Source organism: Rhopalosiphum maidis, chromosome 3 (assembly GCF_003676215.2).
Source record: "Rhopalosiphum maidis isolate BTI-1 chromosome 3, ASM367621v3, whole genome shotgun sequence".
NCBI lineage: Eukaryota > Metazoa > Arthropoda > Insecta > Hemiptera > Aphididae > Rhopalosiphum > Rhopalosiphum maidis.
The window spans coordinates 17775947-17910991 of NC_040879.1; the positions used below are offsets into that span (position 1 = coordinate 17775947).

At 28.1% G+C, this 135045-nt stretch overlaps 7 protein-coding genes and 3 pseudogenes across 7 annotated transcripts; 6 read left to right on the forward strand and 4 right to left on the reverse strand.

The window, feature by feature from the left end:
* Positions 1-11158: 11158 nt before the first annotated feature.
* LOC113557778 lies at positions 11159-17822 on the reverse strand. The gene is made up of 2 exons (XM_026963332.1): positions 17335-17822; positions 11159-11378 (listed from the first exon to the last, which is right to left on the reverse strand). Exons 1-2 carry the CDS (start codon positions 17820-17822, stop codon positions 11159-11161), a joined length of 708 nt encoding a protein of 235 aa, XP_026819133.1.
* Positions 17823-21763: 3941 nt separating this feature from the next.
* LOC113559248 lies at positions 21764-22972 on the forward strand. Its single transcript, XM_026964904.1, has 2 exons — positions 21764-21792; positions 22291-22972. Exons 1-2 carry the CDS (start codon positions 21764-21766, stop codon positions 22970-22972), a joined length of 711 nt encoding a protein of 236 aa, XP_026820705.1.
* Positions 22973-23202: 230 nt separating this feature from the next.
* LOC113557779 lies at positions 23203-24813 on the reverse strand (annotated as a pseudogene).
* A 2722-nt stretch (positions 24814-27535) lies between these two features.
* Positions 27536-31752, forward strand: LOC113557780 (annotated as a pseudogene).
* Positions 31753-33266: 1514 nt separating this feature from the next.
* LOC113559418 (death-associated inhibitor of apoptosis 1-like) lies at positions 33267-39003 on the forward strand. The gene is made up of 6 exons (XM_026965229.1): positions 33267-33699; positions 35409-35724; positions 35850-36065; positions 36132-36319; positions 36383-36441; positions 37948-39003. The coding sequence occupies exons 1-6, from the start codon at positions 33472-33474 to the stop codon at positions 38414-38416; spliced, it is 1476 nt and encodes a 491-aa protein (XP_026821030.1). The 5' UTR covers positions 33267-33471; the 3' UTR covers positions 38417-39003.
* A 4938-nt stretch (positions 39004-43941) lies between these two features.
* On the reverse strand, positions 43942-69372 carry LOC113557781 (inactive hydroxysteroid dehydrogenase-like protein 1). Its single transcript, XM_026963333.1, has 10 exons — positions 69361-69372; positions 68935-69105; positions 66719-66754; positions 65732-65863; positions 59938-60169; positions 48973-49095; positions 46739-46849; positions 46329-46549; positions 45146-45373; positions 43942-44118 (listed from the first exon to the last, which is right to left on the reverse strand). Exons 1-10 carry the CDS (start codon positions 69370-69372, stop codon positions 44008-44010), a joined length of 1377 nt encoding a protein of 458 aa, XP_026819134.1. The 3' UTR covers positions 43942-44007.
* An 88-nt stretch (positions 69373-69460) lies between these two features.
* On the forward strand, positions 69461-71569 carry LOC113557782 (annotated as a pseudogene).
* Positions 71570-94518: 22949 nt separating this feature from the next.
* Positions 94519-96391, forward strand: LOC113557783 (zinc finger MYM-type protein 1-like). The gene is made up of 3 exons (XM_026963334.1): positions 94519-94534; positions 95210-95326; positions 95742-96391. The coding sequence occupies exons 1-3, from the start codon at positions 94519-94521 to the stop codon at positions 96389-96391; spliced, it is 783 nt and encodes a 260-aa protein (XP_026819135.1).
* A 1022-nt stretch (positions 96392-97413) lies between these two features.
* On the forward strand, positions 97414-97938 carry LOC113559420. The gene has a single exon (XM_026965231.1). It carries the CDS (start codon positions 97414-97416, stop codon positions 97936-97938), a length of 525 nt encoding a protein of 174 aa, XP_026821032.1.
* A 12575-nt stretch (positions 97939-110513) lies between these two features.
* LOC113559419 (fez family zinc finger protein 1-like) lies at positions 110514-125159 on the reverse strand. Its single transcript, XM_026965230.1, has 3 exons — positions 124446-125159; positions 113273-113548; positions 110514-110837 (listed from the first exon to the last, which is right to left on the reverse strand). Exons 1-3 carry the CDS (start codon positions 125157-125159, stop codon positions 110514-110516), a joined length of 1314 nt encoding a protein of 437 aa, XP_026821031.1.
* Between the last annotated feature and the right edge of the window lie 9886 nt (positions 125160-135045).

Below are 135045 nucleotides of genomic sequence, written 5' to 3' on the forward strand. Positions count from 1 at the left end.
GGACTTTATACATAATAATCTATAAAAAAAATAATTAACTTTATTAAATTATGAACTTTTTTTTCTGCATCAAATTATATAATAATTATTTTGAAGGCATAATTTGATATACAATCCTCATTTGACGTACAATTAATTGAATTGTATTTAAAAGTGTGTGGGCACAACTTTCATAATTTCGAAGAGGATTTTGTGGAAAACATCCACGATTTACAGTGGATGATTCCACAAAATCAAACTTCCGTTTACATGAACGACGTTCATGAAATCTTTGAACATATGAAAACCATTGGATGCGAAGGACTGCTGCAGGAGCTCATGTCCAATAATTCGATGGCTTACATATTGGCATCCAGTGTCATAACTGGAAAATATAAGAAAATATTTGGAAAAGCAAAAGCTTATACTTAAGTACACAAATATCATAAAATAAAAAAAAATGTACAATTTCCTTTTATTCAAACAATCTATTTATGTATTATACAGTTGTTAATTTAATTAACATGTTTTTTATTAATGTTTGTTTTTGCCTATGGCCAAAACTATGTTGAGATTAATCCACGGTCAACAGTTGAAAATGTCATGTCATGCCCGCCCCAGCTGATAACATGCATTTTCAATGCAATTCTGAGAAACAAATCGATGGGCAACACAACAATTCACCATTTGTTACAAGACATGAACTGCACTGGCTTGTGCAATACCGTTAGGTATTATTTATATTATTAATATACATTTTAATATTAATAACCTTGTGCTGATGACGCTAATATTTATGTTCGTTATTTTATTAGCCACCAATCTCCACAATTGCTTAAACTTATAACGAACATTTTGGCCACCCATCACAGGATCCGGCAGATGAAGAAGGCGGTTGGGGTAGTTGAAATCTTACAACAATGCGTAGGCCAGTAATGGGCACTCTGTATACGCAAATCCTTACGTCAACACCTATATATAAAACAAATTTAATACTGTACTCGGATGAATATAAAAAGTTTGACTTGGGCGACTTGTACAAAAAGTTAGTCATATTATCATTCTCGTAATTGTGTAAATATCAGTATTGTGTAATTGTCATCAGATACCTTATGTTTCAAAGTATGGAATTAAAAAAACAAGATAAATTTTATTAGTTCCAATTGATTGAAGACGCAGACTTTCTGAGCAACTGTATTACGACAGCCCTGAGGAGATACTCAAAAATTACAGGGAAAGTCAACTTTATGGTAACTTTTTCATCCATTCCTAATAATAATAATAATAAAAGTAATATTTATTTTTTAGCCAAATGAAATATGCAAATATGTCACTGCCAATCTTTTAAAAAAAAATTAAAGGAATTAAATTTTTTAGTAATCAAGAATGCATTGATACAAACGTTAGATTAGAAATGGTAAACAAGTGTGAAGATAGTGAAATATCTGATAGCATGAAAGAGTACATTAATAATATTGAAAGTAAAAGCCGTAATAATTCTAAAGTCAAAGGTGATAGAATTATTGCATAAGTTTTGCAAGATCTTGCCAAAGATTTTTAAGAATTTGTAAGCACTTTCCTCTTTGAACTTGTCTTATACAAAATAAGTTTAAATCTCCTTATTCAATTAGTTCATCAGCGCCAGTCGAAAGCGATTTTGCTGAATTAAATAATTAAATTCTGAGAAATGATGTAGAATCCATGTCCATCGATCAATTTGTAATTAAACATCTACAATCAATAAATAGCAATACAAAATTATTCAGATCATCTCAGTTATGGAAAAATAAATCTATAGAATCAAATTATGTGCCTAGTCACTCTGTATTAAGTAGTAACAATGAATCATATAAAAAGTATTGTATTACAGAGGACTACTTTGAAATAGACAAGAATAAATATAATTCTTTAAATAATTTAACTCAACATGATGATCTTGGCAACACTATGGTCTTTAAAAAAAAAACGAATTTGTTTGTTTCTTGTATTTTTAATAACAGTGATCCTGAGTTTTCAAATAAAACAAATGATACTTATGATGAAATCGAAAACTCTTGCGAAGAAGGTAACAATAATGATATTACACTCAAATTAAAAGAACCTCTCCCCAAAAAATTCCAAACGTAATGTATCATATATTGTAACTGCGTTATTAAAGAGTGCTCCATCCGCAGTCTAAAATATAAACTGCAATAATCAAAATTCCCAGAATTCAAACATACAAGAACCATGTCCAACAATTATTCTACGATTTCATTATTATTCGTTTGGAATAGAAGATTTACTTAATGTATATATAAGTTAAAGAGTATGATTGTACAGAATGTTATAGTAAAATGTTGAACACTAAAAGAAATCTTCAAAGCCATTTATTAATTGAAATAAATGTATTTGAGGATGATCACCAATTCAACATCAACGAAATCCTTAGGAATGTAAATAGTAATAATTAAAGGTATGTAAATTAATAAGTAAAATTTATAGTTCCAAGTACAAAAAATATAAATTTATTAATGATTTTATAAATGTTTTTAAATATAATATATAAATATCGGTAATATAGGTATTGTGGTATTACAGGAAAATATCAATATTATCATACATCGTTTTTTATAAATGAAAAGGGTAGATATGCAAATACTTGCTGTAACCATGAAAAATTCCCTAAACATGAAACATATCCACAAGTATTGAAAGATTTATTGTACAGTGATGGTGAAAAACAAAATCGAAGGAGAAATAATTGAGTAAAAGGAAGAGCACCTAATATTAATTTATATTAATATATTTAATCATCTCAATTCTTTCTTCTTCGTTTTTTTTTTTTTTTGAAAACAGAGTATATCTATATAAATTTAATTTCACCATCCCTGTACAATAAATCTTCAATGTATGTGGACATGCATCATATTCATGTAATTTTCATGGTGACAGCAAGTGTTAGCAGATCTACCCTTTTCATTTTTAAAAAGTTATGCATTAAATATTGATATTTTCTTGTAATACTAGTATCTATATCACCGATATTTAGGTATCTCATCAGACACATTTGTTTCTTCTTTCTCTAATTGTTGTTTTTTTGATTCATTGACGGATACTCTTCGCATTTTAATTCATTCTTTACTCTGCTTTTTTCTTTATTTTTATTTTTTTATATTTTTATAATTATATAAAACTACAATAATCGTTTGCAGAAAATTACTTACTGAATTCTAGTAAACTATTTAATCCTAAATTGTCACTCAACACCAGCCCATAAGAAATGTACACGAAAATCAATATGTTCAGTAGATATGTTTAATCCTTCATCTTTCTTTCTTTTGAGTATTACCGGTCACTGGGACCATCCCGTCGAACAACCAATCCTCTAGGTCTCTCTTCCGCTGCTTTTGTCCTCCAATCTGGGCCACCATTCAACGGTTCTACATCTCTTTTTACTATATCTTCCCATCTTTAACGGGGGCGCCCAACAGAAGTTTCCTACTGGGTTCTCTGCCAATACCATATGCAGTAGTCTGTTCTGACTACGCCACGCGTGACCAGCCCACTTAAGCCTCCTACTCTGGATTATATCCAATATGTTTAGCTTCTGAAAGGAATCCTCCATTTATTTGTTTTTCCTTATTCTCCATCCCTCAGTTTTTCTTAATATCCGTGTTTCTGATTCGTATGTAATTATAAGGCGTAATAGTGTAGTATATAATTGTAACTTTATTTCTCTCGATATGGACCATGGCCTTAGTATCTTTGTGAGTCCGTTAAGACATTTGTTTCCAAACAGGATTCTTGCTACTATTTCTTTTTCAGTTTCATTTTTTCGGACAATACCGAGCTTAAATAATTTAATTGTTTGACTCATATTCAATTCTATGTTTTCAAATTATTTAATTAATTTATTAAAATTTTAAAACATTTATAATTTCCAAACGATTTTTTAGTGTTGCTAAAAAAATACTTAAACATTTAGAATCATTTGTAGCAACCGAAAAGTTATAGTATACAGCAACAATTGATTAAACATTTGCATGTGAACCCAGGGGGTTATTTACTTTAAATTTATAAGAATATAAAAAGTATTTAAATACTATTTTTTCCTCATATAATGTTTTATTTTCTTTCCGTAATTTACCTTGAATAAAACTTGAAATTTAGTCATAATGTAATTTAAAATTATTATCATGTTTAAAAAGCCATTTGAATTGTTGTTTTATTGGAACAAAACACCTTTAGTTATTTTTTTCATCATATGGTTACTACTAGCGTGATCTATTGGTACAATTTCATTATTTATAGTAAATTGATGCAAAGGTGACAGACTCTGTTTTAATTAATTATTTAAGCGGTGTCTTGTACCACAATAAATAAAAAGATCTAAAATGACTGTTTCAAATTTTAAAGATTTCGAAAGTTGTAAAGATTCATTAATCTGTTTTTCATTTAATCTTTTAAAAACTGAGGTCATAGGTATTAAAACATTTTTTTTCATTCCAGATTGGATGAATGTTATATTACTAATATTAAAGTTATTACTGTTATGAAAACTTAAAATTAATTTAACAGTAGACTGATGTCTGATATAAAAGCTCAACTGCAGTGAACTGCATTTTTAAAATCAAACGTTCTGATTTTTGAGAAACATGATTTTTTTTAAATATGTCTTTTAAAAAAAGACAGAAAATTCAATAATTAAGAGTAGAACGCTTCACAACAAGTATCAGGTTTTAATAAATTAATTATCTTTAAGTGAGCTACCAAAGCGTGTAAACTATTAACCATTGCTTCACAAATAAAACAAATAATTTTATTTTTTACCTGTTATATGCTTCTAGACAATATACTGGAACAACAAGCTTAAAAACCTGAAAACGATGATGTATTGACGTTTGACAATAAACAAACAGGGGGATAAATAAGTACATGTAGCCTGTACTCCAGTGGATATTGTAACTATACTAGACGACATTTATGTTGCCCAGAGAATATTTTTTGTACTCAATACACATAGAATAAAAATGCAAGAAAGCAATTTATTCCACGCAAAAATGCTACATATTTCATCTAGTCTTCAGTCGTCCCAACAAATATCTACAAATTAATTGTTTTTGATTTGATTTTAGTCATTGTTACAAAAGCTATTAGCTAAATTTTATTTCACTTTAACCTTTTAAGTTTAAACCAGTGGTCTACAACCTATGACCCGTCAACGTATTTGAACCAGCTCGCTGATTTATGTTGTTAAAATAATATATTAGTTTCCATAGTTTTAATTTATTTAATTAGTTACATAAAATTAACTTATAATTAATTCTTTTAATTTGGTAGTATTTATTGAACTCGAAATCGACGAGTTTTTTTTAACTGCAAAAATATACTGTAATATAGTAGATAAATAATATTGAATCTTGAATCTAGGTAAAAATGTCCATGGTAAAATTATCCAAAACCAAAAATATCTATGGTAAAATTGTCCAAAATAACTAAAACACCTTGTTTAAAAATATTTACAACAATGATTATAATAATATTTAAAAAAAAATAAACAATTATTTCGTTATTGCGGTAGTCAGATATAAAAAGTATATTTACAACATTGATTATAATATTAAAAAAAAATAATTAATAAAAATTAATAATTCTTTCGTTATTGTCGTATATTTAAAAATTTCCAAAAAACAAACCAGATAGTTAACAGTATTAACACACACATATTGCCTAATTAAAATTTATAAATGTCAGTGATAAACATTTTAAGAAGATTTCAATACTTCTTTCGTTATTATTATACTACTCAAATTCAATTTTAACTTCATCGACTCCTAATTCTAATCGTATCTTTTCTATGAGTAACCATATACTTGTATGTGAACGATTTATTAATTTAGATAAATGAATCTGTGATTCCATCTTTCAGTTTGGTTGTTAGTGCACTGGTCATCGTTTAACGTAACTTTGTGAAAATTCCAAACTAAAGGAGGAAATGCAGCAAGGGTTCTTCTAATAATGTTACTTCTATTATTATTATTTATAATTCTCCCCCCTATGTAAGATGAATCAAAGTACTCCATTAACTCATTAGCTTCTTGTGGCATAATTGATTTTAAATAAATTAACCTTTTTAGTACGTCATTTATTGGTAAAAATTCCAACCCATTTAGCATTCGATAAAATGTATTAAAAAATTGGTTTTCCCTATAATGCTTCTCAAGACTTAATGATTGGATATTTCTATGAGTTGATTGGCAATTGGCACAAATGATAGAAACATTCTTGAATTTAAAATTCTAATTGGTTTCTTAAAATATTTTTAGCCGCATTAATGACAGTTTTTTCAAAGTCAATATTTAAAACACTAGGACACAGATTTAAATTTATATTTTCTAAAATTATATTAAAAACATTCTCATACGTCTTTTGATTCTTGTTTTGTAACAAACAAAAAATAACTGTAATAAAAATGCCTCGGGCCTGTAATGCGACTTACATATAATTGTTGGAAAAAAGTTGGAACTTAAGTGAAATTCCCATCCATGTACTATCCGTTAGTTTTTGCAAGATAACGTAGGCATTCATCAGTAGTAAAAAGAACGCAAGGTGTATTTTGACATGGATAACTTATGTGTTACAGGGTGTTCCCGTTTTATTATATTACGATCATTCAATTTTTAGATTTTGGAAAATTTTACCATGGTTAAAATCTGCCGAAGACATTTTTAAAGTATTACTTGGTCTTTCTATATTTATTTATTTGAAATTCCTACAATGGGTCTTGCCAAAGTTTGTTAATCTAAATAAATTATTTCAAAGTGATCGACCGGTTTTATGTACATTCCATAACAAAATGAGTTAATTATATAAAGATTTATTATCAGTAAGGGGACACTTTTGGATAATACTGCTATAGCAGTAGTTTTTTTTTTTCAATGGTACCATATGAAAGAGCAAGTTGTACTGTCCCCATACAGCATAAAAAGATATTAGGCGATATAGGTAATATTATTTTTCTATAATTATGATCTTATAAATAGATATTAGATATTACCACATTATTTTTTATCGGTATTATAACATATACACTAGGAATAAATGGCATGAGCTTCTAAATAAAACAGACATGAAACATAGTAGTAAAAAGGCATGGGGCCTAATTAAAAGATTAAACAGTGATCCTACTAGCGCGAAAGGACTGTCTAACGTCACTCCCGATCAAATCGCAAACCAATTACTACTAAATGGTAAACCCCAAAGACTTAAACAAGAAGATAAACCTAATAAAAGAATAATACGAAACAAAGAAAAAGAAGGAAACCACCTCAGCCGGCCTTTCGAAGAGGATGAATTGAACATAGCTATAGAGACAATGAAACTTAGGAAAGCAGCTGGACTAGATAATATTTTTGTCGAACAGATCCGCAATTTTGGGCCGAAAGCCAAACGCTGGATACTCGCTCTATATAACGAAATAAGAAACTGGAAAAACATACCGAAAATATGGAGGAAAACAAAAATTATAGCCTTATTAAAACCAGGGAAAGATACGGATGATCCAAAGAACTATCGCCCAATATCCCTTCTGTGCCACACGTACAAACTTTTCGAGAGAATGCTGCTTAACCGCCTAGTCCCCTTCGTAGACAGCACACTAATTAAAGAACAAGCTGGTTTCCGCCCAGGAAAATCATGTACAGGACAGATACTCAACCTGACCCAAACAATCGAGAACGGTTTCGAGAACAAGAAAGTCACAGGCGTGGCGCTCATAGATCTAACGGCAGCATACGACACGGTGAACCACAGACTAATGTTAAAGAAACTATATGATATTACCCTGGATTACGAGTTTGTAAGAGTTTTCGAAGCCCTTTTAGGCAACAGAAGATTTTTCGTAAATCACCAAGGCAAGAATAGTAAGTGGAGAATCTCCAGAAATGGTCTCCCTCAAGGAAGCGTGCTAGCCCCCACTATGTTTAACATTTATACCAACGATCAACCAATATCCACAGATAGCGACGTAAAACATTATATTTACGCAGACGACACAGCAATCACCGTACAACACGATCAGTTTGAAAATGTAGAGGAAAAACTATCGACTACTTTGGACATTCTCGGAAAATACTATAGACGCAATTACCTAAAACCCAATCCAAGCAAAACACAAGTATGTGCTTTCCACCTAAGGAATCGATGTGCCAACCGTATCCTTAACGTCTACTGGAATGAGACGAAAATCACTAATACACAGTGTCCAAAATATCTCGGAATAACACTAGACCGATCTCTCACCTACAGATTCCATTGCGAAAACACCAAACATAAAATAATGACAAGAAATGGCATATTGCGGAAGCTCAGTGGCTCCACATGGGGCTGTAATCCCCACGTCCTAAGAACTACGGCATTAGCCTTATGTTTTTCAGCGGGAGAATATGCCAGTCCAGTATGGGGCAGGTCAGCACATACTAAAAAGGTCGATGTCGCACTAAACGAGTCCTGCCGACTCATAACTGGTTGCCTAAAAAATACGCCGGTAGAACAATTATATATACTTTCAGGAATAGCCCCTCCGCCAATAAGAAGATCCACGCAAGCAGACTGGGAGAGAACGAAAATAACAGCAGATCCACGACACCCTATGTACGGTATAACTCCACAACTCCCTCGCCTTAAATCCAGGAAGAGTTTCATGAACCATACAAAAGCCATCTCATCAACACATCTTGAAGTAGAAAGAACGACCAGATGGAGAAATGAGATAAGCAGTACCTCCAGCTGGGTGCCGAACGAGTCGCTCCCATCTGGTCATAATGAAACATGGCCGGTTTGGCGAACACTAAACAGACTTAGGACAGGAATTGGACGAACGAAAGACAATCTAATAAAATGGGGATTGCTAGATAGCACAGACACCTTGTGCATATGTGGAGAAGTACAGACAATGCAACACATTATCACATGCACAGCTTGCTCCCAAACCTGCACCCCAGAAGACATTCACAAAGGCACAAGCCAAGGAATTAACGTAGCCCGCATCTGGGCAGAAATAATATAAATCCACCATTAACGTACCTTTCTATTTTACCTTATTTATTAATATTGTGAAATGTTTATTTTAAAGTTAATTTTTATTTATCTATTTGTTTTTAATTTTTTTAACAACTTATATCATTATTATTATTACTGTTACACTATGCGCCTGACACGAAAAAAAAAAAAATAACATATACACTATAAACTATCAACACATATTACAAGAATACGTCAGTAAACATTTGGTCTCAGTTTTGTTATTCAAATTAAATTACATATTGTTCTGTGATGGACTCGGAAGAAGAACGAAGAATACAACACCTGCTTGAGATAAGTGAAAGTGGCCACAATTCTGATTTTTCTATAATTGACGATTCAGATGATGACCCGAACTTTTACCCACCTAATCAGTAACAGCCCCAAATGGACAATTTGTCAGACGACGATCGAAGCAATATATCAAAGTTAACCCAGTCAGTAAATAAGGGGTACAAGATGTGGATGTTGTGTGAAAGTTCTGAGGACAATTTAAAATATGAAGAATATACAGGTAAAAAAGAAAGAGATTCTTGAATATGATTTTAGAGGTAGGGAATGTAATGAATTTATGTAAATAATTGGAAAACAAAATCATGTTGTATAAATAAACATTTGTTTTTCAAGTAATATACTTTTTGAAACTGTTGAAAAAAATATTTATGTAAGTAGAACTGTTAGATGTAATAGAAAATTTTTTTCCGACACTTAAAAGAGATAACCAGATGAAAAGAGGTGATTATAATTGGGCAGCAAATAATAGGAGATTGGCTTTTTATAAATAGAAAGATGGAAAATCTAGTATCTTATATTCTCTTCATTCTCCAGATGAAAAAAATATTCGTTAACAGGGAAGAGAAAGAAGAAAGTACTTTAAAAGGTCTATGTCCCTTAGCATTGAAGGATTATAATTCAAATGTCATCTTTGTTGACAATTTTTACCGTCTAAAAAAAGATTATCATTGTGACAAAACGAGTCATAAGGGGTACATTAGACTATTTTTTCACTTTATTGATTTCCGTGTTACCAATTTATTTATTATTTATAAAGAATTGGATACAGACGATAAAAAATTAAATAATTAAGATTTACCAAGGTTTCTTATCTATCAAATTAGATGATGTGCAATTTTCATCCACAATGAAAAAAATATCAAACTCTGAAATCAGTAACCATAAGCCACATATCTCAATATATATGAGACTTAATGAATCCAAACATCAACCAATTCAGGACGGTAATAGATGATATGCTATGTTTTCAACTAAAAAAAACCAGAAAGAACAAAATGGATTTGTTCTACTTAAGAAATACAAAACTTGCTATCGAGATTATTAAACAAAATAATATTTATTTATTGTATTCATCAATTTCCAAAAGGTATTCATCTATTAGGTTCTTAGAGTTATTTGTGCTATATATTTATTTTCCACCAGAATTATTTGGATTTTTTATATAATATAATATTGTTTTTCATTTTTATTTATTTCTAAAAGATGTTCTAGTTAGGTATCTGTTTGTTGGGGGACTTTTAGTTTCCTACTGCAATGTTTTATGCAACTTAAATTATTTTTCTTTTTAAGTTAGTATAAGTTTAGATTTGATATCTTCTTATTCAAAAAAGCCATTTATTTTGGTAGCAATCACTAAATGAACCACCTTATTCCACATTAATATATCACATTAATAGGGGTTTTTTCCAAGTCAATTGTAACCCCTCAAAAAGTAAAATCAGTATTCGATGAAAATTTATGAAAACGTAATCTTTTATGTGAACTTCTGTGTACATTTTTTAATAAAAATTTCATTGTTCATCAGATTTTTTTTTGGCTAACCAATAAACCCTAGCTAAGAAAATAAAAACTAGACTAAAAATAAATATAACACAGCTCAATAAATATCTATTATTTCTGATGAAAATATTAATTAAATTAACTATATATAACGATTAAAAAGTGGCTAATGCAATAAAATTGTTGATTCATAATAATAATAATAATAATAATAATAATAATAATGAATATTTTGCAGTATTGTCAGGTATAATATAAAAGTATAAGACATTATTATACTTGGTATACATTATTCATAAATTAACTGCAATGCCATAACATATTATATGTTGGACCGAGACTTGTGAGGCTCCATTAATGTTACAGTGATCGTAATCATATTCTGATACGACTCTTGCGCTGTGTATCTGTACTGAAATAAGTCTGATGGATTGATATTTTGCATAGACAATAGTGAGTTGGAGTTTCGTTGCATGCGACGATATGGCTTAACGCTGAACATAAAGTATCCATTGAAAATCTTTTTTAATTTAACCTGCTTCCTACATGCAAAAAATTTCAAATAAATACGTTATTACATAGTATAAACTCGGTAAAATTTCTTACACTGCCAAGCTAAAATATATTATATTTTATAATAATTATGGAATTATTATAGTATTATTATTAACGTAATATATTATATTGACGTCACCATCACCGAACCCGATCGTAAAAGACAGTATTTATATACTTCACTTCACAAAATCCGGAATACAGTGTGGTCAGGGATAAAGTAGGTACCGCAACGACGGATCTACAATGCAACAACTGGTAGAGGCGCGCCACTCGGCTCAAGTGAAACTCAACGCAATCTACCGAAAGTCAAAAAAAAAAAAAGGTTGAGAATTGGTAGATCGATCACCACAAACTATAAATTCAAGATTTCGAATCCACTAAAATCTGATTAATCATTTTGAAAAACCCAGTATTATTATTGTTTGCCTTCTGTATACACACTATAACGTAGGTTAGGTACCCATAATTTGATACGTGTGCGTCAGTATGCGGACAATAGGTCCCCGTCATAATTTTATACTCGGACAATTAGTCTCCGACTTAAGAATTAAATACAAAATACATTTTATCATTAAAGATTCTTTAAAATGTTTTTTCAATAATATAAAACTTTTAGTAAAACCTTGCATTTAATTTTTAAGCTTTGAAGCAATATAAAATTTAAACAAATTATGTATTTTTAATAACAATATTCGTCGTTTTGACGAATTTTGTTAAAGTTTGGACTTCAAACGCTTACATAAAAAAAAAAATTAAGACTAATTATTTTAGATATTTTATTCAAGCTTTTAACGTAGAAAAAAACGAACACAATGTATCGGTTATAATTTAATCATATTTTATAAAATAGGATTAGATACACAAATTTCGTTAGGCTATGGTATAATATTATATTATAAAAAAATTACTATATAACTTTTATATTTAAAATTATTGTGTATTTTCTATGATATTATTATGATTTTTAATTGGCAATACATTTTAAAAGTATGAGTTATGATAATTCAATTGGTTCTAATGTTATAAATTATTATAATATGTACAGATGAGTGGTTGCGACAACAGTGAAAGTGAAGGAAATACCATATCTATTGTATGATAACAATAAAAGATCCAGAGTAATCTTCAGTCTACTCAGAAAAGTGTTAGATATAATGTATATGATATTTTTTAAATAGGAATCAAGCATATAGGAAAGTTTAAATAAAGTTTTGGATATTGAATGTTAAAATCAAAGTAAAAAATATATATAACACTTATTGTTATTATGTTGGATTAATACATCATAATAGCTCTATTTATAGTAGTAATAAGTTATGCATTTATTTTATTTTATTTTAATTTAAAGATTCAAATAATGAACTGAAGAAACTAGAACTAAAAATGATTCAGAATATATAACTGTTAATCAAGTTGAATTTGTTTTTAATAATATTGTAAGCTTAAGTGGAAAATCAAATTTAGTAAAAAAAAATTTGGCGTACTACTATTGGTCTTTCTCCAACTAAACAATGAGTAAAATTTGCAAATACAACCAACTTGTTAATTTTTATCATTCAAGTCCAAAAAATGGACATTACCTCAAATTATGGATTAATCAGCATAGGTGTATACCTACCTTGATTTATGAACCTGGTATATTTTCAAACGTGGTTCAAACTACTAAATTTTTCTGATATTTTTAGGAATAATCTCTGATATTTTCGTCAAAATTAAATGAGTATTTTTTGAGTTTTACAGACAACAAGAATATTGTACAATGCACGGAAATTTACTGACTTCAGTAAATAATAATAATAAAAAATATTCAAAACATTTAATTTACTAAATGTCCGTTTATAAGATTATATACTAATGGGAGCTGTATTTACCAACCGTAGGATCATGTTCACATTTGGTAAAAGATGTTGAAAAAATTCTAAGATTTTTAATAAAAATAACATACCATTACAGTAATAACCTAATGTTAAAAAACTCAAAAAGAATTCAATTATAATACGTTGATTTTAGTACTAAACTTTCTGAAGGAATAATTCAATTAATTTTTGAAAATTCCTAGATACGAGTATAATAGGATTTTAAAGGTATTGGCAATACACGAATAAAAGTTCAATGGCATCATACATTTTTTAAAATTATCTGAAGTTATTAATGTGTCTGAAATTTTTTAACCCTTTATAGGGTAAAGGGAAATTATTTCCCACATTAGAAAAAAAAAATCCTGTAGCTTGTGATCTTAGGGAAATAATTTCCCACTTATATCAAACGAATGTTCATTATTTTCTGCGTTTATTATTAAATAGGTATGATTACCCTAGCGCACTCTAGTAATAAGTTATTGAAATAAAACGTTCCGGGTGGGAAATAATTTCCCACTGCCACTCACGGTATCTGATTATTCTGAGAGTTATTTATAATTTTCTTTCAATTGAAATTTATTGTTGATAAAACCATTTAATTTATCTGTAATCTGTATGATTAAATAGCTTAGTTTTTGTTCTTTATTTTAGTGTGATAATGAAATATCATATTATACTTCAAGTGCTACTATTAATATTTCGTAACACATTTTTCATATCAATTTTTTTTTACTCAAACTAAAATGACTACAACAAAAGATTGAATGCTGTTAGGAACTCAAAGTATGTATCAATTTAACAAATAAGTCTTAAGGAATCAATATATATATATACAGTAAGTATATTACATACACCACAAACTTTATATTTTCACTTTATTGTGAATTTTTAATGAATAATTTATTTAATTTTTAAATTTATTGCAGATGGATTATAAACTTAAGAATCAAGATATATTATTTGAGTTATTTAATATAAAAGATGATATGGCAATAGATTCAAACATTTGTGGAGATTCTGATGCTGATGATATTACACCAATTAGTCGACAAATAACATCCTCAGGTAATAATATATAGAACTTTTAATGGGTATTAAATTGTGAATCTAAAATAGGCACTAGACAGATGCTATTTTTATGATATAGTATAATTTTTACATGTGTTAAGGCAAAAGAACAAGATCAAGTATGCAAACAACTAATCAATGTGAAAATATTGAAGTTTGTGGACAATATACTACTATTTTAGGCAAGTTATTTTAACATATTTTATTAATTTTACTATGTTTTATAAATAAATTGTAATATATATAAAATATGTATTTATTGTATCTTTATTTTTTTATATAAATATATATTTATAATTATAATAAAATTAATAATTTATAAAATCAATAAAAGTGTACATTTAAAATATAATAATAAAAGTTGTGAATGTGTATAATAAACTTATATTTTTTCACAGTGAATGCCAGTATTTCTGATCAAGATAAACCATCTTCAAGTGGTTATAATTCTAGAACTAGACGAAGCTCATTCAAAGTTGTTGAAACAGCTACAGATCTGTTAAGTATGGATCTTTAGTTTTTAATTATTTATGTCATGCATGTACCTACATAATTGAAAACTTATATTACAGATGAATGGGGTTCAAATTCTGAGTCAGACGCAGATGATACGGATAAAGACAAAGATTATAAGCTATATCATCTATCAAATGAAATTAATATTAATTTTAGTGATGACGATGCTAATGATAGTTATACTGATTTGAATGAAAGAAATATTGCAAATGTAGGATCTAATAGTAGTTATGAAGACAATGAATTGAGAAAAGATTCCAACACTAATACATTTAATTTTACCAAAATTGGTAAACAACATGAATATTTTTCAAAATCAACTTTCCAAATGAAAAGTCCTATTAGTGATAATATTTTTCAATTAACTCCAGTAAAAATTTGGGAAAAAATATTTTCTCTTATTGATTTAATTGTTAGAGAATCAAATCTTTATGCTGAACAATGTAATAATTTGTTAGATACAACTCCTGAAGAGATTAAAGCATTCATTGGTATACTTATAATTATGGGTTTCCATTCATTACCAAGCATTCGTCATTATTGGTCTAATGATAAAAACTTTTTTTGTGATAGAGTTGCAAGTATTATGACAGTAAAAAGGTTTTTAAAGTTAAAAAGTTAAAGTTAAAGTTTTTTTTAGTTTGCCACTTGCTAAAAAGTTATTAAATAATGATATGTTCTCATGTGGGCCTTTTCGAATAAATAAAAAATATTACCTAAAAGATTTGATGAAAAAAGATTCATTTTATAAGCCTGGAGATATTGAATAGACTCAGTGTGATGATAGTATTTGTAGATGGAAGGACAGGGGTTTAAAACCAGTAACTGTAATTAACAGTATGCATAATGCTTCCCTCTCAGAAATTGTACACAGAAAAAATTCTAGAGGTAAAAAGATAGCAATTTCATGTCCAACTAGTATTGCAGATTACAATAGATATATGGGGGGTGTTGATAAATTTGACCAATATATGGCTGCCCACAGTATTTGTCAAAAATGACGCCGTTGGTGGGCAAAACTATTTTATTATTTATTAGATACATCTATAGTAAATTCGTTTTTGATGTATAAAAAAAGCTGCAATAGTTATAAAACAAAATATAGGAGCCATTTGAGTTTAAATCTACATTAGCAAATGAACTCTTATCAAATTATTCATCTCGCAAAAGACCTACTATATCACAATCGCAAAAAAGATCAAAATCAAATGTGGAAGTAATTTCAACCTTTGAATCACATATTGCAACTAAAATTGTTACATATAGACGCTGTTTTAGATGTAGTACCAAAAAACATGACTAAAGATCTAATATAATGTGTGCAACTTGCAACAAAGTTTTATGCAAAGATTGTTTTACTGAGTACCATAAAACTTAGTATATTTCATTGATTTTATTGCCCAATTAGGTACTACAGTTGAAATTGTTTTTTTTAGAAAGTTAATTTTATTTTATTTTTATTTTGAAGACTGAATTGAATTATTTAAGTCAAGTTAATCCCATACTTTTATTTTAAAAAGTTGATTTTATTTATTTTTTATTACAATTTTATATAATGTGAAATCTGAAATGTGTGAATCAAGACAATTCTACAAAGGTTTTTATTTATGTTTTCATTATTAATTGTTTTTTGTTTGTTTTGTTGCTATAATAAATTATAAGGTTTACTTATAATTTAAATAAGTATTAAAAAGGGTAATTGGAATCAATGATGCATATATTTTCGTTGCTGATTTATTTTAAAATATTAATATTTTCATTGAATAAAGTACAGTAGTCAGTAATATTAAATTCTATTTATCATATCAAAAAAGAAAGTTTTTCCTAAATCACTAATTAATAATTAATAGCGCATGGTAATAAAATACTAAAATAGAAAAACAATTAAACATTCGATAATCTATTTTTGTTTCTAAAATCGATTTCTGAAATCAAATACAAATTTTATATGTAAGCAAAAAAATATTCGATTTTCGTGAAAATCAAATGTTAAACCACCCTATACCAAACTATAAGAATTATAAACAACACTTATTCTAATCGATACAGTAGTATTAAAAATGTATGAGTTCAAACATACACTATTTTCAGCTTGTAATATTTATAATAAGGGTACCTATAAAGTATAGTTATTTAGATGACTCGAGAAACATAACTTTTGATTGATCAAGAGTTAAAAAATGAAGTTAATTATGTGGGGGGGGTTGATTGATACGAGTGCGTGGTAGTTTTTAATTTTAAACTCGTTTGGTTTTAATAATACTAAGACATTAAATACCGAGTTGGTGTGGTTGCGGTATGAGCGTACCTATACTCTGTCCAACGAGAGAACGCGCCGCAAACCAACCAAAATCAGTTTTTTTGCGCATTCCCTAATGATACCCAGCCATAAGCGAACCAGTTTTGATAGCATGGTGACGCGGGGGGATACGCAGAATCGATGTGTTCTCTCGCTGGACAGACTATATATTACAAAACAGAGTCTCACTAAACTTACTTGATCGGTAACTCGAACATGACGCAATTAGGTGCCTGTTGGTAGTCACTGGGACTGAGCAACTCGAACGGGCCATGAGCTGTTTCGTAATGATTAGTTATGGTGTCAACGCGGGCCACGTATCCGCAGTCCTGTACCGGACATGTAAACAAATTCCTAACACAGCCTGTTTGGTAATGATCGCGGAGTTCCTGGACGGAAAACCATTTATTTGAACAGTCGACTTGTCCCGGTTTAGATAAGCACCGACCGTCGTTCAAATAATTAGTCCGGTACTTACACTGTAACTTCATGGCAGATACCAACCAGTCAAACGTCGTGTTTGACCTTCTGAGGAAACGGCAACCGCAAGCGCATCGCGACAAGTACTTGGTGCATGGGGGGCAGCCCACGTGCGCATCCACGCATAATCGGTATGGCGGCAACGTCTGCGAGCCGCACGTGAAGCATGACACCAACCGATTGATTTCCGGACACAAGTGTTCCATAACGATAATGGGCTCAAGCGTAGCGTACAAATGACCCCACGAATGATCCTCGAAGTCTTTATCACTGTAATTGTTAAAAATTCGCGCCGCCGTTAAATCTTCGTTATTCGTTCGTTCCGAGGACACTATAAAATTGTATAAATATAAATATGCTTTTGTTGTTAAAATATAACGTGAATCTTGACATTTATTTTCATCAATACTTCTTGTCTTTATAATATATGATTGAATAATAATAAAGCTACTTAAAATAAACATGCAAAATGCCCAACGTTACGGTATACTGTGATTGCTGCTTAGATACATAATTATTTATTTATAAATAAGTACAATGGTATGACATTAAAAGATATTATTCAATATATTGTAGTGATTATTCTGTTTTGTATGTCTAAAACGAATGAAAACGATAGGAACGGCGGAGATGTTATAATATGCTAACGCGAATGAAACTATAAAAGAAGCGATAATGACGATGAATAAAACGCACGAATTGTTAAGAAACCCTATAATATTGTACGTTGTACACGTTTTTATCAAATAATTAAGAGTACCAACATGTTAAGGTTAGGACGAAGAGCGTGAACATTCTATTATTTAATCTAACCATTAAAGTATATTCACAAAAAAGTTTGTTTCTTCACGGAAAAGTTGAAACTTGATGTCCCACGGATAAGGATACAAATCAACAAGCATACTAAATCATGGCTTTATTATCCGTTCATTATCAGGTAGATCAATGCAAGTGCTTGTCAGACGGTTAGGGATATTTGAGATATTCAGAAGTAGGTCGTAACACCGTTTACCACCTTATTATCTTACATATTGTAATTTTATAATCTAAGTTTATGTTAAATAAAGATTGTTTACATTTAATACATCACGTTGATGCATCGATGAATTGAGACGATACACAGGAAAAACTTAGTAGAGCATGCCGATGTCAAATTTCGACGTCAGTAACGTACACCCAAATACTTTACTCTGTACTCTGTTATCACAAAACGTCATGTTGATAGAGTTGTAAAAATCGCTGAAAGTTAATGAGTTATCCAATTACATATCGATTGTTCCAGACTTGAATAAGTCCATACCAATACACGGTCTAATGATGGGCGCCCAAGCTTTAAATTGGAAGTGGACGGTAAACAATGTCGCAAAATTACTTCGTGGCCAGATAATTAAAAATTGCAGTCTGTACGTGCAAATTTAGATGGTATCACTCAACATTGGTTCATATCGCAAGATATTTTGAATAATGTTATTACCGTCATTCAGTTGTATATTAGATTCATTTGATGTAACTGTTGCATTGTTATTTGATGCATTTTTTGTTGCGATATGATGTTTTTGATTTTCTAATACTGGTAGGTAATTCATTATCTGGTGTGGTATTAGACTTAACTTTAAATTAATTTAACAATAAGCCAGAACAGAGTTTTGACAGGCCAAATCATACATGATTTACAATTTACTATCTATAGCGGATCCCAATAATGATACACTTATTGTGGAAAACATAAATATTTATAAATCTGACCTGAACTTCGATATTCTTGATAAATTTAAAGTGGGTATTTAATTACAAATTTGGAACTATTAATTATTAATATTATTAGTGAAGTCCTTACCCATTTTATAACAGAATACAGGATAACCACCATAAATAATAATAGATGGGTGTATTGAATATGTTTCAGATTATGTAGCTGATTGGTTCTACAATAAATATTCATTTTCATAGTGAAAAGATCTTTTCAAAGTGTTCTTACAGATGGAAAGAGATTTCAAACATTTTCACGGAGATACATTATCTAAAGAACCATATGTTTTTCAAAAAGTATTCAAAATAGTAGCACCCAAGGTAAGGTATTTTCAATAAAATCTTTTGTTGCCTTTGAAGAAGGCTTCAATTTGTTATAATAAGGCTAGTATTCATGCCGACTGCTACACTTTGACTGAATACTTGCGCACCCAAAAATCTTTCATTTTCTCAAATAGACCAGGGAAAATGTGAGAATGTGTTAAATTTGGGGCTGCACTTAAATTGCATTTGCTGTCTTGTTCAAAAAATGATATTAGGTATTTTTTTTTTAATAAAATTATTATTGCATTTTAAATTGTGTTGAAAAACATATTTCTTGTTGATTTTAATAAATTGGAAGAATCAAAGATATATTATTTTATTTTCACATACTTTAAAAAAAGGCCAAGCTGGTGTAACATTAGAATTTTTACTAAAACTAACAAAGTTCGAATCCATATCTGTAATAAATATTTTTACATCCAATCCTACATTAAAAAGTTTTAAAAAATAATATTCTGCAAGTCATATCCGATGAAACTATTTAATAATAAAAAGTATTCAATTGGTTGTTTCCGGTTAATAAGTCCAGTCCTCAAGCCATTAGAACAAATGTATAATTGACAGGTTTATAAACATTTGGCTTATTTGTTAGATAAAACTCAATAATTTCATCTTTGTTTAACATATAATACAAATTAGACTTTACAGCCATTCAGTTACACAGAGAACACATTCTTTAGCTTCGGGAGTAGAATATTTAATTTTATAATTAAGAATAAAAAAAAAAATCATTCAAGTCTGGCCCTATTTAATTTTTTGTTTAATTTCTTTTATATAAGGCTGCTTTTTTTCCAGTTAGACCATTTTTAATGAGTTTTTCTAATACATCTGAACCCAGTGCCTGATAAAAAAATTAACTCATAAGTATGTAATTTAGGAAATTGTAAGTGCCAATGTGAAAAAAGCCATCCCAAGCCATTCCACGGCATATGGTCATAATTACCCATTACATCGTATGCTCAGAATCCATAACCCCTAGATAATTTTAGTATTTTAGTCAAATTCATCAATTACATGATCAAAATCAACATCTATGTCACTTTCAATGTAAAGAGTCGCGAAAGTATTCAGTCTTGTTTGGCACTTATTAAGCTTTAGATAGTCCAAGTTTCTTTAATGAAGAAAAATTTCTTTCATTTGAAATTGTGTTGGTAGGCATTTACAAAAATATAATTAAACATTTACTATAATTTTGAAATTATTTTTCATAAATAATCTTTTCTATTTTCTAATAAATCTTTTATTTTGCCTTTTTTAACATTTTATTTAAAATAGAAACTCTTTTAATTCTAATTTATTTAAACTGCATGTTGTAAATACTTTTTTATTAATCTCTTTTGATAAGTGTTTTTTTCACATAGTACCTACTTACATTATATAATACTTGTAGGATATCAAGATCATTTTCAGAAAACAATTTTATACCTATATCGTTAGTTAATAAATCTAAAAAAAGTAAATAAAAGTATAATAGTAAATTGTAAATAACTGTCTGTGCATTTGTTGCTAAACATCATCGAAATTCAAAATTTTAAAATGATATTCACTTCATTATAAATATAATAAATACAAAATCATTTTTGATAAGATGTTATTATAATTAATAAAAAATCAAAACGTATTATTATAAAAATAAAATTTAACAACAAAATATTCTGAAGTGTTAATACTGATATTATGTTTAAATACCTACCTAATATTTACTGTAGAGTCATGTGAAACCAACATAAACAATAATAAATAATTTAAATGCTTGCAACTCTTGACTTCGTGAAGTTACTAAGCAACTCGCATGATAGTTGTATTTAAAACCATTATTAACACCTTGCAGTTAAATATTTCGTTAATTTATATACAGTTTTATTTAATAAACTAGTGTTTCACGCCTGAAACTATATTTTACAAAGTGAGTCAGATATCAATCTATTACCGAATACTGGGAAGTTTTTCAATAGCCGAAATACATACCCTTCAATATACAATTCAAGCATAATATTTTTAATAAATAGAATCAATACAGTCACAAAGAAACAATTTTATATTTTGAGCAACGAGTTTTTAACAAACACAGATTATGTACGAGACATCCAATATGAAGAAATCGTAAGTCGTCTAAATAATATGTATTAATATGTAGATAAAAATTGATATGAGTCCATAAAATAATAATACCTAAATAATAATAGCAAAAAAAAAGTTTAGTTTAATTTAACAAACAGTAGTTTTAACAGCATCATCATCACTATGTTTAAAGTTACTTTTAATACAAATTAAAATAAATTTGTTCACGAATGCCTACTAGGAAAAACTGTCATCAGGGTGTCATCAACTGGATCACTTCTAGGTTATTTTTTTATTATTCATTTAATTAATTTGACCTTAAGTTCATTATCCTTATTAAATGCTTGCCTCTTGCAGAATGGCTTATTTTTTATTTAATAACATGCGCTATAGTTATATTAGAAGAACCGTATTGAGTTTGAAGAACCTTATTAGTAGATTAGTAGGTACCTAGTTTGGTTCTAGCATGTAAAATAACCTAAATATATTCAAATATATTATATTTGTTTTTAATTTTTACCGTTTTATATTAAATTTCAGAGAACGAACTCATCAATTTATTTTAATGGACTTCGAGTTCACAGCAATTGACAGTACCACTATCGTTTTAATATCCGGTGCAATTTCAAATAGTTCGTATCATTTTAAAACCATTAAATTGGAGGGAAAACCTCTTTTACTAGCCTTAAATCAAAATGTTAGACAATTGAATAATCAAGAATTAAGGAAAACAATTTCAGTTATCAAGCTGTATTCAAAACAAGAGTTACAAGTTGCATTATTGAAACAATTACATAACAGCCTTAGCACCAATACAGACAATTTAAACGCTGAATTTATTAAACGTTATTTAGCATATAACAATAAAATAACGATAATCGTGTTATGGAATGGGTCCACAGATATGGATATTTTAGAGAGATTACAAATTTATAACTATAATTTATTAAATATGACATGTTTGGACGTATCAAATAATCAACATTTTTACATACAATTAATTACAATGAGAGATAAACGGATCATATACGAGTACAGTTTAGGAACGTATAATAAACAAGGACGGATGTTGAATCTAGTAGAAACACATACAATGATATGTTCAAAACAACACAAAGGATTGTACCCCCACGATCCTTACTACGACTTAGAATTAACGAAATGTATTTTCAATAAAATGGTCAAACAATTTCAGTATAAGAATCTAGTGGAACATTTTTAAATAAATAATATGATTATTATTCTATCTTGTTTTTATGGTAATATCGTGGACTGTCAAAATAACGAAATCAACTGAAATATTGACACGTACAATTGTACCTTTAAATAAGATAGCGTGTTTTAAATTACTAATTTAATATGATGTTATAATGTGATACTAAGTTAAAATAGTATAAATCAGAGAAAAAAATTCAATTTAGTATAGCAAAAAAGTAGTTTCATTTTTTAGACTTATATAATTATTTCCACTACCTATGCAAGATATACATATTATAAGTAAATAAAATAAATATATTTTACATATTGTGAATTATCAATATTTTGTTGTTTCTCAATTTAACAATTGTAAAAAGGTATTGAATTAATAGCATTTGCCGTTATATTAACGAAAACTTATTTTTAGATTCTAAACGATGCTTAAGAATGTGTTGATTTTAAAATTTGGCAATTCAAAAAACTTTTAAAATTGAATACAAGGTTGTACTTATCATACTAAAAAAAAAATCAAAATTTTTGTTTATAAGCATTTGAAGTTCTAATGTTTATGAAATATGTCAAAATCGCGAAAATTTGCAAGGAATTTTGATGTTGAAAATTCATAAAAATATTGTGATTTGTACTTAGGTTAAAAACCTAATACAAAGTTGTCTGTAAGTTTTCTTTTTTTTAAATACATTTTATATGCTCATACAATTTTTGCTATATTGACGCTGGAATTATTTTTTATAGTTGTTTGAAGAAAAAGTTATGGAGAACCTTGTGTTGAGTTTTTTAATCTTCGATATAAATTATAAAAATTTTGAAAATTTAATCGTAAATAGATAACGCTAATATAAATAATTGATGAAAATTTCAAGTATTTATAATGATTCGTTTTTGAGTTACAGCAAAATCAAAAAATAGATTTTGTCGAAAAGTGTTATGCGTATAAATTCCCGTTTTTATTTTTGTAGGGTTTTACCTGATGCTTTTGAAAACTACTGGACATTTTTTACTTTTGACCCCCCCCCCCCAAAAAAAAAAGTACTATCTAGATGAATTTTCCTTTTCAAAGAGAGGCCAAAGTCAAAAATTAAAGCATTATTTTCTACTCCAAAACGTGATGACAGACAAAAAATTCAGAATCTAAAATTGTTATATTAGTATATTTTATCTTGTATAAAAAAGTATCTCTACGTTCACTTTAAAATTTTTTGATTTTGGCATTACTTGTTCTTTTAAATCGTCATAAATTTCCCATTGATCATTTGATCTCAAATTATACGCTACATAATGACCATATGATTGTCTTAATTCTCTAGCTAGAATTCCAATAATGACGTCGATTACTTGATATATGTGCGGATGAGCAGTGTACAATTTACTGTTATATTGTTTGCGATTATTTTCTGCGCCATCAGTAGTCTTGAGATCACAAGTAGGTTCAAAAGCCCATAATGTTAGAGTAAAATTGCTGTCCGATGTTACGTAATTTTCTAAAATATAATCAGAAAATATAGAAATAGTACTAGCTAGACTTAGTACTTGGTGCTATTAACGTAAGATCACAAAATCCACCAGAAACTTCGTCAGGGGGGTAAATACTTAACTTAATCCAAAAAAACATTTCATCCACTTGCCACCTTCAGAGTCATTGTTTAAGTACTCACTTGATAATAATTTATGTTGTTGAATATGTCTAAACCAATTTTGCCCTAAATGAAAGTTATAACACGTGATTTTGCAATACTGCATTATACTCAAATTTTTCAAAGTCGACATAAAAATTACTTAAATTTATTATATTACCAGTAATTTGAATACATATTTAAATATATATATATTTTGTAAAGTTTTCCACATAGGTATTAATGTAAGTATTAGTATGTTTGTTACTCAGTGATTATATTGTGCGCTAACGAGTCATCGATATCTAGGTCAAAAATTTAAATGTTCGCAATTGGGAGTTCACTAGGTATAGCAAGCATGTCCTATTTATTATAGTTTTTTTATGACAAACTAAGTATAGTAAAACTTATGTTATGATCAATTAAAAAACAAAATTTCCTAATTTGAACAGATGAATTTTTAAGAATATACGACTTAAAGAATAAGAAATATTATAATATAACTATTCACACATTTTAGTTTTTTTAAACCAATACACTTACAATATTATAATTACATGTTATATATTAAGTGAGTCAGCCAAAAACCCCGAAATTCGAAAATGTCTATTTCGGAGTTAATTTTTGGATTACAAATTCTAATTTTTGCGTTACAAATTGTTACAAATTAGGTACTAATTATCTAAATAGGTTTGATTTCAAAATTTTGAGTTCGGAGTGGCAGGCTAACAGACCTTTTAGCGTCGCTTTATGGAATATACTATGTAAGACTGTAGCAGACGCGTACCATGTACATTACTACTGTCCAACATTTAAATCATAGTCCATTAGTTTAGTGTTTAAATCATGTGCGCTTAGCATTATTTAATATTTTATTTTTGTACATTTATATTATTCATTATTACTTATATATTTGTATGATTGTATTTTAAATATTAAATTCAATGGATGATATTATTTCGCAAACGGGTTTTTAAATATTATCTCAATCAGAAGATTTATTTCCGGCCTCGGATAGCGATGATTTATTTTTAAATACTTTAGTTCAATTAAGAGGACAATGATTTTATGAATTGTTTAACGGTAAGTTTATTTATTTATTATATATTACTTTAGGATTGACACAAAAGGAAAGCAAATATTTAAATCTTGCTTTCTATTTATAGAAAGAATAGAATTTTGATACCTACTCTTTCCCCCTACCACCCAAAAAATATATTATCAAATTAATTTGAAACTATAGTGTCAAAAAAAATACATATTTACTTTTTTTAAATATATTCTGTGAGTCTTTTATAACTAGAAACTGGATTTATATGTCCTTTAAACAGTTTAAACCATACAAATATACCTACCCTGAAAAATAGTCAAAAATACCCTTAAAAATGCATTTTATCACAAAAATGACTTCAAAAAATGCATTATAATTTTTTTTATACAATTTAGTAGTTTATAAATAAGGTTTAATTATTATTTTATTAAAAAAAAAACTGACTAATTATTTGTTATTTGTCCGAGTACGGGTGAAACTCCACAGTCATTAATACAGATAATAAGTATAAGATAAAAAAATTGAATTTTAACTTAATAAATCGTATGATGATGATTGACATTGTGTATAGAAGAACCCGATGAAACAGAATTGAATCTACTAAACAAAAACGCAGTATGGTTCCGCGGTAATATGAAACTGTGAACGCCTGTATGCAAACCATACAGTTTTATTTTTAGGCGTTTAAGCGCTACGTTTTTTAAACACGTACGCTAGCGTCTACAACGCGTAGTATGTAACCCACTTAATATCAAGAAAACAATTTGTCTTTAGATAATAATATTTTGAATTAGCTAAATTTAAATTGTATAGTGAACAAATAATAGGTATCAAAATCAACTAAATGATTCAATAATGCTTAAAAATGTAAAATAATATTAACACATTGTATTTTACTTTATTTATGTATAAATGATATATATATTTACCTAAAGTATAATAGATACTTCTTTAAATACTCTTTAGAATATAGAATCACACACGAAAGCCTTTAAATTGATGAATGCTAGACATTAAGATACATTATGTCCGAAGGAGAAATTTGGCCAAAAAATAATATTCGAACATAACTTAATGAAATGGCAACCAAATTTGAATGTTAGTATTAAATATAAAATATCTTTACATTACCTAATATAATATATGAATTGTTTATCAAGGAATCTACACATTGCAACAGCATTAGTTCTAGAGCAGATAGTGAATCCCCGTTAACTTCTGCAAAAAGTTAAATTGTACCTAAATTATGAGTTTAATGTAAGATTTATTTAATTTAAATCATAATTATTTGAAATCCATGTATGTATTAAGAATAATATTCAAACCATTAATCTTGTTTATTTTTCATAATATTAGAATTATATTTGTATTTTATTTGCATAAATTACTTATTACCAACTTTTTTAGTTACTAAATTATTTTCATGATTTCTTTGTATATTTTAGTATAGAAGATATATCAAATAGATCTTAAAAAGGAAGTATAGTTATAGAATTTTACACAAAAAACTCTACATTAAATGAACAGTGTCGCAAAACTGTTAATGATTCTTTTTATTGAATACCTTCTTCAAAATAAAATTCACGTAAACCCAAATTTTTTTAAACGTATAGCTATTAATATAGTTAGTTATCTTAAACAGAAGTAAAGGTTTGTAAATAAAATGATCTATAAAGTACCCATTGATTAAAAACGATTTGATGGTAAATCTCAGATAATCAGATAGTAAAACTTAATAAACTGTACCTAACAATTTATAGGTAGACAGTATTGGTATTATGTTATATTTTTTCTTACAAAATTAATTATTTTTATTAAATTAATTCATTCAGTTATTAGTAGCCGTAGTGTCAAGTTGTCCCTAACGTTCTGTTATTTCGTAAACGCGTGTGCTTGTAAATCTCAAATGCATTCCATTAATAAAAATACTTCACCTCAAGACCTCAACCTTCCTGACACTTCCAAGAAAAGAAGTAACAGTGCTGCTCTTACACCTGCTTATACAAGCAAAAATAGATTTTCTCCACTACTAACTCTCCAAGACAGCGGTGAAATGGATATTACTACACAAAACGACAGTTTTCAACAACCACAGGTCAGACCTAAGTCCCACCTATTTATGTGTACAACATTTCCGATTACGTTAATTTTCATACATCTTTAGCTACTATAACCTTTGAAAATTTCTCCATAATAAACACCAAATCTGCTCTAAAATTAAATCTTAACTCGATAGATGACTAACGAACCGCAACTAAACTTTTTGATGAGTATCCGAAATCGAATACCACACCTATCAATTTCCTGAAAATAAACAACTATCTGTAGTTATAAGAAATCTTCCCGTAAACATATCGGAAGCCTGTATATATAAAGAACTTCGAGAACTTAAATTCAAGAGAACACACCTTATTCAATATCAACTCCAAATATACCTACATATTTTCCGACAGACATAAACCGAATGCCCGATATATTAGATATTTTAATAATCAAATCCATTCACATGCGTATAAGAACCTTTCACTAAACTCGACTCGGATCACATTCTTGTAAAAATAACGATTAATTCACAGTCTCTTTTCTACCGTACAAATAAGCTGCTAATTAAAGGCAAACCAGACTGGAACCTTATACAATCTAATCTTAAAATATCATCAAGTATACCTATTACTCAAATAGCAGAACAAACCGCCGAACATTTGACGAATGTCATAACAGAAGCCGCGCAAACCTGTTCAAATCACGTACCTCAAAATCTACACAGTCCTAGCACCTAACCACATTACATATCTTCATTTATTCAACGTAAACATTTAGCCAGGCGTACTTGGAAAAATCATAGGAACCCTGCAGATAAAAAAACACTTAATTTGCTCACTAAAGAGGTACAAATATCTTTACAGAAATACCGTGTAGCTACATACAATAGTAATTTGTCAAATATGCGACCGGGAGAATCAAACTTATGGAAAGTAACAAAATGGTTATTAAAACAAGATATCAACACCATTCTCCCTCTCTGCACTGATGCAAAACTTGTCATATCCGATCTCCAAAAATGTGATGTTTTTTCAAACATGCTGTACAATATCTTTTCTTCCAACCACATTTCCAATCCAACCAACGACTTAAGAGTAAAACACACCTTAGAACTTCCAAATTATGCAGTCCAAAATTATATAAATTACGTTAAGCCAATCAAAATTAAACAAATTATTAAAAAAGCACCGGGTCATGATAAAATTACAAACCTCATGCTCAAAAAATTACCACCGAAAGGATCAGTGTTTATTACCACATTATTTAATTCACTATTGCGTCTTAGTTACTTCCCAGTCAAATGGAAAATTGCAACTATAATACTCATTAAAAAAACCAGGTAAGGACAAATCCAATCCTGATAGCTATAGGCCAATCAACCTCTTAACTTCAATTTCAAAATTGTTTGAAAAAATTATCCACATTAGACTATTTGTATATTTAAATGTCATTGATATTATACCTAAATTCCAATTTATTTATTCAATATGATTGATATGTGTCTAAAAATATTTCTTGTATTTAATTTAAAATACCCTGTGCAAAGTGAACTAGTGTAGACTTTTTTAGAAAAATATTTTTCAACATAGATTTTCATGATAAAAGTAGTACTTCAGTAGCTTCATTATTAGCAGATTTAAAATTAAAAAATCAACATACAAATTATTTAAAATGTTTGTTTTTTGTTTTATATGTAAAATTAAATTTGAGTTTTTAAATATATTTTTTTCTCATTTAAAGTTAATACATTTACTATCTTCTACAAAATCTCACTTCACATAATAGTTTAACTTCAAATTTTTATTAAAAGTATTTTATATAATTGTTGTTAAATAGGTTTTTAAAATAGTAGTTTTTATTAAATACAACTATTGACTGTAATTGGAACAGTCATAGTAGGTAGATAACTAAGATTTATTAGTTTATTAGTCGCATAAAGTTTAACTGTATAACATTGTAACAACTCTTCAAATAATCAAACAACATAATTTATAAATGTAATCATTACTTAATGGGCTTCACCTTAAATTTGCTGTACTTAATTATGATTATATAAACAGAAAGGCATAGCAAGACTAACAAATAAGAATATTACATGTTTACCTAAACAGACAATTGTGACTGCATCTCATTCATAGAATACAAACCTCAGAACTCACATTAAGGTAATAGGTGTTATGGTTGCTATTTTTTTTTTAAATTTATTTCTAAGGGTAAGTCTATATACCAGTGTTAAACATAAACATCAAATTTCTATAAAGCAAAAATAAATGTAACTATTTTAATATTTATTTTATGAATTAAGAATAATATTTTTATTAGGTATGTTAATAATTAAATTATACCTAAATTAATTGTATTTAATTTTTCATTTGCTTTTTCATTCTTATTGTTTGAACGATTTCAATAAAGTCTATAATAAGAAATTGTGATGACATAAATAGGTTCTTAAAAACATTCATTTTCAAGTAATTGAAACTCAGTGTAGTAGGATACAATCCTATTGAAAAATCAACTCAAACTGAGTTCAATAATACAAATTCATAACTTATTAATAATAAGTTATTATAAACACAGTATCACCATTTCCCCTTAAAGAACTTCCAGTTTTCATCGATTATTTCAAAGTAACATTATCAAAAATACCAGTATTTCAAAGAACATTGAGGACTTAGAAATTCTTTTCAATAGTTTAGTTGAAGAATTAAATCTGAAATTTAAAAAGTAAAATATGTATGTTTGACAGCAAATTATTGGTCAATTTTTCAAAGGTATGTTAAATATATTTTTATTTTTTTTGACTAATTTACACCTTAATTATTATTAAGTAATAAATAATATAATATGTTATTGTTATTTAGTTAATAGTCGATTAATTAGCTTCTTTTAAATGTCCATATGTAACATTACACATAATAGTATAATACATTTATATGCCTATAATATAATATATAAACATTTATATACATTTATTTATGTCCCAAAAGTTCTGTATCACCCTCAATATCTCCATAGAAAATCAATATATTTAAAGTGGTTTTTTTACAGTATGAAAATGCTGATTGAATAGCATAAGATTCAATTTTTTGTTTTTTAATTCACAAAAATTGTCAAAAAAATTGTTTATGCATTTAAGAATTTTAAATTTTTAAGATAGCCATTTTTTTTTGAACACATTTTTTAAAACAGTTCATCAAAAAAAAAAAAAAATATTAAAATTGACCAAGTTAGAGCAAATTATGTTTTTGAATAATTGTAATAAAAAAAATCAATTATTTCACATTTAAATAATAAAATATTTATTTCAGCATGACAATACTTTTACATATCTAATTAAAGTTTTGATTTAAATAGAAATAAAAATAACCGTGTCTTATCGTTTGCTGAACAGCGAAAGTGGTTACTGTATACATGAATACTTTATACTACTATCCTATTGTATATTCTTAGTTCTTACATAATTGCATGTTTAAAAACCTAATTATTAATCTTTTAATTTTATTGTGAACATTAAATAATTTATTCATTATTATATAATAACAAAATAATATTATAATTATTTTAACTTATTTACATATATTATTAATTACATTCAGCTTTGAGTAACAATATGATAATTGAAATTTAATTATTTAAATTTATCAAATATATCAAATAAAACTATTATTCATTGAAAGTAGGTACTATTGATGTGCTAGTTAAATTACAGAGAAATTAACTAGTTTTATTAAATACCTATGCTTATGTTTAAATTGAAAGGGCTATATTAGTTATATTGGTGCATCTGTGCATTGGCCTGACAACAATTCAAAGAAACACAGTTAAGCTTTAGCTTGTAAGCAATTGCTTTAATAACTTATGTATGATAAAATAGCTGAAATTCTAGGTAAAATTATAAACAAGTTTAATTTACAAAATACAACAACATTAATTGTTATAAACAATCCATCTAACTTTGTCAAAGTCTTAAGGTATGTTTTCTTTTTTAATTCCTTAGTTAAATTTTCAAATTTAATACTTGTTCAAAATGTGTTTATTGTTTTATAATAAATAAAAAAATTTGTTTTAAGTTGCTATTAATTGCACAAATATAGATGAAAAAAAATATTAAACTTAATTTGTGTACCTATCTACTTATGATTTTTTTGCTAAATTTTAGATATTCTGGTCTGATAAAAATGTAATTTTTACATTATAACCGTTAAAATTTAATTGTTATATAAAAGTAATTTCTGTTAGTACTGTGCCATGTAATTTGAGAATTTTTTTGTTTTTGTATATGTGTAAACGACAAGTAAAATGCTTTGATTTTCATTTAGTTTGTACTTTAGAGGGGGTCAAAATTAAAAATTCCTCACATCTTTTTTTATAATCAGGACAAACAGAAAAAAAAAAAGAAAAGAATAATTTTAAATTTTGTTTTTGTGTGTAATTTGAGAATAGATATCTGTAGATATTTGAAATGTTCACTAAATATTTTATTATTACCTAATCATAATACAATATTTCTACTCTTTTTGAACTATTCATAGGCATGAGCAACTTTTAATTTTTTTTTCTTTTAACATTTTTTAAAAATTATTTGTTGGGTAAATATGCTAGAAATGAAATACAAAACTCATTATATACTGTTCATTTTTCAATTAAAAAATAGGTTAAACAATATTAAAAACCATGATAATTAGCAAATAATTAATGCAAGATTCTTTGTAAATTTTTCAACCTATATAGCAAAATTAATTTTTTATGAACATTTAAATGTTTACAACATTCGATATTCATCATTAAAATACTTATTTCTCCTCAAACAATTTTTGATATTTTGTTATATTTCTAAAAATAACAGTAAATAATTTGAACAATTTAATATAATTTGGTATATTATAATAAAACCTATATTTTTGAAAAAAATATATCAACCTACTGTAATATGCTTAACCTAACCTTTATGCATATACATACTTGTAAATAAATAATACAAATTAATAATTTAAATAAAAATAGTATATTAAATTATTCTATGTGATTAATATTTTTTTATTGTGTAAATTACCTACACTAGTATCGTATTTTTTGATATTATCTTCTAAAAATTAGATTTCAACTCTGTTTTCCCGGTATTGTTTTATTATGTTGGAGCTTCGAACGACAATGATTGTTATAGTATTAGCTTTAATACTGTATACCTAGTATATTTAAAATTTTTAATACATTTGGTTACGATTATTAAAATTGCGAATGACGTCGTAAAAGTAAACGCATATAACCCCTTGTCAAACATAATATTTTCCGGTTTTGGGAGCCAATTTAACGATCACATTTTTTTTTCCACCTATTTGCACATCACTCCGCTCAGAATCTAATGATGAAATACGGAAATATTTAATATTTACCGTTAAACCAGTAAAGTGGTTTGTAAAAGAATACGAATTTATTTTTTTTAATTGAAGACGATTAATTGTGCCTACTACTGTACTATCATTCGTGTAAACCGTACCTTCGTGTTATCACTTATCGACGCGCGAACGGCGACGACGAAACGTTTGGCTCCGGTCCGCCTCATCATCAACCATTTCCTGGTGTCGTGCGGCGCCGAGTTCTGGTGCCGTACTTAACCCGCCCGTACGTAATCACCGCCTCAGCGTGAGACCGCCGGACGGACGCCATATACACCGACGCGCCCCCACACTAAAACGTACCCGTCGGTCGTTGTCGTCTGGCCGTCGCCGCCATAGTCCGATTGTATGTTCTGTACGACGCGATCGTTGTTGGCTCGGTTACTCATCATTCGCCGCCACCATGGACAACGGCCCTGAACGCGTCCCGCAGAACGACCCGCCCGCACGGTGCGACAACGATGTCGACGTCGCAAACGATGGCGGCAACGACGACGACAACGCGGTCGACGTCGCAAACGATGTCAACGCCGGAGACGATGGCGGCAACGACAACGCAGTCGACGTCGCAAACGATGGCGGTAACGTCGACGGAGTCGTCGGCAACGACCGCACCGCCGAAACCGCTGCTGTGAGTAGAAAGTCGTAGTCCGTAAGGTTTATTCGATTCTTATATTACTCGTGGTTTGCGATGTGATGTCGTCGTCATTGTCACGTTTCCCGTACGGTTATGATTTTTATGTTTTTTTTTCCGCACCGAGTGTGTGTCCCTCTCTAAACCTAACCTTTTTCGCGTTCTGGTCACCCCTTGTTTCTGAGAGTGTTGTTTGTCGTTATTGAAACTGCAGTGTTAGGTAACGGAACTAGATTTTCCATTTATCGTCTCATTTGTCGGTAAGCTACAATCGGGGCCGGATTGGTCTGGCGAATTACCGAGTAAAACTACTCGGTAGACGGGTTTTGCGTGTTTGGTCAAATTATTTTTTTTATCATAGAGATAAATTAGTACAAACATTGATAGAAAATGTAATTTATTCGAATTATTTAAATTGTACAGTAGCCGTAGCTGTAATTAAAAGTTAGAAATTATAAAACTCGGTAGGCAGATATCTTGCACTAGCTAAAACGCTTAAAAACTGTTTATGAAATTGAACATTAAGACTAACGAGCTACGAGCAGGTGCTGTAGTGTATGACATTTGACTTGTGAATGTAATTATGGATTATTTTGAATCCAAAACATATGTTATGTTTCTAAATTATTAGTATTCCACTAAATATTGTCATTGTCATTATTAAAACACCTAGTTAATTTAACTATTGGTTTTCATTCAAAACTTGAACTAGATATACATATTTTTATTTATTGATTTAGTCAAACAATATTGTTATTAGTTTGGTGATATTGCAATAAAATGTATTTACACTTAATTGTTAAAATATTTAAATATCAAATATTTCAGTTATTCATTAAGTATTTTTTACTTTTAATTTTAAGTATTTTTAACTAGTATACTATTTCAATCATTCAATATTACTTATTTATAAAATGTTAGGAACATAACAATAAATCATATGTATTTTGAACTTAAATGAATATTAGTAATAGTCGATTAGATAAATAGTAAAACTTATTTACTTATGATAATAAAGCTTTGAATCAAATAAATATATTATTGGTACTTTGAGTCACAGTTCGAAGGATGTAATATTAACCTACATTACATCTCTAGTTGGGTGTAGAAAATTAAACACAACATTAATCAATATCATTGAGAATTACTTATTTAATTTAATTTTGCATTGAATGATGTAGTCTGTTTTTTAAATTTTACTGTATATTATTTTTGTATATAGGTACTTACAATATAGTACTTACTATATTACCATTAATGACTTATATTACAGCAATATATAGTCACTATTTCTTAGTTGTAACTGATCTGCAATTATGATGGTGTGTAAGGGTTTTAGTATCTTGCACTGAGCCAGTTTCCACGAATTTAGTCATTTGTCGATCAACTGTTGATTCATTAGGTGCCTCATTTCTACCCATGATCCATTGAAGATTGTGCACTGTTTCGGCCTAACATTCATTGTGACAATAAAATGTAAAAAAAACGACCAAAACGTGTTCTTAAAGAGTAAGCTGTAACATGTTTAGATAAATAAAATAAGCTAAACAACTTTCACAGTATCTCATTGCTACGAGATAACTCATAATATTTTTGAACAAAAATAAGTCACCCAACCCATGAAATAAAAATAACTGGGCAATTTAAATCCTGTGTTATTAATGAAACACCCTATAATTTTATAACTATTTTTTTTTTTTTTACAGATTATTCCATCTCCTAGTCATAAACCTGTTATACCTTCTCAAAGTTCTAAATACATCACAAAATCACCAGAGTCTACCATACCTATCTGTGATATGAAAATTTATGAAAATCGTCTAAAGACTTTTAAAAAATGGCCATTAAAATTTATTACACCCGATAAATTGGCCAGGGCTGGATTTTATTATACAGGTATTCAAGATAAAGTGAAATGTTTATACTGCCCGATTGAAATTGAATACTGGGGAAAAGATGACGATCCGTATATAGAACATAAATTAATATCTCCACAATGTCAATATTTTAAAGAAAAACAAGGTTAGCATTTTTAAATTACATTAAAATATGTTTTACATTTTAATATCAATTGTATTTGTATTTTGAACTATATTAATGTATATTTAGTAAAATATAATTTGTTTAATGACAATTTATTTTTACAGAATTTAATTTGTGTGAACATAAATCCGATGTTATGACTGCATATGTTCAGAATTTCTTATGTTCTGTTGGTATTATGACAGAAACAAGTATGAGAGTTCACTTTAATTATAAAGCTTTGACCTCTTTGGAATCTCGTTTGAAGACATTTGAAACATTCACAAAAAAACTAAACCATGATGTTTTAACTTTTTGTAAAGCTGGATTATTTTACTTAGGTAAACTTTGAAATATTTATAATTTGAATGATTAAGTTCTTTAATAATGTATTTAATTAATTTCAGGTGAAAAAGATAGGATGATATGTTTCTGCTGTAATCAAGGTCTGATGGATTGGGAAATTGATGATGATCCTTGGGTTGAACATGCACGTTGGTCACCACTTTGCAGTTATGTTCTTTTAAGTAAGGGCAAGCGTTTTGTGGAAGAGGTTGGTGGTGAAGTAAACTATAGTTTACAAATGAATATGGAGGTCAGTATTTTTGAATTAATTTTTAAGATATTATTAAAAATATGCATTGCATTACTTTTACAGGAATTGAATAAGTTATTTACAATTCACAGACATCTAGCTGTTGACAGTGATACATTGAGGTTTGTTCCTATGTATAATTTATGGTTTAGTCAAAAGTTAGTGTATCAACTATGTAGACCAAGATACCAAAAAAAAATTAAAACTCTACTTAAATATCTATTTCATTTCACTATTAATCATATGTTAAATAAGCATATAATGTATTTTTAAAATAATAATAATAATCTAAACTTTTTTTAAAAAAAAAAAACAATAATTTTGATATAAAATATTTTTATTAGCTATATTATAAAAAACCAACAAAACATTAGTTTTTATTTCAAAGTCTCTATGTGTATACTATAAAAATATTGAGAAATATGATTTAAACCTTGAATGATAACGAAGCAAAGTTGACTCAATGTTATCATCGAGTATATCATCACTGTAATTGTAATAGGTAGCATATTAAATTTGTATTAAGCTCTTTTACTCGCCAACTAAAATGTAATCATACATATGCAACTCAAATAAATACTAAAAAGTGGAATATTTTGAGTCTATTATATATGGTTATATAATTTTTAAATCTCATGATATTTACTTAAATGCTAATATAAATATTTGATCTAAATTTCAAGTTCAATTATTTACTTATGAATAAATAAAAATTGATTTTGTAAGAATTTAATTTTATTTTCAAGTTTGTATCATTATATAACAATAAATATAACAATAATATCTGTCATAAATATACCTATTATAAATTAAACCATTGCATAAACAATTGCTCTAAAGAATAAACAATTTAATTGTCTTTTTGTATTTTTACATTAATAATACTAAAAAACTTTTTTATATTGTTTATAAATACCTATTTTAATTAATTTAAGTTATGCTACAAATTTAAATTAAATTAAACTTAATTTATATAATCTATAACATTTTGTAGGTAATTAAATTAAAAATAAATATTAAGTAATTAGGTAATCAAATTTTAATTAATAATCATTGTTAACAAACAAAAATTTAATGTTTTTTTTATAAAATATCTAGGTTTTGAAGAATTGGCACTTGTATAACAAAGATAGCAATTTTTACTTTTTTAAAATAATAATTATTTTTTATACTTGTGAAATTAATGTCTTTCCTTATTTATTGAACTATTTAAATTGCATTATATTTAATCATTTTAGTTTCAAAAACTGCAATTTAATATAGACTAAACAAATATGGTCTTCATAAGCTGCATGTTTATTTTATGATGTATTTTTATTAATAACTTGGCAATATTACATTTCCAATAAACTTAATTTTAGTTATTTAAAAATATTTTTTGCAAAAGACTAAATTTTAAGATATTTTTTTATTTAAATTCAATTTTATTTTAGACTAATTCAGTTTAAATTTTTAATATTTACTTAAAATATATTTTGTCGCTATTTTAGTAGAAATGTATGCTTAATTTGCAAATTTGCAATATTCTTATTGTATATTGTAAATACATATAATGGAATAACTTGATTCAATTAGAGCATTTATTCTAAAGTAGTAATGTATTGTTAATAATTTTTTAATTTTTATAGGAATTTGGAAACATCAGTAGAAAATAATACATTCTCAGACTATGTAGAACCTGTGACTATTATACGTGTAAATCTACAGGAACCACCAATACCTGATTCAGTCTTGTGCAAAATTTGCTTTAAAGAAAAATTGGAAGTTCTTTTCATGCCTTGTCGTCACGTTATTGCATGTATCCAATGTGCAGTAACGCTTGAACTGTGTGCTATATGCAGACAGCCATTTACTATGACTATGAGAGTTGGCATTTATGTTACTAACTTAAAACAATTCAGTCAAGAATGTTTTGGATCAGAGAATGCAAATGAATTAATTGATCCAGTTCTTTGTAAGATTTGTTGCAAAGAACAAATGCAAGCTGTATTTCTACCGTGTAGACACATATCTACTTGTTATACATGCGCCTCAAAAGTAAAACAATGTTTAGTTTGTTTTGAACCAGTTTTTGCATATATGCAAATATTCATATAGCATTTATAAAGATGAACTGATCTACAACTAAAATTAATATATCAAAACAGTTAAATATACAAATATGAATTATAATTTTTTTTTTTTTTTATGTTCAGTTTAATATTAGTTTGTTAATCATTTATTAAGAATTTATAACGCTAAGAATCAAGTTAGAATTAAGTGAATGGAACAATATTGTCGTACTTGACTGATTACTTGTCTAATGTTGCATTCATATATGACTAGATTAAACCACTCATACATTTTTTTACCACCCCTATTTATTATTGTATAAATATACTGTCATTGATAATATAATTTACATTACTTGTATTATTATTAAAAAACTTGCTTTAACTTTAATATGAATAAAGTAATACCTTGGATATTATCCAATTTATTGAATAGAATATAATTAAATGTAATATTAAGTTGAAATTGTCTATTTAAGTGTTACTCCCAAAAATGTACACGATGATACAAAATAGTTATCTTATTATTTTCTTGTACTTTACCTTACTTATCTTTACATTAAATGCCAATTTTTATTGATTCTCGTGATTCCAAACATCAGTACTACTGTTCTATCAAGTATTAATAATTAAGTTCATTAATTTATATTGATATTTTATTTTATTACCTTTTTTATATTTAAGTATATATAATTTAAGACTGTAATATTATTGTATTGCCAATCTTATTTATTTTTATTCCTAATGATAAGTTTTATATTACATATTAATTTCAAGATAACATAAATAAATATATTAGATAATAGATATATATAATATATACTATCATTGTTTAGAGATTATTTCTTAATGGCTACCACATTGTTTTAATGTCAGTTTAAATATTAGCTTCTATATTATACCATCAACAGTTTTACATATTATTGACTTTGAGTAGAGCCTGGAACTTGATCACTTAACGTTACAAAAACAAACAAGAACTATTTAAAAATCTATGAAAAAAAAAAATTAAAAAAATTAGAGAAGTAATTCATTTTTTTTAAATATCAACTTTTATTTCAATACTCAATGGAAGAAGAAAACATAATTAAGTTATAATGCTAAAATTGAATTTAAAAAAAAATTTTTTTTGATATGTTGGAAATTATATTGAGGAGTAGTCATGCAAAAATTTATAAAATGAAAAAATAAAATAATCGTGAAGTATTACAAATATAAAATTAATAAAATAATTTCTCGATCACTTTTTGTATGATGACAACAGATCAATGCACCAAACTGGGCAAGGTTTTAATTTAATTTTTTGTACCTAGTTTTGAGTTATTGTTTATAGAATTAAGAACCTATCATTTCTAATTTGAAAAAATAGAATGATGTATATTGTTAAGTAAACTGTAAACGTATGTATTGATTATTCTAAAAACCAATATTATATATAAGTTTAAAAATTAATTATATTATACATAAGATGTATTTCTTTGTAATTGTTGAGCTATTATAGTTTTTAATACTATTAGTTATAAATAATAACAATAATAATAATAATATTTAAAAAAATACTGTTCATGTATGAAATAATTTTATAACAAAATAATTTTTACTATTTTTTATATAAAGAAAAAAATTAAATTATTATTATTATTCTATCAGTTGAAGGATTGCTGCATTTGTATATACGCATACCCTTTGTTAGCAGTGTTAGCAGTCTTAAATTCCACTTGTTTTTAATAACACAAATAATGAACGATTTGTTTCTGATTACCCATAAAACTTTTGACATAAAATCAATTTAACTTTATTTAACCAGTTCACTTTGTACGATTTCTATTCAATGGTGGCACTTTTTACTTTTCTTAAACATTTACTTTATTTTTAATCAATTATAAAAAACAATATTATCTTCAGGTTAAATAATTATAAAATTGTTCATTGTTTCGTAGCTACACATAATATTATAGCTATAGTTGTCAAGTTCAAAACATAATTGGATTATCGCTTATCGGGCGTACTATTATAATTTGATGATAATAAAAATCAAACTAAACTATTGTGTAGGTAGAGTTATATCCACCTTGGTGTAGATATAAATTAAAAATTCAAAAATATTAGTAAAACATCATTATTTAAGTAGTTTGCTTGGAATCAAGCATAGTCAACATATACTGTACAGTCTATTTCATCCACATTCATTATACATTTTGGTAAATTTCCACTTTTAGCAACTATAGTCATACATCTGATTTCTATAAAATAACCAAAATTTGATATATTATAGATATTAAAAATATAAAAATGTATTAGAGCTAATTTTAAGTAATAAATATTTATATTCAAACATAATATGTCTTGTGAAACATTTAACTATTAAATTGCATAAAAAATATTTTGTATTTTTAATCAAAGTTTCAGTTTGTCAAAAAAAATTTACCTATAACTTATAATATACCTATTGTGACAGTACCTATTAACTAATTTTAATTGAACAGAATACCAATACATCTATATGAATTGCAAAGAAACCTATTATACTGTATTTAATTATAGTTGAGAGTTTAAACTTTATAGACTATATGAAATGAATCTGTATAAATAAATATATAATAAGCTTTAATTTAATTTTATGTTATTAATTATTAGTAATTATGCTATTTTCAAAATTATACGTATCCATTAATATGTTCGAAGATCAATTTTGTATACACATACCCCTGTTGCTGGTCAAAATTACGTTATTTTTGTGATATCTATTGGCGTCATTACTCGTTAGTGTCACTGAATTTTTTTTTTTTAGTCGGATGCTGTTTTACTACAATAGGATTAGTGATATAAATATATAAATAATAATAATTATAATTCAAATATTTTAATATTTTTTTACAATACTAGTTAAAAATAATTTTGTAAAAAGTGACAAACATTTTATTATCATATTTTTACTTTTGAAAAAAACTTACATATTATTGGAATTGTATACTTAATTTACCTACTTTTAAATTACTTATAGTTACTAAATATTCATAATTGAATAAAAAGTTTTGAAACATGATTGATGACATAGTCTCAGGTTTTCTAGGTCAATATCACAAAAATATGTTATTTAATATTATAGTTGTAAGTTATATTATTAAGTTTTAGTAAAAAAAAATATTATAAATAAAGCCTATTATATTCAGTCATATAAAACCTAAATAAAACTGTTTTGTTTTTGTTTGAGTATGTGCCATAATTAACTATGCTACAATTTTAAATTATAAAAATGTATAAAAGATGTCAGCATAAAATTTGTTTTTTCTCTCTGATCGAAACCCAAAATAGCGAAACATTTGCGTTCAACAGAACCAAACATGTGCTGTTAGCTTTGGTAGGCATAGTGTGAATACTTTTAACATCTAATATAAATAGTTTACAAAAATAATTATATGTCATGTTTATTACCTACGTACTATAGTAAGTTTTTTTTGTTAATATAGTAGGTATTTAAAAACAAGATTTGTCAGTTGCCAGATTTTGGGGAAATTGAGTATTATTACTACCTACCTGATCAGTAGTGGATTGCGCAAATAAAAAACTTTATTGTGATTTAGCATGTTTGCCACCAAATAATTATAAAGATTTCTATGATAAAGAATTATCATCTGATACACTACTTAAATATTACCCGAAGTCTTGAAAATGTTTGATGACAAATTGACTCATCCTATTGTACCTATTTGCTTACACTTTCTGACTTTCGTGTACACAGGTAGTGATATACATTTCAAATTGTATAATTATTATTTTATTACTTATTATACGATATATTTTAATTACTTATGTTGATTTACCAGGTAGCATGTGAAAGGCCTTTCTCCAAGCTAAAGATAATTAAGACACGACTTAGAAATTCATTGACTGAAGAAAAGCTAGAAGTATTAAATATTTTATACTTATGAATGTAGAAAAAATTATATTACATAATATAGACTCAAAAGAAATTGTTGACATTATAAAAAAAAGTAATGTTTTCTTAAGTAATAAATTGTCATACAAGTTTTTGATTAACATATCTAAACTTGAATATGACATAATTAATTATTGATCTATATATTTAGATGTTAATAATACTTTATAATTACTTGTATGGCTTGTATGTAATAAATTAGGAATATTAATTCATATATATTATATTTGACCCAAATAAAATAGTTATCATTTTTTTAATTTAACTAAAATTTTTACATTTAGTGTTTTATGCCGGGAAAGTTAAAATTCAGAATCCGTCTGTAAGAAATTTGATTATCCCAGAAATATAAGTCAAATTTTTCAACCGCCCGGCCAATAGGTTTATAATTTTATAAATTTATAATAGGTAATAAGTATTTATATTTATATGTACATCAATAATGTATCAATAATTCTATTTTTATTTTATTTATGTGTCGAGGTATAGTGAGAACTTATTAAAACATTATTTTATGTATGATATTAATACACTATGATAAGAACTAAGATGTGAAATCAAAATATGCTAAATTAATATAAAATAAATACTTAGAATGCAAAAGCAATCTCACAAAATACTACTCTAAATAATAAAATATATTAAAATACAATATGTTAATATGATAAAATAGACACTTAAAATACAAGAACATTTTTAAAAAGTTATAAGATCTAAAATAAATATTGTTCTAAATTATTAACGCTATTTAAATGTATTTATAAAAAAATTATATGGTATTTTAAATTTTCAAAAATAAACGATTTTCTGTTAGACCTTAATACATTTTTATATTTACTAAAACTATGTTTGACATCACATGACGTAATTTTCCTAGGAGTTAATTAATATTGTAAGGGAAATCTTCATCCAGAGTTTAGTATTATAAACATATATTTTATTCCTCAATTTGTTTTAAATAGACGCGTGATAAAGTAAAATTATTTTTTTATAAATTAAATAATTTTTATATTTCAATTTGAAAATAAAGTTACAGTATTTTTATCTAAAGACAAAAGTACCGATTTGATATAATTTAAATTATCAACATAATATAACATTGACGTGGCATCTAGCCTAGTTTCTCAATCGCTCATGAAGCTCGAGTTTTTTCACAAAATATCACATTGCGACATCATAGTTTCCAGTTTCACAGTTGAGCTTTGAATTCCGACGCATGTGTTGCGGCTGTAGGTACCTAATATGACTTCCTATACCGTGTCATACGGTCAAGGAGGATAAGACAATTTTCCGGAATCTTAAACCGTAGAGTTTTGTCTGATTTTCCGTCAATTACTAAATTATCGTTTAGGACTGTAACTCTGCAGTCATAAAACTACATTACGAGTGTATTGTATAAAGCTTGTACGATATAGCAAAATAAAAATGCAAATGCATTAAATTCACAATCTTAGAGTAATAACATAAAAATATGAACTACGCTTTATACCAAAAATTGTACAAAATAATTTCCAGAAACCAGCTTTCGGAAACTCAATAATTAAATTAGGTACCATTTTTAAAACACAAGGTATAATATAATATTATGTAAAATAATATAATTTATAATAAAATCTACATTCAAACACAAATGTTATAATATAATATAATTTTTTTTTCATTAGTAAAACTTTTGTTGCATATACATTCTTTAAAAATTATTCTACTTTTAAACCTTTTTTACAAAAATAATCACTTCTAAAGGAATGAGTCATAAATTCTCCAATCAAAGTTCTTATCCATACTGGCGGCAGTCTCATAAAGAAATGCTAAAAAATAAAATACAATACAAAATTACAAGACTATAGTATTAACAGAATAAACAATTACTATTTATTGGCATGTACGCATTAAAAAAAAAATAATAATAAACAGTTATTTAATGTTCTGCTATATTGATCTTTATTTTATTTTCAAGAAAAACGAGTAAAAGCCATCGAAGTTGGGAGTCCAACATATAAGTGTGAAGTATTTCAAAACATTTATATTATATTTGATTCTGAATTGTATATGTTGAATGTTATTCAGTATAGTATTCAATGAAAAATAATTTAAATTGCGTTATTTAAAAATATAATATTGGGTTATGTTAATACAAGCAAATCGATGAAAAAATGTCTAATCTAAAATAAGATATTGGTTTTACTATTCATTTTATCAATAGTTTTTTCGGACAGAAAAACGGGACGCTACCCATTCGTTTTTAAGGGGTCTATTGAACCTTAAAAATAGGCAGTTAGTGCGACGTCCTCCTAGTAAAAAAAAACTGAACGAATTGTGTATGTCACTATGCACGAGAATGACTGATAATACATCACATTTTTGTAATTTTATAACAATTTTATTGAGTGAAATAAATAAAAAAAAATCTATGTGAAAAACAATCGTTTATAAGTAATAACAGAATATTGAGATCATCTGTAAACGGCATGAAACACATACTTTTTCAGATGCGAAATAGTCACGTGCGTTATACGTATAACACAATATACTTAAATATACACCGCTGTATTCTGGAATGGCAACGGTTGATTTGAGGATAAAAGTATTATAAACTAGTATAAAGAGGCAGTTATTTTTTTTATAACATGTATTTGGAACTATGTTTGAGAACCTCATAAATTTTTGTTTTTTTGTACCTCCGTATATAATGATTATTGAAAGAATTTTTTTGTTTAGTAAATTAATTAGAATTTTACATTGTCTTTGTATTATTATTTATTATTATATCCTTGGCTATGGCTAATAAAAGTGAATTTCAACGTAAAATTAATTAATGATGTGTCGGCGGTTTACCTGAATACCGTGGGCCCAATAACCGGTGGAGTGGTCCACCATGCCCAGTGTGTTCACGGCATTCGTGGCGTACATCTTTGCATCGGGTACGAATAAAGTCGTCTCTTGTAATTTGTAGCTGAAAGCATTCATTTTTGTGTTAACGAACAACGGGAAAAGATGTTGCACCGTTATATTGTCTTCTCCATATTCGATGCGAAGTGCTTCGGTAAAACTTTTTATGTATGACTGAAAAAAATGAACAAACACAAATGCGCACAAGTCAATAATATATATTTTTTAATTTAATTTAATTTAATTTGGTCAATGATTACTCTTAGTTTTAAAATTGGTAAATAAGGTTTTTCATATTTTACGTGAGTCGAATCAATAAATATTAAAGTAAAATTTCTACAATACTGCAGTAGGTATGCAAAAATGTTATTCAAAATTAGTCGACTAGTTACTGATAATATGGAATGCAGTTAAAATAAATAATATTAATATATCTAGCTGTGCATAGTGCATATGTTGTAAACCCGTTTTATTGGGTTGAAATAATTTAAAGTTGTGATAATTTCAATTATTTTTTTTAACTTTCTTAAGCAGCTGCAATAAGTTCTTTCATTCTTTGTTTTGAAAAGATTGGATATCTACTTTAAATTATGTGACCTTTTTCCTTTTACAAAGAAGTTTTTACTATATTAACAAGTAATAACTGTCGATTGATTTGAAAAATATTAGAACATTACATTCACAGACATGCATGATAAGTACTTTATTATTAAGATTATTTTTCAAATAATTATAATAAGTATTAAAATACATATTATACAACCACAAGAATTGTTTTGCATGGATAAACGAATATGCATATACCTATATAGTTTCGAAAAATCATAATATATTATAAAAAATTAATCCAATTAGTACACCTGTTTTCAACACAATTTGTTGTTATTTTTTATGTCTTAAAACACAATTTAAACGAATTTTTTCGTTTAAAAAAATATATAAAAAAATCATGTCTTAAACTCTTAACCGTTGTAAATGTAAATTAGTCACCCTTCTTCACTAATCGAACGACTAATCAATCAACTATTAAGTTTCTGTGAAGTTATCCTTATGACCTGAAGTCTATGCGAGAAGATAAAAGTGATGTAACTGAATAAAACTGAATTAGATGTACCCAGATTGCTACTACCTTGGTTGCTGCATACACGGCCAACAGTGGCATGGGCTGCAATTCTGCACTGGACGAAACGTTTACAATGGCTCCCCGTTTCCGTTTTTGCATGCCAGGCAACACGAGTTTCGTCATGTGTGTGGTAGCACCAACGTTAACATTCACCAAGTCCCATACGGTCGATTCCGGTACTTCGGTTATGTACATTGGATATAAGTATTGCATGCCAACGTTGTTGACTGAGATACAATTCATAAAAACGATTAGCAAATATTTATTAAAGTAATGTCCAAAAACTAAACGGTAGGTAGCTTATATGTGTACAATGTAGTTTAGTAACTATATACAAATGATATATTAATATATTATATATAGGAATTATTTAAAATATTATTATATTACATTATATTTATATAAACGTTACAAACTTAGTATTCCGATTTCGATGTTGTCTAATTCTTTGGCGATGTGATCGAACACGACCTGCCCTTTGCTAAAGTCGGCTTGTATAACTTTGACTTCGACATTAAACTCTTGTTCTGAAAAATATTAGTAAATACTACATGTAAAATAATGTATTCTAGTCTTAAATGTTTTTTTTCTTAGTTTTAGTTTACTTACTTAGCTTTTTAAATATTGTAAATTTAATGTTTTACTGTATTTTAATAATTTAATTATAATTTATAGGTACACCTTAATTTTATTTATTTTTTATTTTTATTTATATTTTTGATTAAATTAATATTATTGTTTAACCGCATCACCATCACCATTACCTAATATGTTTAAAGCAATATAAATTTAGGATTATGGACAAATTAGTCGATATTTAAATAATTTGTCGTGTCTATTATTGTTAAAGATGTAAATATGATTGAAAGTCTGTGTGGGTTAGAAATATAAATTAACACATATTAGCATAATTTATAATAGGTACTCACGAGCTTAAACTATGAAGTATTTAGATGCTTCAGGAATTTTTTTTTGGGCAGAGGAACTAAATTCTCAATTTACGCCTATCAAGAAAATTGTTATAGGTAACCGATATTATGATAGAATGTATTGATGTATAATTTTAAAACATGGATTAATGGAAAATAATTAAAATTTCACCGAATTTTTGGTACATAAATACGTCATCACTAATTGCAAAATGTAGCGAAAACCCGGCATGAGTTGCACTCAATATATCTTTTATAAAATAGTTAAATTTAATTTTAGTCAAGGGGATTGCAAACGGTCAATTATTTCAACCAAAATGTACGAGTATTTTGTCAATCAATATTCAATACCGATCGTCATGCGATTTAAAGTCATTCGACTTTTGAAAACTTATATGAATTGTTTATTATGCTTATTTAAGATCGATTTGTTTACTTTATCAAATTTCATATCCCAACTTTTAATTAAATTTATAAAAAATTAATATTAAAAAAAAATAAAACAATGGTTTTATTTTTCCCAAATTTTGGTATGAATATTTACAATTTACAAAATTTGAAATGTTGATCGTTTTACATTTAAATCAAAAATCTTAGTGTGGCTTGATCGATCTCAAGTAGAAATTTTAAAGAATTCAAAAAAATTCCAGAATATTCAACGTATTATTAGCCATCAAGTCTATCGAAAAAATTAATAAAAAGTATACACAAAATAATGTAATATTTTAAATGCAACGTATTTTTATGCATATAATAGCGTTTGTTTTTGTCATAAATATTAATAATTATTTATATAAAAACATTTTAGTAGATATGGAGAATATTTTACAAAAATTATAAATTATTCACAAATGTGAACATAATAATAAGAGGTAGGTAAGTTAAATTTTGATAAAAATTATTTTAAAATTATTATAAGTACGTAAAAGTTACTTATACAAGTTGGGTTTTTAATTTCCACAATTTGGGTATACTGTATTATAATACAATACAATCATAAGAAACATATTAAAATGTTTTGAAAATGCCTATATAAAGACGTAGTGACTCAATTATTTAATAAATGGGTATTGAGCTGCTAATATACATGACTAAGTAAATTTATCATAGTTCATAAGTATATATTGATTTTAATCATTGATATGTTACTTCATTTTTTAAATTTTTTATGAAGTTGAACTTACGGTTTTTATTATTCTATTAGTGAAATTTTTGAGTTGGTGAAAAATTTCCGATATTTCCGAATTGCGTGCGAAAATTACTTTCTAGGTCGAGTTGCGTGTGTAGCTTTTTCGCAACTGCGGAGCTTAGTTACGTGCGAGATAAGTCGACTGAATAAACTAATTTTAGTTCGGTTAGATTTAAAAAAAAATAAATAAATAAATAAAGTAAAAAATTTACTTTATTACATAATACACAAAATTTTATTTTATCATTTTATATACATGAATACACGATAATTACATTTTTTACTGTTTTTATATTTTTATTTTTTATAATACACCTATATATAGGTACTTATCATATTATTATAGTCATATATACTCATATCTAATCGCCATTTACTAATCCATCGTCATTCCCCGGAGAAAAATCCAAAATACAGTATATTGAATAATAAGTTTTTTTCAAAAATCATGGTGTTCAAAATATTTATTTAGCTTAAAATATTACTATTTAACAGTTATTGAAATATTTTAAGTTGTATAACTATATCTTACCTATTTCTGAAGCAATCTTATTTAATTTATCAATTGATCTGCTAATCAATACAATGTTGAGACCTCGCTTGGCTAATTCCTTGGCGTATTCTTTCCCAATACCGTCTGTAGAACCAGTGACCACTATAAAAACGTAGATAACATACAATTATTAGGTATACAAACATTTATGGTATGTCATATACTTATGAATAAAAATATTAAATTTTGAATTTTACAGTTCATTCTTATGCTGAATAGAACTACTATTTTAATTTATCCAAATTTATATTTTGTAATCTTTTATAGGAAGTTTCACAAGTATATTTGTAATTTTTATCATTACATTTTTGACAATAATTCAATATATTAACTAAGTTATCAAAATTAATTTAATTAATAGTTAAAATAAATTCTCATTGTAAAGTATTATTAATAAGGCGAGGACTTGTAGCTATAAAAAGTTAACAAATATGCATTGGAATACCCAAAATAAATATAAATATTTTAAAATTAAAAACAAGAATAGTTTTACTTGTTTTTTTTTTATTTAATTTAACTGAATTTATTTATTTTAAATTAGTTACAATTTAAATTATTAAAAACCGTTAGTATTGTATCGTTTAGAAACATACCGGACATTAAAATGTAAATATATCGGAGTTTACTCGTACTCGGCAATACGTCAAACAAAAATTTTAATATTATACATTATATTATTTTTTTTTTTTGAATTAATATACGGCAAACTAATCTTATTATCTTTTGCGATCTTCGAGTACTTTTAGGAAAACCGTTTGCCAGTGGACAGTCAAAAATTATATTATACGACAAAAATTAAAAATAAACTTAGATCCAAACATTTTAATTATATTATTTACGATAAAAACGTTGGTGGAGTAAAAATTGATAAAATGATTAAATAAGTTAAAATTTCTCAAAAAGAATAAAATGGAAATATGCTCTAAAAAATAATTATATGCAAAATTAAATTTCAAAACTAGCTTTGTGAAAGCACTAAACGTATTTGTTTTGTACTCTGCTATTTTTGTGACTGTGCAAAACAAATATGCAATTGCTACAAGTTATCTGCCTAAATTATAAGACATATTCAATTAAATGTGTCTATCGATATCCCATTTAATTTTATGGCTTTGTATTTTTTTTCAATTCAGTATTCAATTATAGTAAATCAAGAAAAACGTGAATTGTAAATGTAACTATTAGCCACCAAGATAGCCAGAGTTAGATTATGTAAAAAACAGGTATGAAAATTATTTCGAGGTCGATCAGGTATACATTGTTAGGTAAGTTGACTGTTGAGTTACTTGTTACATAAGTACAAGCATAAATTATTTTATGATTAAATGTTTGATAAATATTATTAAATACCTCCGGTATAAACATTTTTTTTATAACCATAGTACCTATATATATATATATATATATATTATTGCTGTATACGAAATTTGTAGCGTAGATTTTTTTGAGAATACCTTTTTTCGCTTATAATTATCTTTTATATGTACTATTTTTTTATTAATTACTAGTTATTTATCATTATTATAACGTTTTCAATAATACTATAGTAACAACCTTTTAAATAATAAAAACTTTAAGACAGCGTTAGGGAACTAAAACAATTTAGCTTTATAATTGTAATGATTAGTACAAAATATTTAAAAATATGAAACTTTTTAATGAAATTTTTACTCAACTATCTCCAATTCTTTTTATTTTTAACTCAATATTTATTATCTTTTTCAACAACGAAAATTATAAAAATTGAGTTCAACTCGTATTATTAATTGTCATAAAATGCGATGTCATTTTTGTTTTTGTATTTATGCTCTGTTGACATAAACTGTAGTCTCAGAGTTTAAATGGATGTATTACAGTTGAAGCCACAAGCACCCAAATTTACACCTAATTCCCGTTTATTATACTATTGGGGATAACTATTTAGATATTTAAAAATCATAGTATATGTAGTATAACTCAATGTAAATGTAATTTAAAATCTTATATTATTTAGTGTTAAAATATTATAATAAGTCTGTAGGGAAAATAGATTTTTATTTTTTATAACTTCATTTAGTGAAGTTAAGCTATAGGTATTTATTCTTCAATAATCTTGGTCGATGACCAGTTTTTTAAACATTGATTCCCGAAGGTCCATTTCATCGGTCCCCCCACTTGAGAAATTCAAAAAACCGACCATGCCAATCGTTTGTGCTTTGTTTGTGCATTTAATTAAATAAATCTATCTAATATAAAAAATAATGTTGAAAAAATACTACATTTAATTAAAAAAAATCTATATTAGATAAAAGAAAAATCAATGGTAAACAAAAGTCTACATTCAATAAAAAAAATTTTATTTAATAAATACTACATTTGTTAAAAAAAATATATTAGATAAAAAATCTACATTTAATTAAAATAATCTATACTTAATAAAAATCTATACTTGATATAAAAATCTATATTAGATAAAAAAATCAATGGTTAATAAAAAAAACCTTAAGTAAATATTATCCCGATTAATGACCTCAATATATTACCTCTTTATTATGTTTAGGGTTTTACATAAATTCACGTATTTAATAAAAATCTATTATAATTATTTATAATTCTATATTCAATAAAAATAGACCTTGATTTAATAAACTAAACCTAATTAAAAAATAAAAAATAAAAAATTTTAATCATCAAGCTTAATATCAACATTTTTTTTTATCAAGTATAGATTATTTAAATTAAATGTATTTTTTATTTACCATTGATTTTTTTAATTTAAAATTGATTCCTGATAATTTATTTGAATTTATATTTAACAGAAATACATGTACAATAGCATGCGTACAATAATACATAATAATCAACAAGACTATAAGAGAGTAAAAATTCAAAATTACCAACGAGGCCATGAACCGTTAAGGTCGATGAATTATCGACGGCACATTGCGTACAGCAAAACGATTATTGTAGAAAGGTAGTGCAGTTGGTCAAAAGAAAGTGAAATTACAGTGTCACTTTCCGCTTCCGCCAATATATATATTGCAGTATATCTATTATATTTGTAAATTTTGTAGACAATAGACGTACTTACAGTTTTGTACACTATATACATGATATATTATCATGTAATTTTTATGATAAATGTATACGAAGTGATCCATTTAAATGAGTAGGTATATTAGTTTTCAGTAAATTTTTGTATTAAAAAAAAATTATTTTATATAATACACCATATACGAGTATAGTTTAAAGTTTTTTTCAATGACCTATATTTTGTATTTATATTCAAAAGCAGAATACTTTTATAAAACCGTTGTGACATAAATTTAATATTGAATGGTGAATTACATATTTTCTAATAATAGGTAATAATTTAAAGTTTTTAAGAAAATTAGTGTAATGAACCAACATTTTTACGGGATACTTTTTGTCATTATATTCTACCCATCTAAACTCACAAAGTCACAAATTTAAATGCTTATATTTATATATATTTGTAATATAACTTAAAAAAAAATATATTTATGTTCGTTTAAACGGACCATCACGTCATACATAAAAAATAGCATAATACAAAACAATAAAAAGTTATTGGTTTACGTCGACCATAGTATTTATTATTTTTACTATATAAGAAATAAATGTATTTATTTTGTTGTTATTATAACAATTAAACTCCATATTCCATTTATTGTACGATTATATGAATCTAGTGTACATTTAAAGGTAATGACTGGTCTGAAGCTTACTAGTTTTAGAGTGGGTATATCTATATTTATAAACTGCCAATACATTCGTTTTTTTTTTAGTTTGATATAGACAAATTAAAAATATTTTTATTTAAAAAAAACTTATTTAATATTAATTAGTACTATTGACAGTGTTGTTTAGTAATTTAGTAAATAATAATTACGATATTATATTAAAAAACGCAGAAAAGAACTAAGAATAACACATTTTAGCCAAAAATAAAGAAAACTTAACTCTACAATATCGTTTTATTTTTTTCAATATCAATTTTGAAATACTTAAAAATAATGAATGTAAAAAAAAAATAATAATAATAACTTTTTTTAAGAAAATAAAAACGATGTTGCATGGAAGGTAATGTACCTCCCTTTTCATGATGTAAATTTGGTTTTTTATAGTGACTTAATTATGTTAAGTAGTCCTTGTTCTACTACATGAAGGTTTTTAACAAGCTATCCATGGAATGTGGCATTATTTTTATGACACGATCTATTAGAGGTTACTTTTATTTATTCTAATCAATGTTTGACAATGTTTTTTTAATTTTTTAAATTTATTGTAATAAATAGTTATATAGTAGTAACATGCAAGTAGTAGCGGCAGTGATTGATTGATTGATTAACATCTATATGTATAGATTACATAAAACCGTGAAATGTTATTTAATTATTTTAAGTCAAAATTTTAAAAATACACCGTTTACCTACTTCTAGAAAAATTCATCTGTGACAGGTAATAATTGTTTGGAGGGATTATAATAATCTTTACCAAAAAATTAATAGTCCGGTTGAATAAAATGTCCACATTCTGAAATATTCATTTTTATTCGACCGTTCAAAGTGATTAAGAACCAACTATTATTTATACTGTGAAATTATTTTTACGTAAATAATTATCTACATTACTTTATCACAATATTACTATACTAATAAATTGTTTAAGTTATAATAAAAAATCTAGTTGTATTGAGAATACATACAACACTGCAGATATGCCATTTACTGTTACATCACAAAAGATCCAAACAAATCGTGTGTAAAAATATTTTTATACATAGTTTATACCATTATACTTATATGCATACATATTATATAATTACAGGTTTGCGTAAACGTGTTAAATGGGGTGAGATTCTATACAATTATCAGTGTACCTATGTAACTATATAACGTAATTCAATGTTATGATAAATTTTTATTTTTTTCTAAGTATTTATTTATTTTTTTTATTTTTGTTTCCACATAACTTAATCATTAAACCATTTGTATATACATAAATATGTAGTAAAATAAAGAAAGGTAATTCGACACATAATCATTACAGAATGTAAGTTTCTCAAAATATAATTACACAATTTTAATCACAATTGGTACATCACTATAGTAATTTGCATGTTAATAAACAATAATAAATAGTAGGTATCTAGGTAAGTTAAAAGTTAAGCGGTTACAAGATATAATCTATTACGCCTTGTATATATTGAAATGTTATACCGATTTTCTGTCCATTAGTGCGCTTCTGAATTGTATGATACTACAAAGTTTAAGCTTTTGAAGAGCCTAACCCATACCGCATTATGCAATATACACCTACCTACTATTTTGCCGAAAATTCTTATTCTATCTTATTCATTGTTTTTTATAACTGACTTTTTTATTTTTACTTTTTATTAAAAAGCGCTAAATAACTTAAATTTTAATAAATCTTAAAAACAATTAATTTTTCTCAGTCTACAAATATATAGAAAATTAAATTGTTAAAACCATAAAAAAAAAACTTATTTTACACCAATTTGAATATTTCTTTATCCCTCGTATTTAACTATTAAACAAGATAATTGTAACAAAAAAAATAGTAGCTATACATTTTATTTTTGTAGGACCCAAAAATGTTCGTAGACTCTAGGCCTATAGGCTATAGTGCCTATGCGCTAATACGGCTCTGCTAATATTTGTGTAATATATTTACACAAAAACACGGTGTACATGTTTACATATAATATGTAGGAAGCAAGAAGCTATAGCTTAGTACTTAGTTTAATACTTATAGTATATAATAAAAATTATATTCATTATTATTCATAGTGATTATTTTAATCATTATTTTAAAAAGAATTAATTTGTTTAGACGTTTTTTGTTAAAAACGTAAAGATATTTAATAAAATTGTAATATTTATAAAATGCATTGGTCTTAATATGTGGTTATAATAAGCACCATAACACAGTAATTATGAATATATCATACATTTTTAAATTTAAAATTAATATTTTACCTTTTATTGAAAATTTGATTATAGGTATACATATTTTATAAACATAAACTTATAAAAGTATTCTGTCGTAGATTCTGAATTACTAGTATAAGTTGTGATTTAAAAAATAAAAATATGTTCATTATTTAATGAATTATTTGGTGGTAGTAAGTAGATGGTAACAGTAAGTATGCAAACAATCACGATTATACTGTGTACACACTACCTATGTATTTATATTATACACTGTAGTGCAACGTCATTGGCTCTTACAATTTCTTGACTTTCACGAAACTGTAGACTTTATAAATGTGAATAATATCAGCGAACGCCTTTCTAAATTAATTCAATAAAAACACTCGACTCTTGGCCAAATAAATATTGCAATAACCAATGATGATAATGGTTTTTATATTAACATTACCAAAATATTAGATATTTTAACCTAATTAAAACTATGCTTAATATTATAAATTACAATACATAGTATTATCTCGATCTCTGAGCTCACAGTTTCACATATTGCAACATCAGTCGTGAATTTTTACTGTTATTGTAAAGATAATATACCTTTAAAACTATTATACATTATTATAAGCTATACAACTGTAACAAAAGAAAATAAATAAAACTAAAAATGAATAGTTACTAATAGTTATAACATCGTTGACGACTAACGTACAATAATACACCTAATGACAACTCAATGGCGTATAATGTTTAATTTAATTAATTTATTAATATAAATTTCCAGAGATTTCCTAAGACAAATTATATTTGATTCGTTGATCAGTAGGTTTACATTTAATAGGTACAAAAAAATAATGTCACGTTTCGAGTCTTAAAACTGAAATAAAAATATTATATTATAACTCACGAGTGTTTCATTGTGGTTAATTCAGCATAACTTTAATTATTATTTATTTAATATTTTTTTTAATTTTTTAACTTATTTGATACTGTAACAATCATTACATCATTATTTATAATTAATAAACCTAATAGTTGACTTTACAATACTTTTGATCAAAATCAAAAATAATATGTAAGTTGTGCTATGCTCGCATATCAGAGACTGATACATTTTTATCTAGTTTCTAATGATTTCAAATTAATTTACTTTTATAGATAAGCCAATTAATTTATATGAAAATTCTAATTACACACTCTAAAATTAATTTAAAATGTATATAATATATACATATTACAATTTTATAATTACCTACCGGAATTAAAAATAAGTACTTATTAGACTATTGAGCATTATTATTATTTATTACTTTACCTACTTCAGCCACGGGCGTGTACAAACAAAATAAACAAGCTAAACGTAGTTAATTCCAGTGTTTTCATCATTCCTCTTTGATGATTAGTAGGGCTCGTAAGTTGATGCATTTTGCATTTTTTTAGAACTTTTTAAACGATGCTTTCCTGGTCACAAATGTGTTTCATTAGTATGTGAATCTGAACAACTAATTTTTATTTTGAATTTTTTGGTGTTTATTACTTTTTAAGTCACTTTTTCACAGCTTTAGGTCATATTCCCATATTTTTAGTCATTTTTACTGATTTCACATTAGTTCACTTCTTATCATTATGTCAATAACTTATTTAGAACTTTTAAATTACCACGGACTAAGATTAATACCTATCCGATTTTATCTCACCGATAACAGTCGTCATTGTCGTGTTGTAGTAAATATTATATACCTAAATTCTATTATTTTTTGTAATATTTTCGAAATATCAAACATTTTTAAGAACATTTTTTGTCATTTTTATGTCATATTTACATATTTTTTTAATGTTTTAAAGGTCAACAACTTCCAAGCCTACTTATTAGTGAACAAATAAAAAATGATGATAAAAAATTTATATTATATTATTACTAAAATTATTACTTATCAATAAAAAATTATAAATTATGTATGTATATTCTTATAATTTATGAAAAAATATTTGTAATTTTGGTTTTTTTCGAATTATGTTATTTTTATTATTATTATTTATTTGTTGTACACATTATATAGTATGAATCAAAACCATAGCAATAACTAGCAAAAATATGTAATTTTTGAAAACCAATTATTTTTTAAATTTTAACCAAAAATGTTTAATATCTACAATTTTTTTTTTTTTTACGAAATTTGAGTCTTACAACAGAATTTGTTATAATGTATTTTGATACGTCTGGACGAATTTAAGTCTAATAAGCGACTGAACCTTAAATCCGTGAGTCTTATAAACGGCGTCCACTCTATTGTGTGTATATATTAATTAGCATTGATCATGATCGCCGATCAATATATAATAAATACTTAAACAGTACCTAATCATAAACTTGATATAAACTCATGTGTATACCTATTACCCATGTATGCCAAAACTGCGATATCAAAAATCAACTCGGGTATTAATTATAATATTTGTTAAATCGGTAAAAAAATTTTAACATAACAGACTTGCCCGATTGGAATTCTAAAAATAACGAGTAATAAGTAGGTACCTACTTGACGTAGGTACTGATTATGTCTTTACCAACACAAAATAATGTGTAATAAATGAATACATGTATAATTTATGTACCATGTAAGAACAAGAGGAAGTTCAAGATAATTTTACATTCACAATTTTTTACACTTATATTATAATTGTAAGTCTTGTTCCTTTCCAGGCACCTTTAAAGGTAATAAGCTGTAAGATATAATAAAATTCGAATATCGTTGACATGAAGTCGTCAATAAATAAATTTATATAAACAATAAAATTGTACTCAGATAGATTTTAATACATTTTGAATGTATTAAAATTCCTTTAATGAGGAAACTAATCATCAAAGAGGAATGATGAAAACACTGGAATTAACCACGTTTAACTTGTTTATTTTGTTTGTACACGCCCATGGCTGAAGTAAAGTAATAAATAATAATAATGCTGTAATAAGCACTTATTTTTGATTCCGGTAGGTAATTATAAAATTGTTTATTAAAAATCCCACGTAGTACCTCTGCATATATCATATTATCCTCTTCAATATTACCTTTATGTGGACCCCATTACATAAGCATATAATTTATTTTTATAAATAAAAACAAAAATAATAATAATATTCTTTTGTATTTATATACCTATATATACTTATACCTATTACCTATGTAATATGCACGTTCACGTGTAAACGCTGAAGTTACCGACTTACAAACTTGATTTTGAATGCAAATTTTATGCAATAACGAAACATTTTTTTTTTACTTTTATCAAATAGATACACGATATAAATATATAAGCAAAGTAACACAGTATACTAAATTACCTAGAATGTAAATGTAATGTTAAATTATTCATCACTATCCTTCCTCTTCTAAATGAATACATTAAATGTATATACGTAAATATAACATAATTTTAATAACAAATAGGTTCGAATAGCTACATTCAATAATTTATAAAACGTGTTTAACCAATAAAAATTTGGCTAAATTTAACAAAATATAAATTAATATTTATTTTTTTAAAACAAAATTATTCAGACCAATTAAGTATTAACATAACACAAAAGAATAATAAATAACGACTAGTATTAATATTAATATTTTTTGTTATTTAAACGTGAATTTTTTAAGCTAAATTAAAAATTAAAATATTATTCATCACGAAGTATTCATTAATTTGTGAATTTTTAATTGAAATATTAAAATTTTATAATTTTATTTTAATAAATTTCTCTTAAAAATTGCCCATATCAATTTTTCAATAAGTATGCAAAAACTAAAACAATATATTTTTATTTTAAATTTAAACAGACACACAGTATTACATAAGAAATGTATGCCTAACTGTTGAAAACAAAACTTAAAAATAATGAAACTATGAGTTAGAAAAATATATTAGTGAAAACAAAAATCTTACTTTAAGTTGCAATAAGTTAATTGGCATATCTATATTTAAAATTATGTGGAAAATTGTTAGTACAATTCATTGTGAAAATATTGGCTTACTAACTACTAGGTAACTAATTATGTATATTTAAATTTATTTTATTTTAATTTAACGGTATCTATACATTTTATAGATCAAGGTTGTGTGGCCACGTGTCACAAAATCAATATGTTTTAGCTAAAACAAGTAAAATAAATATGGTTGAATGTATAAATTGTATTAAATACCTAACGAAATAAATAATAGGTGTCTACCACTTAACAAAAAAAAAGAAAAAGGTTTTCATATAAAATGATAACACTTATGATACCTACTTATACCTAAATTGTCTAACTAAAACGAATTTTATGGAAATTTGATATATTTGATTAGATAAGTTTGAAGTTTAGAAGAATTGTTAAAAAGCAACTTTATTTTTATCAACCAAAATATATGATGATTTTTTAATAAATGATTATTGTAACCAATAATACAATATCGATTACATACCATACATAGGTAGGTAATTATCTCATTATACACCAGCATATTGATGAAATATGTAGATACAGACATTTAGTATTTTTATTTATCTAAGTATTTTTGTAATGTTTAAAATATTTTACACATTTATTTAAATTCAATTCTAATGGAAATATATTATTTTTTTTGATTGAATAAAATTCAAATTAAACTTAAACTAAGAACTATTTTATAGTTAATATAGCGAACTATATTATATAAATATTTTTAAAATAATAACGAAAAGTATATGTAAATAAAAATATTATGGGTTGGTTAAAAATATTCAATAAAAAATTTGGGTATGCATAAAAAAAAAAAAAAAAAATTGAGTGAGTTACAAATATTTAAACGTTCAAAAAGTCAAAACGTGCACAATTTTTGTGAAAATACGCTATAGGTAAATCTAAAATTTGTGAAAGACTAAAGCTCATTTTGTGAGAATCTTTTTGCAGAACCAACGCGTGTATACCTCCTAATATTTAATGTATTTTACAACTCGTCAACATATGATTAAACTGACCTGCCCATTTGCCGTACTTGGCACTCAGCGGAGTCCGGTCGGGAATCACCAGTGGCAAAAGATGTGCCGCACATCCCTTCGCAATCTCGATTAGTACGTCGCATATCAGCAACAACGCGGCGAAGAACCCGATGACGGCGAACCCGAGTACGATGGGTCCGGTCAACGAGTCGTCCGAGTTGAACACCTGTGTGAATATAGACGCCGTCTTGACGATTTTTCGAACGGGGTTTTAAAAAAAATAAAGTAAATGCCAAATACGAAATCAAATAACTGTCGGGGAATGGCCTATGAGAGGGCTAGAAGAAATTTAACGTGTCGAGAAAGTGTTCGCGTTTCGCCAAACGATCGTGCCGACGGTCCCAGGCGTTTTGAACGATGGCGGAAACCGGCAGTCGTATTGCGGCTATGCGCATTATTATTCATTCTAATCCGGTCCGGGTAAACGACACCGGCGATAGCGGTGGCATAACATGTCATTAATATTATATTATATCGTGTTATTGTATACATACGTCATCGTTGTGTTTAGGTGGAGGTGCCGTGCCGGCTGTACTTCGATAACTATAGCGCTACAGCGGTAGTCTATATTATAATACAGCACGAGAAACTAGGTCACAATACAATATTATAAATTATAATGTATAATAAAATATATTCATATAACATATAATAAGTATAATTATAATATACGATAAAAATGATTTTGAACGGAGACGGTCTGTCACATAAGTCTACTAAGAAATTCACGATTTTAAATTATAGGCAACACTCATAAAATATAATGTATATGGCTTTACATTAGACTTCTTGTAAGAAAAAAATTATGATAAATTTCGCATAAATTTTCGAATCTGATATCAAAATTTAAAATTTGAAAAAAATTGTGACTTAAAGTGTAGTTTTTGATAGTAAATTGGATTTAAAAAGGTAAAAATCCAGGAAATTTATAAAAAAAAAAAAGAAAAAAATTAAGAAAAAACAAAGTGTGTTACTCAAATAGATACTGCAGTTTTTGTCAAAATCAATTTTATTTTATTTTTTGTTTAACTTGAAAACAAAAACCCAAAATAACTTTTTAAAATTATTAATTTTTTTGTAAATGAAGGTAAAAAAATTATACCTTAAAATGGATGTTGACCAATTACTGAATGTGCCTGCCCAGTTGCATGCCCTCATATATTATTATATACAAACCCGTAAAATAAGGGAAATAAATATGTAAATAATGATCATAGTCTATAAAAATAATAAAAATTGTATTAATAATAATAGATCACCTGATAAAAAGAGAGAATTTTACCAGAATGCGTAATTTTAGACTTATTTCAGTAGATAGCCAATAGATGATAAACGAGGCTTTATCGCATGTTATTATATCATATTTTATTATATCTTTATTATTAGTGCAGCACTACCATAGCAGCTATGATTATTAGAAATTATTATATGTATACTTTATTGGTTACATTTTAGTAGACAAAAATCTCTGATATTATGGAATATGAGTGTATAGCGAAATAGCCAACATTTTATTAGTTTTAAATAATTACACTTTTTATAAAGATAGCGTTACACAAGCAGGTGTTAAATGGCAATGTACATTAAAAAGTCATGTATTTCAAAGCTTATAAGTGAAGATGAAAAGGTACTTTTAAAATCGGTTATTGAACATAAACATCCACCGCGTAAAAATTTAATTTCATGTTAAAAATTACAATACCTACATATCTTTATATATATAATTGCAAATATCAATTTTTTTTCATAATTTTATATTATTTTACTTTTTTGACAAAATGCAGTGTATGCCGCTTATAATTATTGTATTTATCTTTTTACTATAAATATTATTATTTACATATTTACCTCCCTTATTTTATGGATTGGTATTATTTACGTATTATAATCAAGTATATAAATGTGTGGTCAACTGGTTAGCTAGGGCGTGTGCCCCTTAAAATGTTTGAAAATTTAATATAATATACCTACTTTATAATTTGTTCATAAGTTTACTAAAAATTATAGTTATAACATTTTTTTAATAAGTATTCAAATTTATAATTTTGACGGAATTCATAAAAAAAATGTCTCCTGATATCTAAAATTTGAATATTTAATATAAGGTTCTTTATACGATTCTTAACCTATATGTAAAAAAAAAATGACTACCACTCAAATAATTTTTTGATGAGCGTTTGAACTACACATTTTTAAAAATTACATATTAACTATAAAATAACTATTTTTTCTCAAATGGTTTTTGATATTTTGTTTTAATTGAAAAAAAAATAATCATAGTTACTTAAATTTTTCACTAAATGTGAATGTTGAGTTATACATTTGATATTTTCATTTTTTTTTTCAGTTTTATTTCTAATAAGTTTATTATTTCTCATAAGTTCAAATGTAGACGAAATTATAAATTTAAACTATGAATAACGATATTCGTTATTTTTTTTTAGTTAAAAAACAATAAATTAGTCGTAGGAACATATTACATTTTATATACACACAATAATACTTTCAAATTCAAAAATTCATAAAATTTGATTCAATCCATTGTATCATAACTAGTAAAACAAAATACTTAATAATACTTTTTTTAATATTTAATGGTGCTGGTTATATTATCGTAATATAATTATTATTACATGTGTATCTAATTGTATATGTAGTAGGTACTATGATATAATGTTGGCGTAGCGGAGAATATAATATCGCAACTTTCTATTTTCACTCACGGATTACACAATGTCGATGCACCTTTCATAAATACATACTACAAAAATAATAATAAATGTAAGTAATTTTTTTATCTAACGGGTGATTTAACGGAGCCATAACACCGCATAATGCTGTTATGAACAGTTTGTTAGCAATTTATTTTATTAAAAAAATTATTTTTATTGACAAAAAACAATAAAAACTAATTACTTTTTTTTTATGGTTATTATATGATATCATTAAATTGTATTGACAGCGTAAAAAGACAAATACCTGCATGGTTGTGTTTTCTTTGTTATACCTGACTGATTAATGCTGATACGAGTATATTCATGCGGCAATGCATTATGCATTACAAAATATTATTATTATTGTTTGTCTATAGTATAGAATGTAAATATTAAGATTAAATATAGTTAATATATAATAATATTAGTTATTGATTTTACTAATAGTATATTTTATAATTTAAACTACTCCATGTACAGTGAAATATCTATTAGTAAAATAATAAAGTTAAATACTTCATTGATATTTGTCTTTTTAAAAATATCGCAATAATTAATTTTCAAGTACCTATAAACCAATACCTATTGTACTTAATGATAGCATATGCAAAAGTGTAAAAGTACTAACTTAGACAATTCATAAGACCATATCACATATAACTGGCATGTTTAGATGTAATTTTGTTATAAAATTCAATGAACCTATTATAATAAATAATATTTACACTATTTACTATAATGTAGGTACACAAATAATCTACAGGATTATATTTTTCTTTATATTATATTATTATGAATATTGAATACATTTACAATATATTCAAATTTATTTTTCTAACTTACAAGCTAAGTATATCTAACATTTTCATAAACACTGAATTATCTGCTGAAGAATTTAAAAAAATTATACACCTACGTCACTTAGGTGTATAATTAATAACACGATGCAACGTGACTAATCTTTTATTTATTAATGTTAAATTGTTAATCATTAGTATTAAATAGGTAATTAACCACACATTATATATTATTGTAAATTCAACTCATATTTTGAAATAAGACTTTTTGTTTTATATAACTATTAGTAGGTATACATAGAAACTACATAATATCTATTAAGAAATTTATAAAATATAGGTTAGGTACCTACTTATGATGTTTATATTAATACAATTTGATTGAAATATTTCAACATCAAAAATTTACACGAAAGAATAATTGATACTTGAAAGTTAACCCGAATAATATTGATACTTACTCCGTGGTAAGTTACGCTTAATTATAATAGCAATGTATAGTGTATTTTAATATTATTAGTTACTTATTAGAGCCAAATATAATATTATGCACTTGCTCACAAAAAAATTTCAATGACATATGTACTATATTATATTATTATCTATGTACATACGTATAAAAATCAAGATAAAATATTTTAATATTACAAACATGATTGAGAATGGACTCTTTAAATTTAGCAATATGATAAGAACACTTTTATATTTTTTCTGGTGCTGATTTATACAATAATTTATATGGAACAACTGAGGTTAAAATATATCTTAGATATTAGTCTAATACATTAAATTTCGATGAGTATATAATATGGCATTACGCCTAACTTTGCAATAAGATATTATTATTTTTTTTTATGAAAAATCAACCAATAAAAAAAAAACAATCTCAGAAGTAAAAACACAGAGAAAAAAAAATTACATTAATAATGTTGTGCATAATTTTCTTGATTGGTCTAATCAAAATGGTTCTAAAATGATTGTAATAATAATTGGTAATACTACTATTGATATGCCTCAACGAGTGTTAAAAATAGGTTTAGACGGATCTCATATTTAAGTACTGAATAAATTATCATTAGATTATTATTACATTGTTATATTACAAATTGCAATTCTTTAATTTTGATTTTGCATATTTTTTTTTTTTGTTATTTGATGTTTGTTTTTCAAAATGTGTTGTATCATACGACATTTTACGGTATCATAATAATCCAGTAAGTACATAATCCTAAACGACACTATACGGTACGTTTTAATTATATAAAAATTAATGCAATACAAGTGTTACATTGGGTCACATTATGTTGCCTATCCTCTATGCCGTGAAGACAAATTATTTAACACAAAGAAAAGCCGACCAGGTACCAATGTACTATTGATTAAAATTGAATGAGATTATTATAATAAGAACCAAGAGGTCAGAGAAATAAAATATATCAATTGTTAAAAATGGTTATCAAACAATATGCAAATACAAATGGAGTATTAAGGAGTCTCGGTACTGCCGTCAATTTAAGCTCAAAAGACGTAAAGTTTTGACAAAATTAAAGTTAGTTTAAGATGTCCGATTTTGATTTTGAAAAAAATTCTGAACTCTGCAGAAAATTGTCTATATATCGTACGGAATACTTTATAACAATTAAATCTTATATTCTATTGAAGTGGTAATAAAAACTTGAAAATATGAATTTATTATAAATTAGTATCCTAGATTATGTAAAACTCAACATATGGTTTTGTAACTCACTGACAAACAAGATCATTAGTGTTGTTCGAAACGTGATTGTCAGCAATATAAAATTTATATGTAGAGCTATTTCAAAATCGAGATGGATAATGTTTATATTTAAAACTAATCCTAACTCCGAACATACATTTTTAATATTGACCCACATTTTTAAGTAACACGATTCAGTTTTAGAGGGTAAAAAACAATGTATTAAAGGAAAATAAGAAAATAATAATTTCTGCTTCATCCATGAATAATATACAGTTGATAAAAATATTTTGGCTTGTATGTAAAAGTAAAAGTACCGTCAGCCAAAATATTCATCACAATGATTACATAAAAATTCAATATTTTTTTTTTTTACACGTAACATTTATCATTTTATCTTATTTATACACGAAGGTCATTTTTACATTTTGGTAGGTTAAAATATCGCTATTTGATACAAAGTTTAGAGCGTCTTCCAAACTTTTCGGTAAAGTTGGTAAAAGTTTCCTACGTTCATTATATATCGGCTTCCTTATTAAACTCACGTCATTGCTTCCTATTACTTCATTATTCTCTATGGGTGATATCTCTTTCCGTAATCTTTCATAAATGTCATTAGAAGCCTTGCGTTTACATCCATTACGTACCTCTTGAATTTGAATTTTCACTGCTTCCAGCTGCTCATGTTTGTGTGTGTTTTTAGTTTTTATTATATTCTTAATTTGACTGCATGTTGTAACCGTGGATGTACAATTTTTAATACAATACCACCAAATCACATTACCACTATTATTGACTCTACATTTTCTGTATTTAAAATAGTCAAGTAATAAACACTTGACTCTACTACTGCACTACGTAAGAAAAAAAAATTAAGTCACCTTGGTTCGTTCCTCAATTCTATCTGTGATCTATCAATTTAATGGTAACCAATCGGAATCTGATAATGAGTGATCAAGTGATGTTAGCATTCATTATGAGTCGAGCGACGAATTTGAAGATGGCTGTGGAAAAGAGAAAAAAGAAGATGATGATGATGAGGTTTGCAAAATGTATGCATACACTATTTGTGGAAAACAGTTTAAACATAAAAGTTGGTTGAAACGTCATTTAACTATTCACAACCATACATTTGCGTGTGACTACTGGTCTAAAATTTTTAAGGAAAAATACAAGCTGAAAATGCACGTTCAGGTGCACACTGGTCCCAAAAGATTCAAATGCCCTGACTGCAATAAAAGTTACAATGACAAATCAAATCTGTTCAAACACCATTAACTAAAACACAACCCAAGCTGGGAGGAGATTAGTTGTGAGTTATGAAAAACATAATTTTCTTGTAAAAGAAACTTACAATACCATATGAATCAGCACTATAATTTAACACCATATCAATGTACCAAGTGTGAATTATTATTTACCAGCCCTTCAACAGAGACAAACACAAGAGAAAGCAACATTAATATGGCTCCTTCAAATTGTTGAACAATATAAACAATAATAAAAATAATAACCCAATAAATAAACATTACCTCATATTCTGTTTTTAAACTAGATTCACTTTGAATCTAAAAAATAATGTTTATAAAATAATTAAATAAATATATAAATACATTAATATTGTTTCTAACCTTACGCCACCAAGATTGCCTAACTGAAATCTGCAGTGTTAAATTTTTATTTTCTCCTTTTGAATTTTTTTTCACAATTTTTTGTTTATGTTCATCCTGTATGTATATTTTATATTATATAGGTATTTATACGAGGTTGTTCGTGAGCACGTGCATGTCGAGGGTTTGGCGTGCTCGCTGGGTCGCGTACACTGCACATAATATTATAGACGAACGCGCGAGAATATAAATACGGTCCGCCGCCTCCTTTCAGACGCACCTCAAACCAAACAACCAATTATGCGTTACCCACGGGCGGGGCCGATCTCCCGGAAATAAACATATAAAATAATAATAATGTATAATTCGACTTTCCGGGCCAATTCACGCGCGTGCACACTGCACACGTCCTTTATTCACCCTTCCTTGCACGCGATGTACCCATATTGTGTACCACGTCGCACACTTCTAAATATCTTTTGCACTCGCACACACACATTATTTGTTGTTGTAAACGGCGACTGACGGTTATAATTTTTTTTCGTTTTCATTTTTATCTGTGTACCCATCGCTTCCGGTTCAAGCGCCGCGCCATATGCATCGACCCTGCTCTTCTTATACTACTAAACGCAGACGTTTCTATTGTATGACTTTATTAGAATACATATTATGCGTACCTATTATAAATCAATATATTATAATGTCATTGGTGTAGTTGAGTTATTCAAGTATGTAAAAAGAACTAAATACAACATTACTAACACTATTAAGTAACTAAAACATTTATTTCTATTTAAGCAATTATAATTGTTAAAAACGTAGTTAGCAATGAATTAACATGAATTATCTCTAATTCTCATTACATCTACAACAGTAAAAATAGTATTAACCTTAGATCATTAATTTACTATAGATATAATTATGTATTATCTAACATCATCCCCATCAACTTCAACATTTCTGTACATCACAGGTAAAATAAACGCATATTATAAAAACGAAACTTTTCAAAAGCGAAAATCAAAATATATTTTATAATTTTTATTTTAGAAGATATTAGTAACAAAAATATTATTATTTTATAGTAGGGCCATGATTATTCTTTTAATTCGAAACGTCAGTTAATATTGATAACACCATACATTTCAAATATTACTAGCTGACTCAACAAACGTTTTGCACGCAAATAGTCGCGGCTCATTCAAAATCCCATAAACAAAAAAAAAAAAAAAAAACCAGAAAATAAAATAATAAAACTTTTTGTAACGAAATAATAATTAATAATATTACACTATTGACTAATAAATTATATTTAATTAATACTCATTCATCCAAAATAAAAGTGTACACAAAATAAATTTAATTTAACAACTCATTAAATATGTAATTAAATCAAAAAATAATACGTATTTAATAACATCAACATTTATTATAATTAATTTTAACCTAACCATCATTTTTTTTATTTATTGAATATAATAAAAAAAATATAGATTATTATGTGTAAATTTTATTTTTGGAAAAATGTTGATGGTAATAACATATATTTAAGTTAAATGGCTGATTTTTACAATTTATTAAATATTAATATTTTTCTAATGTAAAACATTCACTAATTCAAAAAATAATAACTTTTTACAAAATATTTTTAACGAATTTTAAATTAATTATCATCTTCATTGTTTGTTTCTTTGGTATATGTTAAACTATGTCAATTTTTTATTTTATATTACAACCTATAATTTAATGATTATTTATTAGAAATATATAAAACTATTTTATTTACACACGTTTGCGTTATAATTTCCTTTTTTTCTTTTATCCATTGGAAAATTAAAGTTTCTCAACCATATTATATTATATTTTAATATTCTTACATAGTTTTTGGAGGTGCAATAAGATTTTATCATAAACTAGTAATAAAAACGCGGTGTCTAAAACACCGGGTGACCGGTTTTATATTAGAGCACCGGGTCACACTGTAAATATAAAACATACACTTATCCATTGTTGTATGACATTTAAAATTATGGTATAAGAGTTTTCTGATAATAGTTAATAGTTAATACAAATATTATATAATAATAATTAATAATATAAATATACGAATAGTAAATATAAATAAAATAAGTTCACACAAGTTCTTTGAGTAACTGCGCTTTAGGCTTCATTTTATTTGGACAATCTCCACGACACTTGGGGCAAAACCATATACTTTTTGGTTTTGTTGATAATGAAACACCAGAACATTGAAACCATTTTACTGGACATAAATCATTATCGCAACATATCATCTCTCCGTATGAAACCTATTTACAAATACAATAGGTTGGTTCATGTGAATCGACAGCTATATCCCTATTTCCATTTTTTTATAGTTTCCGTTTCTGTTTTTTTGAGCCAGTGTTCTTCCAGGTCTAAGCCTTTTAGGAAGGCCGATTGTTGTCGAAATTGCGCCTTTTGGCCAACCACATGTTCCGACTTTACCAGGTAGTATTATTGATTCAATACCTATACAAATTTTTTTTAAATATATGTTTTGTTTACTGTTATAGGATAATTACCCTGACTGTCATGTCACCTCATAAGTACATTTATACATATTTTATTTTATATTACTTAGTTACAATGTTTCTAAAAAGTATATTCAAATTTCTAAGTATAATGCGCCAAGGTTGTGAAGCTTTTATATATTTAAAAGCTTCAGCAAATGGACAACAGTTAGAAATAACAAAAATTGATGAAACTCATAACCATGAGATTTCAAAAATATTGTACAGCCATCTTCCCAATCAGAGGAAGATCACACCGGAAAATAAGACCATAGTTTTAAAGTTGATGGATATGAAGGCGAACAAAAGCTAATACAGGAAAAAATCATGAAAGAAAGCGGTAAAATAGTTACACTAAAGGATATATCCAACATGCGTACCACAGCTGGTAAGAAAGATAATAATTTAGTTAAGTGCTTTTGATATTTCTAGTTTATTTTTTTAGGAAATAATTATTCAAAAAACAATTTAACTTAAGTTGTAACTAAATTAAAAGGAAAATTTAACTGTACCGTTGAGTTATCAATAGATGAGGGCAATAATTTGAACGGTATTTTTATCCAAGATAGGGTTATGGTAGAATCATTCAGCTCATTTCCAGAGATATATATTATATAATATAATATTAATGGTTTATAAAAATACTTTTTTTTTTACAGGTAGTTTTTGCAGATGCTACGTACAAACTACCTAATCTAAGGCTTCCCGTTTATATATTAATGACTGAGGACGGTAACGGGCAATGTGAAATTGCAGCGATTGGATTATTGGTGAATGAAGAAGAGGCAACTTTGTGTTGGTTTTTTGAAACATTCAAAAAGAACAGCCCAATATCAATTAAAACTCGCGTATATGTGATTGACAAAGATATGAAAGAAAGGAATGTAATAAGGCAAGTATTTCCTAATTCAGCATTAACCATATGCTTATTTCATACTTTACGCACATTTAATCGGGAATTAACGTGTGAAAAAAGAAATATAACCCCCTAAGAAAGGGATGATGTTAAACAAGTTTTTCAAGAGTTAACATACTGCAAATCTGAAGAAGAGTGTGATATATTATATAGTCGCCTCCAAACTATAGCACCTGAAACTATAATTAATTATTATTATAAAAATTGGCACAGTATAAGAAAGGAATGGGTTATGGGCATGACGTTTAATACCGGTAATTTCATGAATAAGACCAATGATTGGAAAGTTTTAATGATAAACTAAAATCCGTAATATCTACGTTTTCCACACTGGAAGAATTTGTAGAAAAACTTTTTATTGTTTTGAGCTGTGCGCGACTGTAACGGGATAGAAACGCAGTGAAATTGATTCAAAGGCAACCTACTAAAATAAATGAAATTCCAAAGCTACGGCAATATCATAGTTTTTTAACAACATATGCATACAATTTCTTAAAAAAACAATTTTAATGTGCTGCTGGAACCAATGGTCTAAGCAACACAACAGAGGTTACATGTAGTTGTCTCTTTTATAAATCTACGAGATTACCATGCAAACATATATTTCACACTAGACAACTTAAGTGACTTAAGTTTATGTGATACTAGATGGACCAGAGATTACTACTATAAAAATCAAAGATTTTTTAAAAATGTTGAGATTGTTCCCTCTGATAGCTACAGAGAAAGAAAAAAAAAGTCCCATCTACTCATGAAAAGTTCCGGAAAGCATCCCCAATAGGAGCGAAGATCGCTGAACTAATTTCATCAACATCAAATGTACATTTCTATAAAAAAAATTGACCAGCTTGAATTTATTTATAATAATTAGTTGAAAGGGCATGAAGTATCAGTTCAATTGTTAGGTAATTATGCAATGTTATTTGATATATATTCATAAATAAATTGTGTTAAAAATATAAATTACTGTATAGATGTAGATAATGTTATTGATGTTGTTGAACATAAACCTATAATTATGAAGAATGATATTACGGATGCTGTGGAAACTGTAGACTAAGAAAATTATAACAGTCAGGGTAATTATCCTATAACAGTAAACAAAACATAAATTTAAAATTTGTCTAGGTATTAAATCAATAATACTACCTGGTAAAGTCAGAACATGTTGTCGGCTAAAAGGCGCAATTTTGACAACAATCAGGCCTTCCTAAAAGGCTTAGAACTGGAAGAACACTGGTTCAAAAAACAGAAACTAGAAACTAAAAAAATGGAAATAGGGATATAGCTACGGCAGTATCATAGTTTTTTAACAACATATGCATACAATTTCTTAAAAAAACAATTTTAATGTGCTGCTTGAACCAATGGTCTAAGCAACACAACAGAGGTTACATGTAGTTGTCTCTTTTACGGTGCTCTAATATAAAACCGGTGGCCCGGTGTTCTAGACACAGCGTAATACAAATTTTGATCTTTTATCGGAAGTTAACAATAAGTCATACATTTTGTGCACAATAGTTGATTGCGATAATGGATAGGTAGGTATCAATTATTTTGTAGCTCCCGATTTCTGAATCACTGGGACAACAGCTTTATTAATATAAAATTTACCAATATTGTAATAGAAAAAAAAACAATGCATTAGATAATGTCAAGTTGATTGCCCTATCAATTTCACTTAACTTTCCAAAATCGCTTTGAATATTAAAAATGATACAGTTATTTTTTTTGTCCATTTAAATAACACAAACTTACCAATCGCGCCTCGTGTATCATATTTGCTTCTTAACAAAACTTGCCACGGTTGCCTTGAATACTACATACTAATCTAATGATGTTATGGTGTCTCCCCTTTTTATATTTATATATAATTTTAAAAAATAATAATTAATTTTAATATTATTTGTTCATAATCTAATAATAAATACCTAAGTAAAAATTGAAAAATGAATACAATATAATTACAACACATATATTTTATTTATAAATTAATATAATTTAGGATTCTTCTGTTTCGATAATTATTATAACTTTATTTCCATGATATGAGTATATCATATTATAATATATTATGCGTTTTTATTATGGGTGATAGAAAAAAAAAAATTATATATAACCAAATTTTCAAAAAATTATAATAAAATAATTCATTGATTTTTGTTAATTTTGTGATTTTCAGAAAAATATGGAATTCGACAAAATTTCAGACAACCATGACATTTAAACTAATTTGCCAAGTAATTCTTTGAGCACATATACTTCCACCTTGTAGCAATTGTGGCACCATATTTTTAGAACAACCAATACAACGCCCTATTGACTTAGATTCTTCTAATTTGTGAAAATTTTCAGTTGGAATTTCTGTATTTTTTCTTAATGCATTTTCAATCAAGAGTACAGATCGCACCCTGAACGCTTCAACAATAATAAATTAAATAAACAAAAGAAGACCGACAACGGTAAAAAACCTAAGAATGATGCAGTAAATAAAACCAAGAATGTAAAGACGCAATCGCACGCATAGTCAAACACAAGTGCACGTGATAATAACGGACCCACAACTAGGTAGCAATAGTTTTTGGGGCCATTATGCTCACCTATACGTACACCATTACCACGCCGATGACTCGTTAAATATCGAAAGCTACATCAGCACTTAATAACAATGCTGCCACAGTACATTTCGGTCAGTGGCTGGATGACAATATCAGTAATTCTTTGCAATTATTATCGCTATTGTCGTCTCATTCATGTCATCAAAAAATTATGGCGTGTCGATGGCGGCCGCCGTAGTAGTCTTGATATAGTGATGCCGAGCATGTCGGTATCATTCTACGTGATGACATCACTGTTCGGCTTGCTTTTTTACCGGTTACACACGGCGGTCGACAGATACATAACAGTTGTTGCGGCGATTGTTACATACTTATATTTTTCAACCGACACAAAATTAGATCACATTCATAATGTGAAATCGAACACAACAATGATGGTGAATACGCCACAAAAAAGGCTTAAATGGTTTAGCTACTACGGAACTTTCATTGCTTTCTAATTTTCACTGCTTGTGGCTACAAAAAAAAAAAAAAATATTTTGACACGGCTACGGCGGTAGGTGCTTGTTGTGCCGGTCGGGATAAATGAATAACACGAATTTTACTATTTGTACGATGTATTTTTATAGGTAATAAACAACGGTACACACTACACAATAGCTAGTTGTCAAATGTTACTATATCAGGTGTTGACGACTTAAAAGAGAGTTATACAATTATTATGCTTTACGCGGTCTTACGACAAGAAAACGTTGTCATGAAGACGGTTCACGCGAGATAGCGAGACGGACGGCGGCCGGTACTCGTCCGGACCGACTTAGTCTTCCCGTCCCGCCCGAGCCTTTCCGACGTGATGAGAGAGTTGACAGTGTCGCATTGTCGTAACCATGTTTTAAGATAATATACAGGTTGGCTATCGGCGGCCCATCACCCGGACAGATTGTATTACGGTTCAGTAGTTCATTTTTTCACCACAAGCGTACAGCGCTTGTAGTAATCAGGACCATATTTTACTATTGGTATGTCCTATCCTACGTAATATTAATATAATTTATAATCACAAATTTAATATAGGTAAGTAGTAAATAAATATATTTATTTAGGTATTAATATGTCAATATATATTATTAAGGGATCATAAAAAACCAAAATAAAAAACGTTATATAAAATGTAAATCTATATCTAACTTCTTTATGTCATTACACACCGAATGAAAAATACAAATTTCCAAAATGTTCAGGTATTGATATTTTTAACTCAAAAACACAATTTTTGGAAAAATTGAGCGTTTTTAAATTTAACATAAAAAGTAAGTACAATAGATCAATTCTAATTTTACCAAAACATTAAGCATACAAATACTAACAATACACAAAAAAAATTCAATTTTTTGGTATTATTAATTCAAAAACATGATTTTTTGAAAATTCGAGTATTTTGAAGTTTTTTGAACATAATTTCCATTAAAAGTTTGAGCAACTTTTTTTTAAAGTGCCATTACAAAAAGCATACAAAAACACACATTTTGCAAAAAAAAATTTCAAAAAATCGCTTGGGAGCCAAAGTAGAATTGTTCCTCTAATTCTAATAAAAATTTGACATTTTCAGTTTTTACCATTGACTTTAAGTCCTAGTAGGTAGTATACTAAATAAAACTATACAAATATTGGTTTTAACTAGCCCAGTTTTGATTTCTTGTTTGTAGAATATATACCTATTGATGATCATGTTAAACTTCTTTAAACCTAAGATAAAAAGGTAGTATATAATAAATATGTAATAGGTTCATTCAAAGTTTCATGAATTGTTAGTATGTTTCATAACTGCCATAACTGCATCTGCAACAAGCCAACTCTACAATAGTAAATTTAAAATGAACTACTAGGTAAAATAATAAAATTGTCAATTTTTATTAAAAAATACTATTTATAATAAAAGCTTTAAGTAAACCTTAACCTACAACTTTGTGGTCATAAGAATAAAAAGTAATAAATATAAGTAAATATATTATAATATATTTATTTTATTATTTACAATTTCAATTGATTTAAGAATAGGCCCCCCCTGGTACAAAGTACTAAATAACATACTAATTTAATAAAATAGATTAACTGTTTTTAAACTGAGTTAAGTTAATATTTTTCTCCATATTAACTTTTAACTTATCGAGTTAAATTTATAACTTGTTAAACTTTTAACTTATCAATCTTGTATCATCTTAACTTGAGTTAATTATTTTCATTAACTTGCCCACCTTTGCCTACGAGTATACAACGTATCGTGTAGTGTTGCTAATTTGTATTGTATCTATATCTACAATACAATATTTGAATGTCATGGACATTCCTATATATTTTAAAATAGCAAGTGTCCAAATTGTGATCATGAGTTCATTACAGATATTTTATCTGTATCTGTATATTACAGTGATGAAGCTGAAGTTTTTAGTTGGGGAGACAATGAATAAAATGACACTAATACGCTTGGATTCCTCCCTTTTTATTTTACCTATTTGATAATACATTTTTTTTCGTATGAGTAATTAATAATTCCATCGTTCAAAATGACATAATTAAATCATCAGCCACGAGGACAAACTACAATGTAAAAACAACAATATTAAGAAACACATAGGTACCTATCGGCCATCAGTGATAGCGATTTACAGGGGGCAATTACACGACGCGATGGCGATGTCGATAATTGAAGAAATCCGAATAGCGAAGATAGTAAATCCCACTTACATTAAAATCCCCCCTGTACTCGCGCGCCCATAATATAATATTTGGAAGACCCGCATGGCCGTATCGCGCGCATATAATCTATTTTAATAATTCTTATAGACTATAACTGTACAACGAAAAACTAATTTTAACAAATATTAAAACATATATAAATTTATGCCTTATATAAATGACGGTAAAATTTGTAAATATTTTATAAAACAAAATTATTTGTCCTGTGTTCTTATTTCTTAGTGGGTAGACGTTGTCTCATTGTCTCCTATGACGCTTCGTCACTGGTATATTACTAAATTATATAGGACATCGGTTAAGCCATGGTCGTAACCCATTAATCGACGTAACCCGTGGTGGCGGTTGATAAGGTGCAGACCGGTCGCTACGGTGCTTGTACTTTGTAATACAAAGTTTGTACCGGCGACCGTTTTACGAAACCCATAATTTTTGTTGATGTTCTCTGGCTTACAATAGAGCATATGCTTTTATTGATATTATAATTTTAAAGTGAGTTATGAATATTTTAAAGTTGTATTATTTTACATAGCTATAACTCATTTTAAAATGGTAATATCAATAAAAGCATGTGACATTTTCTAGATAATATTCTTACCTTTAAATTTTATAATAGGTAAATTTATTCTAATATTAAAGCTAACATCACAAAATGTGTTCTGCTGAACGTAAATTTGCTATGATCTACATTAATAAGACAGACAACACATGCGGGTATAACGTCCTCCTAAGATAATATTTTAAATTTTAATCATAATACGGGATTACAACTGACTAGAGATTCATGATAGTAAAGTTCGTAATCATTAATTTCAAAATTAGAACTCAATTTCAAACTATTTAGATGGCCGAGTCTCGAGTGAGTCGAGTGTGGAGTGTATTGTTTATCTATCTAGGGATGAGTGGATGATGAGTTAGACGAATCCTTATTTAAGGACTGGTTATTAAAAATTGAAGATAATTTCACTAAGTGTAGATTTAAAATCAAAAACCATAAAGAGGACCCCAAAGCGTTTTCAACATTTCGATCAATGACTACTTTTGTACAGCAGACCTCATTAGACAGCAGCTGCAGAAGGTGCTCTAGCATTATTTATCGCAGTCAATTGCTCATTTTTATCTTGTGACCCTTCGGAATATTATGCAAGAAACAATTCCAGGAATCAGAAGCAAGAAAAAACATCAGAATGCATCGTATAAAGTGTACAACTGTAATATGTAATGTCTTATTACCACATTTTTAAGCCACTCTAAGAGCAAGCATTGAGGAACAACTATTTAGCCTATTAATCGATGAGTCAACGGACATCAGTGTATTAAAGTTTTAAGCATAAAAATGATCTATTTTGACTTAAAAGTGGGTAAGATTGTTTCTACTTACTTGGCTTTAGTTGAGATGGAAGCATGTGATGCAGATGCTATTGAAAAAAAAGAATAGATATAACGAAGATGGTGGGTGTGGGAAGTGATAATGCGTCAGTGATGGTGGGCATCAACAAAGGCGTTTACACAAAACTTAAAGAGAAAGTTCGTTCTCTAATCCAGTGTTTCCCAACTGGTGTTCCGCGGAACCTAAGGGTTCCGTGAGAAACTTGAGAAAATATATATTAATTAATAATAATTTTAATTTGAATTATGATTTGAACATAGAAAAGCTACAAAAATTATACAGGGGTTCCATAAAACGTTCAAGCTTGAGCAAAGGTTCCGCGAGTAAAAGAAGTTGGGAAACACTGCTCTAATCCATATTCCGTGTGTATTTCATTCCTTGCAACTAGCAGTTTCAGCAGCAGCAAGTACAACATTACCCAGGAACATTGATTATTTAAACAAAGAAAGATATAATTAGTTATAACACAGATTATATGAAAATCCAAAGTAAAAGAAATGGAAAAATAATAAGTAATCAAGTGAAAAAAAATAATAACAGTAAATAGTACACATAGTGGTGTCAGACAGATAAATAATTAAATCTCAGATTAATTAAATAATTATAATAATTTTCTATACATTTCCCTTTTTATTCTATTTTAATTATTTTTCTTCCCTTTTTCCCTTCATGGGATTTTAGAGATCAATTTTCCTTCAAAATGGGAAATTTCTCTCCATATGACATCATTGCATACAACACTTTTTTGCGCTCGCTCACAACGTTGCCAGTCTTCTCGCTACGTCCGACTGACGCGACGCCGAAACGCTCCATAGTAACCTCCATATACTGTATCGCTACCCATTTTCTTTGTCTATGCTACCCGTGATGTGTCGGGCGACGGTCCAGTGATAGTAAATTGCTAATTGTTTTTAAACATCTGCTAATGCTATTGATATTTTAAAATAACAGTGGTAAATAACATCTATTTTTTAACAACAGCTGATAATTTAATGTGTATTATTCATTTTAACTTTAATATTTTATTAGCACCTAATATTTAATTTTTATAGCAAATAACAGTAACAGTGTAGTGTGTATAAATCATTCTTTTCATTAGCTGTTCAGGCCTTATCGGCGGGCGATACGGTTTTTTTAGTTGGCGTTTAATTTGCATCGTTATTCGTTTACAAGTATTACCAATTATCTTGTATATTGTTTAAACCATGAAGTGTTGGATATGAAATGGTTAATAATTGTGAACTTGAAAATAATGTGAACATAAATTAGCAATAATATTAACGGCTTTATTTAATAACGATTGTATGTAAATTTGTACTAGGTATACATGCTACGTACTCTGATATCCCAAACATAATAAGGTTATTGCGATGTAGGCATAAGTATTATGATAACGATTACTAATATATTACAATAATAAAATACGCAATAAGGATACTACGACGTAGAAATAAAACATCTCATCAAATAATGAGAGGAGGGTGGCTACCGTATCGAGGTGGTATCGCATTAGACCTAAAAACAATAAATAATAAAAGCCGCTTTAATTTTAAGCCTCAGAACTGGGAGACGCATTTTGCGATGCATTAACCTAATTTAACCGTAGGCTTATAATTATGTTCATAATTATATTTTTACTCATACTTCAAGTTCTGGGAAACTCGGACGCAGTAATTGCGGCTGACCAACCGCGCGTGGGCGGATCGCCAACGGACATCAGATTAGGATTTATCGTCGCGCGTGTATCCTTAAATGCGTAATAACGTGAGAACAAATAACGCACTTGGAATAGGCCAGAAGGGATTTGGGTAGCAGGTCGGGGGATACCGACTATATAAGGGAGTAGTGGCGTATTTAGAAATGTCTTATGGGGGGGGGGAGGCACAAATAAAAAGTTCAAATTAGCGTATATGAGATGTAGTTATAAAATATCTCATATTTTTCATCACTCATAACAAAATAATCAAAATACACGTGTTTGATAAAAACATAAAATTTTATTAGAAAAATGTATAATTAAAAATATAAAAGCAATATTATTTAAAGTAATTTGTGTAGTTATAATAACTGAAGGCGTCTAGGGTGTTTGTTTGCATATATATCAACTACTTCTTCAGGGTTTATAATTATTTCTGGATGTATATTAAGCAATGCTAATCCATTCAATTGATTTTCTACTATAGTTGATCTTAAGTAGGTTTTGATTCTCTCAAGGGAAGAAAATGACCTTTCGGATGTGCATGTCGTCACAGGAATAGTTGCAAATATTATTAAAAGTCTTTTGATGTTTGGATAAAAATCCATGAGAAGTAAAAATATTGTTTCCAATGCAGTAGATGGAAGCTCATCTTCTGATTTTTCTTTCCATATTACATCTCAGGTTTTCAATTCTCCTTCTAATTCATTGAAAGCACTTGGTAAATCAGTCGTAAACAATAATGCTGCATCTAACATTTTTGAAACTTCAATACTGTTACAATACTTAGGTAAGAAGCCTTTTAAGTTTAAAATATTAGTATTTTTTGTTTCAAATCTGTATTTAATTTCACTTAACAATGAATCTAAGTATGGATAATAAACAGAAATTCTATAATAACTCTCGGGTGTGTTTGATTCTGAAGAAATATTTAAGCGGTTACGTTGTTTATTTGCTATTCTTGATATGTTAACTTCAATGTTAAATTTATTAGCCATATCTTCAGATTTTTTAAAAATATCTTTTAAGTCATTTTCATTACGTTGATTTGTCAAAACAGTTAAAGCAGATAGTATTAAAAATTGTGCCTCTGATATATCAAAAGTTGGAGACTGGAGTTTTCTTGATAATGGTAGTGTACAACTTATAGTATTTATTATAATTTGTAATGTCAATAAAAAATCAAATCTTAATATTGAGTTATATAATCCATTAACTTTTGTCAAAATTTATTCCAAAAATGATACAATAGCAGGAAGTATTTGGTTATTCGTATAAAAGCTTCATGATGTTCAACCCATCTAGTTGTACATAGCTTTATTAATATATCTGAATTAAGATTTGGACAGTGTTTTATATTTTCACGGTACGCCAACTATGCCCATAATATGTGAAAATTAAGAAAGCGTAAAGAGACTAATATTCTCAATAATAAAAAAAAGTACAAAATACGGTGAATGGGAGGGGCACGGGCCCCATGGGCCCCCCTTAAATACGCTCCTGTAAGGGGACCCTGGAGAGGACTCTGGTTATAGACGTAATTTACCAGAGTTCTATCTATACAAAAATTAGTACAATAAGCAAATTTGATATCTTATAATGGTTGGTGACAGAAGATTAACATTTATGGGCAGGCACTCAGCAGTACCACCCGACCGGGTACACTTTAAATATTATTATAATTTATTTTTTTTTATTTTATTTATTTTAGTAGGTCTCTAGGCCACTGTCTTATGAGTCTTCTGCGGACATTACCAGGAAGTGAATTGGAGGATAGTTGTTTTATTAATGGCTTACTATGAGAGTTTAAGTTGTTGTGAAATTTAGAGTAATATAATTTTGCTAATTGATTGAGTGTAGACATTTTTAGGTCTCTATGAAGATTATTGTTTGTGAAGTACCAAGGGGAGGATGTTTTTACTTGTAGGCAGATGGATTGGAAGGCCTGAAGCGTTATGATATTGGATGGCTTTGCAGTGCCCCATAACTGAATACCGTATGTCCAAACTGGTCGGATTATTGATTTATAAATGATAAGTTCATTGGGTAGGGAAAGTTTGGATTTTAAGAGTGGTCTAAGGATATGAAGTCTTGACTTAACAGTTTTACGTTTATGTTTAATGTGTGGGCTCCAGGTTAGTCGTTTATCTAGGATTAGACCAAGTTATTTTATATCGTTTGCCGTTGGAATTATTAAATTATTTAGTGTAACAGGTGGAGCATCGAGATTTCTTAATGTGAAGGTTACTTGGACAGATTTGGTTTCGTTTATTTTGATTTTCCACCTGTTTGCCCATAGGCCGATCATATTTAATTGGTTTTGGATCATTTCACTGGCTGTAACGTGGTTTTTGTGGGAGGCAGTTATTAGCGTGTCGTCAGCGTATGTACCTAGAGAGGTATAGAAGGTCTTGGGTATGTCATGAGTGAAAATTGAGTAAAGGAATGGTGCGATGTCGCTTCATTGTGAGACTCCAGCTGTAATAGTGTGACGGGTTGAGTAGGTGGTGTTTAGGCGGACAGTAAAAGAATGATTTGACAGGTATGATTTAATTAAAAGAAAATAAGGGGTAAGAACTTTTTAAGTATATACAATTGTAATGATAGAGAAAAAATGGTAATAAGTTAGTTGGGGACTATTATATTATATCTCTAAATCATTACTTGTTGAAATCGTTGTTCACGTTCAAGATGTAATATGAGGTGATCGATTTATTTCTTAAAATAATTAAGTACACATTTTTTTCTTTGAATCACTATAATAATTTAATTTAATTTTTAATACACGAATTTGAATTAATTACAGACGTTTATAACTGAATTATTATTACGTATTATTGTATGAACGATCTGCGTAGTCTCTTACACTCGCCTTTGACCGTCCGTACAAAAAGACAATAATAACGCGTCTGCCCTTGAACATGAAACTGGAATCCTTATATAATATAATATTGTCTGTGTGTGTGTGTACATGTTTTTGTAATATCATATCATTAATGGCTAACAATTTTTATAATTATTTTATTGAATATTTAAAATGTAAAAAAGATATGATGCTTATGCGTACATCATTACACAATAGACCATCATGCCAAACCCGGTCAAAGGCTTGGGAAATGTCTAGGAATACTGCTGTACAAAATTGTTTTTTCCAGTGAGTTGGATATGATATTGACTGTTCTGTGTAATTGATGCATTGTTGAGTGTTTTGGTCTGAATCCGAATTAAGTGTGTGGTATTATATTTTTAGAGGAAGCGAAAGGAAGGGTCTTTTTAAAAAAATTTTCTCAAATATTTTAGAAAAGGTTGGGAGAAGACTTATAGGTCTGTATGAGGCAGGATCTTGTGGCGGTTTATTGGGTTTAGGGATTAAAATGACAACCGAGTATTTCCAAGTGCTTGGGAAGTATGATAGTCTGAAGATGGCGTTAAATATGTGAGACAAAAAAATAATGATTTTATTGGGTAAGTTCTTTGTGATGACATTACTAATTAAATCATGACCGGGTAATTTTTTAATAGGAAGCTGTTTGATAATGTATTAAATTTCTCCAGGAGAGGTGTATTTAGCAGGAACTGGCATAGGAAGGGGTGAATTAAGAGAGCTATCCACTATTTCTAATTGTGATACATTAGGCTGTATATCGTAAGGAGTAAAGCATTTAGATAGATGCTCAGCAAATATATTAGCTTTTTCAAGGTCAGTGATAGCCCAGGAGTTGTCTACTTTGCAAAGAGGGGGAGAAGGTTGGTTTAACCGTAGTAGGGATTTGGTTGCCTTCCCTAGGGAGCAGTTGGTTGTAGTAAGAGCTTCAACGTATGAATTATAGGAATCATTTTTATGTTTTCGAATTACCTTTTTAAGTTTGTTACTTAAATGATTGAGTTTAATCTTATCATTGGGGTATTTTGAATTTTGCCACTTGGCTCTAGCCTTACGTTTTTCTAATAATAAAATTTGGATGTGTTTCGGTATATTATTATGCAAAGATGGGTTAGTTTTTGTAATGGAGGCACACAAAACAGCTGACTGTAATGATGACGTTGGAGAATCAAACGCTTCATTTACGATTTCATCTATTGTTTTTAAGGAAATGTTTAATTTTATATTGTCATTTAAAGTTTCTTTAAAGATTGACCAATTCATTCGACCAGGAGTAAGTGTTTCTCTTTTTGGTATAGTGGGGCTTAATCCAATTTTAAGTAAGGTTGGTGTGTGATCAGAGGATAGGTCATAAAGGTTGCTTATAGTGCTATGAATATTACTAGGCAGTTTGTAAACAAAAAAGTCCAAGATGTCGGGTAATCTATTGTATTGGGAGGGTCAATAAGTAGACTTAGGGGGAGCTAATATTGATGAGTTGTTATTGGTTATGCAGTTCAGTAAAGGCTTACCTTTAGTGTTGGGAGAACGGTTCCCCACTTTGGGTTTTTAGCATTAAAATCTCCACCTGAAATAAATCGGTGACCTAGGGTTGAGAAATAATCTGAGAATTGGCCTGCGTTTATACCAGGACCAGGAGGGCTATATATAGAAGATATATTTATAGGTATATTGTTTTGTGTTAAAATAGAAAAAACCGGAAGCTTGAATATGTGGAATAATATAAGGAGGTAGAGGGTGGTGGGATAGATTGGATTTGATATATATTGCTGCGCCAGCGTGAGATGTGCCATCTGGATGACAGGCAAAGTACGCCTTATAACCATAAATGTTGATACAGGAGTTCGGAGTGAAATGAGTCTCAGATATTAGCGCTACATCGATATTTTTGTCTTGAAGTAGAAAAAGGAGTTCATCTTTATGTTGTTTTAGCCCATTAGTATTCCAGGTAAGTAAATGTAGCGAGGAGTTAATTATATTTTTAGCAGTCATTTTTTGAGATTATTTTGTTAATAAGAGTGGTAAGGAGACTTATAAGTGGTGTAATAAGTGATTGTACATTTTCCAAGAAAGATGATATTTAAGTGGAAAGTGGAGTTTCGGAGGAGTAGGGTATTGTTCATTTTGAGGTATTGGGGATTTAATAGCGTCAGAGTATGTACGAGGTGGGTTAGTGGTGGTGCTGAGTGACTTACCCGTTAAGTTTTGAGATGATGATGAATCTTGGACGACGTTGTTTGGTTGATTGGAGATGGAATTTGGCGAATCTGTAGTTGAAGGCTTCGTTTGGCGTTGCTCTGTGATTTTCATGGTTCTTGATTTTTGGAGTTGTTTATGGACCGTGCATCCTTTGTAGTTTGATGGGTGACCCTCTCCACATAGAGCACAGATAGCTGGTAGGTCTTTGCTTTTTTCGCACATGTCAGATAGGTGATCTTGTCCACGGCGTACGCATCTTGGTTTACGGTTACAATATGAACGAGTATGTCTATAGTTTTGACACCGATGACATTGGAGGAGATCACGTCTAGTATGGGGTTCTTCTATCTAAATTTTTGAGTAGCATAGTGTTTCAAGTTTAAATATGTCGGGATTATTAGTTTCCGGATTGAGATCTATGAAAAAATGTGGTAGTGGATCATTTGATAATTTCTTTTTTATGTTTGTGACATTTCTTACAGAATAACCGAGTTCAGTTAGTTCTTGTGTGATGTAGTCTGTAGAGGTTGAGTGGTGAAGGTTTTTTAAGACAACGCGGTAAGGCTTGTCTTCTATAGCTTGATATGTGTGATATTCGATGGAACTGTCGTTAAGTAACTTGATTACAGAAATCAATGTAATTAATTGCTGATGTGATAAATATTGGTGGTGGTAATGGTGGTTGAGGGACAGATTCGGTGGTCATTTCGTTGCTTTCGTTAGTATCGTCATCAATATTTAAGACTTTATGACGGTTTGGCGTAAAGAAAGCATTGTTTGTTTTGTTCCCTTTTGGTTGGGGGGACGTACCCGGAGATGACGAATGCTTGGTTTGTAGGGTCCAGTCGGATCCGTTATTAATTGAATTATTAGAGGTAGATGTTTTGACGATTTTTATAGTTGTTTTTATAGTATCTTAGTTAATGTACTCACATTAACTAAATTTGAATGTCACTTAAAGATTGATAAATTTTGAATTGAGTACATAACAGAACAATTTAATTAAATTTTTTATGAAAATAATACTACAATATCAAGTACTTTGTGTCGAATTAAAAATATGTTTCTGATGGGTGGTGTACCTATTTATAACAAAACAAACAAAACATTATATTTCTAGACTGGAATTAACATACCGAAATATTATCCTAACTCTTATGCCTATAAGACAATCCAAATAATAAAATCAAGCTCATTCTTCTTCAATATATCATAGAACATAATGATGTATTTGATTATTTATAATTGTTTATACTGTTTTTCTTTATTTTACAAATAATAGTTAAGTAATATTTAGTCTCATTTCACTAGCACATTGACTATTCTACATATTATGCATAATGTAATATTTTAAAAAAAAAGTATTTATTTAAAACAAGTGTTATAAATTTAAAATTGCAATATTCGACTAGTCATGGGATACAAATAACTTAGGTTTACTCAATAAATAATTCTTAAATAAAAGAATATTTTTATATCATCTCATTTTTAAAATGTAATTATCCAAAGTGCTTTAATATTAGAATTAAATATTAGAAATATTTAAAAAAGTTTGTCATTTTTCCGTAGAAGCACATCAGCAATTCATAAATTGAATAATTACCAAATAAATAATGTGACAAAACCAGCAAAGAATTTTACTCAAATATTTGAAAAATAGGAATTGGGTATACATAATTAAACGAACTTTACATATAGATCCATACAGATCGACACAAAACATACCAATTTTCAATAAAACAAAAGTAAACATTATTAGTTTGACATTTGACGGGTGCCCTACTAATTTAACAATGACAACAATTTTAGGTTGTGATTTAAATTTTAAAAGTCTAAAAACAGATTTTAGTGTTTATGACATAAATGAACCTATAGTAATCCTACCAGACCTGGCACATATGATGAAGTTAGTTCGGAATACTCTTGGCAAAAAACAGATTTTTCTGAATAGTAAAAATGAACAAATTAATTTCAAATTTATTAAAGATCTTTTAATTCTTCAAGAAAATGAAGGGTTTCATTTGGCAAACAAATTAAAAAAAAATCATGTTTTTTTCTTCAAAAAATGAAAGTGAACCTAGCAACACAGCTTTTAAGCAGATTTGTTGCTGATGCTTTAACTTTTTGCAAAAATAACTTGAAACTTGATGATTTTCGAAACTATGACTATTGAATTTATTCAAATATTTAATAATGTATTTGATATACTCAACTCTAGAAAATACAATGATTATGGTTTAAAATCTGCCTTATGCAATAGAAATTTTGAAGAAGTTAAAAGTTACATCAATAAATTTTGTATTTATATTAAGGGATTAATTTTTTCAAATGGTCAACTTATCGTTGAATCACAAAGAAAAACGAGATTTTTAGGGTTTTTAATTTGTTTTGAATCTTTAAATACATTAAGTAAAACACTTTTAGAATCAGAAAAATTAAAATTTTTATGTTTTTATAAATTTAACCAAAATCATCTTGAACTTTTGTTTGGCTCAATTAGAGCACACGGTGGCTTAAATAATGATCCGATTGCAAAACAATTTCGAGCCGTTTATAAGATATTAATAGTAAATGCTGAAATTAAAAATAGTGCTCTTGGTAACTGCATTCTTCTCGATAATATAACTATTTTAAATTGTTCTAGCATAACAAATAGGGAACCCGAAGGCTTAATTAACAGTACTAATTTAAATTTATATAAAGACATTGTGCTTGACCCAGAAACCATAACTTTACATGATTATGATTACATTGTTATTAATACTCTCATCACCTTTCTTCTAAAATTAAATGTGAGATTTGTGTAGCTCTTTTTGGTTTTAAAGATGATTTTTTAAACTCTTTAATTAATACTAAAGATGTAGGTGGTTTTTACCTAACGGACCAATACACTTGCCGCCTAAATATCGTTGTCGATCGTACTCCGTGAATTGAAGGTTTTGGAGGCTAGACAGGCATGGAGGTAAAATAAATGGAACACGCTTTTTTGGTGTCAGACGCGTGTGCGTTGGTGCCGTGATGTCGTTCGACGTTGCCCATCGTTGCGGTGGTAAGCTTGCGGAACTCGGCCTGAAGATCGAACACGAGGTTCGATTCGCGCATGAAGCGCGGTAATATCGCACGCACGTTCTGGCTCGTCGGTTGCTGAGCGAAGGTGTTATCACCAGCGTGACGCTCGCGGAGGATCTTGCTCGTCTGCGTGTGCGGGCGTGTCGTTGTGTGATGAACCGAAAAAAAACGGAACAAACGTGACGGAAAAAAAGAAAAAACACGTGTTTTGGCGCACGGTAGAAAGTTCGAAGCGGAGTCGCGAGAACGTGCAACGAGTTAATTATCTCGTTGACGTGAATAGAATGTGGGCGTCGGGTCGTCTCGTCTCCGGGTGCCTGTCGTAGGGCTGTTGAATATGAGGTCACCAATTTGGCGCACAAGTGTATGGTTTACCGCGGTTGCGGTGTAAGTTTTATCAACCGGACCACCAATACACTTGCTGCCTAAATATCATTGTCGATCGGACTCTGTGAATTGAAAGTTTTGGAGATTAGACAGGCATGGAGGTAAAATAAATGGAACACGCATTTTTGGTGTCGGACGCGTGTGCGTCGAAAGTCGTGTTTTATTGTAATAAGTCTTTGACATAAGTAAAATCGCGTGTGACTAGGCGTACAATAATTGCCTTTTCGTCGGGTGCTCGATGTTCGGGCGTGCGGTGTTTGCGTCGGTGCGCACGCGAGTTTGTATCGTAATTCGTGTGCGGTTGTGCGAGGGCGCGAAAGCCGTCGAGTTCGGGTTGCGAGACCGGGAACGTCGGGGACGTGTTGGTCGACGGGACGAGAGCGTGTCGAAGCTTGGTTCGACTAAAAAGTGCTCGTTCGTCACGTAATCGCGAGATGTAACGGGACTGTGCGTGTCATAGCGCGTGCCGGACATGTCGAGTCGGTGGTCATTACATCTCGAAGTCTCGGTCGGACTGTCGCAGATGTGGCTCGGTCGAACATCGTGAGCAAAGAGAAAAAGCTTTGCGTCGCGTTGATAAAACCATATATAAAATTCACAATAGTCGCATACATGTAAAAATATAAAAACGAATATAATTCAAATATTGAGGACGAATATAATGTAAAAATGGTATTATTCACGTATTGAAAATGGTAACGTCGGTTGGACGGGTCGACCAGAAAAGTGGTGACAATCGGTGTCGCCTCAATCATATCCATTTACTTTTAATTTGAATAAATGATTTGTATTAAATATTGTAAAAATTAGTATTTTTTTAAAATATAGGTAAACAGGTAAACACACTTTATCCACTTCAAAATAAATATTCAACACATTTTAAGTAAATAATATTAAATTAATTTTATTAATAAAGGCATCAACAAATGAATTACAATAATATATTTATAAACTATTAACAGTATAAAAGTCAGTCCATTAGTTATATAATATGAATTGTCACATTATAAGTAGGGACAAATATTTCTAAATTATTTACAATACAAATATTAAATTAAATTAAAAACAACAAATGGTCAAATTCAGGTTTTGAAATTAAAATTTTCTGTTTTTCATGTGTTTATATTTACAAAATTTAACATAACGATGATAAGCATTAATTTTTATTAGATCTTTTTCATTTACATTAATTGATATTTTACCATTGAGAATTTTATTAACATTGTTACACCAGTTCTGTATTAACAATTTAATAATGAAATTCAAAAAAGTTTTACCAAACTATGATGATATATTTAAATTTATTTGTCGAGATACTATTGAAAAAATATTTGATTTTAAATTTTAAGTGTGACATAAGACTGGTAATAGTATAGATATAATTTCAATTATGTTTTGTAGAATGGAACAAAAGGTTTCATTCGGATATTTCAACGAAATTATATTATTAGAATACTCACGGTTAGATATAATATTACGTTGGCTAGTGAATTGAGTTGTACATCAACACGCAGTCATGACGCAATATGCGACCATCATGCGTCCGAGGACAACTTTGTGCAATATGGGCAAGTGTCTCCGCCGAAGCGCCACAAGCCGGGCCAAAGCGACCGCGGTTCACCCGCTACGAGTCGGCAACGCATTAATGCGAATCCGAGCGTAGCTTTTGAAATCCGACGACGGTATGCCGCCAGAACGTCTCAACCACGCAACGGACGCTGGCTCTTCGGAGAATAGTTTCAGCTCCGAACCATCCACAGACACATGAAGTTGCTGCGCATGACCAGGCTTGAGATGGTGACCTTCAACTGAGCGAAGTACAGACGCCAGAGCGGCTCGGTCATAAAGCTGGTACGCCTTGTGGACGGCGGCGACGGAAGAGTTCTCGATTCTTACAAGACGATTCACGCGATTTCAAGGTACGAACTGGACGAAGTCTAGAATACCTAAGTCATCCGCCGATGTTGGCGAGTGAATGTACGCGTTCGGACATGAAGTGGGAAGGTCCAGCCAACGCCTGACGTCACGGCGCGTCTCGTGAGCGAGACTTCGTAGCTTTCATACGGAGACAACCGTAAACGTCAGTCCGTGAACGAACTTCAGAATCAAGTAGTTTCTTGCGATGGAAAGTCGCATTTACGTCTTCATCGGCTCCGAAGAGATCCGACTGAGCGCTGCTACATACGCCGCGGCGTCGAAGACATCGACCTTACTTCCTGCGAAACCCATACCGTCATAGAGAGATAACGGCGAGGGTCAGGAGTCTTACACCACTAAGGATTTAAACCTCGTCGACGGTCTTAACCTTACGATCCCGTCCGTACGACACCAGGGTGAGAGTCGCACACTTCATTGGATTTACCTTGAGACCTACCTCTAGCCGGTCCGTCCGGCGTTTCCGCCATCAGAATCACATCGTCTGCAAAAGCAACCGCGTTCACTATGGTCTTACTCAGAGAGTAACTAACTGCGTTTGGAATTACTTGTAAACCACTATCTACAATCAAATTGAATAAAAGCGGGGACAAGGGGTCTCCTCGCCTGGAGAAACGTCTTTGATTGCTGGTACGTTCCGCGAATATACTCTACCAATGTTACGCCAAGCACAGCCACTTGCATGATGAACGCGCATCCTTCATCACCAACTATAAGAGGAAAATATTTTCCACCACACCATCGGCTTTACGAAATGCGCGCTGACGCTCATCCACCAGGGACAATTTATCCAAACGACGGGCAAGGATACGGTGGAAGTGTCGAATAGCGACCGATTTTTCGTTTAACCAATATTCATTTTTTCGTCAGTGTACTTTATGTGACGTATTGTGATTTTTGTTTCAGCGCGTAGCCCTTTCTCACACTCTAATTGGTACAGCATTTCAAGATAATACCATAGAATTGGTTGTTATTTGGAATTATGAAGTTACTTAGGAACAGAATCTAACTGACCATTCAAATTTTTAGATTTTAATTTAAGATTATAATTTTTTACCTTCTAGATTTGGGAGCCGATGCTGATTGTAAAGGTCCATGGACCTCCTTTTTCTTATTGGGCTGCATGTCGTACCAAAGTATTTGTTGTTTTCTGCAAACGGTTCGGCGGGATTCCAGGCTTTAGCGGGATTTTTAAAATCTAGGTCCCTGTACTTAACCATTGTAGTTGTAGAATCCTAATGTAAATCTATTCATTAATTAACATAATTTATTTTTATGAAGTGATTTATAAAAATACGACAATATTGGATAGGTAGGTATAAAAGCAATAGGTACTTGTACTCCAAAGTGTTAATAATAAATAATAAACGTGTTACCAATAATTGAGATACGTATAAAGTGCTCGGGCGCGAAACGGTTTTGAAGATCGCCGGTATGGCCGTATCGCCACAATCACGGTCTTGGAAGATAAGGTCGGACAACTCTTTCTTATCAGTGTTCTGCTTTAATGTGCAAATATGTTTAAAATATTGACACTGTAAAATTGAGTGCTGATAGTTATACGTTTTTAAGGTTAAGTAAAAATAATCCAATGATTCCATTGTTTGATCAACAACAATAATATTCCTACTATTATATATTTATTATTTATTATGTTACTGTTATTGTTGTTAATTTGTTATTTTGAAACAACATTTTAGTGTTCCAAATATTTACAAATGGTGTTTTCCAAAGAGATAGAAGCTTTTTGGACCTCCAAGGAAGAGTTGAGAAAATTAGATAAAGACCTTAAAGGTTCTGTATGAAGAATGAACAGATGAAAATGTTTGTATAATTTTTAGTAAGTTAGTTTTATAAATTAAAAATTCATTTAAGACTTACAAAACTTGGCAATTTTTTTTTTATTCTTATTAGCTTTCTTTTCTTTGCTATTTTCTTGGAAGGAAAATTGTCTTATCCGCATTCTAACATAATACATGACTGTATATGCTATAATTTGTTAACCATATATTGCACATAGATAACTTAATGGCTTAATTTTCATCAAATCAACTGTAATAAGATCGAAAACATTTGCTGATGACTATTTTGAGCAAAACTTTCTTCAACTTTTTATAAAGTTAAAGAAGTGTATGTTTGGATGTATTAATCCACCTATTGTTTTCATATTCACTAAAGTAGCAGGTAACTGCTGAGAATATACTTCTGATACTACAAAAGAAGATTTGCAGTTATCACGATCGTTGGTGTATTTCAGCAATGTTTTGATAAATATCCTATAAAAAGAAAAATGTTCATATCTATATTGAGATTTTTAGAGGGTTAGATTAAAAATTCTATCGAAAGTTATACTTACCAGTTAAATAGTATATTCAGCAGTCATCAACCTTAGCTTTTGCATAATTATGTTCAACTACATCTGTAAACTCCCATTCTTTCTGTTCTATTATTATATTTTATTTAATTTTCAAATTTTTTAATTAATTTGATTTTTCGGAATGATAAATATTCTTTAAATCAGAAATGGAAATTAATGGAGTTAAGGGAGAATCATCACTTACTCGTATAGTGTAATTTCAATTTTGGGTGGTTTCAAAATGCTGTAATTTGATATTAACTTGTATAGTTCGAGAAATATTGGCACTGATGGGTGATCGTTGGATCCTGCAGCCTGACGAATTGTTCGAAAAAATATCTAGGTAAAATTAATAATTTGATTTTTAAGGATTTTTATATAATTATCAATGTTTTTATATTTACTTATAGTTTATCTTGGTTCATATTTCCAGTTAATAAATATTTGTAATTCCAACAAGAATGCAAGTATTTGGATAGGTCAAGTGTAGGCTGGATAGTAACTCTCAAACTACAAGAAGTATACTGTCTGTTAGGAATTCAGATTTTTTTATTTGGCCATTAATGAGCTGTTTTTCACAATCATTCATCCAAATTAAAAATGACTGAAGAAACTATAAGTTTAAAAACAAATTTAAGTTAAAAACAAAATAAATATAAAAAATTCTTGGTCTTGAGTACTATTGATTGTGTTTTGTTTACAATTAATTTTTATATTTTGAAAACCATCATCAGGTAATTAGTAATTAGTAATTACTAGTAAATAATTACCGGTTCTACAACCTTATGATTTTTGAAATTGAAACCAGTCATAAATAAATAAAATATAATAGGTACACTTATTTATTTATTTTTTTAAAAACATTTTTAATATTATTAGAGAAGTTATAAGTTTGCCTGATAATCTTTGCCATCGACTCTAGGTCCTTCAGCGCCAAATTTTTTATTGAGAACATCAAAGCAATCATTAAATTTACGACAAACATGGCAGTTGGTTAGTCTTTGAAGCCAGAAATGTTATAGGTTTTATAAAATAATAACCTATTAGCCACTGAATTACTCAAGACCCATAAATAAAATTTAACAATAAGTTAACTTTAAAAATTAAATTGCATTAATTCTTCATATTTTGAATTATTATATTTATTATAAATAAATATCATACTTGAGTGGCCAAGCGAACCCTCATTACAATATGATTTTTGATAACTTTGGGCACACTCAAATTTCCCGTTAGTTATATATCTTCTTCATATAAACGTTTGATGTGTTGCCATTGAATACATTGATCATGAATCTATATTATATACAATTGTATAGGTAAATTACAAATATATTTTTTTAATTTTGTTTAGAATAATAGAATTGATATTTAACATCCAATATTTAAAACAATTTTACATAGTTTCAAATGTCAATTTTTGAACGTATAATATACCACCCAGTATCTAGTATCTAACATAGCATATTAAAATTAGAATACATAGCACCGAATCACATTTATGTGATATTACTTAAAATAGGTTAAAATATAAAATATTTTATGTTATATATAAATTTGAGGACTGACTATTGAACTTGGTACCCATTTAGATCTCACTTCTTTTGTCGTTGAAGTCAACAACCAAGACATATATCATAACATTGAACTTGGCTCTCATTTCATATATATGTTTTTGATGGGATATCATTACTTTTTATACATAAATTATTAGTAGCTACTTATTTATAATACAATTAATACCAAATGGTTTTTGTTAAACTACTGTATTTTCCTACGTTTACAGGGTATAATAAATTGTCTTTTCTGTATTATTTTCTATATTTTCTTGTACTTTTGAAATGTTTGAGTGAATTGCCCATTCAGTATTCGGAATTTTTTTTACTCCAAATCAGAAGCTCCATTTCGATGTTATTATTTTGATTATTAAAACCTGCTAACTAAGCTTCTCAGTTTATTTTAATTTTTACCTCTATTTGCATTATACCTATTAATCGTGAAATTAATAAATTATTTTTTTAACCTTTTATTATTTTTATAATCAATTTAAACCTTATTTAAATAGCCCTTTTGTCTTTAAAATTAAAATGTAACTTTATTAAAAAAAAACACAATTTTTTACTATAATATCTAAGTTTCCTTAGGTATACAAAAGAATTATTTGTACACCACATTTTTTTAATTTTGATATAGGTACTGGCTTATATTTTTAAAATCATCATACTCTTCCCAATGTCCGTCATTTTTTAGTGCAACTGCTACATAATGACCCATACCTGTTCTTGCAGTACTTCTGTTACCGATAAGTACAGCTGTACCACGAAATATAAAAAGTTCATTCAAAATTGTTATTTTTGTTGGTATGTTTTCCAAACTGCAAACAACATCATTAGAGACGGCTTCTGCCACACCCAATAAGCTTTTCTCATCACTTTTATTTCGATACTCTTCTTCAGAGCAGTAAGGATCTTTGTATTCATCCAATTGTCTACCTAGATGCTAAATTTGAACTTTCTACGTCATCTGGAAGTGGGTTAGAATTTTGATCTATAGGTCAGTGGTAAAAATGACGATTTTTGCACGTTAATATGTAATTTGAGGTGTGTTTATGAAATTTAGAGCACCTGAGTATCTCACAATAATTTTAAGACTATATAGTAATTTAATAAAACATTTTCCATCATTATAGTATTAGGTTTGTTTAGAATTTATTAAATTATCATCAGTGGTACTTCTTGTATTTTTCCTATTGGGGTGTTTGAAGTTAGATTTATTTTTATGTACTTCTATTATCGACATTACATCAATTTTAAATAAGTTATTTGTATTATAATTACTATCATGATATTTTTTATCATAATACTAACTAGAATTCTCTGAATTATATTAATTGGTTCCAAGGCTTTTGTGCATGCAAACTCCACACAATTAAGCCATAAGTTAAAAGTACGCAATGCTCACATGTACCTATTGTCTCCGTCTTACAAGCGCCCATAGGCGTGCGCAGGGGGGATGCCGGGTATGCCATGGCATCCCCTGCGGGTTTGCGGAGTTAGCTTTTATTTTTTATTTTTTAGTTAGGAGTTCATAAACGTTTTTATAAACAGAAATCAGTTTAGTAATTTTTGACAGTTCAGGCTACGTATTTTACTTTTTTTTTTTATCAAGTACATTTCCATTGATAATAGAAGTTGGGATAATCTAACGATATCACCGCGACGCCAGTCACGTAACCGTCGTAACCATGAAGTAAGCTAACCAATAACCATAAAGCAGTCTGATAACTACATCGTTCGAGCGAAAACTATCAATATTATCAATTATCATAATTGTTATCACAACCGTTTTGTTTGAACCACGGATACAAAATATAAACTACTGACTACTGTCTAGACTCTAGATGAATAGAGTTGTTTAATTGTTTTATATTCGCTATCATTCGGCCATTCGGTGTTATTTTTCTTTTACAGTTTTAAATATTTCAAATTTCAATAATATTAATTATTTATACTTAATTGCGTTGTAAATTATAATATTAGAATACGAATATGAATAGAAACCAAAACAAAAAAATGAAAACTATGCATGATTTTTTCAAACCAAAATCATTAAAACTGTATTCTGGTAAGTTGATATTTTATATTGTGTGAGCTGTTTCTTTGTTTTAGTTTAAGCTTGTAAACTATGAACTAATATCTATAATTTAAATTAATTTAGTCAACATTGATCCAGATGATCCGGTACCATTTGCACAGAATAATAAAGTTATTGTTGAGCAACCCAAAACGGATCATGATAATTGGTCAAATACTGTTAATGTACCAGTACCACTAGGTATTTTAGTATTAATACAACATCAAACAATATTGCCTGTGATCTGTGTTGGATATTTGTGTTGAATATTTCAGTGTCATAATGTGATTGTATAAATGAAATATATTTTATAAATATGTTCATATTATAAATATTTAGTTAATAACTGTTGTATGAATTGTAATAATATTAATTAGTAGGTAATTATAATTAGCATTGAGTGTATTAATTGTATATTAAGTGTTCACTGTTAGATTGTTACATAAATATTTATTTGCATTAATAATTAATTCTAACATTTATGTCTAAACATTGTATAATAATAATAATTATTATAACGCTATGTGTACTAACAGTAATAACTAATAAATACATATTGTGAGTATTTTAATCTTTGAATTCACATTTACAATGTATTTTCTTCTAATCTAATTAGATTCACTATGTGACCCTGATGATCCTGTAAACCCAATACCATCTCTTCAGTTAGAACGAAAAGAGCGAATACTTAAAGGGGCATTCCAACCAAAATTAAAAATGTATCCCAGGACACAGTTTGGAAATAGAGCACGAAGTTTCCAAAGTTCCTGGTATGATGATTTTAGCTGGTTAGAATATAGTGTGAAACTTGACAGAGCATTTTGTTTCGTATGTCGGATGTTTAATACAGCTCCAGGGTTAAATGCCGGACAAGTAGACTTTGCTTTTTCACAAAAAGGTTTTAAAAATTGGAGTACTTCTACTACAAAATTTAAAAAACACCAAAATTCAATCTCCCATAATTTTAGCATGACAGCGTATCATAACTTTTCAAATTGTAAACCAATTGATGTTACCTTGGATGAATCTAGATTAGTATCTATTAGTGAAAGAGAAAAGCAGCGTTTGCACAATCGTAACATCATGCATCGATTGATAGATATTACTTTGTGTTTAGCTAAAAGTGGCAAACCATTTAGAGGGCACTTAGAAAAAAGTTCAGATGTGTGTAAGGGTTTATTTTTAGATATTGTGGACATTTTAAAAAAATATGATTTAACTTTGCAAAAACTTTGGAAAAAGGGCCGCAAAATGCTAAGTACTTGAGCAACCATATACAAAATGATTTATTGACTTCTATCAACAATGTAATGAAACGAAGTATTGAAAAAAAAATAAACAATCGCCTCGTCACGATAATGGCCGACGAAACTAGTGACGTGGGACACCATGAACAGATGGCTGTGACTGTACGCTACTTTGATGAAGATTTATGTAAGCCCGTTGAGCAATTTATTGGTATTCAACGTTTGACTGCAGTAGATGCTAATACAATATTTAATAGCTTAACAAACAAAATTGCGCAGTTAAATATCAATTGGACATCGGTTATAGCTGTATGTTTTGATGGAGCTTCAGCTATGAGTGGAAAATTTAATAGTGTACAGTCTAAAGTCAAAGAAATCAATCCATCTGCAATGTATGTTCACTGCTATGGCCATTGCCTAAATCTGGTATTGGTTGATAGCTTAGGGAATAAAAACCGGGTTGTTTTTGATTTTTTTGGATGTGTCCAGCTAATTTACAGTTTCATTGAAGGGAGTCCAGTGAGGCATGCTGTTTTTGAAAAAATTGTTAATGAAACAAATTCCAGATTGAAAACTCTCAAAACACTTTCAACAACTAGATGGGCATGTCGTGCGGAAGCTGTTACAGCTGTAGAAAAAAACTTTTCTTCTGTTATTCAGTGTCTTGAAGAAATTTCTGAAAACACTAAATATTCAGAGGTGAGGGCTAAAGCAAATGGTCTTATCTGTCAAATGAAAAATTTCAACTTTATTTTTGCATTATATATGTTAAAACCTATATTAATACAAATCCAAATTGTCAGTGCTCAATTACAAGCACCCAACTTGAATTTATTAGATGCAGTATCTATTGTAAATGCATTGAAAAAATCTATTAGTGAGTTAAGAAACGACGAAGATAACTATTCTAAACTTTATGAAAAAGTTCTTACTGTTTGTAATGGATTTAATATTGAGATACCACCTGTGAAAAATAGGAAGATTGCTACAAAAATTGATGATATGAAAACACAACATACCATCTTGGATAAAAAAAGTGAGATGAAATGTCATGTTTACTTCACTGTATTAGATGATTTGTTTAACGGTCTTGAAAATCGATTTAATCAGGAAACATTAAATTTAATTGGTGCAATTGGTCGTTTAGTAGAACTAAAAACTGAAGAATTTGACATTGAATTAATTTCACGGAAGTTTGTACTTAATAGTGACGAATTAGAAGGTGAATTAAGACTTCTACGTTCTTTGCCCGATTTTGTAGCAGGACCATCAAACAAAACAATTCATCAGTGGTTAGAAAAATTATCAATTAGTAAAAATTTTGTTAATGTAAATAAAGCGTTGAAACTTTTTACTACCATTCCTGTGACAAGTTGCTCTTGCGAAAGAGCTTTTTCCAAATTAAGTTTGGTAAAAACAAAATTAAGAAGCCGCATGTCGCAAGAAAGATTAGATGCAATGATGTTGATATTTGTAGAACAAGAACTAGCATCAGAAATAAATTATGACGAAGTAATTGATGAATTTAAACATTTGCATCCTTTTGACCGAAGATTAGAATTATAATAAAGTATTAATTAAATTAGTTATGAAATGCAAAGTTTAAATTATATTTTTACTTATATTGACTATAATATATATATAATATACTATAATATATATTTAATATTATTATTTTACTATTATACTATTATTTTGAGAACTTTGTAGTTATGTAAATGTAATACAATAAAAAAAAATTCTGATTTGTGTGTTTTTGAAGGGAGATAATAAAAATTGAGTTATTTTTAAATATATTGGCATCCCCTGCGCAAAAAGTCTGCGCACGCCTAAGCAAGCGCCCAAGATAGCAAATTTACGCTCAGCAGAGACCACATTTAGCTCCGTTAGTTTAAAAATTAGAGTGAATTAATCTATTATAAAACTTGATGGTAAGAACATTATCTTTTGTTTGTATATTGGTTTTTATGATTATTCAGTTTTTAAGTGAGTTATGAGCATTTTTAATTTACACTATAACTTAATTAAAAATTGATTATTAATATAAATTGCACAATTGCTAGGTAAACTATTATCATTATTTATTTACTATTAAATATCTACATACATTTGGGGCAATAAAAATTAATTTTGAAAATAAAGAAAATTATAAACTTATTCTAATGAAACTTCTATTTAAAAAATTGTTTTCAAAGAGCTATTAAGTTTGTTAAATAGAGGTTCGCATGTTTTTATAATAAAAAGTTTATCATAACAATTAATATTTACAGCATATTCACAAAAATAAAATTTTCTATTTTTTCTATCATAAACTCAGCTATATCACAGGTAAAATCAAAATATTTCAGTACTTTGATTGTATTTTTCACCCAGTTAATTTTTATTTGACTTTTGAGATCGTTAGAGTTGATATCCATTATTCTCCTGTGTCCATATATTAATTGCATGAATATATAGTATTGCGTGTGATGTTGAATCTTTTCCATAACAATAAATGAGTCTTAGTGCAACATCTGTAATTATTATGAATAATGATTAAGTAAAATTATTAAATTTTAATTAGGATATTTTTCTGTATGTACGTGCACATATATGTAAATCAACTTATTATGGCCTCATCTACGGGAGTTGAATAATCAGCAATAGCAAGTGTATCCATCATTAAAATTCCCAATGCAATGAACTATGAATTGAGTTGATACGAAAATGATGCTGCATGTGATACCCAATCTAATATTCTATTATGAGAGTTATGCATCTCTTGGTACACTTTATAAATTTCTCTCGAACTAGATCCATTTGTAGGATTAATAAAAGACTGATTTCTGATTATACCATTTAACACTCTCTATAACATAGTCGATAGATATTTTTTTTTGTTCATATAACTTCATATTAATTTATATTGCTATTTTCGTAATTTAATTTTCATTACATCATATAATATTTTCTCATATCTAATTATTTTTAAAAATTACATTTGGTAATTAGCACAAAAACATGGCCCCATTGCTTGCAAATAATCATTCATTGATATTTTATATTTTTAAATTTTTTTTCCCAAGTATCCATTATAATGTAATGTTGTTTTGTTGCTCTTTTCGTAGTTGTTCTAGCTTCTTCTGATGGTTTATCTGCCCATAAAGTTGATGGAAATTGTGTATAGGTTTTTACATAGTTTTTTAGTATATATTCGGCAAATCTAAAATTAGACGTAGGGGTATTTTCAATTAAATGTAAAAAAGCATTTTCTACTAAATTTGCTAGTAAAAATCCTAAAGTAAAAAATTTGTTTAGCCAAACAGCCAATGCAGAACTTGATTTATACTCATTTAATAGCTGATTATTTTTTTAGATATGTCTAAACCAACTTTGATTTAAATGAAACCTACATGCCAAAATTCTGCAGTTCGGGAAAATTTCATTAACAGCGTTATGTGCACTTTTTTCCAGGTCGACGACCAGATAAAATTATAAAAATAACACATGTTTACTCGTAGAATTTGACATATGTATGATTATTTTTATATGAACATAAAAAAATATCGACTTGACTATGTCAGCTAGTAGATGTACGTAATAACCTATACAATTAGCATACATGTAATTTAGAAAAAAAATAATTTGTATTGTATATATTGTTTTATGTTGTACATAAATTGTTATACATAGTATATGTACACATATCATTTGGTGAGCAATAGTTTTGTGATTTTAACAGGTAATAAGGGATTGGGGCGCAATCGTGACGTGTGTGAAGTCAGCCCCTCCATTATGTCCAAATTAAACCGGGTAAATTGTAAGTTAATAAGTTCGAAGTAATTGTCAAAATTAACTTGGAGGGCCTAACTTCACACTAGCCCCCCGATTTTTTCCTAATTAAACGGAAAAAATTGTAAGTTTAAAAGCTCGATTTGTAAGTAATTGTAAGTTGAGTTTTTGAATTTGTAAGTTCATTGATTTGATGAAATAGCCAAAATTAACTTGAGGGGCCAACTTCGCACTAGCCCCCCACTTTCACCAAATTATACCGGACAGATTGTAAGTCGTTTAGCTCAATTTGTAAATAATTGTGAGTTGATTTTTGGAATTAGTAAGTCGTTCAAAGCAAAGTTGTAACCGAAATAAACTTAGTGGGGGGGGGGCTAAAATTAAAATTATGGACTAAGATATTATACATATTAAACCAAAGTGAGTTTATTTCGTTTATGTAAATAATGTAAATTTAATTATGTTTTAAGTTATTGAATTAATGAAGTAAAAATCATTAATCAACGTATCGATGTATAATTTCAAAAAAGTAAAATTGCTCCGCCTGTAATAGCTAGTCTATGATTGCGTTTGTATGAAATCTAGGTAATTTGAAATTTTGATATTTAAAGATGAGTAAAATGTATTTTATCAATTTATTTATACAGCATGTGTTCACAATTCAGGCTCTTGGATTTTCTCTTTCATTATGCCACTTGGTAAACATTTTAGAATCTGAATTGTGCAACACTATACTTTTACTATAATGTGATTTATTATCTATCTATACAATTTCTACGTATATAAAAGATATATCAATATGATTTTATATTATTATTCTGAATATATTTTTGATGTATAATTATTTTTTTTTTAATTTATGTAATTAATTATAAATATTTCCTCATATTGATTTTATTGGTTCTGTTTGTAACTCTAAAAAAGGTATGCAAATTTTGAACACTAAGTCCTACTTATTAATATCAATTTAATATTGTATATAGGTATTATACTCAGGGTCGGACAGAATCAAAGATAAAATTATATCTTTATCATAAATGTTATACTAGTATTTATCTTTTTTTCTTAATTTGAATTCGATTTGCAGGACACTCAAAAATTAAAATAAATGTAACAATTGTGGTAATTTTTTTTTCGTGTATTTTTAATATACACATAATATTATTACGAAAAATTGTCCAGGTGTAATCGAACCGAAATTAACAATAATGAAAAAAATTAAAACACAATGTTATTGAATTAGTTTTTGATAATTACGCTAATCACTATTATTTCCATGAAATTAAAATAATTGTCAGTGTTCATCATCGGGTCCATGTAGAATTTAACACAATAATCACCAACATCTTCCATGAGCACATCTTGTGGGAAGTTATATCTGTATAACAAAAAACAGTTTATTAAATTATATAATTATACTCAAATAGGTGATAATAATAGCACTCACCGCGATTTATCGTATTGAAAATCATTATATTTAACTTTTACGATTTTGTATAATAATTTTTGTAACTTATATTTAATTTTATTATTAAAAATAAATTCACTTTTTGCTGTAAAAACATCATTTTCATTTACTTGAAATCTTATAAAAAATTTGTGAATTTTATTTTATTTTGAACAGTATAAATTCATCAATGACATCTTTACGATAAGTTTTGGTAATTTCATTCTGGCTATAATGCAACAATACGAGGTTTATATATATATAATATATATATTATAAATATTCTACTGTAGTAGAAAAAAATTAAGGTTTACAATTTATTTGGTTATTATCTTGGGCTGTAATGAACCCACCCATCATATTTTTAATCTGTACAAAATAATCTTGGTCTGCAATATCCTCAATGTCCATTAATATTGCTAAATTAATTTTGAATATTGCAGAATTCAAATTATTTTTCATTTTTAAATCCAACGTAAATAGATTAGGAATTTCTATGTTGTCCATGATGTTATATTTCAAATGCCTGCATATTGATATTAAACGTACAAGATAATTTTAATATGGATCTGACAAAAAGCGTAATAAACACTGACCGAGTGTGTTATAAATGCTTAAATTAACTAGTAGTATATGTATACACACTTCAAAGTTCAAAGTCTTAAGAAGTTAAGAATATGATGTAACGTGGTCGGGTGACCCGTTAAATATAAAAGTTTCAGTGAAGAAGTTAGTTTCTTTTGAATCTGTATTAATCGGAGCTCGGGAGCAGAAGGTATTTAGGATTTTTAATAATACAAAAAAATAAAGATCGGTCCAATAATAGTTATTACATAAAAAATTATTAATACTTACAAAACAGTTTACTAAAATGTAGGGCTGTCTTGGAGTCCCGGCGAGCGTGATGGTCATCGCGGAGAATAACGTTTTCGGACATATTGGGTTTTAGCCATAGCCTTACAATATACTGAATGTGGCATAAAGCCAGAGGGGACTTAATATTTAGATCAGCATGCATATAAAATGTATAATATATATATATATGTTACTATAGGTAATGTTTACCTATATTGTACATATTATGTTTATTAACTATAAATAATGATGTAATGATTGTTACATGACTTTAAGAGATCCGGCTGATTCTGAGCTGGAATAATAATATAACATTAATTTACCTATTTAATGACGATTTTGATGAAAACGTTACGAGATTTGGGGGGTTGGATCTCACAGCGAAAAATGATCTCACGACAGCCGCAACACGCTGCTCCGTTTCTACACGTTGGATCTTACAACGTATTTAATGAAGTCAGGTATATATTAGATGTTAATTATAAAAGAGCCATCTATTTAGCTTTACTGCAATCTGTCTTTTCATATGGTAATCCATTTGGAGTGGAGCTTGTAATAGCATTATAAGTAAACTAAATGTTACTATAAATTGTGTTATTGAATATTTACTAAATCTTCCTATACAAACAAATACTTTTTTAATTTATAAAAAACTTAATGTAAATAATTTTAAGATAGTTTATTACTAAGCTGTATTAGTTGATTTGTTTAAACATAAGCATTTAATATCTGTATCAGATCATGAGCATAATATTAGATATAAGCAAAATGTTAATATTCGTTAATTGAAGTGTCAAAAAGTTTTCAGACAAAAAAGTGTCTTGTATACTGGTCTTAATTTATGTCGTTTGTTAAATATTAATATAAATCAGTTTAATAATTCAAAGTTTTTCAAAACTAATCTTAAGCATATTGATTTGTCAAAGATAATTTGATGAATTAGATTTTTATATAAAATTGCTGTATTATATAATCGAAATGTTATAACTTAAAATAGGTACTTAATGTATTAGTGTGAACATCAGTTTGTTCTTAAATTTATAAATATTCTTTAGGTGATAAGAACTCGCTCACCCAGCACAAGCTTTGCTTTTAGGGTGAGTTATAGCTTGTAAGAGATTAAAAGTGTCAAATGAAAAAATAGTTGAAAACTAGAACCAATGCATATTTTCTGAATTTTCGTTGGAAATTTAACATATTACATCGATAGTAACACATAATGGAGCAAATTTTATAATTCTGCGTTTAAAGAATTTAATTGCAACATCAATTTTGGTAAGAAATACTAAGCATATTTATCCCTCACCAAAATTTTTAAAAAAGGTTGAAAATAAATATCAATTTCTTTTTGTGTATATTTGTTATAGAAGAAAACACTATCAGTGATGTTGGAGAAATAGTTTTTTTTCGATATACCTCTTGAATACTAGCTTATTAATATTTTGTTTTACCTCATCATGTTCGTTACGTTGGTATTATACTTAAAAGTTCGGTGAAAAAAAGTCCGCAAGCGTAAAACATATTTATTATTTATGTATATATTTTATTATTAATATATTTTTGGAATATTTAAAAGAAAATCATAAATTAACAAAAATTGTATTTTGTAATAATTGTACTGTTTTTTGAATATTTTGTTTTATTTAGGTATGTAAAAATGTAAATAATTAAAAAAAAAAACGTATAACCCTAAATACAATAATACAATATTATAATTTAGGTAAGAAAATATTTGTAAATGGGTATTCTTATTTCATTAATTATTAATGTATATCGAATTAGTGTTCATTAAAAAATATATATATATGTATAAATATAATTTTTAAAAATACATTTTTACTGAATTTATTTTCGCCGGACTTTTGTTCGGGGGTTCAGTTGCGCTAGTCAGTAGGCTAAAACTATCACTGAAATCACGTTCACACAATTTATTGATGAAAAATTTTTTTTTAATTTAAATTTAATACCTAATCTTAAAACTAACGCATAACTATGTAAAAACCTTCAGGCTAAATTTAAATAAAAAAAAAATTGTTTAAATACCAGCATTTATTTAATGGTCTGTGCTCTTATATTTCGAACTTCAAGCCTTCATAGCTTCAGGGTCACCTTGGTTAAGTTAGGTTCTACCCTTTGAATCAAAGGTAATCATAGGTCTATAAAACCTGTAAGACCTGTAATTCGTTAAAATGTGTACACATTTATTATTACACCACTTGCATCCAAAAATATTGTTTATTATATCAACTTTATACAATCATATGTCTCACGTCCTTCTCTCTTTATAATCACATCACTTAACAATTGGCAGTTCATTGTTCTATTTGTCTAAACTGTTTCAGTGCACTGTATTCCAGAGAAATTTTAATAAAAAACTTAAGAATTAAACCAATTATCAAATGCTAACAAGTGCTTAAGAACACAATCTAACAGTCTTATAACTATGTCACCACTTAAGCCAAGACTCATGTTTAATTCTTAAATTGTGATCACCTCCTAATATACACCTCTGAGTTCTTCTTAAATTGTAATTACATCGGACTTATCTGTATATTTCAACGGAAATTAGCACCACTGGGCATGCTAAATCAATAATTATTGCATAGGTAAAAATAAAATAAAAACATAAACATCAATCATTAACTATATATTTATACCTATATTATAAGTTGTATTTACAATCACTGGTTTAGGTAGGTATACTTGTACAAGTATTAATGATGTATTATAATATGGTTTTTCTAAGTAAACAAATAAACGAACGAAAAAAAAATACACGAGAATATAATAGTTATTATATCTTAAACAGTCAAACATATGTACAAAAAAATTAATAAAGAAATATAACAAAATATACAAAATATATTGCTAACGACCCAAAAAAAAAAAAAAAAAAAACAAATATCAACATCAACATACGAACGTAAATCAATAATAATATTTAATTAAAATACAATAAATTATACCTAAAGAGTAAATAAGTGTGGAAGATTAAAAATAACACGTTAAAAATATCCACACACACACACACACACATATTATACATGTATAATATATCATAATTATATTTTTCGTACGCCACCATAGACAAACGATATTATTTAACTGCAAGATTAGGCATATTCTGTCCAGTGAGAGGATACGCAGAAGAACCCATGTTTGTCGGGCCGGTGCGTACTCCGCTGAACAGAGTAAAAGTCAAAGTAATAGGTATGACCTACATATCATATCATTTTTTTAACACAGTTATTATTTAAATATGAATGTCTACAAAATATTTAAGCCATTAGTTAGGTATACCTATGTCCTATATGCTTAATTTGGGACCAATATCAATTACAGTAATAACAGGCACTGCAAATTATTTAAATATTACAATTATTATAATATGTCCTATACATTTTTATAAATCGCATACCGGCATACCTACCTAACATTTAGAAAGTTATTTTTTAGCTTTATCAAGTCTGCCATGATAAGAAGAAAAATATACAAGCAACTTACATGCCAACTACCTGCCATCATTATATAGTAACTTTTTCCTTTCATTTAACTTTACTTACCTATATTTCCTATCTACATTTGCATCTAATTTAAACTATTTTATAAATTACTATTATAAAAAAAAAAAAAAATTGTACCCATTATAAATGTTCAATAAATATATAATAAAAAAAAACAATAAATAACTATAATATGATAAACTAAAAACTTCATTAAAATGTTTAACTGCGCATTGGATATTCTCGGATTTATTTGTACAATAACGTTTTGGATTGCCTAAGACCAAAATTTAATTTTGAAAATGATATGTTATTAAAAGAACGTCGCCAAAAATTGTTAGTTTCTACAAAAGGACGTTGTCGCTGAAAATAAACTAAAACTGATTATAAAGCCATTCTAGAAACTTTATAACACTTGAAAATTAATGAAAATTTGAAAGGCGTGACATATTTTTGTTTTGTCTTTTTTAACAAAACGTTACGATCGCTAAGAAAAAAAGAATATACAAACTTAGAAAAAGCTTATTTTTGTTAACATGCTTAATAAGTGAATAACCCGTAAGTTGAAAATATGTATACTTATTTTCATGAAAAAAAAAAATTGTACGAAATTACCTATACTAAATTCTTTAAAAAATACCAGCAAAACGTCCTCTTAGTAAAAAAAAAAAAACAAATTATTTAATAACTTCAAAATGTGTGATTTTATTCTTATAAAACTCTAGAGTAAATATTCAACGTTAAATGAAGTTATATCTATTTATAATTTAAGTTACAAAATACAGTTATTTACTTCATCTGAAAAGTATAAAATAATGTTTTGTTTTTTGGGACTATAAAATCCCCTGATGTTTAAAATTTACAATTTAAAAAAAAAACATTTATTTGAGAATACCTTAAGATACTTACTTTTTATTAAATAATTGGTACTTACATACCTATATATGTAAATTCATAATTTGAATTCGATTTTAGAAATTTATTTTCAATGCGAAGAACTTTACATTTTATTACATATTTGCGTAATAGCGTGTTACGAAAATACTATTATATTACATTTATATAAGTATGAATTTGTTCCCTTGCCATAAACTTATATTTTCTAGCGTTTAATTCGTGACAGGAACAAATTGTTCAATCCCAATTCCAGATTTCAGTTACTTATTGGATACACATATTTGAAAGTAGGATTGTTATTTGTCAGTAGGTATGTCCCTATATGTATGTATAATTTATTAATTGTTGTGATTTTGTGAAATCAATATGTTCTATTTACCAGAACCTTTTATAACATCAATCATGAGGATAAAGCAGTATTGTATACTTACCTACTGTTATTTTATTTTGTGAGTTTAAAAATGCCTAGAATACCAAATAATAATCGCATGAGACATAAGTTGTTAACCGAGTTCGGAGAAAATTTGTGTTATACCGATGGAGTTATTTTATTCTGTAATCTGTGCGAAACAAGAGTAGGTATTTTTTCACCAAGTTCCTACGTAGGCGGCGGCCTAGCATGGAAAATTAAACAACCCAAAAGTTTTTATTATTTTGTACAGGGAGCGAGTGACCGAATAAATAATATAATCTGATAATTGTACGCACTTTCGTGCAACAATAAATAATAAAAATAAATGAATATCACACAACTGTAGAAATTTAAAATGATAAAGACGGGCGTCCAGATGAATAATGAATAATAATAATTTCTACGTGACATCATGATTATCAAACATATAAAAAATAAAAATAAACAATGCTAATATTACGGTGCTTCAATAGACCTTATACTGGTATACTTAGTATAAGGTCTATGGGTACTTAAGCCATTAAATTTCATATGATAACTGGAATGCTCTCCCGCCATAAGACTAATGTAAATATAACTAAAAGAGTGTGTAAGAAAAAGACAGCAGATAAGAACGGCAGCGCTATCTTTTTTTATCACATATAATAATACAAAATATTACCATTGATTATTATAAATACTAGTATTTATTTATATTTATTTTTACTTTCTTGATTTTTAATCAAGTAAGCATGGTAATTGAAATTAAAAAAGTCTGAATTTTTAAAACTTCCAGAATTTTTGTTAAATAGGAAAATGATAAATATGTAACTCAGGTATAATGAGTAGGTGGATAATTAGGCTAACTTTAACAGAAAATATTAATGAGAGATCCGATATCACCCCCAAACGGCATAACGATTTGAATCCACAAAAACGTCGGCGTGAACAGTCCCAAAATTTATATTTTTTAACTTTTCTCCAAAACTTTTATAGCTAAAAAGTTGATTGATAGCTTATTAAAAAGGGATTATCGAGTAGATACAAAATGTAAGATTAAAAATTTTCAAAAAAAATTATTCAATTTTTCACAATTAAAAAAAATAGTTATTTTTTGCTAGATTTTCATTTAGCGCGGTAGATTACCAAAACTGGAGAACGGATATTGTTATTTGGGATCTTGTTAGATTCACATTGGCTAGGAGAAGTGCTGTGAAGATTTTCAGAACTTTATCTTCAATCGTTAACTCACTACAAAGCTATAAAGCTGGACAATATAAAAAGCGCCCAATAAAATGTGTTTTAATTTTTTTTTGAAGCTCTGTAGTGAATTAACTATAAGAGATAAAGTTCTGAAAATCTTCACTGCACTTCTCCTAGCCAATGTAAATCTAACAAGATCCCAAACAACAAAATCCGCTCTCCGGTTTCAGAGATCTATTTCACTAAATGAAAATGAAAATGAAAATAAAATACATTATACATACATACTGCATACAATTAATACATTTTTAAAAATTAAAAATCAAGAAAGTTTACATGCCAATCTCTGACTTGGCAAACGTTTTTTACCAGTATTTATAATCAATGATATTACTTATCAATAAAATGTTGTTCGTTTAACGTTTTATATTTTGTTAGTTTAAAAATATATATTATATTAAAATTTCAAAGACAATTTTTTGATCGAGTAAAAAATATAAATCCTATACGCAATACACCCCGCTATGCACTTTAGAATTACAAAAAAATGACAATTATAAAATGTTTATTTTTTTGTTATTGTACTTTAAAAGTGCATACACGATACACAGTGTCAACAACTGACACAATATAAACAAGTTTAAAAGTCATCCCTTAAGCATAAATTAAACAAACTTATTTTACTTAACCACATGCGTAATCTGAGTTATACGTATAAAATTGGTAACATATATATTGATATGTTTACAAAGTTATTTTGTGTGTTATAATATTATATAATCAAATATAAATTGTACGTGTCCAATACTTTTTATATTTAATTGAGCTTTTAATTTTAAGAATCAAATTAAAACAATATCGTGGTAAATGAATTTAAGATATTAGAGTTATGAGTAAGACAAATATAGCAACGCCTTTTGTGTGCGCAATCCCTTTCGGGCGACACTGCTTGGCAAGCATTCCAGTTATTATATAGAATTCAATGGCTTCAGCTCGCCACTGTTCCGCGGTTGCCGCCGGATAAGTACTTAGGTACCTCTATAACAATTGCAGTTGCCGCGCGTCAACAACGACGGTTGCACGAAAAAAGACAAAGAACGTGCTTACCAAGGGCGTGTGGGTCTGAACTCCTGCCGTTGATTGACAGAATTTAAAATCGTTAAGGTACAAACCACTGATTGTGTAATAGTTTTTATGAGTTAAACAAAATTTGCAACCTCCCTTTGAAAAATTCCTGGATACGCCCCTGGTGCTTACAGACACAAACTGCTCACGACGGCGGTGACGTTTCACACGTCGATCGCGACACAAAAACTCATTTTTTATTTTTTGCGTTGGAGCTGTACGAGCTTATCGCGGGCAAAGGTCACCGAGTCGTGATCGCGAAATATCGTAGCGCAATAAAATAATAATATAATATCTTGAACAGGTGTTGATTAGGTGATTTATTGTCACACAATATTTAAAAACAGAAAAACCTAAAACAGCGGGACAGCGTCAACAAGATCAGATTAAAATTACACAACGATTAGTATTTACATCATCTATGCAGTTAAGAAAAACAAAAAATACTCATACAAATCTTACATCTTTTAACTGCATTTTTTTAAGCATATTTAAACGTTTTAACTGTATGCTCGCTTGCACGTTTTTACCATATTCGGCGCCACAAGCTCCGAACCACCCCCTAAGTATAAGTTATAACTAAAAGTATAATAACCGCGGTTACGAGTACCGGATAAAGAGACTACCTAACCTAACCTATACGTTAAAAAACGGGACTAGACCAAACATCATATTATTCGTTCAGAAAACACGAGGTATCGAATTCAGGACAAAAACGTCGACATAGATATATTATAATAAGAAAAATAGATAATATTATCAATAGAGGTAACCATAATAATAATATTTAATATAATAACAATATACATTATCATATAATACTATTATTACGGTCTTTGGGCGTGTTACACTTAAAACATACAAGTATTGTACACGATAGTATCATTATTATACAAGTAAAAATTCGCTCGACGGACGACAGCCTCACCTAACCAGCTTCCGTCGGGAATCAGTAACGGTGTGGCGAGTTCTGTGACACGATCGCGTTCCTGTGGGATCCGGCCTGGACCGGCTGGAACGGTGGCACGCACGTGCCGAGGCCGTGGCGGATGTTCTGCGGCGGCGGCGGCGGCGGCGGCGGTTGCGCCGTCAGCGCGGCTGCAGTGGCTTGCGGCGCGACCGCTGTCGGCTGGTGCTGCGGATAAGGGGCGTCGTGGAGTTTGCGCAAGTGTTTCTTAAGGTCGAAGTTCCGGCAAAACCCTTTGCCGCAAACGTGACATGTGAATGGCTTCTTGTCGTTGTGCGTGTGCATGTGGAACGTTAGGTTGTACACCTATTCGGTAAATCGGCGCACGAGAAAAAGACAAAACAACATTTTAAAACCATATCACGAAAACAAGTAACGATAATCGCACCGTCCCGAGACTCTTTTGGCGAGTGCGTTGTGGGGGGGGGGCAGATTTGAAAGAAGCTCGACTCAAAAAGATCATGACGAGAACACGTTACGGTCCCTTACAATTAAGTAGTGGTGTATAAACTTCACTTACTACGTTTATGTGCAACAGTTAATGCGAATTAACTCAATGCGCATTAAATTAATTCGCATTAGAGAACGGGTTTATATGCGCCTAAAATATCAAGATTAGATGTTGAATAAAATTATAAGTTAATGCTTTATACTCTGGATATTATGACCAAAATAATAAATTATAATTTGACATTTTAAAATTCCCGCTAAAATATTAATTGGCATTAAAGCGTTTACATGCATTTCTTAATCCCGGAGTAAGAGTTAATTCGATTCGTCAAATCGAATTCAATAATAAATGCGTTTATATGCACCTAACTCTCGGACTAACTAAGTGCGCATTAACTGCTGCGCATAAACGTAGTAACTATGATATATTATAGTTACTACGTTTATACACTTGTGTTATTATATAAATTAAGTTTACGGTAACATGATTATTTTTATTATTCTATTATCCATGTAAAATCATAGTTATTTAGAATTATTTATTTGTTTTTATTTTTTTTGATTATTTAATGTCTTACTATTATTAAAAATATCAGTCTTAGGTAAATATATTATATATATTTATACCAGTAATAGGTATAAAATTAAATTTAAAAAAAAAAAAAAAAAAATGGAAGTTTTATAATAATACATAAGTCAATACCAAACAGGTGGTATTACCTTACAGTCAATAAAATAAATGTATGATGGTAATTTAATTGTAAAAAAATATTTAAAAGATTGCTTAGGTTTATATTTTTAGTTAATATTGGTAGGCACCTACTTAAAATTTAATTTATTTTTTTTTCATTTAGCTTTTTTATTTGAGTATTAATGAAAATTATTTTGTCTCTAATTTATAATCATACATGTGGTTTAGGCTTATTAGAACTTTGGGTTAAAATTACGCAGTCTCGGTTTAAATTCATTTTAAAACTTTGATAAATTAATTTATATTACGATGTGGAGACTCAAAATAGTTATTAAACTTGTTGCGGAAAGATTCACATGCATTGATTGTATACTAAATGCTTGAATTTTTTTTCCAGCCCACAAATGAGGAATATAAATGATATAGTCTGACTTCGAAATTACAAACTTATGTTAATACTAACATGATGTTTGAAAATGTTTGGAACCACATACATTTATTAGTTGTAATTAGGAGACAACTAGTATGCGCCCAAGTAGGCTACTCATTGCAAAATCACGTGAAATCTAGGCATTTTTTCAGCACTCTCACTCAAACTAAAAACAATCAAACTCGTTCTCGTGGTTTCAGGTAATTAATCTACTGTCATACACTATTCTCGTTGATTTTTTGTGAAATCTTTCTACTTTTCTGTCGTAATGTTGAACTTGTTGAAGGTCGTATAAAGTGCACTTGATCTTAAACACTCATTTCATCTCGTTCAAAGCGCTAAAACCACTCAAACACTTGTTCCTATACTTGGATATATAATTACTAATTAAAAGTCTAATGAAGAATTTCGTTGTTTCCCAAACCAAAAAATAAATAAATGTCAAATAGACTGCTTTCTGTTAAGTGAACCGATTTGGATAATTTTACTGTCTGATCGTAATTATCTATTCATATTTTAAACTAAAAAAGTAAATATAAAATACATTTTCATACTTGTACAGTACTTAAATAATAACTATATATAACTAGTTATATTTATAACTTCTAAAGCATGTTTTTAATTTAAAAATTTTAAGGTCCTATTTCGTATTCGTATATTTAATATTTACTTCAGAGTTTTTTTTTAATAATTATCCAAAATGTATTCTGGAAAATATTAATAAATAAATGTTGCGAAAAAATGATTTTAGCCTTAAGGTATATTATATAAATATATCACATTTACATTTTATAAATTTAGTCAGAATAAATTTATATGGCCAATATTATTAATAAATTCTTTTAAACTGACATTTTATTTTTTTTTGTGACATTTATATTTAAGGAAATTATATTGGTATTTTATAGGGCTCAGCCTCCCCTCCACAAAAAAATTCACCTAATCTAAGATATGGGTCAAATCTCTATAAAATAAAAAAACCTAACGATTGAAAATCATAAAAATAAACATAATAATACGCAAATGCTTAGCAAAATATAAAGATAAATTAAATTGTAGGTACCCAACTCGGTATTTCTAATTCACCGTGTTGAGCTTAATATAATAATACATTCCTTTGATAATTAGTCCCGGTCAGGCGTATCTATGATGACATTCGACATTATTTACCTGATGGAAAGCTTTGTGGCACACGGTACACTTGTACGCTTTTTCCACACTATGCGTGAGTTTGTGATTCTTGTAGTTGCCCTTTTGGTGAAATCCTTTGCCGCAGTATTCGCACGTGTACGGCTTGTATCCCGCGTGTATCCGCGTATGCGTATTCAACGTCGAGCTCCTGTTGAACGCCTTTCCGCAAATAGCGCACGTGTGCGGCTTTTCTTCAGTGTGTATGATCTTGTGGCGGCACAGCGTGGACGCTTGCCGGAAACCTTTGCCGCACACCTATACATCCCACGAATACAATATACAGTAAACTATATTAAATGTATGGTACAGGGCGATTCTTTTAACGTAAATCAGGCAATAGATATATGGAATTCATAACTCTACCGATCAAATTGACCATCGTAGAAACATGTAAAAATAGTAGGTACGTCCTTAAATGTTTATAAAAATAATAATAATTCCTGGTTTAATGTAATATAAAATCACCCTACATATATTATACATATATCATGCGATCACAGCGATACCGAAACCATTTGCCGTGGACCGAGGGAAATGCATAGTCCTACATAAAACGTATACCACTGCAGTAGGTAAATAGGTTTTCAAAATACGGTTGCATTCAATAGATTCTTAAAGTAAAACTATATACACATATCATAATATAAATATAATATATCGACATTTTATGGTTAATTAAGTACTAACATAACAACATGTACATAACGCGTGTATTTCATTTAAATATATCAACCACTAATTTGCTTTTATTACTTTTGACCAGCTATATTAATTTTTTTCGATCGTTGTAAAAAAAAGCGCATATTAATTCAATGTCTCCTCGTTCGACAAATGTTACATACATGAAAATATTATACATATGTACATGGATATACCAACCATTATCTATTTTTATCGCTAACATATGTTTAAATATTAATTATGCAATGAAGACTACCGAAATATACATTTGAATTTTTTTTTCATCATTCGGAATCTGAATATTAAAATCAAATATAGCTGTTATTTGATTTTATATTTTTTGTAATGTTATATGTTAATAGTGTTGATGTATAATTTTTAATTATTAAATATTTATTATTTTATATAATTATTTAATATTTAAGTGGTCACAACAATTTGGCCGTATGTCAAATTGGATGCATAATATTATAATAGATATATTATCTACACGTTGATCATATTTACACATTGATCGCAATTTATACCCATAAAATAAAATAATGTTAAATTTAATTTTAAATTATACATGTGATATGATTTTAAATTAATTAATTTAATCATTCAATTTTAATTAATTTTTTTGTTCAAATGTTTTTATTATTTTTAATTTGTAATGACATTTATTGAAATATTGAAAATAATAATTAATGGATTGTATACAATATAGGTTGGTAATTATGTATACATTACTATAGGCATTTAAGCAACAATTATTACATTTATAATTTAGGTACTAAATATATTTTCAGTTGTACTTAATGTAAAACTCTTATAATTAAAAATACTGAAAATTACAAAAAAAATTAAAAATTGTCTGGTTTAATTGTACAAATTCTTGTATGTCAATAATATTATTATTTTTATGGTTTAATAAAACACATGATTAGTATTATTGTCTGTTCTAGTTAAAAAAGAAATAAAAATTACTGTCTATTTCATTCTAGGTTGATATAGATTTTCAAAATTTGTTTAGCGATTACTTAAATTTCAAAACTGTTTTTGAAAAGAATATGGATAATTTAATCAACATTTTGAAAGAGAGAGACAATATAAATCTTAGGTAGATTTATGTTGTATATTTTAAATATATTATATTTAAAGCTTATACTTTGTAGAATAATAAAAATAAAATTAATTTTGTTTCCAGATTCAAAAATGTTGATAATAATGTATTTATTACATTGTATTTTCATTCTCACCTCAAAAAAATCAACTAAAGATAGTAATGGCATAAGAGGATTCATAAAATTTAGTATAAGGGACTCACAGAATTCATTCCTGGTTGTAACTCCAACAGCGGCGGAGATGGAGTTAACGTTGAAAAAGATGGCTGAAAATGGTCCAACACGGCCATGCTTGTTAGTTGTAGGATCATTATTTGATCCTAAACAAATTCTAGTATACTTCGATAACATTAAGTACAAAATATTTTCTGCTTATAAGGCGTTTGATATATGCTTCAAGATATTCCATGTTGAAGACATGGAATATCCTCTAGAATCGGGTGACGTATGGCTGTTTATACAAACTTTTTTTACAACATACAAGCTAAGTATGATAAATCAAACGTATTATCAAAACAAATTTCAAATGAATTAAAATCAAAATGAATATGATAAAATGCGTAGAATATAATATGAGGTATACACGTGGTATATACTTTCTGTTTTTGATCATGATTATAAATAATTTTATTATTATTTCTTTGTAATCGTGCTATGAATACCTATTATACATTTTATTAAATATTATATACCCACCAATACAGTTTATTAAATTATCAAAAAATAAATAAATTATAATAATAAATAATATACACAATAATAGTTAATACCTGCTCGTTTTCATATATAATATTAGTTTTTTTGTTTTTGTTATTATAATATTATCTAATAACCTGTTACTTATATTATGTTATTTTAAATTAATTTGCTTATTGTGTAACTATTTTGTATCTATAATCTATGTATAGTCACATATAGGCACATAATATTGTTATTGTTAGTTGTGCACTTGTATATACCTACTAGACTAGTGACTATAAATAATAATTATGTATATAGTTAGATCGCCAAACTACAATATTATATATACTTAACTAATTGCATGTACATCTATACTTCTATAGGTACCTACAGATTTAATCTTTTATAAATCACCCATAATACTAAATATGTGTATTGTTTAATAATAATTATAATATTATACACTATTTTTAATGTTAATATATTTATTCGTATATCATGTGTTAGGACTATTATATACTAATATTATATGTTTAATGATTAGATAATACATTTAATAAAATATTTTAAAATTTATTCTGTTTTTATATCTTTCAAACAAATAAATTATGACACTAATCTACTATTTTACATATACCCTCTGAAATCTCTATTAAGCAGACACTGAGTATATCTGAAGTGTCACTGAAATTGTGTCCGCTATTCAAAAGGTTTAGGTTGTAGATGTTTGTAGTTTATTCCCAAAAAAGTCCGCTATTTGGAGGTGTCCGTTGGGGGAGGTTTCACTTTACTTATAAATAATATAAATATTTTTTAGATTTACCAAAACGATATTTATATGATATATGAATGATTTATTAATAATAAGAAAAAAAAATTATTATCCGTCATTTTAACTTTTGTTATTAATAATTTTATTAATTAATTAATTTTATTAAACATCTTATTAATTCATTGGTTAAGTTAACAAATATAAGTATATGCCAATAATATAAGTAATAAAGGTAATTTGTAGTTTTAATAAAATATTTTGTTTTTTAAACAAATGAGTTTGTTTAAATTAATAAAATGGTGGTTGATTCAAATAAATCCTCGATCAATTAAATCATAATCTTATCCGAAGCATTGATAAACATATTGTAGAATCAATGATACATATTATTGATTTATTATTTAAATTAACAAATATTGTACTTCAAAATCAATAAAGATTTTATTAACGCTATATTAACAAACAAATTGTTAAACCAATCTACATTTTTATTGAAAACACCAGTATATTTGGTTGAGCGAACCCTTAATCATAAAATGACACAAAGATTGAACTGATCGTCAGATATTCAGAAATTAACTATTACAGTCTCAGTGAGTGTTTAAGTTGCACCACGTTGTGCATTATAAAATACAATAATAAAGACAGACGACAGTATACTATTAAAAATATATGACATTTTAATAATAGCTGAACAAAATTTCAAAAAAGGCACTTATCTAGTAGATAGGTAACTACTAAACCAATTGTAATTAAATTTTACTCAGATATATTCTTTGATACTCGGGGAGTGTTTTTAGCTTCGTTTTTCAAACTATTTATATAGCTTTAGGGTGACTTTCACACAGAAATTTCATTTCGGCTCATGAAAATAGACTATTTTTTTTGTTTATATATAGGTTTGGCACTGGTTTAGTCTATAACAGTGTTTCCCAATTGGTGTTCCGCGGAACCTAAGAGTTCTGTAAGAAATTTGGGAAAATATATATTAATTAATAATATTTTCGATTTAAATTATGATTTAAACATAGAAAAACTACAAAAATTATATGGGGTTCCACAAAACGTTCAAGCTTCTGCAAAGGTTTCATGAGTAAAAGAAGTTGAGAAACACTGGTCTATAGAAATAGAAAATACTTATAATCTAACTTTATATCTGTATAAAAATAAATATATGTTTGTATCTTATATATTTAAAAACTAATCAACTGAAGACCGATTTTGAAGAATATTTGAAAGATTGTACTGTGCTTAGATATATCAAAAAAGTTTAAAGAGTAGTTTGAAAATATATCAAGTACTATATAAAATCCTACGCAGGCGGATTGTCCGTATTGGTTGAATTAGTTTATACAAAGCTATTTGTGCGACAATTGCCCATGAACTGAACGCTATTATATAGCGCTGTATTTTATATTTGTTAATTTTTCTTGAATGAATTCGAGTATACAGCTTAATTATAACATAAAAATAAGTAAACTAACTCAATATAGAAAGTATAAGAAAACTCCCTTAAAAAAAAAAAAAAAAATAGCCAAGTGCTTTTAATATCTGATTGAACGACAATAAATTAATATTTATGTTTTAAATAGTACCTACCTATTTACTTTTATTTTCAGAAACAATAATAAAACGAATAAAAAATATGTTTGCAATAAAATATATAATTTAATTTTACAGTTATACGAATATAAATTTAATTAATTTATATAATAAATCACTATTGTAAAACTTCAACTTCCTAAGCTGTTAAATGTTGAATAGCTTAATTAAAACCGAACTTAAACTTTTTAACCCTTAAGGTTTAAATAATATTGGATTAGACAGATTTTTTTATCGTAAATAGTTGATTTATTGAACATAGAAAAAATTGTTTTATTCTGAGGAATATCGTTATCTAAATGGAAAAATTATTAAGGTATCACAAAAATTTTAATGCCAGATTATCATTCTGAACAAGTGAAAATGAGAATTAATGTTCATCAGTCATGAGTTAATTGGTTAAGTCGAGACAGTCCAGTATTTTGTGAAAAAAAAATACGAGATATACAAAATAAGTCAATTCAAATTGGGTATTTGTATATACATGGGAAATATTGTATAGTTACTAGTTCTATTTCTTTTAATATTGTTTGTGTATAATAATTAAAGCAATATTACTGAATTTTTAACATTATTGAGCTTAAAAGTTTTATTAGATATACATTAACACAATATGCCAATATATTTATAAATTATAACAAAAATAATTTATATTGAAAAATAATGTGTATTTTATAGTAATTGACATTGTTGTCTATTGTGTGGTTATGACCATCCCGCAGTATGGTGTGTAAGGATCTGCGGAAAAAATATTTTCCTGTGTAATAAAGGCTTTTTTAACATATTTATTATGCCCTGAAAAAAGGGTACTGTCGACTAAAAAAATACAGTTATAAAACAATATATTGAATATTGATATAATGATACAAGTAGCTGATGTAAACAATATCGTAGTGGATATTATTTCAAGTAGATTATTTTGAGTCGATATATTGTTTGAAAATGATTTTATATTGTTACATTTTCCAGAGACTTAATAAGAAACCAGAAACACTTAAAGGGAATCAAATGAATTTCTACATGACTGACCTCGTGGTGCATTAGTACGTGAAGGTAAAGGTATATTAGACGGGTAATCCTCTCAAATATGTGACCGATTTAGGGTGTACACAATAATATTTCATATTGCTTAGGTTTCAGTAAGTAAGTAGGTACTTATTAATTTTTACGGTATTATGTGTGTTTGTTTACCTGCAATAAATCGAAGAGGAAAAATAAAAATAAAAACTGCGTAGTATGAAGAAAAAAAAATCGTATGATATGGTAGGTCACTAAAGTTATTACTTATTAGTTTAAAAAAACATAATACATCTTCGTCAAATTAAAAGTTTCTTTTAGAATTTTTTTATTTTTATGAAATTTATGGTATTCAAACTGAATTGATTATATCATATCATGTATTCTCTACAACTAAACTGTTTCACAGTTCTAATAAAAGTGGTGATGAGATGTTTTATTAATTTATTATTATATTTTCTTTAGAGAACGATTGACAGTTCTTCGTGAATTGAGTTAGAAAAATAATAACTAACAAAATAAAACAAATTTGAATGCAACATTAATTACAAAATGCAATTTAATTGGTACATATTTTTAACGATCTTAAACTTTATTTTAAAAGTTAATTTTTTTCAAAGTGTATTTTTAGTTAATCAATCAATTGTTTTCTAGTAATAATGTAATATTAGAAAATAATATTTATTATCAAATATCAATAATAAAATTTGACTATAGATAATAAAAGCAATTTTATATTTATTTAATTTCCAATTCTTAAGCTAATTTTAATTGTTACTTGTTATTTTAATAATTATCACAGATTTATAGTATTTTAAACAAAATTTAATTTACTTAAGTATTAAGTAGTGTTGTATTAGTATCAGCGTACCTGGATTAAATATGATTGGCTTACCATGACTGGCTGTTCCGTGGAAAACAAAAAAATTTATAAAAATTACTTATGTTAAGTACATGAAATTGTGCTTTTTTTAAATTCTGAGCAGTGTGATTAATAATACTGATTATAATATTTATGATATTGTGTTTTTTTTTTGTGTGTGTACACATACACGTTTTATAAAAGTAAAAAAAAATTGAGCTTTAATATCTTATTTTAGTAGGACGATGATGAATTTAATTGGTACTGATAGGAGGACATAATTGAAAATTCCTTTTATTTTTTAATATAATTATTAGGAAAAATAGGTTATAGTTTAAAAACAAATAACCGTAGATAATTACATTTTTTACCAAATTTTGATATTCCCATTTTCTGGGTAAAATAGTAAAATGTTTAAAATATTTTATCTTTTTTGAAATATTTATCAACATATGAAGTCATAATATTTATACAATTATATACATAATGTATGTAACGTTATAGTATGAAATTTGTTATTTCATATTTTAACGTACTGCTTTAGTTAAAGTATTTACATTAAAATTAAATTAAAACTATATTTCAGAAGATAAAAAATTATATTATATAAAAACTATATAGATATAGAACTATTATTATATCATTAAAAACCATTGATTAAATTTAAGATAAAATAATATAATTGAAATTTTAAATATTTTTAACGTTTTTACTTTAAGAACAAAGTGAAAAAAAATGTTTATTTCAATATATTACATGAAAATATAAAAATACCTATAACAATTTCTTTATACTATAACTTAGTTGCAATATTTTAATAATTAATTTAATTTATTATTAAATACATAATACGTGTAAAAGTGTAATCACAATAAAACATAATAGTATTGTACACAATATAACTGACCAATCTCAGGGAATTTATTAAATATCTATAGTTAAATTATATGGGTTATCTTTTTAATTTGGTTAGTATATAAAGTAGGACAAGTAGATAGGTACTAACCTAGATATTTCATGAAACATCTCAGTTTTATGCTAATTCTAACATAAATTTATCATTATTAATAGGTGAATTACCTAAGTATTTATTTTTAATAATAATAAAAAAAAAATTAGTTCGACTTAATGCATTTATACATATTATAGTACAGTAATAGGTAATATATTATAATATTTTTTTCACAACAACATTAATTAACTACCACTAATATTGTATTTTGTAGGTACACTATACATTAATCCACAACAAAGTTAACATATTTTTATGACAGCTAGAGGAGTTAAATTTGAAATATCAATTTTTTTAGATTTTGTATCTGGTTATTATATTATTTTTAATATTCAATATAAATGTATATATTATAGCCCTTCAACATTTTATTAATAACAGCGTGAAACATGATTAATTTATATTTTTATTTTTGTTTATTGATTTGACTAATAAAGTTAAAGGTTAGAGACTCGCGGGGTGTTTGGTACTTGGTAGTTCTCATTATGCTGATCATTTTGAGTGGTGTGTTGTTTAGTGTATATTTTAATACGTTCGCATGGCGTACAAATACGTGGTAAGGGTGCACGTCGTTGAGATCAAACAGATCGTGCAAGTGGGTAGACAATAATGCCTATGATTAGTGAAAAATCTTTTGTAAATATAACGCAAACGCTTTTACTACAGTGGGTGATGGTTATGAATTGATTTAGGCGCAATGAAATTCTGAAAAGTGAAAAGTGTTGTTGAATATGTTTAAAATGAAAGGCCAAGTTTTCAACTCGCATACTTATTAGTTATTATATTATCTAATTATTATTAGCTTTCGACATTCAAACATATAATGATTATCATTTTTATTATAGTTACAGCCCGTGTATAAAAAAATGTCCATCACATTATTTTAAGGTTTAAATAGTTATTAATTTATTTTACTAGTATACTGAGAAATACTATGACTAGGACAAACACACAACTCTTACACGGAATTCGGAATTTTTGGTTTTAATACTTGTCGCAAGACTGATATTACAGCGATTCCGATTTTCGTTATAAACCTATTACTATTACAGTATACACATATAGGTAATATAAGTGTAAAAACAATATACCTAAATATTATGAATTAGGACAATATTAAAAATAATAGTTTTATAATAGAGTATTGACAAAAATAAACAATTAACCTAGATTATTTATTTTTATGTAATAACACTAATAACTAACAGGGTAATAAGAAATATTATTATTATAAAATACTCTATGATGTTTATTTAATTTCTAAGTGTTCCTTTCTTCAATGTATTCTTTTTATTTTTTTATTTTAATCAATAATCGATTACCTTTAATTATTTTAGTTAGATTTAAAGTTATTATTAAAATCATTGCCAATTATCAATCCACCCACACATTTTTTATCAAAATCTAAAAAATGAAACTTGTAATGGTGGGAAATGAGAATATATAATATTATTGCTATGCTGATGGTAAACGAAATTAGCAATAACAAAATGATCCGATTTTGGCAAAAAGTGGAACATCCGTCCACGTTCTGCTGTCTGTTGTCTCAGACTCAACTGTGATGGCTGAGTGGGTGTCAAGGGGTGAGGAAGGTTAATCAACTACTCGTGTATTAGGGCCCTAAAATGAGTCTTTTGATATTACATTTTTTTAGTCGATATGTTTATCAGTTCAACTTATAGTAAATGCAGCAGCGTAATCCAGAATTTTTTTTTAGAGGTATTTTAATTGTATTTTTTAATACAACATGTGGGGGCTATACTCACACCGTTGTAGTCATCAATCTTCATATTATTAATATACGAAGGACGATGGTTACACACGATGCCCATACCAAACACGTAAAATATGCGTTCGTCATTTTGAAAATCATTACACATTTCTCAGTGTTTTCGTATGTCAGAGATAATTGTTTTTTTTTTTTCATAGGTAGGTCTCCTAAACTATTAGCCGGTCCGCCCTAGGGGTTTTTACAAGAGTACTAAATTTATCGCTCTAGAGAGCTTGTTTTATTCAACTATTCTTTGTTCAAGATGATTAAACTAAACAGCATTATTATTATTATTATTATTTTAAGTACAATATGAGGACGAGTCATAATAAGTCGAACGCAAATAAAACCATATATTATAACAGATGAATTAGCTTAACAGGAATTCAGTAAGTTACTGCAGTAAATCGGATGAATAATATCTTTGGTCAACAAATCATTGCGTTCAAAAAACTATTCTGCGGATCAAATTTTAGTTAACCATCATGATTTTGTGAGAACTTGTATGATTGTTTGGATTTTTTTTATCGTTTAAAGCATTGAACATAAACCACAATCATACTATTAAAAACCCATGTTAGATTGAAAATAATCTTGTTAATACGATTCTATTATTGCAACTTTTGAAAATTTTAAATCAATTGATAATTTTTAACATGATGTTTTCTATTATTTTCAACATAGAATTCATCATTTTTGTCACAAATAAACAGTTGTATTATTACATTTAATATTTTTGAATATTATAATTGATGTATTAATAAACACGCAACTATAATATACTAGAGTAAATAAGTAACTTTGTTTTCAATCATAATTTGTTCTATTTATTTCATATCACAACATTATTATTAATCTATTTATTTACTACGTAGTCATTGGCGCAAATTAAGTTTAAGCTACACTTGAGGCGATTAGAATCTAATACCAGACATGGGTATATTTGTACTTTGCAAAAGTTAAATAAACTGCCGGTTATCGTTTGCGTATCGTCTGTTAACCTACGCCAAATTATCGTACATGAGTTGGCTGTTATTTACAATTCAGTAGGTGCTGTAGTCTACCTATTATTAGTTTGAGTGGATATAAGTTATAGAAATAGACTTATGAGTGGGTTAAAGGTGTTGGAGTTGCACTGTTTTGGTGAAAGTTCATTACGATTTATAATATGGGTGGAACTTGAATAATTTTTAAGAGAGTAATATTTGCAAATGTTGGCATTTTAATTACATCAATTTTTTTTTGTACACCTCATCGCTGTTGAAGTCAATGTACGTCTAAATATATTTTAAAAGAGGTTTTGGTATACAATACGCATTAATAATTTAATTTTGAGACTGAAAAGTTTATTGTTGTCGGGGAGAAGACATAACTATATAGTTGTAGTTCAAAGTCGATCAACTAATGTAAGTATTTGAATACCTACGTATATGATCTATCCTAGTTATGCGTTTGTAAAAGTTTAGTCTAAGACATCGAAAAGAAAATAACAGCAATCAGGTGCATTTATGAGACAAGGTACGGCGATCGATAGTGGAAAGTTACAATTATTTCAAATCCCTTTTGAAATATTGAATCACGGGAATCTTGCATATGGGACATAACCGTATGTATATACAATTTATATTTTCATGACATTTATGTGTACCTTGCAAATAAACGGCCGAGCGCCTGTGTGGACAGGCATGTGTCTCGTCAGGTTGTAATGAGCGTAGAACACTTTTCCGCAATGATTACATGTAAACGTCTTAACCGGTGTGACAGAGGTGACAGCCTGCGACAATTCCTTGGCGCTGGACGGTGGCAAAACGGGCTTGGATGCGGCGAGTCGCCCGAGCGTCATCTGATGTGATGGCGGTGGCGGCGGTGGGGGCACCGGAAGTACAGGAAGTACCGGAAGTGCAGTGAGCGCCGGAAGTTCGGATGACGGCGGAGGCGGTTGTGAACGGGAATGAGCTGGTCTGTCTACCGCGGCGCACGGCACCTTGGGGTGTTGTTGATAGTGAAACAGCTGTACGGCCGTCGTCGTTGTCGTCATCGTCGTCGACAGATAACGGTCGTTATTGTTGACCGTCAGCGGTGTCCGTCCGTCGTTGGCGGTGATAGCGCAGTGCGTGGATTGCAGTGGATTGGACCTGAACGCCGGCACGTATTTTTTAAACGCCGATTCAAGTGCATGGAAGTAGTCGGCCGCTGGTGCGTTGGGCTGTTTCCGGACGTCCGGTTCCATGATGCGGGCAATAGAGAAGGTCAACGAGTCGGTCGACTTGGGACCGTACTTTTTCCGGAAACCGTCTCCGTCCCGGTTATTGCCGATCGACGTCACCGAATCCATGGCGGCGTTTGCCGGTGAAAAAATCATCTATAACACACAAACGCCACATTATGTATGATTAAGTGTAATGTATGCAGTCGGGAAAAGTATTAATGAATTTATTAATTAGTCAAATTGTTTATTAATAATAAAAGCGAATAGGTAAGGATATTGGTCATTTTATGTACTTATAATATAGTAGATATACAGAATAATATCTAAATTATTAGTTAATTTTGTTGGGAGAAGAGTATTAGTGAGCCGTGTGCCCGTGTTTATGGCCCGGTCTCAACCCTGAGAGGGCACTAATAAGTATGAGAAATTGTAGAGTTGGAGATTATATATTGTTGTGGGTTATTTTTTTAAAACATTTTACCTTCCATAGGAATTGATTACATTCAAACACAATTTCTATTGAAATGATTTGATTTCAAATTCATTATGCATAATTGTTACCAATATGTAGATTGTAGAGTGTATGGTACCTATAGCCGGTATATGTGTATAGCACATTACGGATTCGAGCATATTTATTGCACCAGCGACAGTCCACCGTTCATAATAAAAGTAAAGTATAATTGAATATTCGGTCATTCGGTGGTTTGTTTTAGGGTATTTTTTTTTAATTTAAATTTATTTGAAGGCTTACTCGCCAAAAATGAATAGCTTATATCTTGCACTTAATAAAAATAGAGTATATGATATTAATTTTTTTTAAATTGTACATTATTTTTATATTATAAATCACGTTAATTTTTAACAACCTTAAAAATATATTGTTATTATTATTATTTTTTTTTTTATTTTTTATGTAAATATATTTTTCCACACAGACATAAAACAGGAATGTCTTTAATTATTTATTCTAATTTATAATAAATAACATCCCACAGATTATAGAAAAAATGTATCCCGCCAATATTATAATACGTAAATCACTGTATTATATTCATCGTTCTGCCGATAGGAATCTAATAAGAATATATGGAAGGAACCAGCGCCGCAACTAGAGTGTCAAAGACCCAGGTGCAAACAAATGTATATGGACCCCTCTTTCTTGAGATACATAAAAAAGTCGGACTTCACACTATGGGAATTTTTTACTCTTTAGATTGGATAGTTGGTGGATGTAAAGAAATCGCTGCGAAATCTATTTTTTATAATAATCAACAAATCTATTTACGTCACTCTAGACTTAGTATTTTTCCCAATATTTAGATAAACAATTCCAAGTAATACGGACCAGACTTTTACATTTTGTTATATGAACTTAAATACAAGATAACAATTAGGGCTGGGGATTTCATGCCCTAAAAATCCTTAAAATATGCACGCATTTATGCTCTAATGAATCTCTAAATATGCATTTTAAAAAAGTATATATTTTGTATTAAATAATAATAATAATTGTAGATATAATCCATAAATAGATAAATTTGATTAATTATCTGAGATAATTATTTTCCTTTTTCAGATTTATTTTCATTTTACATCGAGTTCTAGTATAAATTAAAAAACATATAATATAAACAATATAATACATTTGTATATTATTAATAAAATTGAGCTATTAGATATTTTCTTAAGTTGGGAATTAAAAACTTACTCGTTTATATAAATAACTGTGTAATATGCAGTTATAAAATTAAAAATGGCCAAATGTGCACTTTTAAATGAAAAATGGTCGAATATGTAAAATATGTAACTATAAATTTTAAATATACGAAACTCGTATTGTGATGTAACAAATTTCTATATTTTTAATGATTATTTAAAACATGCAGACTCCTAGAAGTCCCGAGCCCTAATAATAATACAATAATTATGAATAAAATTTAATTTAATTAAAAAAAAAAAAATTGACGTCAATCTGGTATGACCCTGCGGGCCCCAGTGCCATGCACCGCCTGCACCTATGATTCTTACAGCACTGGAAGGAACGTAATCGACATAATATGGAGTACACGTTTTCAGTTACAAAAAAAAAAAAAAATCAGTGCTAGTCAATAGCTAAATCTATAAAATTGAACAATTCGAACGTAATATGCTGGGAGTGTAATATTTGGTATAGCTTCAGCCCCGGGTAAGGCGTTCGATCGATTTTTTTATGGCAGCACATCACGCAAACATATAACTAATAAATAACTTTATTTGTAGCTTATACAATAACGTCCAATGCACATATTTTTGAAATTTAACCGGATGGCAGACGGTCGGCTCTACATCGTGAGTACTTTTTTTTCGCAAAAAGGCAATTTTACTAAATGGCTTATATGAACAAACACTCGTCGTACTTAATAATTTTGAGTGTAAGCTACTTTTGCACGTCGCAATTTTCTAATAATAATTCAAGCCACCACCGCAATAACACGTACTATCTATAAGTATATACTAGGTCTATAATACAATAGCACACGTTATTATTGTGTACGTACATAGCCCGATATAGGTACAGTCCGGAATAAGCAAAGCCTATTCAAGTCCCTTCTTATACCGCACAATTAGTCGCGTAACCGGGGTGTGGGTAATGGATATTTGTTTTTTATTCGCCATCCGCCCCTCGCCGAAGTTTTTGTCTCCCGACCACCCTCTGTTTAACACGTATACGGCGTGCTATTATTGCTATTACGGTATACACGTATATTGTAGTTCACCGACGGTATATTATACATTGTCGTATATTTCATCGAAACAGTGGTGCGCGCGGATTAGGATCGGACGATAACGTTCCACGCCGCACGTATATAATAACAATATAAATATACCTACAACAATAAACTAATTAATTCAAACGGAGTATAATATAATATATGTGTGCGTGTGTGTGCGCGCGCGCGAATGTATAGGTTTATCGCGTATATTAAACCAGTGGTTAAAAAACTGTGATGTACTGTGATCACGAAAAAAAATTAAAATTAAATTAAAGTGTATCATTGTTACTTTTAGAATATTTAGATATTTATATTTATATAATCCCTCTTGAAAAACAAATTCAATTTTATGTTGTTAAGAATATACCAGCATCATCCTCGTCGAGTACATGCAGAAAAATCAGAGATGCGACAATTATTTATAGTTAGTTGTCGAGTGTATCTCATCATCGAATAGATCACTGTAACTGGTGATGTATATAAATAAAAGTGTGTACAAAATTTATTTTAAGTACGACAAAATTATTTATTTATTTCTATGTCAATTTTATTTTAAATAGTCATACAATTTCATCAAAATTTGAACTTTAAATTCATATATAAGAGATCGTGCTTATGCATTATTTATAAATAACTATAATAATGACTTAAGAAGAACTTAATATACAACTTTCACCGAGCAAAAAACTTTTTATGAACACTTAAACACTTTAAAAATAATATATTTATTAATTTTTTTTTAGCATTATTTATTTTGTTTATCAAAAGTATAGACTGTTGTTCCAATATTTATATAATAATGATTTTAAAGTTCATATAAAAAGCTTAAAATTAATCTAAAATGTATTTAAAATATAATAATTGAGTATAGGAAAGAATAATTTAATTAACAGTAAAATATGTTATGTTTTCCCAGATACAATTTTTTAAATAACAACGAAATAACTAAAGCTGTTATTTTACTATAAGAAATATCCAATTACCTAAATCAAAATTTGACTCTCTAACACTCATAAAGATTTAGTATAACTTTATTTAAAATTTTTGTTTTTAAATTCTTGTAAGGAAAACTCCGAAAACTGATATTTTGTAGAATGATTAAAAACAATATTAATTTCATTTTTTTTACTTCAATATTTATTGCCGTTTTATAGTTATTTTTTTTTAATTTCCCTTAGTATTATGAAGGTAAAACTTACGTTAATTTTGACTTCTAAAAATACAAACTATATCCAATTTGCTGTCAAAAATCACCTTTAGAAAATCGAATCAATTTTTATACATAAAAAGTGATTTAAAAAAAAAACATAGGTACACGTTATTGTAAAATCAATACATTTACTTATACTTTCAGAATATAAACTGTGTTCAGCCGACAAATTCTAATACCAATTAGTCAAATTGTATAGGATTGTATACATCACAGTTTCCCAATATTTCTAATTTTAAATATTGACTATTTTGTTTTTACATACATTATTAATAAAACAAATTTAAAATCTATTTAGGTACATGTGGTTTACTTTATTGAAAAAAAAAATTAAATAAATAATTGACGTATTTGGTATTTGCAGTTTATTGTAGACTTTTTACACCAACTTAAGCGTTTCCCGAACATAATATTTTGGGAATCGTGTAAATCGAATTATGTAGTTAATATAGTGACGCGCATAATATCATTGTGTATAATATATGCATGTATATAATGCCGTATGCACGCCTGATGGACAGAACGGCTGAAATTTATGTGCACGTCTTCCGTTTTCGATAACCATCGCTGGACAAAGGTCATTATCGTGTTTGGTTTTCATTTCCGGTAACTGCTAAAGTTTGACCGCTGGATATCATGAGCGTGCACAGTCCCCCGTAACGTGTGTTTCCCATGATGTCCAACAACGAAGTAGGAAAAGAAAATGATGTTCACTTTTTTTAATTCATAAATTTTATACGGAGTGATTCTTCTATCATGAACTACTCATTATTTTAAAAAGTATTCATGTTTTTGAAAATATTTTTTTACATACTTTCAATTTGTTAAAAAATTATATTTTTGAATATTTTTTATCCTTATATTTTTTTATTTATTTATTTATTTTATCCTTTTATTTGACTTGAACGTTTTTGTGTGGTAAATCTATCATTAAATATAATTTTTATAGTATTGGTTTGTAGGTATTTAACAAAATTAATACATAACAAAATTAAATATTTTTGATTTAAGCATATCCCTTCAAGTCAAATTTATTTTGAAAAAAAATAATATTTCACGAATATGACAATACCGTCAAAAATAGTAAAATACTCCCTAACCTACTTTTTCAATTTGTTATACAGGGTGGTTCTTTTATCATGAAACACTCATCATTTCAAAAAGTATTCATGTTTTTGAAAGCATTTATTTACATAGTTTAAAGTTGTTAAAAAGATTACGTTTTTATTAAAACATTATATCTTTAAATATTTTTATCCATATATTTTTTTTAAGTTTTTTACTTTTTTGAATGACAACAAAGAATTTTAATTTCATATTCCAAAGCAGAATAATTTTTGAGTATTTTGATTCATAAAAATCGAATTTAGGGCGAGTAGTTTATGAGTTATACGTATTTAAAATTTAGACAAGTGGAGTAGTGGACAAACATATTGCGGGGTAACCCCGTACCGCTCCACTCCGCGCATCAATACTTAAAATACTTATAACTCATATAATATATATAACATTATAATATGTAAATCCTAAGTCTAGAGCGAAACTTAAGGAATGTATTAGTTTTACAATGTTCTGTTCTTATATTATTTTTTATTTACGTTTGTGATGATCATTTTACCAGTTATAGAAAAGTGATCCGATCACACCATCCAGTTAACTAGTAATCTACCTATATTCTTTATTGCAGAACGTTACGTAGATCGTACAAATATGAAATAAATGCAGTGGTTATTTTTCTTTTTTTTCTAACACTTTCTTAATTTTTATTAGCGACAAATAGATTGCAGTAAAATGTCAAGACCTCGTCATGCACGATAAACTTATTAAAACGTTAAGCCGTTCGTAGTTGATAATTTGATATACAATATTTCTATAATATTGCGATAGAAATTGAACAAATAATTGCAAATCAATTACAATTATTACGGTTATAACACGATGCGGATAATTTAAATTATTTAAATTAAAAAAAAAAATTAAATTCCTACCCTACTATTTTATACGAGAGACGTCCTTTCCACAAAACCATCGATTCATTAAGTGAAAGCTCTTTTTTTAGTATTCGATTTGATAAAACGGATAATAATAATACAGTTCTGTAGTCAATTAATTATCTAGTCTTGTACAAGCGACTTAAAGGTTGTGCTTGGTTATGATTATCAATATTTGAAGCAAAATGAATACAACACAATATAACTAAAAATCGACCACTACTCACATAATTCGAAAACAAATTATATTAAATAAACGGTACTTTTTCTATTAATTATTCAATTCGTTTAGCTTTATTGTACCTGTATGAATAGAAGCTATAAAAGTCAGAATTTTGTCCGTGGGTTTCCAGTAATTAATTTTGTTTCTTAAAATTCAAATTAGGCATATCGGTTTCTTATTCGTGTCAACGAATATCCATTTCGCCGAGCTCATTATAAGATTGTATAAGAGTATCTGTTTCATCCACCAAATCAACATCACTATCGGAGCTTCCAGAATCATTCACAGGCTGGGAAGAAGCTTTAACTATATAATCGTTGCCGGAGTCAAAAAAGGGAAATCGGTAAAAATACCCGAGGAAAAAATACTCACGGAAAAAATGCTCGCTGGTAAAAATACTCGTGGGAAAAATACCCCATAGAAATAATATCCAATAAAAACATACAAAAGCATAAGTACTAATAAAATTGCCTCTCATCCTTATCGTAAATAAAAATATTAATAAACACTACACTATATAGTTGCATTCTATGTTGCATCCTATGAAATAGATGATTATTATTTATGTAAATTACATAATTACATAATGATGGTTAAAAAAAATCAGCCTTAAGTGCATTATATTAATTATACAAATATTATTATTTAGTATAATTCTAGTAATACACAATCATTATTAAAAATAATAATATCGGAAATCGACTAACGAACTTGATAACTTTCAAAAGCACACACGACCTTTACACGACATCGGCGTTTGTACTAGGTATCTCTTTCTATAATGCTTAATCAATATGAGTACATTCTATTTTTTTAATTTTTAAAGTTATCAAATTATTATTATATAATAATTATAAATATTATCTTAAAAAATAACACTGTACTTAATGTTTTATTTTCAGCTATTATTTTCTCGGGTAATTTTTCCAGGATCCTAAAGAGGTCATAATTTTTATTACTTTCAAACTCGAAAAGCATCTGTTCAAACCTGCTTTCATATTCACAACTCGTATAATTACGCTTTGGCCGAGATGGACCAAAGATTAATTCAATTCGTCACTCATATTATAACAAAATGCATACGAAATAAAAATGAAATAATAATAAAAAGTAAGTACTCTCCATTAGGTCAAAATTCGGATTACAGTTTCGTCTAACCTAACGCTGGCCAAATTAGGACGAAATGAAAATCAGGACAAACGTATTTGACGCCTCGAAGCGTCGTCTGCAGCGAATAATATTAAAATAATCAAACATATCAAATTTATTGAATTTAGAAAATACACAATTACTAGTGAAAAAAAAAATAAACAATCATTATAATAATATATGCAAGATAAATTTTTCGATTTATATAAGCAAGTTGTTTTAATGTACCTATATGGTAAATATATTTTATAAAAAAGATCATGTTAAAATATTGTCTTTCACCTTATAGACTGATTGTGACCGACAAATATATTTTTATCTATGTCATTCTATAACTACAAGCTCACAAACTTCAAATACAATACTATTAATGAAGATTAAAGAATGTGTATAGCTAAAGTAAATATTTTCTCTATAGCATCCAATAATTTGAATGTGAAAATGCATTTAGAAAGCGACTGCGATCGCTTCTGTATCATTATTAATTTCCAAAGTATTAAACCATCATTATTTTTCAACAATATATGCTTTACATTTGTATGGGTATCATAGGTAAGAGATACTTCATTGGTACTCGTTATTCGTTTGTTCATTGTTGTTCGAGCTTTACGGTTAATAGAGTATTAAAGTGCGAGTACCGACGAAGTGAATACACGTATATTATACCTATAGGTAACTTAGGCAATAAATTATGATTTTTTATTATAATTATATATTATGTACATTGTACACAGTCGACATTAATATGGCCATGGACTGCCACGTAAAAGTTTACTAGAAAAGAAGAAAATTATCATTACGTTTTTAATGGCCTTTGATCCTACTAAAAAGCCTGTCACTTAAGACCCGTCCAAAAGAACAAAATAATTATTAGCATACGTACATAGAATGTATACATATATATATATATATATATATATGTATGTTAGGTTTTTTAATTTTATTTTTATTATTATTATTATTATTATTCTTTACATAGACGGCAGAGACGACGGACTGCAGTGAAAGCAGTGCGTGCTCAACGACGTTCTAATACAGCAGGTACTTGGCCTTTGAAATATTAATAATAATAATAATAATAAAACGAGGGGGCGGTGACGACGTCGGCAAATACTTACTGCTAAACTGAACGCATTTTGTTTTGATTAAAGTCCCATCATCCATCCGACGACTACTACTCGACGAGTGTTTTGACGTTCAATACGAATATTTTTCTTCTACTAACACACGTACGTGTGTGTATATGTATATAGTTTATAAATAATAATAATAATAAAGGAACCCCGGATCCCGGACGATCTTTCTCCTTTATGTGTTTGCGACACGCAAAATCCAAGTGATTTCGAGTGTTTTTTTCTTTTTCAAATTTCAATACATGCCACCCTGTTCTAAAAAACGAAGCGATGAAAAAAATGCGTATTTCAATCGGCGGAGGTAGAAAAGCACAGTTCAAGACATCGAACTTTTCAACTATCCTACACACACATATATATATAAATATTATTATTTTGAACACCGCAGTATTCATCAAGGTACGGGGCAATAAATATTAAAAAAAAAATGATGATGATGATGGCTGCAAATACGCGTCTATAGGTATGTATATATGCGTAGTCGTGATGTCCTTGTGGTCCGATCGATGCATTCCCCATTCACGTCATTCGCATTCAGCACTAACTTATTAAAAAAAAAAAAAAAAAACATAATATTTTATATAGGTACATTTTGTATGTGCGCCTCGAGTATTCTCACTTGACGGCTAATCGCACAATTTTTGAAAACGCGATAAACTTTTCTGGAAATATTTTTTTTTTTTTTTTGTCCCCCATTGGAATGTCAAAACGGTTTGTATACTTATGGCGTGTTTATATATTTTAATATGTATGTGCATGTCATATTTATTAAACCGATGTGCGTAAATACCATTACTAATATGCTATGGCGAAAAATGATAACATATCTACATACGTCATTTATATGCTGTAGGTGATACCATGACATATTTAATGATTAGGAAGAATTTAAATTTAAAATTTTTACATACCTAGGTACATATTGTTTTATACCAAGTGCAATGTGTTAACTATTTTCATCAAATATTTTTTTAGTTAATTATTTGGTATAATTAGATTACGAGATTTTCACGTGGGGGGGAGGCTAAACACTTTTCCTTAAACCATGCGCGTTGGTAAAGGAGGATTCGGGAGTTTCTTCTAACCCACAAAACTTAGAAGAGCGTTTTCATCAAAATGCTTTTTTAAAGTTATTTTGATTTTCATATATGTACCTAATAATATAATACTTTATCTCAATATATTTGCTCTGACAGTTACAGCCTCCTAAACATAAGGTCAATTGATCAAAAAATTTAGGGTGAATATGTCTTTATCGTTTTTTTGGAAAAAAATTATTTAAATCTTGTATACAAGGAGTTAATGTAATTTTTTATTTATTTCTTTTTCAATTTTCTTTTGTAAAGTTTCAATAATATTCTAAGCTTGTAAATAGTTAATTGATTTAGTTTGCAAATACACTGATAAGGGACTTATTTCAGCATAAATATCTAACAACAAATGAGCAATTAATGTAATTTCAAATTTTTATTAATTAGTTATCAAAGATTTTGCCATGTATTTGGTGTGAACTTTAAAAATTTGTAGACTGCAACTAAAAACTCTAGAAATACCACTGCAAGTTCACAATTTATTTT

Excerpts from the sequence above, each read along its gene's own strand:
- LOC113557778 (XM_026963332.1), bottom strand. The coding sequence starts at position 17,822 with ATGGAACACTTGTGTCCGGAAATCAATCGGTTGGTGTCATGCTTCACG. Across the intron at positions 11,379-17,334 it reads ATGTTCGAGTTACCGATCAA|GAAGCAGGTTAAATTAAAAA; the intron begins GTAAGTTTAGTG and ends TTTTGCATGTAG.
- LOC113559248 (XM_026964904.1), top strand. The coding sequence starts at position 21,764 with ATGTACGAGACATCCAATATGAAGAAATC. Across the intron at positions 21,793-22,290 it reads ACATCCAATATGAAGAAATC|AGAACGAACTCATCAATTTA; the intron begins GTAAGTCGTCTA and ends ATTAAATTTCAG.
- LOC113559418 (XM_026965229.1), top strand. The coding sequence starts at position 33,472 with ATGGACAACGGCCCTGAACGCGTCCCGCAGAACGACCCGCCCGCACGG. Across the intron at positions 33,700-35,408 it reads GCACCGCCGAAACCGCTGCT|ATTATTCCATCTCCTAGTCA; the intron begins GTGAGTAGAAAG and ends TTTTTTTTACAG. Across the intron at positions 36,442-37,947 it reads GTTGACAGTGATACATTGAG|GAATTTGGAAACATCAGTAG; the intron begins GTTTGTTCCTAT and ends TAATTTTTATAG.
- LOC113557781 (XM_026963333.1), bottom strand. Across the intron at positions 49,096-59,937 it reads CAAGTACGGCAAATGGGCAG|TGGTCACTGGTTCTACAGAC; the intron begins GTCAGTTTAATC and ends ACGTTTTTATAG. Across the intron at positions 45,374-46,328 it reads CCGTGTATGCAGCAACCAAG|TCATACATAAAAAGTTTTAC; the intron begins GTAGTAGCAATC and ends CATTTTTTTCAG.
- LOC113557783 (XM_026963334.1), top strand. Across the intron at positions 95,327-95,741 it reads TAATGTACCAGTACCACTAG|ATTCACTATGTGACCCTGAT; the intron begins GTATTTTAGTAT and ends TAATCTAATTAG.
- LOC113559420 (XM_026965231.1), top strand. The coding sequence starts at position 97,414 with ATGAAATGTCATGTTTACTTCACTGTATTAGATGATTTGTTTAACGGT.
- LOC113559419 (XM_026965230.1), bottom strand. The coding sequence starts at position 125,159 with ATGATTTTTTCACCGGCAAACGCCGCCATGGATTCGGTGACGTCGATC. Across the intron at positions 113,549-124,445 it reads CTCGGCCGTTTATTTGCAAG|GTGTGCGGCAAAGGTTTCCG; the intron begins GTACACATAAAT and ends TGGGATGTATAG. Across the intron at positions 110,838-113,272 it reads GCCACAAAGCTTTCCATCAG|GTGTACAACCTAACGTTCCA; the intron begins GTAAATAATGTC and ends TTTACCGAATAG.